General features: G+C 32.6%; 15 protein-coding genes across 22 annotated transcripts in view; 5 read left to right on the forward strand and 10 right to left on the reverse strand.

The window, feature by feature from the left end:
- The window catches only part of LOC129320438 (nudix hydrolase 19, chloroplastic-like), a 3,194-nt gene extending 580 nt beyond the window's left edge, over positions 1-2,614 (reverse strand). The window contains exons 1-5 of the mRNA XM_054965898.1: positions 1,908-2,614; positions 1,275-1,415; positions 1,090-1,194; positions 518-617; positions 11-103 (exon numbers count right to left, since the gene is read on the reverse strand). Coding sequence (XP_054821873.1) covers positions 11-103; positions 518-617; positions 1,090-1,194; positions 1,275-1,415; positions 1,908-2,516 — 1,048 coding nt within the window. The 5' untranslated portion in view covers positions 2,517-2,614. The remainder of the gene's footprint in view (positions 1-10; positions 104-517; positions 618-1,089; positions 1,195-1,274; positions 1,416-1,907) is intronic.
- Positions 2,615-4,184: 1,570 nt separating this feature from the next.
- LOC129320676 (zinc finger CCCH domain-containing protein 39-like) lies at positions 4,185-6,842 on the reverse strand. Its single transcript, XM_054966225.1, has 2 exons — positions 5,587-6,842; positions 4,185-4,633 (listed from the first exon to the last, which is right to left on the reverse strand). The coding sequence occupies exons 1-2, from the start codon at positions 6,356-6,358 to the stop codon at positions 4,425-4,427; spliced, it is 981 nt and encodes a 326-aa protein (XP_054822200.1). The 5' UTR covers positions 6,359-6,842; the 3' UTR covers positions 4,185-4,424.
- Positions 6,843-13,897: 7,055 nt separating this feature from the next.
- Positions 13,898-15,472, reverse strand: LOC129319393 (RNA-binding protein involved in heterochromatin assembly dri1-like). The gene is made up of 4 exons (XM_054964450.1): positions 15,231-15,472; positions 14,803-15,140; positions 14,209-14,273; positions 13,898-14,078 (listed from the first exon to the last, which is right to left on the reverse strand). Exons 1-4 carry the CDS (start codon positions 15,453-15,455, stop codon positions 14,065-14,067), a joined length of 642 nt encoding a protein of 213 aa, XP_054820425.1. The 5' UTR covers positions 15,456-15,472; the 3' UTR covers positions 13,898-14,064.
- A 2,955-nt stretch (positions 15,473-18,427) lies between these two features.
- LOC129320813 (early nodulin-93-like) lies at positions 18,428-20,087 on the reverse strand. The gene is made up of 4 exons (XM_054966444.1): positions 19,461-20,087; positions 19,026-19,087; positions 18,838-18,913; positions 18,428-18,737 (listed from the first exon to the last, which is right to left on the reverse strand). Exons 1-4 carry the CDS (start codon positions 19,567-19,569, stop codon positions 18,643-18,645), a joined length of 342 nt encoding a protein of 113 aa, XP_054822419.1. The 5' UTR covers positions 19,570-20,087; the 3' UTR covers positions 18,428-18,642.
- A 2,889-nt stretch (positions 20,088-22,976) lies between these two features.
- LOC129321070 (early nodulin-93) lies at positions 22,977-23,987 on the reverse strand. Its single transcript, XM_054966798.1, has 4 exons — positions 23,808-23,987; positions 23,545-23,606; positions 23,376-23,451; positions 22,977-23,266 (listed from the first exon to the last, which is right to left on the reverse strand). Exons 1-4 carry the CDS (start codon positions 23,902-23,904, stop codon positions 23,172-23,174), a joined length of 330 nt encoding a protein of 109 aa, XP_054822773.1. The 5' UTR covers positions 23,905-23,987; the 3' UTR covers positions 22,977-23,171.
- A 13,752-nt stretch (positions 23,988-37,739) lies between these two features.
- Positions 37,740-39,688, reverse strand: LOC129320702 (protein kinase PINOID 2). The gene is made up of 2 exons (XM_054966262.1): positions 39,035-39,688; positions 37,740-38,821 (listed from the first exon to the last, which is right to left on the reverse strand). Exons 1-2 carry the CDS (start codon positions 39,649-39,651, stop codon positions 37,912-37,914), a joined length of 1,527 nt encoding a protein of 508 aa, XP_054822237.1. The 5' UTR covers positions 39,652-39,688; the 3' UTR covers positions 37,740-37,911.
- An 8,366-nt stretch (positions 39,689-48,054) lies between these two features.
- LOC129320621 (protein BUNDLE SHEATH DEFECTIVE 2, chloroplastic-like) lies at positions 48,055-49,943 on the reverse strand. Of its 2 annotated transcripts, none has more exons than XM_054966150.1 (4): positions 49,380-49,943; positions 49,107-49,255; positions 48,396-48,496; positions 48,055-48,288 (listed from the first exon to the last, which is right to left on the reverse strand). In XM_054966150.1, exons 1-3 carry the CDS (start codon positions 49,503-49,505, stop codon positions 48,454-48,456), a joined length of 318 nt encoding a protein of 105 aa, XP_054822125.1. In that variant the 5' UTR covers positions 49,506-49,943; the 3' UTR covers positions 48,055-48,288; positions 48,396-48,453. The 2 variants fall into 2 exon arrangements, with proteins under 2 accessions (XP_054822125.1, XP_054822124.1); XM_054966149.1 differs by having other exon boundaries at positions 48,055-48,302; positions 49,380-49,942.
- A 10,181-nt stretch (positions 49,944-60,124) lies between these two features.
- Positions 60,125-63,410, forward strand: LOC129319164 (uncharacterized). Of its 3 annotated transcripts, XM_054964148.1 has the most exons (5): positions 60,125-60,290; positions 61,250-61,304; positions 61,698-61,745; positions 61,985-63,058; positions 63,162-63,410. In XM_054964148.1, exon 4 carries the CDS (start codon positions 62,020-62,022, stop codon positions 63,010-63,012), a length of 993 nt encoding a protein of 330 aa, XP_054820123.1. In that variant the 5' UTR covers positions 60,125-60,290; positions 61,250-61,304; positions 61,698-61,745; positions 61,985-62,019; the 3' UTR covers positions 63,013-63,058; positions 63,162-63,410. The 3 variants fall into 3 exon arrangements, with proteins under 3 accessions (XP_054820123.1, XP_054820122.1, XP_054820121.1); XM_054964147.1 differs by lacking the exon at positions 61,250-61,304; XM_054964146.1 differs by lacking the exons at positions 61,250-61,304; positions 61,698-61,745 and having other exon boundaries at positions 60,126-60,290.
- A 925-nt stretch (positions 63,411-64,335) lies between these two features.
- On the forward strand, positions 64,336-67,461 carry LOC129320555 (deSI-like protein At4g17486). The gene is made up of 4 exons (XM_054966068.1): positions 64,336-64,782; positions 65,906-66,193; positions 66,843-66,926; positions 67,014-67,461. The coding sequence occupies exons 1-4, from the start codon at positions 64,638-64,640 to the stop codon at positions 67,136-67,138; spliced, it is 642 nt and encodes a 213-aa protein (XP_054822043.1). The 5' UTR covers positions 64,336-64,637; the 3' UTR covers positions 67,139-67,461.
- A 1,711-nt stretch (positions 67,462-69,172) lies between these two features.
- On the reverse strand, positions 69,173-73,802 carry LOC129319250 (uncharacterized). The gene is made up of 10 exons (XM_054964251.1): positions 73,644-73,802; positions 73,273-73,346; positions 72,976-73,090; positions 71,892-71,928; positions 71,701-71,770; positions 71,321-71,425; positions 70,410-70,560; positions 70,225-70,307; positions 69,696-69,789; positions 69,173-69,587 (listed from the first exon to the last, which is right to left on the reverse strand). The coding sequence occupies exons 2-10, from the start codon at positions 73,301-73,303 to the stop codon at positions 69,500-69,502; spliced, it is 774 nt and encodes a 257-aa protein (XP_054820226.1). The 5' UTR covers positions 73,304-73,346; positions 73,644-73,802; the 3' UTR covers positions 69,173-69,499.
- An 8,462-nt stretch (positions 73,803-82,264) lies between these two features.
- Positions 82,265-85,974, forward strand: LOC129320489 (protein arginine N-methyltransferase PRMT10). Of its 2 annotated transcripts, none has more exons than XM_054965976.1 (8): positions 82,265-82,546; positions 83,011-83,203; positions 83,321-83,426; positions 83,920-84,109; positions 84,452-84,637; positions 84,722-84,805; positions 85,176-85,394; positions 85,597-85,974. In XM_054965976.1, exons 1-7 carry the CDS (start codon positions 82,361-82,363, stop codon positions 85,350-85,352), a joined length of 1,122 nt encoding a protein of 373 aa, XP_054821951.1. In that variant the 5' UTR covers positions 82,265-82,360; the 3' UTR covers positions 85,353-85,394; positions 85,597-85,974. The 2 variants fall into 2 exon arrangements, with proteins under 2 accessions (XP_054821951.1, XP_054821952.1); XM_054965977.1 differs by having other exon boundaries at positions 85,623-85,974.
- Positions 85,975-97,562: 11,588 nt separating this feature from the next.
- Positions 97,563-100,171, forward strand: LOC129320339 (uncharacterized). 3 transcript variants are annotated; one of them, XM_054965747.1, is made up of 3 exons: positions 97,563-97,640; positions 98,549-98,993; positions 99,365-100,171. In XM_054965747.1, exons 2-3 carry the CDS (start codon positions 98,589-98,591, stop codon positions 100,163-100,165), a joined length of 1,206 nt encoding a protein of 401 aa, XP_054821722.1. In that variant the 5' UTR covers positions 97,563-97,640; positions 98,549-98,588; the 3' UTR covers positions 100,166-100,171. The 3 variants fall into 3 exon arrangements, with proteins under 3 accessions (XP_054821722.1, XP_054821723.1, XP_054821724.1); XM_054965748.1 differs by lacking the exon at positions 97,563-97,640 and having other exon boundaries at positions 97,708-98,993; positions 99,365-99,665; positions 99,771-100,171; XM_054965749.1 differs by lacking the exon at positions 97,563-97,640 and adding an exon at positions 97,712-98,082.
- A 4,229-nt stretch (positions 100,172-104,400) lies between these two features.
- On the forward strand, positions 104,401-109,355 carry LOC129319285 (uncharacterized). 2 transcript variants are annotated; one of them, XR_008595475.1, is made up of 6 exons: positions 104,401-104,551; positions 105,580-106,020; positions 106,418-106,769; positions 106,858-107,077; positions 107,895-108,701; positions 108,855-109,355. XR_008595475.1 is itself a non-coding variant. In XM_054964302.1 (4 exons), exons 2-4 carry the CDS (start codon positions 105,619-105,621, stop codon positions 107,253-107,255), a joined length of 1,152 nt encoding a protein of 383 aa, XP_054820277.1. In that variant the 5' UTR covers positions 104,401-104,551; positions 105,580-105,618; the 3' UTR covers positions 107,256-107,467. The 2 variants fall into 2 exon arrangements, 1 of the variants encoding a protein (XP_054820277.1); XM_054964302.1 differs by lacking the exons at positions 107,895-108,701; positions 108,855-109,355 and having other exon boundaries at positions 106,858-107,467.
- Positions 109,356-121,397: 12,042 nt separating this feature from the next.
- Positions 121,398-124,705, reverse strand: LOC129320609 (cytochrome P450 734A1-like). The gene is given in 8 exon segments (XM_054966136.1): positions 121,398-122,255; positions 122,945-123,228; positions 123,231-123,266; positions 123,269-123,318; positions 123,401-123,651; positions 123,761-123,789; positions 123,792-123,983; positions 124,348-124,705. Coding segments are annotated over 8 exon segments (1,551 nt in total). The 5' UTR covers positions 124,631-124,705; the 3' UTR covers positions 121,398-121,829.
- A 16,105-nt stretch (positions 124,706-140,810) lies between these two features.
- Positions 140,811-141,457, reverse strand: LOC129320828 (uncharacterized). The gene has a single exon (XM_054966468.1). It carries the CDS (start codon positions 141,354-141,356, stop codon positions 140,988-140,990), a length of 369 nt encoding a protein of 122 aa, XP_054822443.1. The 5' UTR covers positions 141,357-141,457; the 3' UTR covers positions 140,811-140,987.
- Between the last annotated feature and the right edge of the window lie 1,746 nt (positions 141,458-143,203).

Raw genomic sequence — 143,203 nt, forward strand, 5'->3', positions numbered from 1 at the left:
GTCAAGGTACCTTCTAACTCCTTGTTGTCCACATTTATGTCAAGCGATTTTGCATATGCAAAGAACCCAACCATCAGCTGGCATGACATGCTACTTGGTCCAACTAGGAACAAAGCCAATGGAGAAAACATTATCAATTGACAGAAGTAGGGAGAAGCATGTAATTAAAATTCTCGTAAGAAATATACAAACAAGATCATGTCTAGTCATCCATTATACCAGTTCATGTTAATTTGTGCCTAACAGCTTCTAATTCTTAACATGCTAAGGGGAAAAGTTACTACTTTCAGATTCAGAGTCTCAAGCATTTTCAAGAAATCAATCATTTAGGTAGGTTACGAGTATGAATTATGAAGATTATCCAACCAGCTGGGGGTTTCCAACGGTTCCCAATGTTCCCGCATGTCATAGTAAAGATGGAAGAAGAATGAATATCTCCCTTCTCTGCCCTTCGTCTTGACAGAAACATCACAGTTTGCAGTTACATTAACTTTAAGACGTGCATCATAAGTTATACCAGGCCACGGCTGAGAACTGTGATACACAACATCTCCCACTTCAACACCTGTCTCTTCCCATGTTTCTCTTCTCACAGCCTCCTCCAAACTTTCCCCTGGCTGAATGCAGCATGAGCATATAAGCTTACAGAATGTTGAAAAATAAATTAGTTCTGAAACGACTAATTTCCATGCATACAATTGATCCTCAAGCCAATGAAACCTGTTTTGAGTGGCATCACTTTTCCCTTGTTAGGAGAAAGTGAAACTTTCGACAGTTCAAATCCTAGTAACTTTTTTTGTCCGTCTGCACCCACAATGCTTACCAATTACAAGAATGAAAAGAAGCTCTAAATTTCAGACGACACAGAACAGAGTTTTTCTAAAATCCCAGACAGGAGACTGTCTTTTTTTTTTTTTTTAATTACTACCATCTTTTATCCCATTTGCTATTGTTGTACTTAAATGATTTTCCCTCATATTTAATCAGTTCAGATTTAATGATGGGAATAAGCCGTATTGTTTGAAGGTACAATAGCAGCGTTTGAGTCCCAACAAAATGAATAGTCTTAAAGTTGACGAAGACATCTACCTCTATGAAACCTGCTAAGCAGCTCCACATTCTAGGGACAAAGCTTGATTTTCGACCCAAAAGGATGCTGTCATTCTCTCGATCAATGACTAACATAATGACCACCTGCATAAAATCACATAATCAGGGAAATCAGCAAAACACTCACCTCTATTGATTAATCACCACTAAGAACAATAGCAAACCGGGTCAACTCGTGGATATATCCTCTGTCGGCACGATTCCTTTGAACATTGCTTCCGCCTCCCAGCTTCTATAGTGACTGTTTTCTCTCCACAATGTCCACAAAATTGTGATATATTATGCCATTCTAGCAGCGCCCTGGCCTGGCCAAACCCAGCAATTAGAGAGACACTGATCATACATGTATCATAGACTAAAAATCGATAAAATGGCAAAGCTATCTACTTGCAAGCCACTTTTTTGCATGTTTAATGTGCATTGCCAACGAATAAGAGAAATCCACAAGCGAGTGCAGCTTCTAATAGTGTTTGGACTAGTAAGAAAGATTAAAATCATCTCTGCTTTACTGAAGTCAAGCTAAAACATAAATGGAATAGTAAAACAAAAGAGGGCGAATATTAATGTGAACAGGTTCCTTAGCTTGTTTAGCCAAAAGAAGCAGCTTAGCTAATTTCAGAATTCCAATTTAGAAGACAGTTCTAACCCGGTACAATCATAAAACACAAGGTAATACTTTTGAAATAGCTGAAGGAAAACTCACATAAATTACTGCAAAGGCTAAGGTTGGCTCTTATGGTTAAGATGAAACGACAAAAACAAATTATACGAAGAAGGAGCGAAAGAGCATAACTTACACGACCAGCAATAGCCAAGTTACCCATCGCTTGCAAGTCCGACCAATCGGAGGCAACCATGAGCGATCTCAGGTCCACGAAACATAAGTTCTTGCTTCCTAATACAGCCAACAAGCCACTCTCAGAAGAAACGTCAACTGCCCAGTAAACGACGTCGTCTTCTGAACACGAGCCTACGTACACCAAAGAGTCTCCGCTCAATCGTCCACTAGAAATTTCCAAAAGCCCCTTGAGATCACCCAAATTGATCCAACCCAGATGCCAAATTTGCTGGGAATCTCTGGAGTGAGCCGTCGAAGAAGAGGCTAAGGGCCTCCCGTTTCTGAAAGGCAAAACCTTTAAACGTGGGGTGGGTGAAGGTTGAGTGGGCGCAGAAAGTTGAAATTTCAGGTATTCAAGAGCTCCGGTGGGTGAAAAGGGGTCACTAGCTTTGGGGGGTCTGGATAATGGCGTATTGTCAGCGTAGGCAGGAGGGTGCAAGTTTATGGACATGGTGGTGAGGGAAGCCTTGTACGGTGAGAAAGCTCTGGATAGAGTGAAGATGTGGAGTGAAGCGGGAATTATGGAGGAGATGGCAGAGGATGAAGGAAAGGGGAGAACCTCTATCATTTTCTTGCATTGAGCAGAGGTATGTGTTGAAGGAAGAAGAATGGAAGGTAACGGGAAGTGCCCGTGGTTACTCCCCTTCGAATTATGCCGTGTCAAGAGTGACGATGCTGACTTTGTTACCGATAATAAGGCCCTTTTTTATACACGTGCTCAAGTTTGGAAGGGTTGAGATTCGCATTGATATTAAAATTGAGATTGGAATTGAAAAATAAAGTTTTAAAATTATATTTAATATGAAATATTAATTATAAAAAATACTTTTTTTATTTTATGTTATAATTAAATATAAATTATGAAAATATCACAATACCTTATATAATTAAAAAAAATTTGTAACCCTAAAAAATCATATTTTCTGTTGCGGGCAATTAAACCCATCCCTCCCTTTTCCTTGCTCACTCTCGCTCTCTGCTTGCTTGCTGCAATCACTTTTTGCTCCAAAGATGAAGCCTTGCAATGTTATGTGATGATGGAGATTGATTGATAGAGGTGGATTGATAGAGATGCGCATGTGAGATGAGATCAACAAAAGAAATGGAAAAGAGCGCTTCATGTTGCGATGGTGATCAATAAAGGAATTGTTGCCAACGGAGGAGAAGCAAGGTGAATGGCCAAAGGTCGTTGATGACAAAAAAAGAAGGTGGAGTGCTAGAAGTTATCAATGGCAAAAAAAGAAGGTGAAGTACTAAAATTTTTTGAGAGAGGAGAAAATTTAGATATTTTTACAAAGGCATTTCAATTAAGAAAATTTTAATCCCATAATAATTTTACAATATCAAGGAGTGGTGTGTTTGAATATTTTCACTTAAATGAGACTAAACAAACCTAAGAATTGTTGAATGTTTCATGCCAAATATGTCAAAAATGATATTACCTAAATTTTGTTTCAATCTCAATCTCAATCCCAACCCCCTAATAACATGTACCAGATAGGGGCAAAGGGTCCTGATTCACCTTGGGATAGGAATCAAAAAATCTCTTTGTTATCTGTTTGTTATACAGTCTCTTTCCATTCTTTTACACCAAAAAATAAATAGGTGTACTCATGTCAAATTGGTCTTTAATATAAAATAAATTTAATCTTTGTACTTATTAAAAAATATAGTTGTGTTTTTAAATTTATTCAAAAATATGTAACTTTTGAGTTAATAAATATAATAAATCATTATCTAAAAATTTAAATCATAATAAATAAATAAGAGGTAAAATTAAAAAAATTAAATACTTTTAATTTTTTTTTATCATATTGAAGACCAATTTTTGCACTACACAACTATTCAATTACTCCATATTCATATATCAATCATCTTTATTTACAAGTCATAAGTCATCTATGAATTGTTGGCAAATGAGAAATTCATCAATGATTTGCAATTTTAGAAAAAAAAATAGATTTTTTATTTCTTAAATATTTTTTCACATATTTTAATAAGAATATTGAGAATGCAATTTGTTTGCTTTTTCGCCTGTAAATTGAAGGCATTATATTTTCACAATTTGAAGATTAATTTTCATAGAATATTTTTTCTTGAACCACTTAGGGATTAATCCCAGACCCCCATGTATCAAGGAAGAGAAAGATGTCGACGTATGAAAACATGCTACTAGAATCTTCAATAAAAGAGCTAGATTTAAAGGCTATGCCATTTGAATAATCATATTTTCATATATAAAATAGAAATTGAATACATGATTTGTTCAGAGCATGCCCTTAAAACTTGGAGAATCATCTCAACCCATTAGAAATACAATGGACCCTTTTGAACAAAAAATTAACTATCGAAACCCATAAAAAAAGAAGAAAATAAATAAACCAATGAAGTGATCACCAAGCATAAGTGACCCCATATTATCAAAATTTCACGGAAAGCAAACTTTCCAAGATTCAAACTCTAGCTATCCCACTACCTACCTTGGAAATGGAAAATCATCGAGCCAATCACCATAAATTCGATTGACCTTCTTATTTATTTTCCACTTCAGCAAATTCTTCTTGTTCTGCTCCTCTTCTTTTGAATCAAGTATACTTGCAGTGTTTATAGGAGTTATATCATTTATTGGAATTGATTGTGCTCCTATAGCTTCTGCTTCACCGCGTCCACAAGGCGCTTGTAACTCTAATTTGATAGCATAGAGCATCAGAAGTCAATAGATAACTAAATCAATTTTAGTTAAAAGGTTTTTACTTCAAATTTCAAAACTCAGATGAGATTTGAAGACATCTAATATCTGATTATCAAGAGTGATACTTGATGTCCTAATCATGTGATAATCATGGAAGCAATTCATGTCTAAATGGAGATACAGATTTTAACAAATAAAGTCCATTAGATGCATCTCTTCTATCAGCAAACGCCAAAGGCCAAACACAAATGCAATCCACCCATGCTAATAAGAGAATTCCAACAATTATAAACATAATTATCTTGCCCATTGGTCCGGTGAACGTACGACCTCAAAAGTATAATCTAGCAATGTTATAATTGTGATAAGAATAACATCTGTTAATGCATTTGCTAAAAAGTTATAGACTCGAACATGAACACAAAAGCTTTTAGCGTAAGGTAATAAGTATTTAAGATTCAAGTGTAATTTACACTCTCAAACCACTAGAATGAAAGACATTTTAAAATGTAACATGGATCCATGAAAAAATTTAAAAGATTCACCTATAATTTAATCAACGTGCATATCATATGTAATTTAAAACATCACTAAAAATTTAAAACGAAAGACACTATCTTTTTAAAGATTAAGACATTAATGTCATTAATCGAAAAGGTTGAGGTATAACATCATAAATTTGGATTCAGAATGTCAAATGTAATTCAAAATATCAGTAACAGTCTAACGCGACAAAGATTCCTTTCTAAAGGTTAGGATGTCAACAATTTTACTCAAAAGGAAATGATACATGGGCATAAACATGAGCAGATTTTTTTTTTTTTTGGGGTTACAATGTCAGTACCCCTAAGCATGACCAGCAAGGCTAGGACATAATCAAACAAACATGAAAATGGAAGTGTATGTGTGATTTAAAGTGCCTCTGCATCATATCTGAAGCACAAACCTGCTTGTCCATGAGCAAAATGACATTTATCGCCGAAAGGGCACTGTCCTGTTGTCTCCCACTTGCTACATAACTTGGTCTTCCAGAAAGGAGCCTTCCCATTTGTTCTAAAACCATCACAACCAGAGTTGACAGTCTTATTATTGTCTGAATTATTAGGGCCATTCAAGTGCGACTTTGGAGATCCATTAGCCACAAGGCTTATAGCTGAGCTCTCCCTGCTCCTCCCTGCATCATCCCTGAACTTGGACGGGTCTTCATGAAGAAAATTGCACCTTTCACCATAAGGACATTCCTCACCATTGTAATACTTCTTGCACAGCTTCATCTTATGTATGATTTTCTGGTCATCGTCCCAGTTTCCAGACGGCCGTTCTTCATCGCGCAAACCAACAAGTGCCTGCCAATTTGGTGGTGGCTGCCTCATGTCCTCTTCGCCATGAGCAAAATTGCAATTCTCGCCGTTCCTACAGGTGCCCATTTTGAATTTAGCACAAGGGCGAGTCTTGTAAAAAATGTGGCTCGTTCCTCCTCTGTTTGTCGGAGGATTTTGAAGGTGGTGCATCCTGGGCGGCGGGAATGGCGAGTGATCGAAGTGACTGCTTTCGGATGTTCTGGGCCGCTTGAACGGAGGAAGATGATCAAATGTTGAACGTGAATCGAATAGTTCGTTGTTGATTGGGAATTGCGGCCACCTTCCATTGGAATCTTCGTCCGCCGCAAATGGTAGCGGCGATAGCATGAAGCCAGAGTGATGATCAGGAAAACTCATTGCAAAATTCTCACAGGTGAAATTGATCCAATCCAATCAAATAAATGATGATAGAATGTACTGAATTCAGACGATCCCTCCGATAATGGATCCCATGGTAGAAGAGCCTGTAATGCTGAGTGGATTCGATAACTATGGCTGCTTCAAGAAAATGGTATATGTTTTGAAGGAATGAATGAGCAAAAGGACTACTTAATCACAGACAAAGTATGGGCTAACGCCTAATTCTGAGGGATTAAATCAAAGAATTTCAAGATTAACAGGAACCGATATTATGTACGGAATCAAACTGGGGATTGAATCAAACAGGTGGCTGGGAGGTTTGGAATTTGTTCGGGTTTTAATCAGATCAATTTAGGAGCTCAAAGACTAAAAAACTGTATTACCTCGTAGAAAATAAAAAGAATGTTTGGAGGCAAGAGCAAGGTTTTAGAGATTTATAGCAAAAAGAAAGTCAAAACCCTAGCCGCCTATCACAAAACCTAGATGCAAAAGAGCAATGAATCCCCTCACAGTTAAGTCCCACATAAAGCCGTTAGGATTCCTTAATCTGGAAGCTTTAATCACGCAAGAATCAAACAATATTAAGGTAATTTTGATAAAATTATTTTTTGGCCTGCATATATCATCTTATATTATTATTATTATTAAAAAAATTATATACATATCTCACATAAAAAAATTAATTATTATAAGATTAATTAACAATTAATATAATAGTCTTGTGTCAGTTATTAATGCTTATTAATGCAATTTAGAGTAATTAATTTTTTTTATATGGGTTCTTCAATGTAATTATACATTATTATTATTATTATTATTATTATTAAACAAATGTGTCATAAATTTTAGAATATCACGTGCATATCCATTATCTCACCGTACCTTTCAACACCTCCATTATTATTCTATAATATATTTTATTACCATCAATTTGTATATTTTTATGAGATTTGAATTACATATCTTTATATAAGTACTCCTATTTTCTTATTACACACATCAAAATAAGAAAAGTTTTCTTTCTCTTATTTTCTTATTTTTTATTTTTGAATTTCTCTACTCTCTTCCTAATTTCTAGTATTTATGATAAAATGTGATTTCTTGGGGCAAAGAATAAGCGCAGAATTAACTGATTAATATGGCTACGATTAGTACCATGTACTAGGTCACATTTGGAATGCGTCGAAAGTATATTTATAGTAATGTCTGCGGAGAAAATAGTTCTGTGACACGGTATTACGAGTATATTTTTTCATTGAAGTCTGAATCTGAATTTATCCGGTTGCAGTAAATAAAATTGTGACAATAAATGCAAATTTTTTTTAATTGTCGGCCAAAAAAGTTCAAATGTTTTTTAATCAATTAATAAATTGTGCTTTTAAAATCAAAAAATAATAATAAATTGTGAGTATCAACAATCTGATTAAATATTATAGCATTACAATATAGGATGTGGTTCAATAAGTCCTTTTGATCTCATTAGATATGACTACTTCTATTTTTATTCATAATAGAATTTTGGGACTGTAACAGTTTATAAGTTGAAAGGAATTGATTAATCATTTGCTACCATTTATTATAATTTTCCATTTATGCCTTTATTAAAGATGAGATATATGACCATTAATAAATGAGAGAATTTGGTGAATTTTTTTAAGTGCGGTATTGAAAAAGAAAAAAAGACTACTCCCCCATTTTTTTTTATAGCACAAGGGTAAGCTACGTTGACAATAAAAATTATCGCTTTGAAGATATTGGAGATAGAGAAATAAAAAATAGACATCTTTTAAATAAATTATTACATATACAGTGATTGAAATTTAAACTTTCAACCGCTATTCCCTAAATTTTTTATCATGAGATAAATTGACATATGCCTCCTTGTTTCTTTTTACAAGATATAAATTTCACTCCATCCATATAATATTATAAAATATTTTTAATCAAATTATATTTTAATAAATTAGTTAATTACATTTAAAATTAGAGTTTTTTTTCATGTTTACTTCTACTTAATAAGAAGTTTCTATTAGAAAACTTTATTTATTTCACCCCTTAGAGTATTTTTGAAAAAAAAAATCAGTAATTACAATTTGAAAGATCCATAATATCTTATATTTTTAAACATTTTATATTAAAAAAATACTTTATATTTTTAAATGAAAAAGTATGAAGTATTTATCACATTTTTTTTAAATCACCCCTCAAAAAGTCAATTTTCTTTATGAGACAAATTTATTTCATTAATTACAAAAATAATTTAGTTCAAAATTTTTAATTTCAAACATAATTATCATACTTAACTAATTTTTTAAAGCTGTATGAATTGATTGTTTTTATCTCATATTGAAAATAGATGAGCATTTATCTTTCATTATATATTTAATTTAACGCCTGTAACTGAATTTACCTATTGTTCATTATAAAAGAAAGAGAGGAATAATCAGACACTTAGTCAAATGAATATATTAAAAACCCTTTCTCTCCTTTCCTTCCTAACCCAATCCCCAAGTTCACATAGAAACTATCAAGTATGAAACAGAGCAAGAAAGCTGTCCCTTCTTTCCCTCCTCTGCCCTCTCCTTTTCTTGCTTATGTCATTCCTCTACCAAACATGCCACAAAGCTTTTTAAAGAGAGCAAATGCAATGTTACTATAGGTTGCCCTGCACTTTCACATTCCTGCAATGTGACGGGCAACTAGTTCTCCAAAACCAAAAGCGCCTTCACTTTCACCTTCTTCAATATATTGGAACACCCCAGCCCCAGGCACTAATGAAATGCAGGAGTGAATCTTTGAAGGGGAAGGGAAGGCCAAAGGCTAAAGGGAGAGATTAAGGGCTATGAAACACAAATACTTCAAAAAAATAAACACATTCATGTCTGAAATGATACTTACAGAATATTTTAGCGCGCGCGCGCGCACACACACACATATATATATCATATATTTTAACATTTATAATATGATTTTGTTCCAATTAATTTTGTCTATATTACTTAAAAACTTGAAAACACATTTAATATTTTGATTAATTGTTATAAATATTCTTACATTACTTTAAAAATTTTTGTTTCAAAATTAAAATACTTGTACTACATCATAAAATGTTAAAATATATATATATATATTATAAATATCTCTGTATCAATATCCTGAAATTTTTAAAGTAACTATGTCACTTGACTTATAATTTTTTTATTTTAAAAAGGCAAAAGTTAGCCTGTGTTAATTCTATGGGCTGGGCTGAACTAACTTATTTTTTAAAAAAAAGTAGGCCCATTTTTTCGGGCCAACCTGCGGGCTTGTGACTCTAACTAGTTCTAAACTCATGAACCGGATTCAACTTTCTTTTCTCTTCTTTAAGGCAAAGCTTGTAATTTCACTTGGGTCAAGGGCTGTAATTTTTGAATTTAGAAAACTCAACCCCGTGCCATCACAGCTTGAGCGCAGCGACGCGTTGTTTCACAGGCAATCAGTCTAGTGGAGTACTCACTATCATTCCACGTGGGACTCTATCATTCTCAATAACAGTACTTTGCTTTCTTCCTTTTCCTCCACCCCCCTTTCTTTGTTGAGTTATTTTAATTAAGTCTTTAATTATTTTTTAGTGTAAGCACCTATAATTAATTTTTATACTTTAAATTATTTATCTGTATTTTCTTAAACTTCATTATAATTAATTTAATTTTAAAAAATCTCCAAAAAGTGCTTGATACTTTGTCATTTTTATATATAATGATTAAAGAATGAGTGTTTTTAAATATTAAATAAGTTCAGAATAATTTTTATGGTGATATTTTTTAATTTTTTATATTAAATATTACATGCTAATAGAGTGATATGTCATAAAAAGTAAAAATTCATTCTATCTTGCCTTATAAATTTAATCCTTGTGAAATTATATTTTACAAAATTTCATTTTTAATATAACATTTAGCATATAAAATTTAAAATATATTAAATTACTCATAACCTGCTCAATTATAGTTCAACCATGATCTAACCATCAACCTTTGGTTAAAGGTTCTTAAAAAAAATGGGAGGAAGAGAGGTTGTTTGGTTAGAAAAATTGAAGATGAGGGAACACAAATGATCCCCCTTCCCTTACCTCCCCTTACTTCACTCCCTCCAATTTGAAAATTTTTTGTAGGGGAGGCAAATTTTATGATAAAAATATCCTTATTAATTTTATCATATTCTAAGTATCATTACTTCAAGCAAATAAAAAACGTGCTACTACTTTTATGTGCCATTGGCTATCCATTATTAATCGCTAAATATATGTCTTTAATTCCAACCCAAATAGAAAAATATGATTAAAGTTAATGAGATAATTTGTTAAAAATAATCAAATAACCTTTTTCTGAAAAAAAAATATTACTAAAATTCATCATAAATAATTTTCTTGTTGAATATCATAAATAGATGAGATAAAATATTTTTAGATTCAGAAATAAAAAATAAATTATGATATTAATACTTTTTATATAAAAGAAAAGGAGTAAAATAACATAAAGGCATATATGTCATTTTATAGTTAGCTCCCCTCCCCTTTCTTCATGAATCAAACAAAAGTCATTAAAATGCCTCCCCTCCTCTGAACCAAACCCCATGTTAAGTGAGTTTTTCGTTCAGTTTAATGATGGATTTAGCTTTTCAAACCTTACATTTTACACATCCAATCATTGGCCTTCCAGTTAGCTGCAGGGAGGGGATCATTGCTAGTGCTGTTGGCCGTATTGGGTTCATTAGATCTTTCAAAAACAACAGTCTCGTGATGGCGAGCGCCACATCTGAAGCAACTTGATCAGCTTACAAAGTTGTGAACTTCACAGTTCTAGGCAGTGCAAAGCCAATCTCCTAGCAATGCTCCAGAAGCATTCCTATTGTTTGCACGAATTGAAGGGTCAGGGACCTTCATTCTTGGGGTACCCATAACATTTGCACCTTGGTCTCCCATTTGAAATTAACATGCGTGCAAGCATCACAGACCCAATCACTTTCACTGTCTCCTATTTTCGCTGTTTATAGACAAGAGAACAAGAGATTCAGAGAGAAAGACAAGGAAATAACTTAAGGACAGAGAAAACCAATGGATGAAATTCATCATCAGTTTTTATAATTCTATAACTGATATAATTAAGTCAATTATTACTCGCTCTAGCCACCAACTCGATCAGCTTCACATTACGAATAAAAATATACATTCAAAATGCGTTTGAATTGAGTTGTTCTTGCAATGATATGAATGATATCGTAAACATCAAATCCTTGTACTAGTAATCAAAGCTAGCCCAGCTTATAGGTCTCAAGTGAAACCAAGCTCTAGCAACCGCCCAAGAATAGAGAGAGATGAGAAACACATAAGAGTAGTGGGAAAACACCACAACGTAACTCAAAATTTTAAGGCTTAAGTTCATAAGTCTTTTTTTTATTATTATATATTAATTATTAAATATAACTTTATCTAATATGAGATTTTCTGTATCGCAACAAATTTTTATTTTAGGGGCCAATCTCATTTTAGGGTGCGCAATAATGGGCTTAATGGGTGAAACTTGGATCTAACATCTCACCAAGATCTAGTTTGGGTTTCTTGAACCTACTGCGTCTAAAGTTTTGCGATCTGTAGATGTAACATTATAAGAAAAACAGAGATCCCTTATCTGGCTTTACCTCACAGCATCAATCAGAATCTGATGCAAAATCAAGTCTCGGTGGATAAAAAATATTGGTATAACGAAAATCAGTTTTCAAGATCAAATAAAGCTGGATAAATCATATTTAGAACTCTCACATGTATATTGTGAAAAAGATTGATCTTAACGATTGTTTCTTGATTTATAGGGTCATATTTATTCAATTCATGATGAAAATCCAGTAACTCTAGCATGGCTAAGTAAATGAACTAAAGTACTGAAAACGCAATTCTAAGTGATAAAATCTTAGAGAAAACATGTGACATTGACATTTTACACATCCAATCACCACGCCTTCGATTAGCTGGGAGGGGAATGCTAGTGTTGGTACTGGGTTGATGATGACCAAGACAGTAAGCACCACATCCACAGCACCTTGATTTGATGGCATAGTTGAGAGCTCCACAATACAGAGCGGGGCAAAACCAATCTCCTATTCAATGCTCCAGAAATAACAACGTTCCTATTCATTGCATAATGGTTAATACCTCCAATCTTGGGGTACCCACAACGTTGGCACCACGATCTTTTATTGAGATTAACATGCCCGCAAGCATCACAGATCCAACCATTGTGATTATCTCCCCCATTTTCACCGTTTATAAACAAAAGATTGAGAGAGAAAGACAGGAAGAAGAGCACAAGGATAGAGAAAACCAAATGATCAACTTCTTCATCAGCTTTTTTATAGAATTATAACTGATATAACTAAGTTCATTATTAACTGCTCTAACCACCGACCCAGCTTCACATTACAAAGAAAAGCATATTCTTTTCATTTCTTTCTTTTCTTTCCTTTGATGTCTTATCTAAATCTCCCTAAAAATAGAGAATAGATATGTGTTCGGATTCAGTAAGTGGAGCAAAATCCTCGCACTCCATGCATGTAGCTGCAATGGCATCGTTTTTGCAACGATATGAAATGAGCCGTTAAAACTGTCCGCATTTGACTTAAACCATCCCTCTGCTTTTGAACAGGAGTATCACATTCGGATCCCACTTTGACTTGCTTTGGTGTTTGTGGGACGTACATGTAGGATTTTTGGTCTTAAAAAAAAAAAAAAAGCTTTTCAATCAAGTTTGAAAATAATAAGAGTGATTAGTCTCTTATAACATCATAAATTAAAATTCAATTTATAGCAGAAAGAAATAGTACTCAGCTATGATTTGAATAGTATTAGTACTTTCAATAAAATGACACAAGTGCACAGTAAAAAAACTTGAGGTTTCAAGTTATTGGTCACATGTATTTCTTGGTTTAATTTTTGGGGAAAAAATGTGAGGACCTTCAAAAGCCATTAGTAACAGTTAAATCAAAAGTTTTAAAAATTTTAAAAAATAATAACTAAAATCTTTTGAATTTCTTGATAGAAAGGCATGCTTATGATTACTAAAAGGAAGAACAAAGGTATGTTAGAAATTTTTCGGAATTCAATTTGAAAGGGAGAAAAATCCAGAGAGGTTGATTTTTCCAAATATGTCATATATATGAATATTGGAAGTTTTTAAAAATTCAATTGGAGGACAAAAAAGTTCAAAGATAGGTCGATTTCTTCAATTATCATTTTTACAAAGGAAAACCACTGCGGGGGGAAAAAATGAAAGACCAGTTAGAAATTTTTGGAGATTCAATTGGTTAAAAAACGAATCAAGGGAAGGTTTAAAAAAAAAATCTTATTCTTATCGAGAATCTTTTACGTTCTAAGTTCAAAGTTTGGACCACTCCAGCAAAATTAGCCCAAATTATACAAATGTTCCCCACCCGCAGGCACGCGCACTCCCTCCCTCTCCCTCACTCGCGCAATGATATATTAGAAGACCGAGCAAATAAGAATAACAAAGTACTGGAAAATGTTCTCAGTGCCAGAACATGGCCATATTTCTAACACACGGCTTTTATCTTTTACAATCTAAGGCTCTAACAAAAGAGAAATAATCTTGCATTTCTTGACGAGGAAACACGTGCGAACATTCTGCAATATGGGATTTTCTGAAATGCTCTCAGTTTGCACGCCCTGAAATACAAGTTATAAATGTGTCAAGGAATAACTTACTCTCATTGAACACCACTTGCTAATAAGTGATATCTTTCCTATGACTAAACTATCTTTTCGATACAGTCACTAGTAATTAAACTCTTCTCACCATAATCATTTGGTATTTTGCACTTGAAGCATTCTTCCCTATTAGCGTAGTTATGGGCTCCGCAGCTGTTACATCAAAAGAAAACAAATTGAAGAACAAGAATATGTGAAAGACAGAATGATAAAGTCCCAGCTCTCTTGTAACTTAGAATGTGAGTCACTTCGTTTATATTGACCTATTTTTGTTGTATTCCTCACTCAGATTGATAACCTCTATCTGGCTTTACCTCACAATTAGCCATTGTACAAAAAAGAAGTCTGCCTTACCCTCTAGGTGGATGTAAAGGAGAAACATGATTAAAATCAGTTTTCATGGACTCAGTTAAATTAAAGTGTTATGTTTTTATGGAGTTCATTTTCATTGCCAAAAATAACTCTAACAGCACTGAGCTAAAGCTCATTAATATTGACCATATATATGTGAATTTCTTGATAATATGAGGTCATTCTGTTAAGTTGAAACCATATTCATTTTCTTTCTTGGCATTCCATGATGCAACTATAGAATCAATGAAGCTGAGAGAAAATTACACCATTATTGAAGATATACCATTTTTTCAGAGCTAATTAAACCTGAAAGAAAATGTGAACTGACCTAGAGCACATCCAATCACCAGGCTTCCATCCTGGTGGGGGCATGCTGCTGCCAAGTCCATATCTGTCAGAGACAGCGTTGTCATCTCTGAGAGCATCACACCTAAAGCATCTTGATCGGCTTGCATAGTTGTGAGCTCCACAGTTCTCAGCACTGCAAAACCAGTCTCCTGGCAATGCTTCACTGTTCTTGTTGCTTCCACAAATCAATGACTCAGAACCTCCAAACTTGGGGTATCCACAACGTTGGCATGCATCTCTCCTCCTGAAATTAACATGCTGGCAAGCACCACATAGCCAATCACGTCCGGTGTAGCTCATCTTTGCCAATATACTACTCTGCATCAATGGAGGTCAAAAAGAGCTTAAGCACAGTAATTTATTTCTAGATGGTTGAACAAAGATTGAATATAACATCCTCATATTTACCTTAAGAAGAATGATGAATAACAGAATTAGCTGCCCAGAAATGGTATGACAGATGTGAATAGAGTAATAGTTCAGAAAAAAGCTGGTGATCAAGTAGTTCCTGTGATAAAATCTGCTGCTAGAGTTGGGAGGCTTTATAGACCGATTGTAGTTGAGACTTGGGACAGGGATGTCTCTTTCTGTTTCCTGGTAATCTAATTCTAGAGAGAGCTGTTCCCTGGTCATGTAGAGAAAAGCAGAAATATCTGAAAGGTAGATACTTAGAAATGGTGGGATTGGAAGTGGGCTCGCTCGTTTATTAGGTGGGAAATTATACTGCATATGTACACGCACTATCTTTCCGTCTAAAACCACTCTCTTGTGCTTTTCTTTACGTGATTCCCATGCATTATTGCAGAAGAACATATCCAGGGGAAGAGAGGCAGGTGAAAGACTAAAACAATGTCAAAAATCCCCTTGAACCCCACATGAACTGTAGGTTCTTATGGTAATAGAAGCTCGCCTGGATCCGAACCAACAGGCAAATAAACCTTCACTAGGTAAGCTTTACGGTTAAAGTTTGAGACTTGAAACTTGAAGGTGAAAAAAAAATTAGGGAATCAATTCCTTGTCTCATTCTCATGCACATTCATAACCAAGTTGTGCGTGTTTTCCTTTGTTTGGATCACTTTATGGCAATAATTGAAATGCCATTCGAAGATTCACATCCATTAACAATCTTTTGCTTCTTTTTACTTCTTGTAAGTTTGTGCATGTTGAAATTCTAGAGTGACATGAACAAAACTTTTGTGAGCTAGAACACTACGACATGTGCGCTTATATTGATCGCAGGATAATGCTCTGCAAGATTCTTCACGCGTAGCATGGCCTGCCACATCTTCTTATCATACTTTAGACACAGCAAGCTGCATGTAAGCTAAGCAAACTTTCTCTCATTGCTTTACTTTGTATCCTCTCTCTCTCTCTGTTTTTTTTTTTTAAGGGCGAATGAAGTATTTGGTAGAAAAAAAATTTCTTAGATTAGACGCGACGCGACGCGGCGAGCCGACTCTGAACAGAATGAACATGCGAACCTAGTCATCTTGTCTTTCCAAAAAAGTTATACTTTGGAATCAAAGTCCTTTGTATTAGCTTAATAAGTCAGTTACGGTCAATTAGTCAAAGTTAGAGTTATTGAATGTTTAGTTTAGTGGTTATACTAACTCGTACACGTACTTGTACAAGTGTCGTTATATTCTGCTCTCTGTGCCTTCTTTATATTGTAACCACTGATCAGTTGCAATAAGGATTTAGAGTTTGAGATCCATATTCTCTCTGAACCTATCTTTTGGCAATTTGGACCTCCAAATTACGATGAAAGAGCCAGGGAAAAACTTCTAATATAAAACCTTAACCTCCCCCAACAAATATCTTCCTGGTATGTACGTATTTTCTGAAAGGACAAGGTTTAAATAATATTAGTGGTGTTATCCGTTAATAATAGAATCTAAAAGAAAAGCTCTTTTAAATGACTCAACTATGTAATACTAAATTGTGAAAAATGCAATTTGGATATATCTAGGCTTTAGCTGTCATATATATGCCTCTTGTCAAGTAAAAATGTACACTTATAAATCACATATAAATTCTCAAAATATATTACATTTAGAGTTGGAAAAATAGGTTGAATTCACAGGTTAGCTTACTCAATCTACTAAAGTTGGTAAGTTGGATTGAAAAAATTGACTTTTTTTATAAGTTAGGCTAGCCAAATCTACAAAATTAGTGGGCTAAATGGGTCAACAAGTTAGCCCATTTTTTATTTTTTTTAAAAAAATTATATTACTTTTAGTCATGATATATCTTCTTATGTATATAGACATAATAATGACAATTTAAAAATAAAATTTTTGTTATATGATTTTTTAGTTGTTATAGAAATATGTTGGATATATATTATATGTTAATCTCATAAAATTTATTGATTGAAATTATAAATATGAATTTGTAAGAAAAATAATATAAATTTATGTTCAAATGTTCTTTCTTAACGAGAAAGACAATGCACTTGGGAAAAGAAGATGATTAACAATAAAAATCTAGTAGAATCCCAACCTCCCAAAACTAAGTTAGTTCAGAACCTGTTTGCCCAGCTATGCTGCATCATATTACAAAGATTCATGAAACTCAGTGAGTCTAGGAAGGACCACTCTTTGTTGACGTGGTGTAGAATAGTCAAATCCCACAATGGCATATCAGTGCTTGCATCTTGACCCTTGGTTCGATAAGAAGGAATCCTAATCACACATGCATTTTCATCAGACAGACAGGATGAATATTCCGCACTTGATAACTGAATAGAAATAAAATAATAAAACCACAGACAGCCCACTACTCTATATTCTCATATTTTTGTATGTGATTATTCTCTGAAGGATGCCTAGCTTCTCTCTTTAATAATACTTGGAGAATCCACATCTTGAGGACATTTTTTCTCCAAAAAATATAGCCTTTCATTTGGATTTTTGAATATTCAGTTCTCATTGAAACAGGGTTTAGAACTTCTGTTAGATTACCTCCAAGATGTTCAATCAAAACCCTCAATACAACTGACTCAACGCCTTCATTAACACCTCTGCAAAATTGTATTTTGGCTTTACAAGCACATCAAAAGGTTACTTTTGCCTTTCTCTTTTCTATTCAATAGAATTGTACTTTGATTCTGTGTCTTAATATAACAATAAAATTCATTTCAATAAAGAAACATGAAATTACTTCCAGACTCACTTGTGATAATCACATATATACCTCAAGTTCATCTTGTAAATATATATATATATATGGACAGACAAATTATCAACTAGTTTATAAAAATGCAAATGGCTCCCTCCGTTTACGTTTTTTAAGTGCATCTTGTTTAAGGATAATCTGCAAATGGTTCATGAACGGCAGATGTTGTATTTAAGGCAGACTGATCATTAGCTTCTGGCTTGTAATAAATTTCATCCTCGTAAAAAAAGTTTGCCCATTTGGTCTTTTAAGAGGTAGATAAACTTTTGCAGCTTGATGGACTTGCTTGGCTTGTGTTTGTGGATATATTATTATTTCTCGAGACAGAAGAAACCCCTTCTAACATTTTTTGTATGTGTTTTGCTCATTCAATTACTATCTTTGAACCTTACTTTGTCTCTTTAAAGGACTAACTAACGTGTAGAAAGTAAAATTGAATGATTTTGCATTCATTCATATAAGGTGATGATGACAACTGCTGGTGTTACATATAATATATCATTGATCTCTCCATCAAAATGATGTCCCATCTTCTTTCATTAATACATATATATTTAGATGGGATATACATTCGGATATTTCTCTAGTAGCACAATGCAGAACAAGAACCAGATTCAAAATAACCCAAGCCACCCAGTTGATTTCATGCCTGGACGTTGGTGGGTTGCTTGAAGGAGTTCTTTCTTGCAGTTTTCAAGACGGTCTTGTCCGCAACAATGAAATATGCAGCTCCAGCCGCTGCAGTCATATCACAATACAAATAGTTAGATGATGAAAAGCTAATTACTTATGATGAGAGTAGCAATTATTGGGACTGTTGATGAATATATATGCTAACCTGTGGAAATTATGAGAGCTTGAGCAGTGTGATTGAGATTTGCTCTTGCCCAAGGAAGCATCCTTACACTAGCCAGCTGGATATCAAAATTCAAACATGAATATTTAGATAGGGATTATCCCAAAAACCAACCTCTAATGGAACTGCCAGATTGATTCAAGAAAAATGAAGCAGCAGAAAATGCTCACAGTTGGGATGGCAGTGACAACACTGGCTAACACAGCTGCCTTGGCTCCTGCTATCACACCCTCTGTTTACACATCATATAAGAACACAAGATCAATATCGTTTTCCAGAAAACACGTGATTGACTTTCCACAGTGATCGTCATTGGAACAACAGATCTATTTGGTGATCCAAAACTTAGAAGAATCGGCTAAAATGTATGAGTAAGGTACAGAAGAGAAAGCCAGGGTGGAGGAGAATGATGACTTAGGATTGCTTCTGATTTTAAAGAGTGTAAGGAAACATGATAATTTTACGTAAGTATGGAATAACAGGATATGAAATATGGAATAACAGGATATGAAACTTGCAAGTTCAAGTTTATTGGCCTGATGGGACCAAGCTGAATCTGATACCGAAATAGATGATGAAAGAAAGAGAAAGGAAAGGCACATTACCATGAGAACAGCGTTTTGCCAAGGCCAACTTTTGATCAAGAGAAGCCATGCTGGTCCTCTCAAGAGGAGAATTAGCAGACACATTTGCCTTCGACATCTTGAAGAACATGAACAGTAGAATGACACTGGCAAAGGTAAAACGAGAAGCTTTGGATGATGAGAAGAGGAGAAGCAGGCTTGGATATTTATAAAGAAAGTGATAGAGAAATGAGAAAACTAAGAGGAATTTCAGAAAAAAGAAAAGAAAAGAAAAGAAGAAAAAGATTGCTGTGATAGTTTTTGTGGGGGGGGGGGGGGGTTTGGACTAAGGAGTTGATGGTTTTCTTGCAAATCCCACCGTCTGAGACATTCGTTTTCGCTTATTGTGGACGGTAGCCTGCATCGTACAACCACCAAAAGAAGCAATTGATTTTCAGCGGAGATTTTGATTTGTGGGGATGCAAATATTTAATGGATGAAGGGCAAGACAGTACTTTCAGAGGCCGGGCAGAGGCACCAGGTGTTGGTGCGGCAATGGCGGATTCTGAAATAATGATTAAGCAGGAAGAAAACGAGGGGCAGAGCGGAGACACAAGACATAGTATACCCACGTTGTCCACTCGTATCATTCAAGTTCTGTTTTTTTTTTTTTTTGGCGACTGAACTGAAGAGCAGTAAAGTAACGAGGGCGAAGAGTAGATAGAAGAAAGGAGATAAGAAAACCATGGGTGGTGTGGGCGGGCGGCAGAGTCAGACGGTGTCGTTAGAGGTCACTGTGCACAGGGGTGCAACCCACAAGCCTCAAAAGTTAACATTTATATTAGAAAATGAAGACAAGGAATCATATGGGATTTTCAGGTCACATCACAAGATGTGCTCCTACCTTTTCAAGGCCAAAATAATAATAATAATAATAATAATAATAATATATACAAGCATTGGAGGGTGCTCCGAGTCTCATGCCTTTCATCATATATTTTGTACAAGTTCATTAAATGTATACATATGCTGCCGTCAATTTTGTTTATTAAGTGTTTGTAATATATTTTCACGTATTAAAAAATACTTATGTTATTTTATTTGTTAAAAATATTACAATTTTCAATTATATTTTTATTAATTGAAGAAATATAAATATTATTATGAGGAATGCATCTCATGAAAACTTGATAAAGACTTTTTGTTATTTATACAGAGTCACCATATTTTTTTAACTCAACATTCAACAATACAGTTGGCGTTAGAGGGTAAACGATGAAACATTGTTTGATATTTTTCTAAAACGCCCTATAATAATTGATATATTTTTTTTCCAAAGCATCCTATGAAAAGAAGCTGAGGGAGTATTCAACAAAGGACTGATTTGCATCCTCGTATTAAAACACTGTATAAATTTTGTAGTAAGTGATATTGGCCCTCTTTATTTTAGCTTATTTCATGAAAAAGTCACTTTATTTTTGAAAAAAAATTATTTATGAATTTTTATGATATTTATTTAAACTTTTAAAAATAATAAGAATTAAAAAAAGTATATTTTTAATTATTTTAAGAAACTGTTTTGTATAATTTCTAAAAACAATCTAATGCGTTATATGAGAGAAAGAATGTTTTAAAGAGGTAGAATAAGTGAAGATATCATGATATTTTAAAATAGTATAATAATAAAACATTTTTATAAAGCAAAAATCAAGAAACATTTTTATAAAATCTTTAAACTACCTAAAAATCATTTATATTTTAATATTAAACAAACAAGCACATTGTATTTTTGCGTCCTTTTATTTAGTATGTAATATAAATAGAGCATATAATTCAAATGAGACAAGCTTGTTCAAACTGGGTTCAATTAGGGTTGGGCCTATTTGAATTAAGTTTCAAATACCTGAACATATAAAAAAGTTCATATAACTAATTTGGCCTCGCCATCTCAAGCTTTCAGGCTTATTTAAGTTAGCACACTCAAATTGCTAAATTTCATTTCATTTTTCCTTTTTAGATAATTTCAATTTTATATTTAAAAAATTAAGATTTTTTAATTTTTATATTATTTTAATTTCATTTTATCAATGCTAAAAAAGAATTAAAATTTGGACTAAGCTCATTTGGATTTGAATTTGGTCCAAATTTTTTTAAGCTTATTTGAACGGTTTAAATATGCTTGTAGTAAAGACAGTTTTCTAATCTCCTAAGTTCAAACCTAAAATTTTTCAAGCTGACTTGTCAAGCTTAACCTAAATTGCCAACTACAAATTTAAGTGACTGGGACTATAATTAAGATAACAATTGGTACTCCTTACATTTATCTTAACTAAATTACTGTGTACATAAAAGTTAGGAATCGAATCTTCAATTATTTATTTAAGTGATAAGAGTTTATACCATTCATATCAATCTTAATTGGTTAAGATAGTTTTAAATTAATGAGGAGTATTTGCGGTAAGATAAGAAAATGTTAAAGACACTAATTAATTTTTTTCAAAGAAAATAGATAATTTTATCTTATAAAAATGAATGTAGTTTTTCCCACTCATAACAGTTTATTCATTGATATATGTGTGTGTATATAATATTAAGGTGTGGACTTGCTATAACAAGTGGGTGTAAATATTTAAATATATATATATATATATATATTAATATAGACAATCAAAAAAATATTTATTATTGTTTTTTTCTGGGGGGGTGTTTGTTACAAAAATACAACGTGAGATTGGCTTCACTATAAATGATGGCCAGTTCTCAAATTTTTACGGACGTCGCATCAGTATTTAACTAATAAAACAAAAAAAAAGTTGGCTTTACGAAAATGCACCTCGTCTATCGTTAGCGTCAAAATATAGTATCTTTAAAATTGGACTGGTCCTTAAATTCTTAATTTTATGTATTTAAATATTTTTAGAAAATTAAAAAAATTATTCCAAGCTTCCAAAGAAAAGATGTTTGAATGACTCAACTAGGTAATATTAAATTGTGAAAAACATCCATAATGCAATCCGGATATATCTAGGCTCTCCGGCGACTAGTTGTGTATTCCTCTCATGAGCTCAGGCGAAAACGTAGGAATTGGCACACTTGTAATTAATAATACTTGGAGAATCCACATCTTCAGGACATTTTGCCTCAAAGGAATAGCCTTAATTAGGTTCATGTTGTAAATATATACGGACAGACATTATTATAATGCAAGCGGCCTTCAGTTTCTGTTTTTTTTTTTTTTTAAATGTATCTTGTCTGATCTAAGGATAATCTACAGATAGCTAGATAGTTTTTTACCTAAGCGGCAAGCGTTGGATTTAAGGAAGACATTGTTGTCGTTATATATGATCAGTGGATCATATTAGTCTCTGGCTTGTAATAAAGTTCATGCATCCTCCTGATCAAACAGGAGGTGAATACGCTTCCATAGCTTGATGGACTTGCAAATTACTTGTGTTTGCATTTATATATATATATATTAAAGTTTCTGCTCATGCAATTACTATTTTTGAACCATATAAATACTTGGTCTCTTTAAAGGAGTAATTAACATCTGCAGAATGGAAAACGGAATGATTTGCATTAATTCATTCATATAATATAAGCTGATGGTCATCCCGCCATCCAAATGTAGTCCCATCTTATTTATTAGTACATATAGTTTTGACAGGATTTGCATTTGGATTTCTCTAATAATAGCCCCTTGTAGAGCATGCAAGAACCAGATTTAGAATAATCCAAGCCACCCAGCCGACTTCATGCTTCCACGTTGGAGGGTTGCTTGAACGAGTTCTTTCTTGCAGTTTTCAAAACGGTCTTGTCTGCAACTATGAAGTATGCAGCTCCAGCAGCTGCAGTCAAATCACAAGATAAGTTAGATTGGATGAAGAAAAGCTTATTAATTACCATGAGAGTTGTCATTTGTCATCAATGGGATTGTTGACGAGCCATGAGCCTGACCTGTGGAAATGATGAGAGCTTGAGCAGTGTGGTTAAGATTAGCTCTTGCCCAAGGAAGCATCCTTACACTGGCTAGCTGGATTTCAAAATTCAAACATGAATATTCAGATTAGGATTATCAGATTATATATCTGGAAAACCGATCTTTAAATGCAGAAAATATGCTCACAGTTGGGATGGCAGTGGCAACAGTGGCTACAACAGCTGCCTTGGCTCCTGCTATCACACCCTCTGTTTACACATTCAGATGAAAAGACCAAAATCAAGATCCTTTTTACAATCATGATCGTGTATAGCAGATCCATATGAGGTTAATTCAAAACTTGTCAGAATCAGCCAAAATTTCAGTAAGCTAAGGTACAAAAGAAAAGGCCAAGGATGGACCAAGCTGATGAAACTGATACTGAAAGAAAGTAAAGTGAAGATCATTACCATGAGAACAGCGCTTTGCCATGGCCAACTTTTGATCAAGCGAAGCCATGCTTGTCCTCTCAAGAGGAGAATTAACAGACATGTTTCCCTTCGACATCTTCAAGAACGAGTTTAATTTGGTGAACAGTACACTAGTGAATAGTAATAAATTGAGAAGCTTTTGGAGGATGAGAAGATCGCAGACGAAGGCTGTGTATTTATAATAAAAGTCACTCAGAAATCTCAGACGAAAAAGAAAAGAGAAAAGAAAAGAAAAAGTCTCCATCTCTTGAGTTGATGGTTTTCTTCAAAATACCACCGTCTGGACATTTGTTTTTGCTTATTGTGGTCGGTAGTTTGCATCGTACAGCCCCCAGAAGCAGGATATTTTTTCCTTGTCTGAGGTTTTGATTTTTGAGGATGCAAATTTCAATGGACGAAGGGCAAGAAAGTACTTTCAGACGCTGTGCAGGGTCACCAGGTGTATGCTGTAATGGCGAATTCTGTAATAATAGCAATATTAGTAGGAACAAAACAAGGGGCAGAGGAGGAACATGGTATACCAACTTTATCCACTCGATCATTCAAAATTCTGACACCGTCACCAAAATCCATAAATATTGGATTTTTTTTGTGGGGTTTTGCTAATATCAGAAAAATCAATTCTTTTTTCTAAATGTAGTAGAGTGGACTGGGGGTAAAGTGAGATTTAATTAATGGTAGAAAGAAGAAGAGTTGAAAAGAGGAAAGAAAGAACATAATAAAACCATGGGTGGTGGTCAGCCTCTGATTTCAATATGCAGTGTGCACCCCATTATCTGAAAATCAGATTCAGTCATTCAGATTAAAAAATGAACAGAAAGAAACATGTGGGATCTTCTGGTGCATTGGTTCTGTTTGTCCCATCCCATCATAACATGTGCTCAAATTTTTAAATGAAAAAGAAAATACTCATTTCCATCCAAAACTATATACTTTGTTTTACATATTTATAATTTTTTTTCGTAAACTATCACTATTAATTGCACATGTTAAAAAAATTTCTATCAAAAGGTATATAGCTTTTAATATAAATGATTAAAAGATCCATAATCAATCCATATTTTCTTTACAAATTGTTAAATTTATTAAATTCTATAAACTAGTTATTTAACTTGTAGCCTTAGAATGTGTACAATATGAGTATGTGTAAATATTTATTAATATACTTTTGTCATGATACTAATATATTCATTTTTTTTTTTTACCTACACTGATGAGACAGTAAGCGTCTTTGGCATCATGGTTTTCAAAAGGGTTGGGAGGGGTTACATACAAGATGCAACATCAACATCACGACACGGTATCTTTCCCAAAAGAAAATGATCACTTTTATGATTTTTTCTTACGTCGTATCGATGCTATGTGAATAATAAAATCCCAACAAACCAAAAAAAAAAATATTATGTGCATGCTTTACTAAAATGCATCCATCTTCTAGAGTTTTCATTGGCTATCTAATAATAATGTCTATCAAATTGGATTTTACCAAAAAAAAAGTTTTATAAAATTGGACCGGCCACTAAATTTTTTAATTTGATAGATTTACTCTCCTAACTTTATTTATAAGGTATAAGGTAGAGAGAAAAAATTTGTCTTATTTATAAGTTATCTCAATAAATTTTTATCTCAAATTTTTTTCACTTGATCTCCATTAAATATTAAAAAAATGTGTTGTTAAAATATGTATATTTAATAGAAATAAAGTGAAAAAATTACTAAATTTCTTTACAAAGTTAATACGTTTTGAACTTTTTCTTAATTTTAGTAAAATTTGTTAGAAGTATCTTATAAATAAAATTAAAAGAATAATTTTTTTAGGAAAAATATTCATCCAAATCAAATAAACCAATTAAATTATGGCATATTTATCCATGATCACGAATTAAACTCAAAATAGTCCATTAACGATCCATCATCACAATATTTATTTAGTGAAATTATAATTCATAATATTATTTATAAGAATGTGCTCACAAAACACTGGATTATAATTAGCTATTTTTTTGCCCATAGGTTAGGATTGTTAGTTACTCATCTTCAAGTGTTGGTAACATAACTCACTTTACATCCTCTGTATTAAAGTTGATAATTCAAATGATTTGGACTTATTTAAACTCTGTTTGATAAACTTGACTCAAATAAGCTCAAACTTCTTGAATAATACAAATAACTAAGTTCAATCTGACTTTCTTTGGGGTTTTGGGCAAGCTTGAATATTTAAATTATCAATTTTTAAAAAACTAATTCTATTTTAATGTTTAATTTAAATTAATTATTTTATTTTATAAATATATAAAATATTTTTTTAAAATACTTAAATGATGTATAAGACTCAAACTTTTTTTAAATATATGGGTCTTAAAATTTAAAATACACTTTAAATATTATCTTGAGATATTTTATAAATTAAAAATAATAAAAATATGACAATATAAATACTTTAAATTTTTAAAAAATATTTATAATAATGTACTCAAATATATGATATCTTTGTATAAAATGACATAAAATTTAAAAAATTTATTAATATTTAATATTATATATATATATATACTAGAATGAAATTTTTTGTATGTAGTATTCAAGCCAAATTTAAACTAGACCCAGCTTGGCTCAAATTTATCAAGTCGATCCAAATAAACCCTAACACTAAAAAAGCATATTTTTAGCAGGCCTGATCTTAAATTTATTTAGGTTGGCTGAATTATCAGCTTTATTTTATGTTGAGTTTATTTTATTTTGATCTATGTTATAAATTTATTTTTATTTTCTGTACCTTTCTAAAATATCTGTGACCCTGGATACCAACAAATATATCTTGACATGAAAAAAAATATTGTACAATAATTATAAGTTTCCTTTTATTTTTAAATAAAATAGATAAATCAGTGGAGAATTAAGACAGATAAAAATAAATAAGAATAATTAAAAATCAAAATGTAATTCAATGTCCTTGAATACATCCTTTTAAAATATAACATATTTGCAAGAAAATGTAAGCGGTGAAGTAACTTATGGAGAAAAATGAGTATAGTTTAAATACGTATCATTTTCTCTTGATATAAAAAAGAAGATAATCTCATAAGAGATACCTCCTGATTGTACCTTGAACAAGTTTGTCTTCAATAGAAGGATGTATATAAATAATAAAAAATATACATTTAGTCTTTTAATTTTATATAATATTTTATTTTGATCATTTAATTTCATAAAATATATTTTTATTTCTCTATCTCTAATATAGTCAACAAAAAAATTGATATTGATTTTTTAAATATTAACAAAATATTTTTAAATATTAAAATATTAAGTTTAGTTTTTTCAAGTAATAATTATCTGCACAAAAATCATCATCTAAGCCTAATAGTAAAGTCAGAGGATTCATCTGGGCAAAAAAAAAAAAAGTTAGAGGATTGAAAAAATATTTTATAAAATTAAGGTAATATTTAGGAGTTTTGTTTTAAAATTGAATGGAATATTATGGGATGGCTATAAACCTCATATCATTGCTAGGAAGAATTTTTTAAAATAAAGTTAAATGGCTTGGGGTGATATTCCAAGTTTTCAACTTATCTTTTACCATCATAAATTTATTTTTCTTGACCTCCCAATTCGAAGGATGAGAATGGAATGATGTAACATGAATAACGTTATTATCCCCATCCTTCTCACCTCTTCTGACTCTTACTCCTCCTTATAGTAAAACTGAAAAATATATTTATATTTAATTTAAATGTATTAATTGTACAATTATTCTTAAAAAATAATTAAATAAATTTATTTATTCTTTTAATAAAACTCATAAATAATGAAATGCTTCGTTCAATTCCAATTTGTCCCACTCTACCTATTCCATTCCATTAATAACATTACTTTTTGCTCCATTGTATATTCTCAAATATATCCTAAAAGAATAAATTAAGATATTGTATAAAGTTAGAGAATAAAAGATATACTTTTACTTAAGAAGAAGGCAAGGTTGTGTAAAAGTTTTTCAATTGTGTTTGACCTAGTCTAATCCGAAAAAGTCCGATCATGTTAAAAATTGATCCTTAAGGACTAAAGAGACTCTATGTTTCTTTAGGTTAGACTTGATAGGAAACTAGACATCTGGACCGTTTGATCCAATTTGGTCATATTAAATTTATTTAATATGATTATAATTAATTTACTAATTTGTTGTAATAATAAGTTAAGACTATTGACACTTTAATAAGTTGGGCTTCTGACACAGTCGCACACTCAATCTAATAATTTAATAATTCGATCACTTGGACTGTAATTAAAATATTTTTTCTTCTTATTGGAAATCATTATAGATTTATTATTACTATAAGCGTTTTTATTATCTCAATTGAGTTTGTTGTGTTAAAATAAATTATTGCCTTTTATAAAGGAAAAAAAAGTTAAATAAGTACTGGACTAACAGGATCAGTCTTTTAATCCTATGGACCAAGTCCGATCCTATTAATCTTTGAGTTATCATTGAACCAGACCAAACTATGAGTTGACTAATCTAATTTTTTTCATAAAAAAAAATTAAATTTTGAGTTAGATAGAAGTTCAGTCTAGTTCAATTTTTTGTGTAGCTTAGAAAAAGGTAATCTTTATCTTTAAATTTATTTGCGTGAGTTCATGGGCCAGGGAATCGGGTTTGAATTCTTTATTTAGAGGGATGTTTTTGGTAAGCCAGACATATTGTTTTCGACGAAAGCCCAAGCCAATAGCAACGGTTCTGATCTCATCAATGAAAATGTACGGATGATATCCCTTTTTCATTTTATATGAAGGCCCAAGGAGACGCACTTCTTTTTCCTTTTATTTGTTTATTTAAAATGGATGAAACTCCGCGCGACGCTGTGTCAGTGTTTAGTGCATAAGGTTACTGTTATTTTCTTATATTTAAAAAGAACAGCTAGCATATTTTAATCTTAATGAATTTTTGAGACTCAACTCATAAATTTTGTTTGTATAAAAAGAAGGAGCGAGTAAGCGATGACCAAACTTAACGAAGAGATCAAGCTTCCTCGGCGTTGGCCTGATTGGATGAAACAAAGCAGTATAGTTTAAATCATAAATTTACATAATCTAACAGAATCCGTAGAAAAGAATCATTATTATATTGGGCTCTTTTCCATGAGCTGGTTTTGCAGATTAGGCATGCCAAATCATCGCCTCAATTGTCTAAAAGCTCGTTTGAATGTCAGATGAGTATATTTAATTACAAAAATAATTAATTAATATAATTAATTTTGATTATAATTAATTATGTTATGATGTAACTTATTTGAATACTGTTTTTTTAAATTAATCATATTTAATATTATTAAATTTGTTGAACTTTATTTAAAAACTAAAATATATTAATTAAAGACCTCGTTACCCATAAATGCTCTCTCTTCCTCCTCCTCCCTCCATTGATAGTTTCAGACTCATGCCTTAGTCTTGAAACTCTCCCCCTCATTTTTTCGTTCTTCTAAAGATGAATGATTTGTTCTCTGGCTCCTTCTCTTGCATCCGCAGCATGGAATTGTCGCCAAACCATCACCAGTAGCATCAGGAGTAGTGTAGAGAGGGGGGATCGTAGGAGCCGCGGCCCGCTAATTTTTTAATTTTTTTTAATGAAATGTAAGAATTAGATATTTTCAACTCTTCTAAGATGGAATATTATAAAAGTTATAAAATATTAAAAAAAATTCTCATTTTAATTTTATATGTAATCTTTTACATATGTATAATGTAACTATTTCAGTAACTTGAAGATATGATTGTTATAAGATTTACTTATTTTTAACAAAATAATGCTAAACATATTCTTAAAGTATTGATATCATTTTTATTTTGCTTTTTTTTTTGTATATTTAACGAAAGAAATTAACAAACATTGTCAAGCATTATAATAAAAATTTTAAGATATATCGAATGTCATGTACTTAATATCTATCATAAAATTGCTTATCCAATAATTAAGAGGTTTGGTAAAGATGTTCTTCTAAAAAAATTACTTTTTTTAAAAAATAAGCAAACTGTTAAAATTTATTATATGAATGGTTTTTACTCTGATATAATTTGATCTCCTTGACATAAAGATTTTAAAACAATTGAGCATTATTAATGTGTTGATATTTTTGTTTAGTACAATTATCAATTGAAAAATATTAAATAGTAAATTCAATAAGCAAGTAATATAGCTTATTACATTGAACAAAATTTTAAATTTCAATAATGTATTTAAATCATTTAATGCTCATGGGGATAATAAAATTTTCACCCATTTAATGGTAATTCATATTGAAAAAAATTGTTGAAACATTTATCATATACATAATAACTAATGATTTTTATATTATAAAAAATCGATGAGCAAAACTTTATATATATATATATATATATTGTTTATACATGTGTAAAATTAAATATAAATATATATGTTGAAGTAGTTATATTATGTTGGTGATATATATATATATATATATAATTTTTCTTTAATTATTATATATATTTTATCATCTCGGCCCCCTTGATAAAAATTCATGGCTTCACCGATGCAGCACCATGTCATCAAGATGGGTTCCATTGCGATCTCTTATGATGGCAATAACCTCCACAAGTTCTTCCAAGATGTAAAATCTAAAGGATGAGCTGAAAGAGCTTCAAAGATTAAACTGAAATTTGCAGAGCTCTCACAAGCAGAGCTAGACCCTTCACAATGCCAAGGTTGTTAAGGACTTTTGCTCTCAAATAGATAGTGACGTAAATGTTGATCCATAGAAGGCGAAGCTCGTCAAAGTCAAATTGGAGGCATTGGAGCGATCCAATGCTACCAGTTGGGGCCTTCTTGATTGCGGGCTCGAGTTGTCGTCGAACCGAACTTAGGTGTCTTTGGTAAACGGTTTGATGTAGCGGATCTCCGTCGAGTGATGGCAAAAGAAGGAGATTGAAGAGAGTGAGAGAGGGGAGACAAGAGATAAAACTAGAGATAGATAGTTAATAATATTATAACGGTAATTGATATGAATAAAAGTAGCCTTGTCAAGCTTATTACAATAATCAATTCCAACTTCAGTAATCAATTAGTATTATTTTGAGCTATTTGAATAATTTTCATTGAAATTGATTATTTTATCCCAAAAATTAATTATTTATTCTATCCAAACACACAGTAGATGAGAAATAAATGCCTTTTAGGGTGCAAAATATTATAAATCAAGGGTAAAAGGTGTAAGATATTAAAATTAAAAATAATCACAAGGGATTCAAATTATCAAGGCTGACAACACAAAATATTAAAACTCATATCTCATACCTGTAATTTACTCCAAAGTGACAGGGTATATCTATGCTCAGTGAAACCAATGCAACTCAACCTCAACTTGTTTGAATTTTAATTTGATATAATTAATTATAAAATTAATTAATTAATATAATTGATTTTAATTATAATTGATTATATTATAATATAGTTTTTTAAATATTATTTTTTAAAAATTATTTTTAATAAAATTGAAGATGTTTGGATGATTTAATCAAAATTAATTTTAGCTATATAAATTACCATAAAGTACATTACTTTTGAAAATTAAATTATTAATAAAGTTGTATATAATATTATTAAAGCTGTACTCCTTCCATTTAAAAATGTAAAGTATTTTTAATTAAATCTCACCTTAAATAAAGTAGTTATTTTTCTTCAAATTAATCCTATCTTTTCATATTTATCCCTATTTAATAAGATATTTCACTCTAAAATAAATATAAAATAATTTATTTAATATGGACACTTTTAAAAAAATAATGATTATATATTGAAAGATTAAAAATGTCACGTATTTTTGAACACCCAACTTCTCAAAAATACCTTATATTTTTGAGCCAAGAAAGTGTATAATATGAAATTGAGAGAACATGTAACATAAACAAGGGGTAATATTGGCAAGTAAAACATTATGACAAGCACTTAATATTCCAACAGTAAAATTAATTAAGAGAATCTGCCAGCTCCAGCTTATAAGAAAACGTGATTTACCCTTAAATAATTGATTAACAACAATCTGGGGTGTTTGGCAATTTTTCACTGAAATCATGATTTTGCCCCAAAAAATTGATTAATTTTGCAATCCAAACAGGCAGCACAAGTTACATTCCTAAGGTTCTTTGTTACAAATTTCCCAAAATACAAGTTTTTTTTTTCTAAAAATAATAACAACAATGTGGCAAATGAAAGTAATGTATTTTTATTATTATTTGTAGATATTCTCTTATTGAAGATAAGTAGATAACCTTGCTTTAGATATGATCCAATACTAAATGTGGCCATTTTTTAAGGGGAAATTCGAGCATTGATTTGTCACATGAGAAACTAGTTCTTTCCATTGAATCCAACTTGTTTGGTGTAATAATAAGGAAATTATTAATGAAGAAATGCAAGCACAATGTAGTAGGCGTATAGGGCTTGGGTTACGTTATTTGATTTTGGATGAAAATAAATTTAAATCTTATCATCATTAGCATGAGATCTGAATTAAACTTATTAACCTTGCAAAATCACATGTGGTCACACTTCAATAGTCAACAACGTCAAGGAACCAGAGAAAGATGAATTTTGATGACTATAGTTAAAATTTGTGCCAGCAAATTTTCATGGGCAAATGGCTCTTGTCAATTCCACTTTAGTCTTTTCAAGATAACGTATAATTACTATATCTATGATTTTTTTAAAAGGTTAATTAGCTGATTAAAGGAGTTAGATGCGCTTAGGAGGAAAAAAGAAGTTAATTTTTTTTTTTTGAGAGACCCTTCATATTATATAAATTTGTTCAGGACTAACATATAGAAGTATTTGAATAAATATATTTTCAAAACTTGCACGTTGTTTCGAGAGTATCATAGCTGTGGTGCAAGTCACGAAAATTATAAGATTTTTTGTGTCAATCAATAATTACTAATCACAATCCCCCATGTGGTTCTGTAATAGTCACCAAGAAGTTAATCATAGAGCTACACACTTATGATCATTCTGATCCAACGAAAGATTCAGAGATTTGATACATAAATGCCAGTGAACACGCTCCATGTTTACTCACATGCTCACACATTATGAGTTACCACCTACTACTATACTCACGAGATTACAACATGTGTGTTAAATCATCAACCTCATAATTATGTAAATGCGTACACTGCTTGTTATTTATTTCTGCTTATACGTGTATCATAAGTTATTAAACAAAAGTGTTTGATTAGAGCAAGAGAGTTGCTGAGACCTGAGAGTATCTTAACGTCTGAACCGATTGGTTTAATTAATAAAGCATAAGTGGCCAAAACCTCTATACTCACACAAGAATATAAAATACGTATTTGCAGAATGAATGGAGTAAATTAAATATGTAATTGTAATTCCAATTTATAAATTTCAAAGTCAACCATCTTTTTTATTCTATTGCTCGGTATTTTGAAAATTTTATAAATATTATTACCATCAATCTAAATTAATTCAAACCCTTACTATATAAGATTGTTACTACCAACGGCAACCTCGCTCATATATACATTAAATATGTCTTTGACAGATTTATTCAATGTAACTGTAGATTTTAAAACTTAAATTCAAGATCTCAAAATAAGTTAATTCAATAATTTCAACCAGTTAAATCAATCTCCCCTCCATCAACCATCTTTTCTTTAGTGGCACTTTCTTTTATAACTTAAAATATAAGGTTTATAAGGTTTTAAAAAAAATATGCAAATTAAAACATCATTTTTCATCATGTTAGTGAATATACATGCAAATTGATTTATTGTTACTTGCACCATCTTTTAAGTCATAGGAAGCCAATTTTGGTATATAAACAGGATACTTAGTGTTCAATATTTTATTAAAAATTATAATAAATACATAAAATCTTAGTCAAGTATTACTAGACAAATCATGCAAAAGATTAGAAGCAAAGCAGGTTCTATATAAATGTACGATTATGAAGAAGAATCCAAACAAATTTTGCTAAACATGGTTATGTCCCAGAATAAACCATGTTGATTGGGATGCGGAAATGCATTCAAACCAAGTCATTTAGCCTCATTTCTAATAATTAATACTCATCCAAGTGTTGGTATAATCATTTTTTAAAAAACTGGTTAGAGGTTTGGTTGATATTTCTGCCTTCAAAAAAATTAATCCAATAATTAAGAAAAGAAATCTAGTTTAATGGACTAATATATAATAATTTGTAGAACAATCAAATCAAAATTTTATCTCATAAATTAGATTTTAAATAGAAATCAATATAGTTTTCAATTCAATGAGAGCTACCCAAACAATCTAGTTTCCTTCATATCATTTTCTTGTTGGGCCACTAGGGTCAATTAGAAAAAACATTATTGAATTTGCTAGGGAAGGACAAAATGTCGAGTTAATAATAATTTAATTCATAACTAATAACGTTGTAAAATTAAATTCCATTACCAATTTAAAGATTTTATTAGTGAGTGATTTGTAAGTACTTTTTTTGCGTTTAAAGGTATATTCTGCCACTGATGAGCCCTGATATTTGATACCCAACTCATCTAAAAAATTTTTGTTATTAAAAATAGAAGAAGTAAATTTGTAATAGATTATAATTTATTGGAAAGAGAGGAGAAAAAAGAATCCACTTGAAGGGACACTCGATGGGGAGCAAATAATTGGAAACAATGAGAATATGGGTTTTATGTATGAAAAGTGAGTGTGGCACTAGAAGTCACTCATTCATTCTCAGATTTTATTAACTACATCCATGCATGTAATAAAATAATAATGATAATAATAATATGCACGCCCGGAAAACAAACAAAATAGAATTATTTATTTAGTTATGAGAATAATTAACCACCCTACCAAACACGGAAGAGATGCCTCAACTAACAATAAGAATGATTCATCCATTCATTCACATAAACAAAACAAAACAAAAGCCTCAAATCATGTTTCTTTAGTTGCCTTGCAATCATGATTCTTTACCTTTGCCCCTCAAAATTCTCAAGACACATCATCTACACCTTACCAGCTTGTTTTGCTTCACCTTGCATTCACAATTTTCTCCAAATGATTCCATGCTTGTTCTTATATAAGGTTTTAAATTCCAGTTTTGTATATAAATCAATTTGTTGTTGAGACAGTTTTACACCTATATGGTTCAACCTAATTCGATCTAGTTTTATTGGTCAAAATTAAAAAAAAAAACTAGTTAGCATATCCAAACAAATTTATAATCCTTCATCTTAATTTAAAAAATTGCAATCAATTTAATTACTTTATAATTAAAAATTTCAACTGGACACAAAATTTATAAACTAAAATTTTTAGTCTTATAAATTTTAAAAATTTACCTTTTTGTGCCTATAAATATTTTTTAATTCTAACTCTAAATCCTGGGAGTGGATTTTAAAAACTAACAAATTTTTTGTGAGCATAGGGAATATATTTTGAAACTAGTCAGCCAAGATTATCTTCCTTTTAGAGTACTGAGAATAAATGGTAAACCATTTTTAACTAAATTACTATAATTTAAGGATTGAGATTGGAATTATCGACTACTTCTTTTGTATACATTTTTTTTTTTTGAGTTGAGTTTCAAGAGTTTATCAGAACTTGAATATACATCTAAATTTAAAGAATGCTTATGATAATACTTACATATCATTCATCAATAAGATTCTCATATTAGTAACATGATTTGAATCCTTGAAATTTGTGAATTATGAGTCAAACCCTTATAAACTTGATTAACGTTTATTGCAAATTATCAGCTTCTTGTTTACACGAAAATATCTATTCATGACAAGCTAACAACTTGAATATTTGTTTTTTAACTTGGTCATGGTGAGGCTTTACAAGTGGGAAAGAGCAATCCTTATCCGGGCTGTCCCTTTCGTAGTGTTGGACGCCCTCGCGTGCTTCAGTAACCTGTTCCTTCCTGACCTCACCACCTCCCTCCTATATTCCATCCTTCTCCAAACCAATGCCTCACTCTCTCTCAGTATCTCCACTATTCCACCTTTTCATTTATTCAACAATTACTCACAACCAAATATCCAATTCTGGGATTCTCTCACCTCACTTTTGTTAAACTCATAATACCTTATAGCAGTTCATCAGCATACTATCTTGAGTCTATAATCATCATATTATCTTTTATTTCTCTCCCAACTCGATTACCATGTTAGGTGACATTGAAAGCAGAGCAATTTTTCTAGGAATTATACCTCTTTAATAATGTTATGATGAATCTAAGCAATTAAGTGCTGGTCATATTGAAATCTCGTGTTTGAGTTTGTACAAATGTTAAAGATACCTTTGAAAGAGTTATACTCATTCGAGATCAGACTACGTTCAATTCCATAGTAGTCAAGATTCAATAAGCACTTCTATAGTATATTCTTTGACATTTTATTCTACTGTTGACTCTATAACTCTTGAGAGTCTCAATTAATTATGAGCGTGACTAACATACTCGCATTGTACGTGTATATAGTACATGCATATCTCATTCAGCAGAAGAATCCTCTGTCTTTCATACTAAACACACTTGAAAAGATGAAAAAAAGGGGAACGGAGAAAGTCATATGAGTACTTGACTGTTTGGAATAAACATGCGTTTTACAGATCATTTCATGTTTAAAGAACTGAATGAGAGGGCATGATAAAAGCTGGTGGTGCTTGCTTACCCATTAATGCCCCATGAGAGTGAAGATCTAAGTGGTGATGATGCTGTATCTTCCTTTTTAATCTTTTCCCTTTTCTTTTTGGTAATATGTGACAAAAAGTTACAAATCTGAATGACTGAGAGAATGAGGTTCAAATTACTAACCCTTTATTCATAACAAAGTCATTACCATCTCAGCTAAAGGTGCTTCTTGCGTGTACTGTACATACGTTGAACACATTCTCATTCTCTTTTTATATTGCTCTGATTTGTATATGATTCTGAGTTTACACTTACTTTCCTTTATCAATCATGCAATATAAGTGCAGACACACTGTTTTTTTCTTATTTTTTATTTAACTGGGTAAGTTCAGTAGACTAGGATTTTCAAATACCTAATGACTGTTCGTTGTTATTCGGGCTGGCATGGAAGGAGGTATCAGAACTCTGGGCTGTCACATCCTGTTACACAGTACATGTTTGATTTATTGATTCTGTGAAGTAGGAAAATGACTCATCCTTTAATTTGATCGGTTTCCCTTGTTTTTTTGTGTTAATATCTGGAATATTTGTTCTCTTTTTCACTACATTCCAGAATGGTCCACACGACAGTCCACACACAAAACCTACACTCTCCCCTTTTGCTTCCTTCTCTTGCCTCATCATTACTGTTTACCAACACAATGCCCAAATCTCTCTCTCCATTTGATCAGTCAACTAATTCCCAAAGCACAATAGAGCTGTTTATGTACATTTCTCACATCCCTAAATGAATCTATAGGGGTGAATCATAACCCTCAAATCAGCATTTGGAATCTTTATTATAGAAAGCATGAGGATGAGGACCATAATGCATACTTAACATTTCACCATAGAGAATGGAAAAAAGGGAACACAGAAAGCATTTCTTTTGTTTCTTTCCTTCGTTCGGTGAAAAGGACATATGAATGCGCGGATATGAAAAAGAGCCATATGAGAAAAAGCATCTAATACCATAAAGTATTATTAAAATAAAGCCCTACCCTTTCTTTCTCCTTCCATTCTTTTTCCTTTTTTCTGCAATTTCTTCATCGATGATGAGGAGTGTAATTATTGGGATCACATGACTTCGTAAACTCTCATGAGAACCACATTAGCACAATTATGGGATCCCTCCTCTTTACAACTACAAATACCTCAACAGCTAGTAGTTTATTGGTAAAGGCATAAGAATACAATAATAATGACCAAATAAACAAAGTAAATTCAATGTATGGTGCCTTGGTCACATATTAATTTTCTAATAATTTCTCTCTTTAGTACGGAAAAAAGGGTGCTGAACAGAACCCTTAATTTCTTTCTTGACAAACACATATTTGCAAGCCTTTTTTTTTGGGGGGGCCTAAACTATTTACATTTTACAGTTAGAAGTAGTCAAAATGATGAGTAATCTGATAGGGTTGATCCCTATCTTTCTTGCTTAGTTTTGGCATCAAAACTCTGCTACTTCTAATCTTGTTCATATCAGCAGGAACCTCAGGAGGTTTAATTGATCTAATCAGAGCCCAATTCACACCTCTGAAGAACTCATGCCTTTTGATCTCAACAGAACCCATGCAGCTTCCAATTCTCTTCTTGGGATTCTTCACCAATAGTTTGCTTATCAGGTCTTGAACTCTCACCATCTCTTCATACTCCTTGCTGCTGCTAGCTGCAATTCTGGGGAAAGCCAATGACTGCTTCAGGATGTTTATGAGTGTTTTCCCATTGTTCTCACCTTTGAAGGGTGTTCTTCCATATAACATCTCATACAAGAACACTCCAAAAGTCCACCAATCCACTGCGCTCCCATGGCCTTGCCCTGAAATCACCTCTGGTGCTAGGTACTCATGAGTCCCTACAAATGACATAGACTTGGCATTGATAGGCTCTGCCACTAGCTCAGGTTCATCATCATCATTATCATCAATGTCGTCCTCGTCATCTTTTTCTTCTTGTTCTTTTTGGACTGAAACATTTTCTCTTATGATTGTTATGACTCTACTTTCTCTCTTGCTCTTGCTGCGAAATGATGCTGATGAGAAACATGATTGCATGGGGGCGGCGCAGGCAGGAGATGATGATGTTGATGAAGAGCTCCTTGGAATCGTCTTGAAACTTGATTTACTTCTCAAGAGCTTGGGAACGACGTCGCATTTGAGAGAGAGATCAAAATCTGAGAGCATAATGTGCCCATCCTCTCTCACCAGCACGTTCTCTGGCTTCAAATCTCTATACACAATGCCCATCATGTGAAGATACTCCAAAGCCAACAGTGTCTCAGCTGCATAAAACCTGTGAAATTTTTGTTGTATAAAAAGCACTTTATCAAAATTTGCATAACCTGAGAGAAACTCAGAAAAGCTTATGGCAAAAAGAATATTCACATTTTGGTCCTGAAATATCTCAGTTAGTCTCTGTATTTATCACTGGCTACATGACCAAGTTAGTTAAGATCAATTTGTATGACACCAAACTGTATATTTACTAGAACTAGAAGAGACTCACTTGGCCGATTGAATGCTGAATCGCTTCCCTGGCTCACGCTGGCGAGAAGCATACAAATCTCCACCGGGACAGAACTCCATGACCAAGCAAGAGTAATGAGACGCCTCAAACTCAGCATATAAAGTGGGCAGAAATGGATGATCAAGCATGCCCAGAATCTCCTTCTCCATCTCAGCTCTCTGCAACTTGTTTCTCACCGAAAGCGCTTCTCTGTCAACCACTTTCATGGCGTAGAGACTCTGTTTCGACCCCACAACGAGGGGGTTCCTGATCTGACAGAGGTAGACGTTGCCTATGTCGCCGCCGCCGAGGCGCCGGAGAAGGCGGAAGTGGTGGAGGCCGAGTTGGCCGTTACTGTCGCGGCGAAGGCGGGACATGGCCTCCCATGCTGCTTGGTTGGCCTTGTGAGGCTTGGCGTGGGAGCCGTGAGACAGAGAGGAGGAGGTGGTGGTATCTGTGGTGGTGGAGGAACAAACGGAGACGGAGCTGCTGCGGCGACGGCTGCTGAAGCTGAGGTTGGTCATCCAGCTCCGGCTGGATTCTGGAACGGTGGTGAGGGAGGAGCAGCTACTATCATAATCGGATTCGTCTCTGGCTATGGCCTTGGTGGTGGCCATGGGAGATTGTTGGCTTCACGACTGATGTGCGTGAAGGCTTCGTTCATATATGTGTATGTGAGCGTACATTATATACACACACACAATTTTAAGCTTTTGTGGGAGCACATGGGAGAGTTGAAGGTGATGACGTGGCAGCTGTTTTTTTTTTTTTTTGAGTGAAGTGGTGCCAGAAATTTAACAAAGGTTTCTTTTGCTTCGTTGAATGGCGGATCCCCACTCCCTTTACAAGAGGCCTAGAGGGTATTTATTTTTTTAAAAAAGAATTATTTCGATATAAATATTTATATTTGCAATGACAAGAATGTGCATCACCTAACAAGGGGGTATTTATTTTTTTTATACTTTTACCATAAAAAAATTATACATTTTATATTATATGTAGATATAAAGATATTTTGATGTTTCATAAGTCATAATTAATATTTACTTCTTGAATTAGAAATTTCATTAAGTACTTGAAGAAATGTATGATTTGTAAAATATTCAATGATTATGGGAATAGTTAACCACCAAAAAAAAAAAAAAGCAATGATGGTTGTGAATTGCAAAGAAGAAAGACTCAATATATCCTTGAAAAACCAATGAAGTCGATTCAAATTCAAATCACTGGGCCTTTAATTTTCTCACAAAATGTCAAACATAAAATCCTCTAAAAGCAACCCCTATTTAGTTGCAGATGAATGGAGGGAAAGAAAGTATGAATTTGATTTAAAAAAAAATGGGATTGTAAAATTTTAATAAGGAGAATGTGTAAATTAAAGAACAATAAAAATAAGTAAAATCTTTTAACTTCACTTTTATATTTTTTAAAAATTGAATCCATTAAAATCTCCTCTTCCCTCCTACTTAGCATACTCGAAGATGCAGTTTTTGAGGGTATAATATTTCTATATGTAAGATTATTCATAAACTTTTATGAGTAATTAGTATTTTGTTTCTAAAATATTCTTAGACTTTTAGATTCTAGTCAATGAATAGAAAGACTTTACCATCCCAAAATAAAGCTAACTATCAAAAAAAAAAATGAATGAATGACATTTTTCGCCATACTGGAAGAAGGGATTATGACCGCTTAAGTCTTAAGCATAAAATTTGAGGTTTGAGTATATGAAAATACAGAAAACACATTCAAGAGAAAATTACATCAATTAGACCTAACATTAATATTCAAATATAACCCAATCAAATAATCATAGGAAAGTAAATTCAAAAAATGATGACCTTTGATTGAGGGCATAAAAGAGAAGGTGAAATAAATTTTAAAATATAAATCAGTTAAAAAAGTTAATCAATTTTATCTCAAGAAAGGATGAAATATTGCTTTTGTAACTATAGAAAAATGTTGTGTTTCGTCAATTTGAAAAGCTGTTTCTTCTTCTTCTTAAAAAAAAAAAAAAAAAAAGAAACGCACACGCACACAACTTGAAGGCAGTATGTACTTGTACAGTTTCTCATTTATTGATACGCTATATACCATGATATTTAAAATTGCGACTTAACCGTTGAAATTTGATTAAAAAAATATACAATTTTTATCGAGTTAGAATTTTATAATAACAATAATAATAATCATAAAACTAAGTCATGTGGATATGAAAAAAAAAAATAGGTTGAAAAAAAATTACTTCCAATTCAATACAGGAAACATTGAGAGAGAACTGCCATCAATTAAATCTAATAATGCTCGAATCCAATTTATTCAGATAATTATATAACAAAATTAAGAAAATGATGGCCATTAATTGAGAGCATGTATGCGCGAAAAGATGAAAGAAATTTTAAAATATAAATTAGTTGTTTTTTTTTCATAAATTAAAATTGTTTAAGAACTTGGAGGTAGCCTGTGGTTGTACAGTTTCTCATTTATTGATGTTAGATATCATGATATTTAAAATGACTACCTAGCTGTTGAAATATGTTAAAAAATAATACAGTTTTTCTTATACAAGGTCAAGATCAGTTCGAAATTTATAATCACGTTAAAACCGAGAGTCATGTGGGCATTCAAAGAATTACTTCCAATTGAACACAATACTTAATTGATAATACCGAATATTTGGAAGTCACATAAAAGTAAATACAATCCTCATATATTATATTAACCAAGAAAATTGGAGTAGATGTGGAACTGATAAGGTTTTATATATAGCTCAAAAAAATTTTATTATTAGTAATAGCAATCGTTAGTTCATTAATTAGAAAATAAAAATCCTAAATATGTATTAAAAACATGGATGTATTTTGTTTCAGTGTGGATGAACAATTGAACGTGGGACATGGGAGAGGAGTGAAGCAGAGCCATTGATATTAAAAAAAGGGATTAAGGAATAATTAGGGAGAGGATTAAGTGGATGGAAGAGAAAAGGGATAGAAATGAATAAGAAGAGACGAAAATGGGAATGAATATATGGAGCGGTGGGGAGAGAGAATCAAGGAATACGAGGATTTGGCATGGAAGCGAAGGGACTATAATAAAATGAGACCACAAAAGTGGTTACAGTCCCACAACACTCACAAAAGCTACTTTTGTTGCTCTTGTTTTGAAGCATGCTTCCTGGCGAACCCACTATCCCTTGTTCTTCCATTTTAATCTAAACAAATCTCTCTAATATCATTTTTTATATATAATTTTATTATCCCAGCATTCTGTGAATTTGTTAAGAATAAATATCTAAAATTTTCAAAATACACGCCTTTAACTAATGGTCAGTATCATTTTACAATAGACACTAAAACGAGTCACTTAACTTTCGTTGTTTTTTTAGCGGAGTAAATTCTTCTAAATTCATTCTCAAACTTCCATATGATTGCAACTTAAAAAAAATTACTCCATCCACTAAAAAATATAAGGCATTTTTTTAAGGAATTAAATATTAAAAAAATGTAAGATATTTTTGTATTTTAAAGCATAATTAATATATTTTTTAAAAAATATTCTTAAGAGATAAATTATTTTATATTTAATTTTAAGTTAAATACCATATTAAATAAAGATAAATATAAAAAATAATTTTAGTTAAAAGACAGTTAACTAATTATTGAGAGTGATATTTCATTAGAAATGTCTTACAGTTTTTTAAGGGAAGGAGGGAGCATTTCATATAATTTTTTTAAAGGATCTTCAATTGTTATTACTTATTATATCCCTTTCTCTTACTATTTTAAAGCAAAAATACTACAATTATATGTGTGTTTAAGAAATATAGATGGTCCAAATTAGATAATTCATACACGCGCGAGTCGGTTTACAAAAACTGTACTAGGCCTTGATGAATCCAAATTAGTATGGGCTGGATCACATGGGCATCATTGAATTATAGAAATAATGCAAAATGTATATTCCATAATGTTTATAAAAATACAATTGGAGTTAAATCTAACTGGAGTAATTAGTGCTTCATGATGTGAAGAACTAAAATATAAATTTTTTTTATTAAAAGAAATGTCTATATTTAGTGTCTAACAATGACCAGATTGCATCCAATGAAAAAAAATACCCATGGATAAGAAAAAAAAATAAAAATGAAGGGGAAATGGGAAAACGTAGAGATGGTGATGTACGTATGGTGAATTTTGAAGAATTTGCAGTTAAGAATCACGAAGAACCCGTGGGCTGAATTAATTTGACCACCTCGAAATTGAAATGAACCTTTGGAGGGTCCGTGTGTACAGTAATTAATAGCACACAGTGGCAGCGTAGTCATATTTATGATATTCTCGTCATGCATGTGAACCCAATCGGAGTGGGCCGCGTACGTGGCTTGGGCCCTACTCAACCCCACCTCTCTCCCACCCTTAGCTAGTAATTCAGATAGGATCAGACGAATTAGTTCGAATCCACCTGAAAAAGTTTAAGAATGTACTTATAAAAAAAATTAATTTTTTTTATATTCAGACCTATTCAAATTAACCTAAAAAATTTCAAACTATGCTTGATCGGGTTCAAGTTTGGCTGAATACGCAAATAAAAATATTTTATTTCTACAAAATATAATAAATATTAATTAATTCTTTAAGTTTTATGTTATTTTAAATCCAAACATTATATATATTTGAATCCTATACATCATTTAAGTATTTTAGTCACCTGAAGCGTGAAGGAATTCAAGTCGGGTTTAATTATTTAAACTTTTTATAAAATCGAATCTATTCAAATCAAGTCTAAATAAGTCCAACCCACTTGAATTTTTTTAGCTCTAGTCCCACCTTACCTTATCCCACCTCACTTTTCTTGGTAGTGATTTACACCTTATACTTTGAGTCTCTTCAAATTCAATTGATTTATCTTTTCATTATTATAACTTTTTTACAAAAACATTGAAATGTTTTTTAAGAGTAATTATTTAACTTAAAATTATATATTAAAAATTTAAGGATATTTTTTTATTATATTACACTCTAATTTTTAAAATTTAACTCAATACAACTCAATTCGTTGAATTTATCCATTTTAGTTATTAATTCCTACAATTTATGATTGGATTATGACACAACTATTGACGGACTGGATATTTTTTTAAAATGCAGGGATCAATCTGTTAACTGACTAAAATTGAGTGACTGAGTTGGATGAGTTAAATTTTAAGGATTAGGTTTTTCATTAAGTTATTAAAATTATACTCCCTGAATTAAAATAAAAATACCTTTTACAGTTTCGATTAAATATATATTATTTGAAAAGGTAAAAAAATTAAATGAAGAACATTTTGATTAAAGTAATTAAAATGAGTATATAAAAATCGAATAAAAGTAACATAATCTTTTTATATGGTTTATTGAAAAAAAAAAAACCTTATATGCCAATTCAATATTTCAATTGCAACTAATTCAACCAAGAATTCAAGAGTATGGGTCGGTTTAATTTGAAGTTTGAAGTGGAAATATTATCAATGCAGATCTTGTTTCCTATCAACCAAGTTCAATCATTCACAGATGAATTATATTAAAATGCATTTCTTGGCATCTATGATCCATCAATAATCAACCAACATTTGCCATGTTCTTGTGTTTCGATAGAAAAAGAACCCCATTTTAACATTCATGTGCAAGGTTCAGAAAAATACGTATAGAATCTCCTCTTATTCTTTGAGACATAAAATCAAATTGGACACAGCCACAATCACTAACACGTCGGATTTGAAGTGTGCTTGTACTATTAAGCTGTCCGTATAAATCTTCGCCTCTCACGGCAATATTAAAAATGAAATTTCCGGAGGTGACTGAAATAAAAAGAGCAAATTTAAAGGGTCTCCAGGACAACCCTCCAAGACAACGTCTCAAAAGTCAACTGAACAAAAATGTGTCAAGCTTATATCAAATGAAAAGGACGAGCTTAAAACAATTTAACCTCGCGGTACCTCTATTGCAGCGTGGCAAGTGTTGATGAGAAGAGGAATAATTTTGGAAATTAAATTATTTAATGAGATTTTAAGATATTAAAAAAATAGCCAATGAATAGAAAAAGAAGTGTTTTTGTTCCTATAAACTGAGATAAATGAGATATTTAAATTTTTGCAAACTACAAAAAGGTAAATCTTGAAAAAAATGACAATAAAATCTCATAAATTATATAAATAATAATTCGATCTTTCAAAAAGCTATAATTTCACTGAAATTCTTAAAAATTTTAATATGAACAAATTAAAAAAAGATTATTTTACCCTTATTGAAAAAATAAATCTCAATTACAACTTTTACTTAAGAACTAACAATTTATGTTTTGTGAATCACAAAAATTAAACAAAAAATTATAATTTGTTAAATGTAATTTTTATCTCAAAATAATATGGCCTAATCACAATTTTTTCTTGAGGAATAATAATTTTTGTTTTGTGAATTGCAAAAGTTGAATAAAAAATTACAACTTGTCAGGTGTAATTTTTATTATTAAAAAATAAATTCTCAAAATAACAAACCCTAATAACGACTTTTTTTTAAAGAATAAATTTTTTTTAAAGAATTTTAAAAATTAAACAAGAAATCATAACTTATCAATGAGGGTAAAATAATCTTTTCAATTTAAAATTCATTGGCACATAAGTTCCTAAAAATTTTGGTGAAATTATAGCATTTTAAGAAATCGGATTATCATTTATATAATTCAGAAAAATTTTATTGTCATTTTCCCTAAATCTTATTAGTCATGTAATGAAATTATAAAAAAGAATGATTGAACATTAAAATCAATTTGGATTTATGCATGATGGTTAACAACAAAAGCAATCTATGTAATAAGGGGTGTTAATAGAAAGATACTAAAGCAAAAGAAAAGACTTGCATATAATTTTATGGACATGGAAAAACTTAAAATTAACTACTAAGAGAAGTGCTCTAAAAAGCCTTGAAAAGGAAAGGGGTTAATGTAGTTTATATAAGAGTTATATAAGATATGTGTGAAGGTGTAACAATTAGTGTAAGAAATATTGGGAGGTGGATCAAGGGACTAATTTCTTATAAGGATTGGTTTTCATCATGGATCATTATTGAACCTTTACTTATTTCACTTGGTTTTAAATATTCTAACCAATCACATTCAAGAAGTGATCTTTGACTGCATGTTTTTCACAAATGATATACTTTTCATTGTGAAGTCAAGAAAATAAATTAATTTCAAACTTGAGATATAAAAGACCTTTGGATCAAAGGATTTCTGCTCGAGTATGAGCAAGCCCATATATATGCATTGTAAGTGCAAACTATGCACAAAGAAACAAGTTAGAAATGATATAGTGATAAAAATTCAAGACTAGATCATATCAGTGACAAAGTTCAGATACCTGAGATTGATTATACAAAATAATGAAGAAACTTGTGGGGATGTCAAGAATAAAATACCAACTAGATGGTTAAAATTGAAAAGGGTATCAAGAATTCTTTGTGATTAAAATATACCAAATAAACTAAAAAGAAAGCCTTATCAAATAACTATAAGACTGATGGTGTAATATGATAGTAAATGTTAGGTTATAAAAAGATAACATGAACAAAAAGTCAAAGTAATAGATGGATGTGTGGTTATACAATAAAATATAAGATTCATAATAATCATATACGAGAAAAAATTGGGATCACTTTTATTGAGGAAAAAACGTTAGACAAATGTTTGTGGCTTGGACATGTAACTAATGGAGGTGCCAATAAGGAGGGTTAATCATATAGTCTTAAGTCTAGTGAAGAGGGGTAGAAGAAGATAAAAAACACTTGAGAATGTTAATTGAGTGAGAGCTTTTGATGAATGATCTATCTAAATAGTTGGCTGTTATAAAGCATTCTGGCATAATGCAATACGTATGACTAACTTCACTAAGAGGGATAAGATTTATTGTTATTGGAGATTATCAAATTGAAAGTTCATTTTATATAAAATTGGGAAGGATAAAATTCATGGAAAATTGGATTAATGCAGGAGAGCATATCATCATGAGCAGCACCTGCCCGCCTGGTCCAAAGACACCTTTTTGTTTCCATATTCCCTATGTCACGTTGTATGTTGGTTTCCAGCACATCAAATATCAAAAGAGGGCACTTGGATCGCTGGGTTTTCCTTCAACCAATGCAATTCTTTGGAAGCTGAATATTGGGCTTGCCTGAGAGGCCTGCAACCTGCTTGTGACATGGGCTTTAAGAAAGTCAATCTAGAATCTGATTGCAAAGTTTTAATTAATGCTCTTGAAGCTGACCCTAATGAACTCTCACCACACAGCCTGGTGATTCTTCAAAACTGCTAGAGAACAATTGAGAAGTCAAAACTACTCGTATTTCAAGACTTCAAAACCATGTGGCTGATAGACTTGCAAAGGAGGCGTTGAATGTCTCTTCCTCCTTTTATGATAGCGTACCTTCTTTTCTGAAGGACTTGGTCCTTAAAGATTGTAGGGGATTTCAATTCCCCCACCCTCCCCACCGGGCAAATATAGTTTGTTAATACATTGGGCTTTGCCCTCCTTCAGGTTAGGCTCGAGATTGGTAATTAAATAAAAAGCCGATGCTCGATTGCTGCACTCCATCATTCATAGAATTATAAATATTATATATTTAAGACCCAAAATCATACCTGCTGACCATGATGAAATCTGCTAGACAACGTCCAATTGGAAAATCCCCAAAAACCACAAACAAGCATTAACGTTCGAAAACAATAGTTTAGAAAATCATGTGAAGATTTATTTATCTATTTGTAGCCCAAGTAATTTTCTTTGCACCCTGCATGCCAATTATTATCATACATACGAACGCCTTAGAAAGCCAGAAGCCTCAAAATCTCCCTCCTATCAAGCTTCTGTGGACTATATATCAAGGAGGCCAATTCAGATTCAATATGTCCCTAATATGATTGGGTATGTCATCCTTTAGGGAGGCTGATAACAACAGAAATAAGAAAAACCCTTAACAAGCACCGTATTGAGTATTGACCATGTTGAATTAAAGTAGGAGATGGAGATTGAGCTAGTTCTAATAAGCCATAATTTCAGGATATCAATTGCATAAATCATAAACGGAAATACGTTCATTCATGACAGTACAATAATGCTGAAGACAACAGTGCGAACATCTTCCTCCTTGAAATTATCTAACGTAAAGTATTTGGTGCATTATGAAGGTTGCCCAACATCGGGGTTCGGTGCTTCCTTAATCCTTAAAGGGAAACACTGAAAATATCAAAATAAAGACTTCATAGCATTGGAATAGGCAACAAGTAACTGAATAGGGATAAAATTGGAAATGCAAGGCAAGTCACTCACTTAGAGAATCACAGTTCACTGGAATATAAAAAATGCAGTATATGCATATCTCAACAGGTCAATCATAGCCCTTTCCCAGACAGTTTAGACAGCGTTGGACCCTGCAATACCATGTGTAACCATTGGAAAACAATAGCAGTTTATAAAACTTAGGATGGGCCTGAATACATTAAACTTATTCTTAACTTCATCGACAGAATCAACAGAGGGCATAGCTTTCAATTTAACCACGAGGAAATTTTAAGTATTCTCAGAGTCAGTGTATATTCATAATTTTAAACCATCATCGGAGGACAAGAGTTAAATCAGTCAAGGGTAATGATCCTCAAACAAGTCACGGGTACGAATCGACACTGGAGAAGGAGAAGAGTAAAGAAGAATTATCAGAGAACAAGAGTTAGAGTAATGTCCTAAAGGAGTTGGCTTGCCATGAAGTCTGTGATAATATTTAGACAAATTTTACAGTTCAGCATTCCACTGTTAACTCTTCCAAATTACAAACACATCACTCTTCATGATTACTATGAATTTTACACCAAATAGGCAAATAATTGAATTGCAGCATCTCTGTTGCTTACCTTACCAGTTGCTCAGCAAGTGTAGTGGGACTTGAACGGAATTCTTTCCCCCGTATTCAACATAAGATTAAGAAAATTTGCATATCACGGAGAAGAGCAGAAGAAAAGGGATTCAGGAAATTAAAGAGCTAACCTGTTTCCCTCGCAAGTAGGACAGAGGCAAGGATTAATGGCAATAGGGTCATACAAAGGCGACCATTCTATGGTGGAATTTCCTTTGCACAACTTGCATATGTAAAACCCCTTCCCTCTACAAGCCATGCATGGCAATGCAACCTTTTTCTGCACGAAACCCACATTCCCAAATGCCTCATTTGTTAAGGGAACATAAACAAATAAAAATCTCTTTTTTGGGGGCGGAGGGAAAGAAATATCAAGAAAGACATGGATCTTATCTAGTTTTTACCCGTTTCTTCTCAGATACAAGATGAAGGGTCTTAAGAGTAACAGTAGAAGCCAGGTTGAGAGTGACAATCCCACCCAAGACGACTCCAGTTCCCATAACCAACGTTCGCAATGACCTAGGATTCATATCCAGGAATATGCGTGCTTATCACTGGCAATTTCTCAAATAAAATAGACAATCTAAATCCCTGCGTTTGTCAGCAATCGACTCTATTCTGCAGGGCTCAATTTCAAGTGCTCGCTTAAAAGAAATGATACTAAACCCAATTCAGCTCAATTTCTCCGGTTTTTGTTTGCTCTTGACCACTCTCGTGCACGCGTTCAGTTCCTTTCCGCCCCACTATTGGTCCACTGAGCACAAACGGCATCGTCGCATCTAAGCGAGTCCTCCTTTTCCCTCCTCGCCTTCCATGACTTGGCACTAATCTCAATCCCTTCTGCTTCCCCGCAAACGACCTGTGCAAATTGAGTGCAATCTTAGACAAATCAAGCACAATGCTATTGGAGGATTTAAAAAAAAAAGAATAAAATTTTCCAAAATACTAAATTTTAAAAAGCATTTATCAAGTGTCACAATGCTAAAAATCTGAATTCCGCTTCCGCAAAATCGAGATTCTAAAATTTTTAACGCACAACTCTTCACAATTTGTGTGCCTAATTGAGTTCTGTGTTAATAATTTAAAAAAAAAATTTCAAATGAGCTCAGTCAAAGTATGAAGGTGAAGCACAATTTAATATATAAAAAATTAACCATATGTGTACTTAAAATATTAAAAAATAAATAAAGATAAAATAGTTAAAAAATTAGCTTGCTTCCAAAAAAAACTTTAATTTAAATGAAAGCAATAAGAGAGGAAGGATTATTTTGACTTCCTTCTCTTTAAAATTTCTTAACGAAATGAGAATAAGCACTCTCCTAATAATATAATTAATATATAAGAATATAATAGTAAATTAATTATTACTTTTCTTCCTCTTTTCTTTTACAAAAGATTATTAAAAAATTATTATCTTCTCATTTTCTAAAACTAAACACACTCTTAATTTTGGCAATACCTTTTGATATCCATGTGGCACGTACGCCACATCATCAAAGCGTTTGGCTCAACAACGCATACTTTAACACCGTTAGCCACCTGGAAATTATATTAATTTATAAGGGTGAGGGAGTGATTCGGGACTTGGGGAGTTCAAAACTTACAGGGAATAATATTCTGAGTGATACTCGAAAGATTAAAAGATTTATTTTTTTTATGTATCATTAACATACATACTCTGTTAATTTATTTAAATATATTTTAAACATATTCTATTTAAGTTGTCCAACTTGATCCCATTAGTCCAGGATTGCTTGGCATCCATCAGAGATAAGCAAAAAGACGAATAAAGAAAATTGCGTTTGATTCCTTTTCCGGGCTGTTACAGAGTGGATTCAATTGGACATGGAATGGGCCTCGCTTTTACTCATATTTGCATTGGATTGGACTGGAGCTCGGTTCATAAGTTAAAATGCAAAGAGTAAGGATGGAAATAGAAAATGTCAAGTTTTGGCAAAGTAAATCTAAACTTGTGTTGCAGGCTTGAACTGGATCTAGAAACTTACATAAAACTTTGTTCACACCTACTGATTTCTACTAATTGTTGACCTTGTAATTCTGATTCTGCGAGTCAAACTTTAATCTGACACTAATCATTGTCTCTGTTCAAAGAATGGGATCTAAAGTCATTCCATTACGCCATCCTTACTTCAACACCCACAACACGTCAAAGTTCGTAGTATAGAATCAACAGGTGGTATTTAGAAGCAGGACATCTGAACAAAGCCGGTGGGATTACAGAATGAATAGTCAATAAGCACATGGCAAAGAAATAGTATGAATTCTTCTGGAATTAATATTATATAAATGTTGACAGTTGACCAAGCGAAAACTGCGAGACAGAAAGCTGCTATACAATTAATCTCTCAGCCGTATTATCATAAACTACTAAAAAACTGGAATAAATATTCAACCTCAGAACAACTTTAAGACTCGTGAAGTTAAACGTATTATCATAAACTACTCAAACTTCATTTGTCAAGCTACATTGCCTGTGCAGCTTTAGCTTTAGCTACAGCCGTCAGTTTAGTTCACTTTTCTCTTCCCAACCTGAAATCCAGTTCCGCCCCACTTCCTTGACTTGTCGCTACATCAACTAGAATTGGTAATTTGTGCTGAGCCTGATGGGCTAATCCAAATAACTCAAAAAATTTTAAGACCGAATTTAAAAAAAATATTTTTTATATTCGAGCCTATTTGGACCGATTCGAATAAGCCTAAAAAATTTGGGCCAAGCCAATCGGGCTTAGCCCGAATACCCGAATAAAAAAATTATATTTTTAAAAATATATGAAATATATAAATATTAATTAATTCTTTAAATTTTAAATCATTTTATACTAAAATATTATATATTTAAGTCCTAGACATCGTTTAAGTATTAAAAAAATATATTTTATATTTTTTATAAAATAAAATAATTAATTTTAAAGTAAAAAAAAATTAAAAATAATTTTAAAATTAAATTCGGATATTCGGGCCGCCCGAAGCCCTAAAGAATTCAGACCAGACTTAGCTATTCGAGCTTTTTAAGAACACGAGCATGTTAGGGTTTGGGTCTATTCGAGCCGGGCCTATTCAGGCCCGACCCGCTCGAATTCCCAACTCTACCATCAACCTCAACATATTTTCCTAAAGAAAATTTAGAAAAAAGAAAGGGGAAGACCTCTCAGTAGACAATAATCTATTAAATTCTTCAAACAATATATAACTAAAAGCACAATTTAACTTCATACGCTTGAGGTTTGTACCTTGTCCTCTACTTTATTAGTTTACTTCCCCTTGAAAGAACCCCGCTTCACAAATCCATTTCACTTATTAGAGTCAAGCTTGGGAATCGGCTAGTTGGGAAGAAAAGCAAACGTATGGACACCGATGTTTTCCATCGATAACATGATCATTAGTTTTCTCCTGATTAGCAGGGCCATATTCAACTGTATTCTGGTTCTGCTTACCTGCCATCTACAGATTTATAAATAAGACCAAGAGCGAGCGCAAAATAATAATAATAATAATTCCCGATTGACACTGACTTAATGAAAAGGGGTATCAATTCCATCACCCAGTCTAAAGTGTTATGTTTACAAATTACAGCATGCACACTGAAAAAGAACAGAGTATTATTGTTTATCAAATTAAAGTATCAAACCAAAATCAGAGCACAAAGAACAGAGGCGAGGAAGAACCTGAATGTAGTGAATTCGATTATGAGGAGAAGAGAGAGGCCGAAGTTGAATGTATATCAGAGCAGATTTGATGCTGAGGTTCATTCGGTGGACGAGCGATAATGAACGTGATATAGGTCGAAGAACAGATGCGAGCGCTGATTGACGATTCGAGAGTCTCGACAAGAATGAGAGCAGCGCTGATGCTGTTGTCTAGGTGGTGCTGTGTTTTAACTTTTAGCTATAAGGTTGTACTGTATATACTCACTCTATTCCATTTCAAATTATTACATGACACTTTTAATTTTTTTTATTTTAAATTATAAATTATTTTGATTAGATTGAAAATTTTATGAAATATATCAATTTTAATGTTATTTTTTTATAATTAATTTTTATCTCTTCTCTTTTTAATACATTAAATTATAAATATTTTTAAAAGTTTATATTTTTATTTTAAAAAGATAAAGTTATTAAGTGTATTTAATGATGTTTATTGATAAGTAAGATTTTATCTAATAATATCTTATAAATTGAGATGAAAGGAGTATTATATGTTGCATATTATAATATTACATGTTACTACTTTTATTTCAAATTATATGATATTCATAAATAAAATTTTACATGTCAATAAATATCATTAAATATATTTAATAAATTTATATTTTTAAAATAAAAAATATAAATTTTTAAAATACTCATCATTTAATATATTAATAAAAAGGATGAAAATTAATTATAGAGATAAATGATAATATTAAAATTGATGCATTTAATGAAACTTTTATCCATTTAAGGTATATTATATTTTAGAACAAAAAAATTTATTCAAAAATATCTTATAATGTGAGTATTATATATTTTATTACAAAATACTCTCTTTGTTTCAAATTATAGAACACTTTTAAAAAAGTTTCTTCGCTCCAAATATAAGACACTTTAAGTAAGTTAATATTTCATTAAATATATTAATTTTAATATTATCTTTTATCTTTTTGTAATTAATTTATGTTCTTTTTTTAATGTGTTAAATGATGAGTTTTTTTAAAAATTTATATTTTTATTTTAAAAAATAAAATTATTAAATATATTTAATAAAATTTATTAATATATGAGGTTTTATTTAAAAGTGTCTTAAATTAAATGGAGTATTTCGTTTGTGCAGATAGGTCAGCTTAGCAGGTTCGCAGGGACTATTTGCTCAGAATGGCATGCATTTCATGCACGATACTGTTTCATCCCCTTTTATTACGAAACCTCCTGTAGATGTAAGAGTATATTTGGAAGGAAAATGATAATTAAAAAATAATTACTATTCATTCAAATGAGTCAGTATGTTCTTGTTTTTTTTTTAAAAAAAAAAAAGCAAAGCCAAGAGCAAATTATATTACAGTTACAACAAGGTATATAGTCCATGGCGAAAATTTGAGAATTGAAAAGAAAAGATCGACATAAACAGCCTTAATATTATAACATAAGAGAGGCTGTAACAGAGGGAGCGTATCCTCGGAAACAATGTGAGTAGAATTCAAATGAAGCAAATCTTGGGTGATAAAAATTTGTCAACACAAGTCAATTGCAGTGAATTAAAACTGTATGATAACTGCTGCAGAAGTTCTTAATCCACCAATAGGGAGCTTTTTTTTTTTAATACAAGACCACAAAAAAATTGTGTAAAGAGGTTAAAGTCAAGTTTTATCTAAAATTATAAGGTTAATATAATCAAACCGCAAATTATTTAAGATCATGATATCAAAATTATCACGGGATGTTTGATGAGCTAGCAAGTCGGCGCATCCATTCGCTTCTCTATAAATATGATCAAAGGTGATCTCCTAGCTCTTCATAATTAAGTCTCTAATATTCTTGATATATTATGAGAGGGGATGGCATTCGGAGTAATTACGCTTAATAAGAGGCAGAGCTTCCATCAAATCTGTGTGGATGTTGATTTTAGAGAATTTAGCTTTCTAACAAAGATTAAAACCCTCAAAGATCCCTATGAATTAGGGATGGTAGCCAAAATTGTTTGTAAATTCCTTGATCCAACTGTCCTTATCATCTCTGATGATGCCCCTATAAGCAACCACCTTATTGTTGTTAACAGAATCATCAATATTGAGTGGATAACACTCAAGTGTAGGAGAACTCCATTTAGCTTCATCTCTACCACTATTTTTAGTCAAAAGGTTGATTCTAGTTTGGAGCCTTAGATCATTAATAATTTGTTGTCTACATAAGAAGGTAGTATCTTTTTCTTGAGTATTGTTTTTTGAGTAGATCTTATTGCATCTTACCTTCCATATATTTCAGCAAGCAAGAGTGAAGAGTCTCTTCCAATTTGTTCTTCTCATACTCAAGCTACCTAGTTCACTTTTATTGTTTTAAACTATCCAATCATGCACACACAAAGAGAAGAAAGTATTAAACTTGTCAGAATTAACTAATTTTTTTCAAATAATGTGAGCTTCTTTATAGTCCCATAAGATATGGATAGAGGAGTCAGGAGAGGAACAACCAAAAGGAAAGGCATGCTTCTAGGATGTATTATCATTATTCTGCGTGTATTTGGTTTGAAGACGATCCCATACAGCTTTTCAAGAGAAGTATTATAAGGGAGGTAAAAGAGTACGATATCCCGATGATATACAAGATTTGAGACCCTTGTTGAATTAAGATTAGAAAATGTATTACATTCATAATAAAAAAAAGAACAATTTTTTTTGTGTGTTCTTTACCCAAGTGGACCGACCACTCAAGCATTCCACTAAAGTGTCAAGCCTGCTTAAACTATAATGTGAATTAAAAGAAGGAATCAAATTTCATTGACACGTGTTTTTGATGAAAAACCATGACCATGGAAATCTTGAATCAGTTGATATAGATCAACATATATTTTTTTTAGCGGATGAAATTATTCCTCGACCACCAAAGCATATTAGAGCCTGTTGAGATAATCTTAAAAGCATATTCAAATCACACTTAAAATTTATTTTTGTTAAATTTAACAAATAGTTAGATCCTTCAAATATTCTTTCTTCAAAGGTAAATTAAAAACAAAATACACCCTTAACTAGAGTATTAATAGAACAAATTGCATCAATATGGCCTTCCTGGTAAAGTTTGTTAAAAAAAGATTGATAGCCATTCTATAATACTTATAAAGTTGAAGGATGAAGTATGAAATGAAGGGCATGCAAACTACAGAGAATGAGAAAAAGGGTGTAATATCCCGAAATTTTAAAACTCGAATTTAAAAAAATAAAATAAAATATTTATAATTAAATTAAAATTTAGAATAATTTGATAGAGGTCCAGAATTTGAATTTTACTAAGCAAAAGTTTGGTTTTATTTGATTTTTAATTATAGAAAAAATTACCAAAGTTGACCCGAACTTTTGTGCAATAATAAAAAATGTTAGGCCCTTTCTTGTAATTTTTTCCAAACTTTTTGACCAACATTTTAAGAGGAAAACTGGACGCAGAAAATGCAAAAAGGAAAGAAGAACAAAACGCAGAGAGAGAGAGAGAGAGAGAGAGAGAAGAGATGAGAAAGGGAGGGAGTTAGGCTTGGATCTAGGAGTCTTTGCGACCGTTGCGAGCTTGACTACACGATAGGTAAACTCCCTACTTCAATCCTCTTCCCTTTCTCTTGATTTTCTTCAATTTTTGGAAGAGGATATTTTTGGATTTTGATCCCAAAGGCTTTATTCTTGTAAGCTTTTGTTTCTTTGGATCCTAGGGAGCATGTTTTGAGTTTCTATATAGTGATCTAATATTTTGAGTGAATAATTAGATGAAAAGAGGTGTTTTGGGCACAAAATAAACCCTGAGAAATTGGGTTTTTGCTCCTCAATAATTTAAGCCTATTGATTTAGTTATAATTTTGCTATTTGAGCCCAATAAGATTTAAATTAAGGTTTGGTTTTCATTATAAGGGCTAATGGTAAAAGTTGGTGACACTAAGTGAAGGTTTTTAATTGATAAAAAATTATATAAATTGAAATTAGCTTAGTGATAGCTAATAAATGGTTTTGGTGGTTAAGTGATACTATGTGAATGGTTGGTTTAATATATGGACCATTGGGATGGATTATAACTCATAGACCCAAGTTGTGTGGTATGAGTTATAGTCTTCATTAATGCTATTTGACATGATAAGTGATGTGGATCACTTATATGTTGTAGGAATTGTTGGTGGAATTTGTTTAGAAGTTAAGGAACAAGCCGAGCCCTAATTTGTACAAGGGGAACCCTTTTGGTACCAAAGGGTTGAGGTAACAGGGAAAATTTATATTTTCTATTACTCTGTTTTAGCTATTTTTGAATAAATATTACTAGCTATCATGCATTACATGTTTTAAAAGATTAAATGTGCTTTATAAGGGTTATGGGGTACTACTTTGATTATAATGCAAATATATTTTTTTTAATTGTTTAATAACAATGTTTTTATGGAAACGAGATTTATAAATGTTATACTATTTTAGAGTGTTGAATGGTCAATACTCAGGAAAGATAGACAAGAGTAAAAAGCATGATCTTGATGGGAGTTCACCAATGAGAAGGTGTGGATTTTTGATATTTTATGGCACACTGTCAGTACTCAGTGTTGTCTTACGTATTGTGGGCTCAGTGCACTAAAGTGGTTAGTGTATTGAGTGTTCGACACCTCTCAGTAGGGGAGGAAATCCGACATATGAAGTGTGAGGTTAAATACCTAGGTCAAGGTAGCCTTCACATGGAAAGTAAGTTGGGCTGTCTCTGGGAGGGAGTTAGCTTCAACTACTTAGGATTCACGTCGAAGGGGCATAGGAGGTTTGGTGGATTAGATCATGCCTTAGACTATGTTTTGTGCCTGTGGAGGTATAAGTAAGTATAAGGTTTACCTGCGAGTTAAAGAGTGCCAGGGGACATTCTGTTGGTCATGAAAGGCCATACAGGCCTAGGTCATGCATTCATACATTTTAAATGGCTAAATTATATACTATGTTGAATTTATTATTCATTTATTTAATTATGACTTACTTTGTAATAATCAATGTAGATTTTTCTGTTACTGAGACTGTGGTTGTCTCACCCCTTTCTTTTCAATATTATAGATCCAGGTGAAGGATCCAGTGGTGGACGGGGAAAGGAGCAAAGCTAAGGGTTTACTTGTGATTTGTAAAGAACTGCAACCCCTTTCTTTTGAGCAAATATATTGTAATGTATTTAGGATTAGGGTGCCAGTAGGATATGATTATGTATGTGTGTGTGAATATGTGTGGATTGTGTGCTTGTGTATGAATTTTTTGTCTGTTTGCAGACTTGTGGCTAGAAAACTTGGTTATGGTGTGTGGTTTTGATGGATTTACTTAGTAGATCAAGTTTCTATTACAAGCAGATATTTATTTTGATATATATGTGATTTTATAAGCATATGCAAAGTGGTTGCATTGTAAATGATGTGCTAGGGGCAAACATACACCTTGGATAGAGAGAGTGGGTGCGTGGGCCCTACAAGGAGCTCTGAGGCAAGTAAAAATGTTTAACATATGTATTTATATAAATACATGGTATTTGGATTGATTTATGACTACTCTTGTATGATTTGTGCATTTTGGGGGTTTAAGGTTCATTTTGGGAAATGGCACCCGGGTGATCAAATTTTGATGTATGGGAGTTTTCCATCATTTGAATGTTCTATCAGGTGTTTTTAGTCTTATTTGACATGTTCAAAATGTTCCCACAGGTTTGTGACCATTAAGATGAGATTTGGACAATTTTGAAAATAGTTTTTACCAAAAAGCTGCACTTTTACATTCAGGTGTCCAAATCTTAATTCAACCGTTGGATTTCTCTAAAATTTGGGTCACAAGTAAAACCTTTTATAAGCTTCGTGTGGGCTTTGGAATCACATCGATCGGATATCGGACAGAGAAATGGTGCACTCCGAAAGTTGGTCCGGAAGTGCTGTCATGACAGCAAAAATAATCAATTTTTTAACATGTTTAATTTCAATCCGACCGTTGAATCTTTTTGAAATTTGATATACCTATAGTACCATTTGAATGTGACATGTAAGCTTTAAAATCACTTCGATCGAAGGTCGAATGATGAAACGGTGCCTCCCAAAAGTTGGCCCAGGAGGGCTGTCATGACAGTATCTTTTTATTTCACTTTTGTCTAGCTTGCTTCCGCGTGCTATAGGTAGAACCTACAAAATTTTTTAAAGGCTTTAAATGTTTAATTTGCAATTGTGTATTTGCTTAGTGATTTAAATGGTTTGTTTCCTAAGTTAATTTTAGGATTAATTCCTTAACCACACTTAATTTATTTGAATTGAGTGATTTTTGGATAACACTCGGGGCAAGTGTTACAAAGGGCATAGAGAAAAAACATGAATCAAAGATTCAGCTTCATCACAACCAAAATATCACTAAAAGTTTTGTTAGGAAAATGATGTGTTTGCAAAACATTTCCTGTGGATAGGGCCTCATAGGCAATTTTAATTTCCATAAAAATAGACCATAGATCAATGAACCAGAGGATGATAAAAGCTGGTTTGATCAATGAGCAGGTGAAAACCATTCTTCATTATATTTGTATAGGCACTGGAGGCAGAGCCCGACTAGAATAAAAAAATCTCTATGCTCGATAAAGAACAAGGGGCAATTAAGAATGGCAGAAGCAATTTGGTTATTGTTAAGGATAGAATAAGAGGTTAATTTTATGAATTAGCACACCAACAAATACCATTATGAATTATTAAGTCTTTGATAGTGGATACATACATTGTAGCCATGCGCGCTAGATCATCACTAGTAGGGAATTTGGTTGAGTAATTAATCGGGATACCAGAACTATTCCTAATTTTTCGCATCAACCTTAAAATAATTAATAATGCATGAGAGAAAAAAGTAATGATCATGAATTGTAGAGGCAAAATTGATATTTATACATTTCACCTTCAAAATTTTAAATAACATGGATTGAGAACTAACATTGATAATTCTTCAAAATTGTTTAGTAATTATGCTGCGAGTTAGTATGTTATTAATGATTGATAAATACTATAATTTATTAAAATTTTTATATTATATATTTACATGTTGATTTTTTGGTGAATTTTATGTGTTGATATTTAATTTTAAAAATAGTTAATATTTTAATATTTATATAAAAATCATATATTCTAATAATTCATGTCGTTCCTGAAAAAGAGGCCCGGGCTAGGCATACCAAAGCAAGGTGCCCAAACAGGAGTCACGTGCGGAGAGAGGGTGCGGGTCAAATCATGTTTCAAACATAACAAAATCGGCGCCGACTTGAGATGCAATAATTCAAAATTAAAAATCGAAAATTAAAATTAAAAAAGTTTAAATTTCGCAGAATTAAGGAGATGCTACGAGCGAACCCCTGTCATCCACGTCAGCATACACCGCACACATGATTCTTCCATTTCCACCCTTCCATTTCCACAAATTCGCTTTCCTCCCTACCAACCTTTTTCTCTCTCTTCCCGTGGAAGGCTGGAAGCAGCAGCTTCAATCTTTTTCTTCTCTCCCTTCCGAGCTAAACCTATTTCCCTGCAACCGAATCCTCCGCACCTACCAAGCCTCGTCTTCTAGTACCCCGAAGATTTGACTTTTCAATTGGTTTCCGGTAACTAATCGAATCCCTAATTTTTGTTCGCCGATTTTGATCCCCAAGCGCGTTTCTTTTTGAAAATTACCATTTGCGTTTCTTGTGTGTACGTATCGATCCGGCTTTATTGGGGTTACGATGCTGTTTGACTCCGGCTCCGAACTCGCTCTTGGGCGAGGAGGTTGGTTTTGAAGATATTTATTTGCATTTTGTGCCGGCGTGATGGGGTTTGGCCTGTTTGTTCTGCTCGAAATGAATTTGTGAAATTGGCTTTGTTGCCCAAAATTTCTTGGTTATGATTTTTTATGTGAGTTATGTTGTGGATATTATACTGGATGGTCCTTGTGGTTGTCGGCGCTCTCCGGTTCTTGATTGTGCGTTGAGCCGGGTTGCGGTGGACTCAGCTTGAACTTTTACTTGAACACACAGTGTTCTTGCTATTCGGTGTTATTTCAGAGTCATCAATTTGGAATGCTTCTCTGATACAGGATAAATGCTTTGCTTAACTTTTTCGGTCAACCAGTGATAACTTTGTTGAAGGTTCCCCTCTATTCAGGGTCTCTCTTTTCTGGGAGGAGGGGGTTACTCTTAAGAGTAACATAAGATTCGAAAACGTTCCTAGTGAATCATTTGAAACTCTACAATGTATGATTGGCTGGCCAATTTAAATTGAGCTATAAGTTATGATAGTGAAATTTGTACTTGTTAATTTTGAATCCAGTTATTTCTGCAATCTTAATCGCATGTAACTGCTACTGTCACTATTTATATACACATTTGATAATAACTCTCTATATATTTGTTAGTTCATAGTATCATTCTGAAACAATTGAATGGAACGATCGTTTTGTAGTTGCATGATGTGGTTCGATGTTGGGTATTCTCAACATGAGGATTTATTGTGATTATTATATTCTAAACGCACAATACTAGCGCCTGGAAGTTTTGCTCACGCCCTCATTCTTCTTCTCGAGTAGGAGGGTGGAGTCCTGTGATCCTGTTTATCATGCAAGCAAACTAACAGAAACACAGGTGATAAAAGCCTGAAATGAAATTTGCATTTTCAATGATTCGACCTATCCTAGAAAAATAATGCAGGATTTGGCATACGAAAGAATGCAAATTGTGGCGCTGATGTATCACAACATTGAATGAAACTTATAATATGCAGATTGCATGGTGCTTCAACGAGAACTGTAGAAAGGACGAGGAAAAATAGAAGTTATTTTAGCCTCGTGGGAGTTGAGCCTCAGATATCTCCTTTTAGAAAAAAAGACGTTGAATAGCTTGCTATTAGTTTTTCTGCATTTAGAAGGAACTACAATACTTGAAACGATTTATCTGATGCTAAGATTTTATTATAGAATATGGTGTTACGGTTTGCCTAGCTGACCACCATATTGATAAGTTAAGTCCTGTCTGCAGTTTCGGAACCCTTGAGATCGTTTTGTTCTTATCATGTGATCATATCTGGTACGTGGCATGCTAAATATCATTAGTTTTTCTTTTTCTTTTGTTTCTTTTTAGTGCTTGGACATGTTAGTTACCCATTATTTTGCTCGAAACATTCCTAGAATTATTTGTCATGCGTTCTACTTCGGATTTACCCTTTTTTTCATGGATTTTGAATTTTAGTTATGCTCAGTTTCTCAAATTGGTGTTATCTGTGTGTAGTTTCAAATTTTGTTCTTTTTTCCATTGTGGGAATGCAGACCTCAGTGTTTTTTTGAAGTACTGAATATTCCAAATGGCAAAAGAGAGAAGAGATGGTTCCTTGTCACATGATAGCAGTAGAACATCAACTTATCCAAGCAGTTCTAGTCGTGTCAAAAGATCCGCACCAAAAAATCCTTTGGAGTCTGAAGAACATGTCAGAGAATGGGAAGAAGCTAGGTGTCCTGTCTGCATGGAGCACCCTCACAATGCAATTCTCCTCATATGCTCATCCCATGAGAAGGGATGCCGCCCTTACATGTGCGACACTAGCTATCGCCATTCAAATTGTCTTGATCAGTTCTGCAAGTCATTTGCAGAAACTTCACCAACAACTCCCCATGTAGAAGTTCAGATCTCAAACTCTGACTTGACTCGCGTGCGGACCACTGAAACAAATCCTGTTGATATACAAGATGAAGGAAGCGAGGGATCTGTTACAATTCATTCATTATCCTGTGAAGATCATTCAAAATTAAAGTTAGTATGCCCTCTTTGTCGGGGGCAAATAAAAGAAATCAAAGTTGTAGGTGCTGCTCGCCGGTTCATGAATGAAAAATCAAGAAGCTGTTCCCGTGAGACATGCAATTTTAGTGGCACATATGCCGACCTCAGGAAGCATGCAAGGCTTGAACATCCCCTTGTGCGCCCATCAGAGGTAGATCCAGAGCGGCAGCGTAACTGGAGGCGATTAGAGAGGCAGAGGGATCTTGGAGACCTACTTAGCACGCTCCAGTCTTCCTTTGGGGAAAATAACAGGGTGGATGATGGTCTCCTGCCAATAGATGATGGAGGGTTGCTTGCTGTATTTTTTCTTATTCTTCAACCTTCATCTGTGAGGGGAACCTCAGGAACCAGACTGCAAATGCGCATAAGAAGGAGATCTTCTAGGCTGTGGGGAGAAACCTATGAAGAAGGGCAATCTGGATCCTCCTCTAGAGATGATGAAAATGAATCTTCAGATGGCGGGTCCGGTACTTGGAGGCGCCGAGTTCGGAGACGGATAACGCCTGAGAATGAACCATGACTAGAACTTCCAAATGCATCTAGCTATATACTTCGAATGTTCCCAAGTGGGCTTTCCCCCCCTTTTCTTTTTCTGCCTTTGGATAACTATGTGATTTTTCAAGTGATGAATCAATAAGGGGGTATCTAAGTTGATTCTGTTTGTTACAGGTGGAACAGAAGGTGAGAAGGGGGGATTTTTCGGATTCTGTCCTTTAGTCTGCTCCATTTCGCGTGGAACAGTTTATTTGGAGGTGCTTATTGTCAAAAGAATCGGTAGAAAGTGTGATTCAACGATACTCCATACTGTACACTTAATTTAATATTTTTATTCCTTCACCATCTGTGACGCAATTTCTCGAAGATTTTGAACAATGGATATTGGAATAAAATCTACGCGACATCATGTTTCTCTCGTTACATTGGCAGAGCTTGATTTGGTATTGAAGGTCGTCTGTCATGGTAGAACTAGCTGGGGATTAAATAATTACTGTTAGTAAATGAATAGTAAGAAGTAAGAGGAGAGAAATTAGTAGCGAAATTAGTAGTTACTGGCATATATTTTGTTCTTTAATGCGTTCATCAATAATTAATCTTGACTCCATCAACGAAAGGGAAGCTCAAATAACATAGCTCCCGTCCCTTGTTTGTGGGGTTGGATGCATCATGCGTCCGTCTCGGGGGTAGATTTTACTCCCTTGGGATCGCTGCCAACTGTGTAACGTGAGCTGTCAGTTTTCCTTACCCCTCTTTGTATGCGGGGAAAAAAAAAACAGACAAAAGAGACTGATGCTGTGTAGTGTGTCATCTGTCAATATAACATCTCTTCGGAAGGAATGAAAACAGTGAAGCTTGGAAGGAATGAAGATACTTCCTTCGGAAGAAGATGAGTTAGATAACTAATTTATACATATTAAAAAATTAATGTAGTTAGTTATTTTTAAAAAGTACTGCGGAATAACATTTCTTTTATTAATTTATATTACAAAGTATCATATTGAATGGACACATTTAGAGGTAGTTTAAGGAAAAATTATAATTATAATAAATATAAGAGAAGTTATCGAAAAAATAAATATAAGAGAGAATAAATTGGGGTCTTTCATTTAAAAATTTAAATTATGGTCTTCAAAATTTCTTTATAAACTTTGAAGAATTTTATACTCATATTATTTAACAAAGATCATTTTTTAAATACGTCACAGTCACTTGTATAGTAAATTATCAAATAGTTTTTTTTTTTAAAAAAAAAAGGAGTTCAAACGCGGTTCTCTCGCTCTCTCTCTCTCTCTCTCCTGATACATAATCGATTATCTGACCCCCAAACCACGTTTTTGTCTCAGATTCCAAATACCGTATAGCTACAGCGTCATGCTCCGGAAATTACAGACAAACGGCTCAACTCGACAATACAAACGGTGATAAAGGGATTCGTTTCGAAACGTTGAGAGTGCTCTGACCTATTTTCTTCACCAACCTCAAAACACCACAAAGCTTCCCTCCCCTTCTGTTTGCTTGCTGGCAGTGGAAGTATATGGATCTCTGAGACTCAATTCATTTTGTCTTTTTCGTGGATGGAGTGTGTCGGAAAAGGATCGGTGCTTTGATTTGGAAGGTAGCTCCGGAATTCTTTGACTACCTGTTGAAATGGCGACCTACAATTCGACCTCTGATTGTAATGGGAACAAAAGTGACTGCTGCACAACTGTGGTGTTGAACGTCTACGATCTCACCCCTCTTAACAACTACACTTATTGGATTGGATTCGGAATCTTTCACTCTGGCATTGAAGGTAAGAGCCGCCTTTTCTTTTCATCGTTGTTACTGAACATTCTTCGTTGTTTCTTCAACTTCTTTGTTTCTGCGTGCTTGATCACTCTGGCATTGAAGGTAAGAGCCGCCTTTTCTTTTCATCGTTGTTACTGAACATTCTTCGTTGTTTCTTCAACTTCTTTGTTTCTGCGTGCTTGATCCAGGTAAGAGCATTTTAGTACGATGAATACGCTCATTTTTGTGTGGCATTAGGACATTGCAATTTTTCCCCTTTTGGTTTTACTTCTGGAGTACACAAAGTTTAGTTGTTGCTAGGAATATGTTAGTGTTTTGATAAACTTGAATAGAATGTAATATGTTTTGGATTCTGGAAGGGTGACTGAAGGAATTTACATGTGCTCCGGAAGCACAATGAATGATTGGTGTTAAGTCGTGGCAATTAGAAGCACAAGAGCATGGTGCATTGTGAAAGTCATGATCATGAAACTCTGCAACTAGACATGGTTGGTTGCAATTAATTTAAGTGAAGAATAGATTCAACCCTGAAGTGATTTTACATATGTTGTCACGTTCTCTGTAGCACTGCACTGCTATGGATACAAAATATCATGTTGTTCTAACGAGGCTGACAATTTAAAAGTTGACCTCTACTGCGTGACGCATTATGCCTTTTTTCTTTTTTCGAATTAATGGTATTCTAATCCGTGTCTCTAAAACCAGTGACCCTAGAATACTGATTGTGACTGCTACTTTTTATGGGCGAGTAGCAAATATGACTATAGGACAAGGAATGGTTAGATCCAGACAAGCATATAATGTGAAACAATGAAACAAAAATTCATCATTTTGGAGTTGTATGTGTCATGGAGAGAGAAGAAATTGGTCTATACTCACTACTATTTGTTTAATATCCTATTTATCAAGATTTATCTCTTCTTTTGATTAAGCATACCATTTGTTCTTGTTTGAAAGGAATGGATAATATTTTGTCAGAATTACTATGGAAATGTTGTCGTTCAATTTAAGATTTTGTGGTTTCTGCTGATTTTCTTGACCTGTTTGGAAATATTCGATTATTGTATTCTTGTTTGAAAGGAGCTTTTATTTATCATGTGTTTTTTGGGGGCGAGGTGTTTAAACAGTATATGGCAGAGAATTTGGGTTCGGAGCTCATGAATATCCAACAAGTGGAGTTTTTGAAGTGGAGCCAAGGAAGTGCCCTGGATTTATATATAGACGTTCAATCACTTTGGGCCAATTAAATATGCGTCCTTCAGAGTTTCAGATGTTTATTCAAAATATGGCTTCAGAGTATTATGGGGATAGCTATCACCTTATCTCTAAGAATTGCAATCATTTTACAGATGATCTCTCCCGCAGATTGACTGGAAAGAGGATCCCTGGCTGGGTGAATCGTCTTGCCAATCTAGGTAAAACGCGAACAGGAATTTCTTTAAGCATTCATTAAGTCATTCTTTATCTCATGAATTCTAATTATGAACAAGACAGTAGTTCCTTTCTGCTTCTAGATCTACTCAGCTAAGTCAGACACGCATTACAGGTCACGCATCATTTTTTTTTTTTTTTTGTCTGCCTATCATTGTGGATTTTGAGGTTCTGGGTCATTACAGGACATAAGTTTCCTTGAAAATTTACTAAATCTCAGTCCCTAGTGTGTGATGTAAAAATAAAGTCATTTGTAATTCATTATGTCTAATTAGAGTTTGAGTCAATTGTCAAAAGTAGTCTGGCAAGGATTTCAGATTTGAGTGAAGGCTTTAGTCCAATCCATCTTTTGTTCAGCAAAGAAAACTCCACTCCAGAGTTTTACTTTTTATTATGTAATTTGAAGATAAATTTAGGCACAGAAGTCACTTGTCGTTATCTTTATAATAAAATAACATCATATTTGGGTGTTCTATCACTTCTGTGTTCAAAGAAAGCCATCATTCCGGGGCCTATGAATTTAAGAAATGGCACTGTTTTCCTGCTTCTAGTAATGGTCTATCCTTTTTAGCCATATTATCCCCTTTCTGGATAACACAGGTTCTAAGTATGGCCTTTTGGTTCTACTTTCAGGTGGTCTGTGTAGCTGCCTGCTTCCTGAAAGCCTTCAAGTATCTAATGTTAAACAACAAATGCCTGAATACCACGTCAATACGGGTGTGTGTATATTCTGTTATTTCTTAATGTTATCAACCTGACATGGAATATTAACATAACGTCTGTAACTTTTCTTGGTGTTGGCAGATGACGACGATCAAGAAACAGATGATGATCAAGAAATAGATGACAACCAAGAAGAGAAGCACCTTCTTTCTCCGTTGCCTAGATCTGAAGATGTTTTTGTTGTTAAAGGGGTCCAAGCAAAATAAAAGCAATGAGTTTTGGGTGATAAAAAGAACTCACAGCGAGAATGAAACACTTAAGATGTAGGTTTCTTGCATGATTGTCACAGTATATTGGACTTGCATTGGCTTTTTCCTTAGTTCTCCCATTCATTATGCCTGAAGCATTGAAACAAGACCTCGTGTTGTATTGTCTTTCGTATGACATCTTTTTAGGGGATAATTAGCCAATTAGGTTTTTGTGCACTAGGATTATTTCTTTGTGAGGCTCCTAGCCCCGTGAATGACATTAACACGTAGAAATTGTCTAAATTGTGATTATTTAAGAGCACCTGAGCCAGTTTCTTGAACTTGGAGGCATTTTCTTGGTCTTTTAGTGTATGTTTGATTTTTAGTTTGATGAAAGATCATTTGACAAAAATCATTTTTACGAAAGTCAGTTGTTGTAACGAAATTTGTATTTGAATATATATTTTTAAAAATCAGTTTAGCAAGTTGAAAATTATTTAAATTAATAAAAATTTGTGCTTTTGAATTTTTTTTTTGAATATACAATGATCAAAAAAGACATTAATTTATGATAATTGATCATTTTTGTTATATAAATATAGTATATTAAAAATGTTTAAAAAAAGAAAAAAAATTAAAATAACATAAAATTTAATGTTAAATAATAAGAATAAAAAAATATGTAGTTTAGTATTGAAAAAAATTAAAATATAATAAGGGTATTATGGTCATTTAGAAAAATAAGTACAATTTAACTCTCATATACAATTTTAAATCCATCAAAAAATAGAGTAGACAAATTTACATTTCAATTCATTTTAACTCGCATTTACAATAAGTGTTTGGTTATTTATACATGTAACTTGTCAATATAAAAATTCAAGAGTAGCATGATCATATCATAAATTAATGAATTACATTTAAAAAGCACATTTCAAAAGTTAAAGGAAATTAAGTTAGGCAAATCCACATCCAATGATTTTCTCAAAATACATCCATAAAGGTGAAGTTATCAAACGGGCCCAATTGTTCCAAGTTTGTATTTTCCTAGCCAAGGAAATATCAAATATCTGATTGTTCAATGGCACTTGCCTTCTTTTGTTTTTTGTTATTCCTGTTAGGGGGCTGTGATTTGCGAATTTGTTACTGATCGTCTCAATATGTTATGTTTGTTTTTGGATTAACTGATTTGTCTAGGTTCTGTCAATGTAATTGTATGTAGCGACAAGAAAACTCATGTGAGATGTTATGAATCATAATAGTAATACTATTGGATTGAATAATCTTCAATCATTTTGGCCAACAGTTTATGGGCATTCAAATTATCTACCTCAAACGAAATATCTTTTGCCTGGGCATTGCATGAAGAAATGTATGGAGAGAGAAAATGCAAATATATAATACCTTAATATTTTTAAAAAACATTATCACTTATCCAACCTTTAAACTTTATTAAAATGTAGGTCTTTAAAATTGAACGAAATATGAGAAATTAGACACATTTTTCCCTAAAAAAAATATTTTTGTTAATATATATAAATTGAGGTATGCAAAAAACTCCGTAAATTCCAAAAAAAAAAAAAAACGGTGTTAATAGCATGCTCTTTTGCCACCTCCCACATTAGCAGAAGAATTATAAAATTGATGCAAAATTTTCAAAATATTTTTTCACTTTCGTATTTAAATAATAAATAATATTATTAAAAAGCAGCCAAAGATTATTTGATTTTGATTGTGATGACAACTTGGCTCCACGTTGAATTGGTAGAACTTATCAAGTTAAGAAAAAAATCATGAAAAAAACATAATTTTAAATTCTCGCACTTTGATAAAATTTTGCTATAAGTCTTTACACTTTTTTTTTTAGTATTTCAAGTCCCTATAACACCGCCTCACAAAGAGACCTAGAGCATCGGAAAAAAAGTATAGGAACTTGAAACACAAAAAAAAAAAAAAAACAATGCAAAGACCTAGAGCAAAACTAGAGCAAAGTACAAGGAGCCAAAATTATGTTTTTCCAAAAATCACCTAACATTCTACATTTGAAGCTCATTAAAATTTAAAGCTTATACTTTTGTAGTTCTGCTCCGTAATTTAGACATTAGTTCAAGGAATCAAGTGCAATGAGGAGAAATACAATGTAAATAGCAATGCAAACAAGTCTAACCCGCAAAAACACTTAGAGCATTCAGCAGCATCCCTTCAGCACATTCATAAAATTGTTTCAAAAGAAGGATTCTGTCAAGGGGGCATCCAAACGTTTACATATTCCATTGTTGAATCGACCAACTAGAAATTCTCAGAATGGGTAGAGAATGTGGGGTCTTCCTTTCACATTTCCTTTCTGCTTTTCCTAGCTGACTTGACATCAAAAACCATCTATGCAGCTTTCCCTTCCAGACCCAATTTTGAAGTTAGCCAAGCACATACCTCATCCATCTCTTCCGGAATCGTGTAGTGCCCGAGCCTGTTAGAAATAAACCCGTGAATTATGAGGCCTAGTAAATATAATCACAATGTACAACGAGATTCAAAGAACCAGAACACAAACTTATGCAGGGCTTTCGCTTAGTACCCAGTATAGGATTTAAAATTTACGTCCTGGAATCCAGCTGAACCCAAGGCCGTTGATGATTTCTCACCAAATTTATAGAGAACCACCTCATCACCTGAAAAGTGAAATAATACATAAGTGAATAATACATATGTGTCAATATTAAGTGTCCATAGTCCCAGCTGAAATTACCTACAGGCTACAGTTGCAATGCCATAGAAGAAATTGGACTAATTCTTCAGCATTGCATGTGCTCATTCTATCAAGTTGTGTAATCTAGGAACATATTCAGTTTGAATTGTTTATGCGCTAGAGATCAATAAGAAAATCAAAGAAACACCACTTCAACAGTTTTTCTGGCAGCCAGGTTCTGAACTCAGGCTTAGTTTGCAAGCTGACACAAACTAAGTTACAGCCTAGATGAGAATGATTAAGACATATCACTTATATTTTATAAAGTCTGCCATAAAATTAAATTTAACAGTGATAGGAGAAGATGCTAGAGCAGGTTTCAATCAGGATTTCATAGGCAAGAGATAAATGTAACTACCTTTTCCGTGGCACAGCAAAATGGGCAAGGATTGAGCACGACTTTTGGCTTCCGCCACAGCTTGCATTTTGTTACTCAGGGTCCTGGATAAGAAAAGAATTATAACAATGTCACCATGTATTGTGCAAAGAAAGAGTAGGGTGTATCAAACTGAGATAAGCTGGAGCAGAATTAAAAGGCCAGACTTTGCACAGGGAAGCCAGCCACTCAAACCGACTACAGCACTTAGGTTGGCCGGATATGGATTGCCATTCCCATATTTTCCAACAGTGAAACATGTTGCAGAGTAAAGGGCGGTAGCCGCTCCCATGCTGAATCCTCCAACACCAAGTTTAACTGTTGCATATACAACAAACTTAGAATAATATCAACACATATAATAGGCTTTCATGGCTGTGTATTGACAAAACAATGAACAACAAAGACAATCATAATGAAATCAAATATGAAGACATCACTAATAGTGCCACAGCCATGAAGCAGGACATGAAATTGAAGACTCATTGGATCAGACAAACTTCATAGTACACATAACGTTTACTAATACCATTACCAACTTATATGAAATGCAAAATACACGATAGCTAGGTTTCATAAATGACTATCCTTTAAACACTCCATGTTGTTGACATTAGAAGGAAATGTACTTGGTGTTTTGTGGTTATGATCTCTCTCTCACTCTTTAATTGGTTGCAATCAGCTAACTCTTGTTAGAAGACTTCACTGTTGCTACCCTGAGACCAGAAATCAAGAATAGAATTATGGCTTGTGGCTTCCACCACTACTTTTCTTTTCTTTGCATTTTTCTGTATTTTGTTTGAACCAGACATCAGAACAAAGCCAACCTCCAGTCCAGGATAACTTGACAACACTTGGAAGGAAAAAAGAAACATAAGGGGAAAAGTTGGGTTCGCATATAAGAAGTTTCAGATCACATGAAAACCCATTATTAAAACATTCATTATGCCACAAAGTCAACTGATCTAAATAGTTACAGATGAAAATTATGATAAAAAAAACATTTTGCTTCTGGTAAAAAAACATTGTGCAAAAAAAAAAACTGCATAAATTTTATAATGTTACACGAGAAACCTACTGTCAGGAGGTTCTGTTGACAACAAATTTGCAACATGAGCAACTGAAGCATCCAAACCTTCTACATCATCAGGAGCATCTTCTGAGAGGTCTCCCACATCAAACCCTATCAGTCATTAAATAAGCAGTTCAAATAATCATCAAGACCAAATCTTAGGTTACTATCAGATCTGAATACTCAAAGCTTTGAGCCTTTGACTTTATGTTCAAGAATCCGTTTTCAAAGTTCTTTAATTCTAAAAATGCGAGGAAGGCTAAGTAATCATGCTAACAAGATGCAATTATAGCGCACTTGCCAAATGGCAGCAAATAAGTCTTTTTATAATACTTGAAAAATAGAGGTGAGTGGGTATAATTAGAGTCTAGAAAGCTCAAACTTACAAGCAGTTGAAGGAAAGCCACCGAATACTCTTATTGGTTGAGTCGGAGCTGTTGGACAGATCCATTTAATCTTGTATCATATAAATTAACATGAAATCATTCAGGAGTACAGAAATTACCACAATTTCTTATAATAAGGAACTATGAAACAGCTATCTCAGTCCTCTTTTTAACAATTCCATAACCCTTACATTTGGAAGTGGGAGAGTCTCTAATAGCTGAGACCAACTGTCAAAAGCGAAGCAGAAAACAATTATTTCAGTCATAATAGCATGAATTTAACTAAGTTAAAGTTAAAGGCATCTTGACTGTACAACGAATTTCACAAGCAATGCTAGATACCTATACATGTTAAAGAATCAATCACACATAGAAAAACAGACACTGTCAAAGGCGCAAGGATATATATATACATATATATTTTCAAAGAAGAAATCCATACTTGTATACCTGACAGTGATGCAAAAGGAGAAATGAGAAATCAGAGAGATATTTGAGCCTCGCAGCTCTCTAGGCTGAAATTTACAGTTCCATTGTAGATAGAAATAAAAAGAAGGGAAAATGAATTGAAATGCAGGGAAAAAATTGATAATGTTGTAAACTAAAACAAGTAAATAAATCTCAGATGTGATTATCGCTTTACTTGTTTTAGTTTACAACACATTATCAGCACGAGAGATGTTCATGAATATAAGAAATTCTTTCTCTTGTCTCTATTGTTCTCCATTCTCTGGTTCTCTATTACTTGCTTTATTTTACAACAGATAATAAATAAGATCAATTTTAAAAAGAATTCAAAAGAGGAAAGAAATAAAAGGAAAGAGGAAAGAAAAAAATATTTGTGATTACAAATTGCAGGGAACCTGAATGGCATACAAAAAGACACAGCAGACAGATATTTGAGCCCCCTTGTTGATCTCTGAACTGCAATTCACTATTCCATACGTTGATTTGAAGAAGAAGAAGAAGAAGAAATACATTGGGAAAAAATATAAACAATCAATGATGAGCAAGATCAGATTTAAAAGTACCAAAATGTTACTTTAGCATTTTATAATGATATGAGAGAAGATAAAACTACATAAGGAGCCAACCCATGGCAACTGCTTTTGAAAAGTTGCCAGAATACATACAAATAAATTCACACCTATTGTCACCAAAGTCAAAGATAAACTGCAGAACATATTTCCCATTCATAGTTTCATGAATTTAGAGTCGCATCAATTTTTTTTTTTTTTGGGGGGGGGGGGGGAAACCAAAAGGAAGTGTGGTTACCTGGAGCCATTATCACCAAGGCCATGTAGCCAAACTATAGTGGCTTGGTGTTTGCCTTTAGGCCTGACCACGTGGGTTTTTCCAAACTCGAAGGCTCTGCCAAGAGATCTTTTACCTGTAACGGAGCAGTATGAAAGTCAGAGACATTAGATCACTATCCTTCCCTGAACTCTACAGTGGATAACACAACTCATTCATGCAATAAAAACCAGATACTGGTAAGAAGATTCCCCAACTGATAAAAGACATCACAAAGCACCAAGCATATTACTGATATCGCCGCAGAGAAGAACATACCAGCACCAAGTGATGATCCAGTGAGGCTCATGTTAGTTCCAAAAACAAGAGCACCTACTTGGCAAATCTTAGCGCTGAAATCAAGAGACATCCACATTTTACAGTCAACACATAAATCCAGAAAATGAACCCCACACACATGGAAGCTGGAAACAAAACTGGACAATAAATCTTAACAGCAGTAGTAATGATGAGAGTCACGGAGAAAAATGACGCTCATTAACCCCAAATATGCATACACCCAAAACCCAAAACTCGTAAGCTGAAAACAAAACTGCGCGAACTTATTCGCCAGAGAAGAAGCACCACGAGACTATCAAAGTAGTAATTTTTAATGACAATCAGGAGTAATTAGTAATCGATGAACACACCTTGGCTGCTGAGCGGGGATTCCGAAGACTTAACCGGATCCTTCGAGAGTTCGTGCTTCTTCCTCCGCTCAATTTGCTATTGTCATTTGGACCTCTTACGGATTGCTCATTGATGATGATAGGAGACGCGATCGTACTGGTTGTGAGGCCAGGAACAGGAATCGTCACCGTTGATCTAGCTCGTAGTTAAATACATGATCGCCACGTGTCGCTGACTTGACTTTTCGTCAAACTTTTTTGTTCATGTCAGAGGACAGACAGTGGACATCTCGATTTGATTGGCTCAAGTATGGTCCATGCCTCCCATCAACCTTATGCTTTGTGAGTAGACAATCTTACCCTCGTAATATCCTTGATATCTCAAAACTGCCCATGGACATTTTTTTTTTCATCTGAAAATATAATTTATTTATCTATATCTTCAAATCTTGCAGGCATATCTTATATTCTTAAATTTTAAAAAGTGAAATTTAATTGGTTAATTTATACCCTCAAAACTTGGTGAGTGAAATTTGATTGATAAATTAAATTTATTATTATGTTTTCAAGAAAAATTTAATTGGTCAATTAAATTCCTTATCACGTTATTAAATTCATCATTATCCATCACATTTTCAGTTATGAATCTAATTTAATTCTTTATTATTTTCATTTGATGGTCCTGATGCTCCTATCTCTTCATTTCCCATGCATTCACTTATAATCTCATTCTACCATAAAATCTTCACCTCTTCGCCTCCCTCAATGCATTCATTTTTTGGCATTTTTGCTTCAAATACATTAATCTCCAAACAGGTCCAGTAAGCGGGGAGATAGAGAAGGGCGAGAGAATGAGAAGAAGGGAAAGGATAAGCTGGGGGAGTTAATCATTATGGCACATCTTACAGACTAACTCATGACACCTTCCTTCAGGTATTGAAAACGTATTGGGTAAAGGTCTCCTTTTAACATATCAACCATACTAAATCCTCTCGCGGGCATCCTAACTATGGAGAGAAAGTGATGATTTTATCCCCAAAAAAAAAGATAGTCATGAGTTTAAATAAAAGTCTTAACCTTTGATTGCGCTGAAAATTGATGGTTTTTACATGAACATGTCATCTTGACATTCTTTTTGAGTTTTCTCAATGCGCCAAACATAATTGATTATTATATATTGATCATAACATGGTCCTCAATTATAATTATCCTTGCAATACTTTGAAGTACAAATTCTTTTTTTTTTTTAACTTGGTTTTGAACATGATCATTATTTCTTGGCACGCAATTCTTTGCCTAGCCACTTATTTAATTTTCTTAATAGTTTACATGGTACTTGTTATATTTTTTTTTCCCTTCAATTATTTATGTCTAGATTATTAGAGATAATCGAAGTGAGGAATCATACAATCAACATGAAAGAGGTTATAGAGAACCCCGTTCTTGGCTTTTGCTACCAATTTATGAGGAGCCTCATTCTATGTTTGACTTGTGACATATTATTGAGATGCTTAGAACCCAACCAATTTTTATGAACGTTAATGTTTCATGTGAAGTTCAAGATTTTATTGCTTGACATATGAAGAACAAAATAAAAGACCCCGTGCACTTGTGTGCCATTTTATGTTAGTTATAATAGAATTTATCCTCATACCTTAAATGTTAAGGTTGTATAGAATTCAACTTTATAAATTGCATCACGATTTTTTATTTGTTAAATTAAAGGAATTTGAAAGAACTAAAAAAATCAACATAAATTAAGACAAGAATAATTGTTGTATAAAAAGAAAATTGAATTTGATATGTTAAACAAGTTGTTATTAAAAATTAAACTATATTTTATAAGTAAAGAAATAAATATTATTTGAGCAAATGCACATATAATCAGAATTTTAAGGGAATACAAATAAAATTCTCTCCCAAAGGAGAAGGGGAAAATATATTTAAAAATTATAGTTACTAATATTAAATTATTTACGTGAAAAGATGAAAATCAAAACTCTTTTGGCTCTTCTTGCACTTATTATAATATATATATATATATATATGTATGTATGTATTAAATATACTTTTTTATTCCTAAGAAAAATACCAATAAAATATTAAAACTAAAAATTAATTACATGAATACCGTACTTCTTTGCTAATAATCTCGATTATAAAGTTATAAGTTTTCAGTGATTTATGCTTCTTTTTTTCCAAAGAATTTATGCTTGCTTTATAAATAATCACATGCTCCATTAAATATAATTACTGTTCATCGAGATTTATTCATCTTTAAAATTCATAATTTAATAACTAATTAATTTTTTATATGTAAATACAATTTTTAAAATTTAATCAACTAACACTTTTTTGACCCTCATCATCAACCGACACTTAATAAATATAAAAACATATATTCTCTCATCTAAACATCATATTTTTTCCATTATATTTTTTTTAACACCTTAAATATTTTTTTTTTAAAAATTTAACTCAACCATGATCTACCATAGTGAACAAAAGTCAACTTATTTTATATTTTTTGAAATAATTTTATAATTTATTACTATAGTAAGAAACGATAAAACATAACCTTATAAAATATTTTACCCTTTAAATTAATGACCATAGTAGAAAAGATTAAATCCTTTTTCAAATAATACAAAACAATTTTATATAACTAATACACATTTATAATCATAGTTAGGTTATAGTCACCCAACACATTTTATATCAATAAATTCAATGTAAAATCATTTTATAATTGATTTAAGCTTGCACAATACAACATCTCAAATAAATTTTAACTTCCCACATGCCATTAGGCTAAAATCACATTTTTTCATCCTTATACTCCTAACAAGTGCAAACCATAAACCAATAACTAAAATAAACAACTTAATCTATTCTCAAAACAAGTCAATTATTTGGCCTCATAATCATGCCATTTTAAACCATTCAAAATAAATCAGATATCAAAATTACAGTCATCCAAAATATACCAAAAGTAGAAATAGTTTGAATGGCATGATTACATCATTACATTCGTATAATTATCAATAAATAAAAAACTCTAATATTGATAATATAACACATTAAAAATTATAAATCAAATACTCAAAAGAGACAGTGGATTTACGCCACTAAGCTTCAAGGATTCCTCCGCGCGCCACTCGTGGCTCTTCTTTTGAAAATTATTAACTACATAATGAGACTCAAAAATTCTAGTAACCAATATCAATTTATGATAGTGCATACAAACAGTTAAATATGTGCTTGTTAAGTGGGAAAATAACAATAGTATAATTCCAACAAAATATAAAATATTACAATGCATAACAAACATACATCCTTATTTCCCTCCATTAACCTCAAGCCGGAGTCCTCACTCGGTGCTAAATTACTCGACCAAAGATAGATTAGCTCAGCCCTTACAAGCCACGCTCCAATAAGGGCATACCACATGACACATAAATACAACAACAAGAAGTTCTCCAACACCTCCCACAATAATCAAACAAATTCATTACAATTATATAATATTACAATTTTTTTCATTTTCAACAATATTATAATATGACATTTCACTTGGTAAAAATATTTTAAAATGCATATCCACAATTTCATAATTTTTTCATAAACATAATAAGGTAATTTCTCAACAACACTTCATAATTTTCTCAATAATCATCTAATTAACATGAAACAACACTAATCACAAATGAAAAGCATGGTTACCTCGTAGTTTTTTTAAAAAATTATTTTTTATAATTTTTCTCTCACCACAATCTTCACCAACAACATAATCTATAAATAACATATTATTTATAAATATTATTTTTAATTATTGAAACTAATAAAATAACTCTAATAATAAAATTAGAGAATATAACATAATTTCTAATATCAATCTTAATACAAATCTAAAGTTAGTACTATTAAGTAAAATTTTTAACTCCTCTTGTAATCATTAATAAATATTAATAAGCTAAAGTCAACCTCTAAACTAATTTCTATTATCAAAATTTTCCTTTTCATTTCATAAATTCGTACTTAAAATATTCAAAAATTAAAAGTTGAGTCTCAAGTTTAGAATTATCATCCTATAGCCATAATAATCCATTTCTCATCCCAAATAATTATTTAAACCTCAATAAATCAACATATTTTGGAATTTAATAAAAATTTAGCTTAAGGTTTGATTCATAAGCCTCAAATTCAAAGCTCACTAACAAATTTATACTCTAAAATATTTATTATACTACTAATAATCTTAAGAATCACATTTATTTAACATAAATTTATCTCTCTTTCAAACCCTAAATTTTTTACCATCACAAAAATCAGAAATGAAAGGAGCTAGATGAATAAGAAAATTTTTTAAAATATTTATTTAGTTTTAAAACATTTAAAATCTTACCTTAAGTATCCTATTAAAAAGTTTTACCTTTAAAATATAGCTCCCCTGCGCTGATAAAGGTGCTCACAGACACTCCCTCTGTTTACATATAAAAGAGTAAGGAAATGAAGAAAAAATGAGAAGAGAAGGTGTGCATGTGGTTTTAAAAAAAAAAGATATGGGTCCCATCCTTTTTTGCTTTCCTTTCCTTCCTTTTTTTTTTATATGCACATCACACCTGCACAACGTGAAAGACGTCCCCCCCTTTCTATTTTGTTTTAATTCTTGCGCGCGCGCATATTTTATTTCTCATTCTCTTTCTCTATTATATTTCTTTTTTTTCTTTCTTAATTATAATTATAATAATTTTTAAAATTTTATTTAAAATTACATCCTAAATTAAATTTAATAATCATCTCATACTAATTTACTCATTTTTAAATATTTTTTAAAATTTTTATTAATTTAAATTAACTAATAAAAATTAAATTAAGATGTTACATTTTTTATTCATTTATTAATATAGATGTATTATCGGTGAAAATATTTTACAATGCTTTATATTTTTATTTTTTTATCATATAATTTTATTATTAAAAAAATGTTTGAATACAATGTCAATTATTTCTTAATACCCATGCAATGCATGTGATTATTTCCAAATTATTGAAGTACAAGATCATTTAAGTGAAGTTATGCTTGGCATTGACCACCGGTCTTCTTTCCAATCTTTTTTTTTCATTATTCATTGATTTTTTAGTAAATGTATGGTGTTTATAGGGTCAAGTGTTATTTTGTCTCTCAACTATACATGAAATATCATCAAAAAGCATAAACTTAACTTAGGGTTAATTTTGTCAGTCAACTTATAAATTTGTTGTCGCCATACCTCCGATGTTAACTCTCTCAATTATACCATTATGCAAGTCTCACATTAAAGTTTTTTAATATTGAATCCCACCATTTTTTTTATTTTGTATATTATAAAAAATACCTCTTATCTCCCAAGCAATTCATCAGCAAATTGATTCGAAGTTGCAAATTGCTACTTGCGCGCGCGCTCTTTATAATTAAACAATATTAAGGCCTTTCACATTGCTACTCGTGTGTGTAGCACATGATTTGTATCACTCATGCCATTATAAGCAAACACACAATATTATTCCATCTCTCTCTTTCATGCACTACCAACACTGAAATAAACCTATGCTAAAACTTTATTATGGCAGGAGTTGGATCTAAGAAATACGTGTCCACAACTTCAAACCCTTTATCATCGAATAACAATGGCAAGGCTACGATGATCAAACGCTTTATAGGGGTTTGCAAAAGGCTGTTAGGATATTGGGTTGCTAAGATCAAGGACTCTTTACAGCATGTTCGGCCCTGGCCTCGGATCACGCTGGCAAGGGTAAAATAGTCAGCTTTGGCTCGAGATCTCTCTCCTCCCTCTTTGCCTCTCTCATCTCTCTCCCTCCTTCATTCCCTTTCTCTCTCCCCTCCCCATTCATTTGATGGGGCTTGTGCTTTTACATCACTTGATTGCCCTTTCATGTGTCTTTATAAAGGGTGTAAAAAGGCCTATATCCATAAATATAAGCTCAAACTCCATTTAAAAAGGAGCATCCTTTGAATTCTCTATGGTTTGAGGTCGCACAGTCCATCCTTTTTAAACAACAATTTAGTTCAAAGTAAAGGACAGGCCATGAAGAACACATGAAGATGCCCTCATAAAAATGGACTAAGAGATAAAAAGCAAATTGCCCTTAAAATTCCTGGTATGCTTCGTGTAGTGATGATATTATAGTTTATGAGTTGTTTTTGATGATATAAAGTTGTTGGGGGTATGATTCGACAAAGCAATGACGGCTAAGGGATTTGTTAAGAGACTTGATAGATGACATTTTCATGTTTGAAGAGGGAGGAGAATATGCATACAACAAAGTGTAGCGATTGTATAATGGTTACTCAGTAATGGTGGTGCAGAGAGTAAAGGCAACGCACGAATGCATGCAAGCTAATGTTTAAGTGCATGTAGCAACCCTCTCTTTTTTTGGACTAGGGACCTTTCCATTTTCTCCCTCATTTTCCCTCCACTTTCCCAATTCGTACCATTCATATCATTTTATTAAATGATTTTTTTAGATTATAAAATTAATGAAGGGTGAGTGAGAATTAAGGAAGTAAAGGGAAAAGGATGGAAAAAAATGGAGAAACCTCTAATCCCTCTTTTTTTTTTCTTTTCTTACATTATGTGGTTGCTCTCACTTTAGTAAGGTTTGATCAGTGCCATCATGCAAACTTTATGCAAAGGTAGCGAAGTGTCACGGATGATATTTTCGTGACCGTGTAGAGACCAAGATAATGAACGATCCGCTGGTTAGCCTCGCACAATATGGGTAAAGGGGGCGACATTAGCATTGGGGGTGTTCTGCCTCAGTCTTCGGACTGAGTGCACAATTGGTCGGGGGCTGGTGCCGCCTCCCTGATGAGCCCATGGCAGGGCGAAACCAGTGTGATCCGTATGTGGTAAGGCTTATCCTGAGGATTATGAGGTTCTCTAGGACGCTGCACGGGCGCCGTGTGCTGCGCCAGACTCTCAGCCCGTGACAGAGTGGTATCAGAGCAGGACGTACTTTACTGTCGTGTGCGCGTGGGGTCCCACGTTGGGACTGGTGGACCTCGGCACCGCTCCAGAAAGGCCTCCGAGCAGGTGGGTCCAAAAGTGGGGACTCGGGCGGGAAGGTTGGCCATTGTCGACTCCACTCCTGTTGGCTCGCGGGTGCGAGTGGGTCCGAAGAGTGCAGGACTCGGGTGGCCACTCAGCAATAAGCTAATGTGTTTGTGGCAGTACTGTACGTACGATCCTTGGTCAGAGTCGTTCTCCCCTAGCACGAAGGCGTGCTAGATTGGGTGTGGGAGAATGTCACGGATGATATTTCCGTGACCGTGTAGAGACCAAGATAATGAACGATCCGCTGGTTAGCCTCGCACAATATGAGTAAAGGGGGCAACATTAGCATTGGGGGTGTTCTGCCTCAGTCTTCGGACTGAGTGCACAACTGGTCGGGGGCTGGTGCCGCCTCCCTGATGAGCCCATAGCAGGGCGAAACCAGTGTGATCCGTATGTGGTAAGGCTTGTCCTGAGGATTATGGGGTCCTCCAGAATGCCGCACGGGCGCCGTGTGCTGCGCCAGACTCTCAGCCCGTGACAGAAGGATGATGAGCAGAGAGATATAATTTTTTTATATTATTAAAAAATATATAAAATGGTGGGGTTCACTATACAATATTTTATGATAAAAAATATTAAAAAATTTGAATGTGAAACCTGTATAATAGCTAGATAAGCAAATTGCAAGGACCATTAATAGTGATGGATGTCAAGTTAATGTTGGGTTGATGAAACTTTGAATTTAAGTGTCTAAGGATAAAATTGACCTTAATTGAGTTTAAGGTTCCTAATAATCTTTCGGGTACAGTTAATAGGTAAAAATGACATTTAACTCATGCTTATATAACAATAAACATTAATAGAATAATTGTTAACATATAAATGTATAACATTTTTATTGATGCAACTATACTATATGGTTCTAGCTAACAAGAGTATAGTAAATATAGCATTTTTTATGAAGCTTATTTTAAAACTTAGGTAAATTCGGATCAAACACCCTATATAAATAATAAGGACCCCTCAAAAAAAATTATCCACAAATGAAGATTAATATGAAATAGATTATTGTTAAAATGAAAACATAACTTATTTTTTTTTCAAATACAACTTGTTAGTTCTTTTTTATGAATAATTTTCTTGAACTTAAATGTGATTCTTTCAAAATAATATAACAAAAAATAAACTTGTAAAAGTATCTTTACAATAAAAATTAATATTTTATTCTTTAAATTCTTACAGAAAAATATGACACTAATATTTATTCAAAAAAAATGACAGTTAAATTTAAAAATATTAAATGAATGACAGTTACGTGTTTGATAAAGTTTTTAAACAATAATTAAAAATATCAATTTAAATAATTATAAATTTAATATTTTTAATTATAAATAAATGTTTAAGTATTAAATGAAATCCTCAAATTATAACAAAAAATTTTATTTATAACTATTTAAATTAATATTTATAATTTATTTATAAAAAATTTTATAAAACACCTAACAATCTAGGCTGTGGAATCTAACCTTGATTCTTCCATTTATTTAAATGCTCTTCTGAAACGAAAAGGCAGATAAAGACAATATGAACAAACTGTAGATGGCTTGAAGCCAGCCGCCAAACCAAAAGTGCCCTAAAGTGAGTTGAAGGCTCCTTCTTTGGTGCAGAGCTCCGAGTGAGATGGGCAGCTCAGCCGACGCCGCCGTTGGTGGCCGTACTCCTCCGGTGGATAAGGGCGTCGATTATGCGCAGTACTTTTGCACCTATGCTTTTTTATACCACCAGAAGGACATGCTCTCCGATCGGGTTCGCATGGACGCTTACTTCAATGCTATTTTTCAGAACAAGCATCACTTCATTGACAAGGTTTGAAAGTCATTGTATGTTTATTTGGTCCTTTTGAATAGAGGACGAACCGATTGTTCTTCTGCACTCTCAGTTATTGGTGGCCGAAACATGTCAAACTTTTGCTTGACTTCTTTTTGATGCGGCTGAGGAAGCAGTTTAACTGGTTTTGTGGTTGGAAAATATGCTAGATGAATAACACTTGCCTAGCCATAGTGTAGCGTCACTGCTTGAAGCAATGTGTTTACTTGTTTATTTTTACTCTTATGGGAATGGATTAAGGAATTGAGACTTTCGAAAGATTCTAAAACAATAGAACAATAGAAGTTTTCCTTCCTTCTTTAGCATGTAGTAATAATTTACCAAGCAGAACTCTGTTGGGTTGTCAGTTCTGTCTGAAGCACGTGACATTGATTAAGCTTGTTCTTTATAACGTTATCTGGGAGAGATTTTGGGCTAACTTAAGCGATTTGAATGTTGAGAAGACTGTTTTGGATGTGGGAACTGGAAGCGGCATTCTTGCGATATGGTCAGCACAGGCTGGAGCAAGGAAAGTATACGCAGTGGAAGCAACTAAGATGGCAGAACATGCTCGTACTCTTATCAAAGCAAATAATCTTCAACATTTGGTTGAAGTAATTGAGGGCTCAATGGAAGATATAACTTTACCGGAGAAAGGTAAGCACAGCTTGCTTAATCTATTTTCCAAGTTCAGAATTTCATTTTTTGGTGGTATTTATCATTGACACATTTTAATTGTCTCATTTCTAATTTTCAATGTCATGCAACTTGCAGTTGACGTGATAATCTCTGAGTGGATGGGATATTTTCTTCTGCGTGAATCTATGTTTGATTCAGTAATATGTGCTCGTGACCGCTGGCTCAAACCAACAGGTGTGATGTAAGTATTATGTTAATTTTGTTGCTGGAATAATAATAAACTTTACACTTACATGGATTAATGTTCAGCAGCTTGTTTCTTTACATGCACAAACACCTTTCACAGTCTTCCGTTGATGTCTCAACTGCTACTAAAGAAACTGCTAATAGCCCAATACTACTACTCACTGGAACCCTTATTAGTCTCTTACTCTCTGGATTAATTCTATAACATTTAGGCACAAGGATGCCATCAGTTAATTCTAAAAGTAAGACCCAAATCTCCCTCAGTTCATATGGAGCATATATAATTGCCTTTGGAGTGTAATTTGTTGGGTGTCATAGCTTAGTAGTCTAGCATTTAGTGCCTTCTTTGCTCTTTTGGTGCTTTGTCAATTGTAAGATATATACAAAACTTATCATTGCTACATAAGCATTATCGTGTTCAAGTAATTCATTGTTGGCTGTAGGTATTATATTTGTATTTGGTAATTTGAAAAACTTTAATGTCATAGGTATCCTAGTCATGCTCGCATATGGATTGCGCCTATTAGAACTGGGTTAGTAGATCACAAAATGGGTGATTACCATTCAGCGATGGATGATTGGCACAACTTTGTGGATGAAACTACTACATATTATGGTGTTGATATGAGTGTTCTTACAAAGCCTTTTGCTGAGGAGCAGAGAAAATACTATCTACAGGTAAATTGCATTTTCGGGCACATTAGATTTGATGCATATTAAGTAAATGCAAGTTTTAGTATGTTTGGGAAGTCTACCATCTCTCACTTTGACTCTTACCTCTGGTTGCACTTTAAAATGATGAATTGCATTATTGAAATATCAGCTAGTTAAATGATGAATTTGAACTATCTTTGCTTTCTTATGAGTGGGTTTCTTACATAGATGGATATTGCCATTTAGCTTTACGAGTTTTATTTGAAAATTGGCTTCTGTTAGCTTTACCAGTTCTGTTTGCGTGTAAAACTGATTTATGTTCTTCTTCCTTGCCTACTTAATGTGTATTGTCTATGACTTTTGTAGACGTCAATGTGGAACAACCTTCAACCACACCAAGTTATAGGGACAGCTGCTGTAATAAAGGAAATTGACTGTTTAACTGCTACTGTGGCTGATATAAAGGAAGTTAGATCAAAATTTGATTTGTCAATAACCATGGAAAACGCAAAGCTTTGTGGGTTTGGAGGGTGGTTTGATGTTCATTTTCGGGTAAGCAATTATATGGTGTCTCCTTTTGTTATGTTAAAGCTCTCAAATTTAATACGATTTGTTTTTCCTGTTTTCATTCTCAAGGGAAGAATTGAAGATCCAGCTGAACAGGAAATTGAGTTAACCACAGCTCCCAGTGTTGCTTACAGCACACACTGGGGCCAACAGGTTCGTGCTACTTCTGTGTGTTGGTGTTTGATTTGTCTGGTGTGAATTGTTGTCATTCTGCTTAATATCGTCCCATAACTTTGAGAACTGTTAGAACATCAATGAAGAAGCAGATTGTCTTTTTTATTGGCTCTATAAAACACTTGTCTTACTGTGATAATTTTTCACTTCTATTGAAAGAGATATAAACTTTCTTTAATTACCAGGGTTTTTCTTTGTGCTTCAATTGATTGATCAGGCCCAAGTTTATAGCTATTTCATGGTATCTCGTGTCTCAAGCTCCCTGGAATCAGTTGCATGGTGCCTTTTTCCTTTTATGCACTTGCGTATTAAATGTTATTGTCATCTTACGTTTTAAATTATTTGACAGGTTTTCCTATTGCATCCTACTGTTCATGTCAGTGAAGGTGATCATTTAAGCATTTCTTTCATCATGGATCGCTCAAAGGAAAACCATCGATTGATGGAAGTTGAGTTTGAGTGTGATATTCAACAGTATTCTGGCAAGCTTCTTAAATCTTTAAAAAATAAGTACTACATCGAATGACAGTGACGATTCCTTATTCTGAGGACTCGGAGTGATGCTAAGGTAGATTCCATGGCACATGATGTTTCCTTTTCCTGTATTGTGACATTATATAAATATAGGCTAGAATTCCTGGCATCGCACCTGAGATTTTTTTTTGTTTTTTTGGGTATGAAGCAATTAGAACGTGGAATCAGTAAATATAACCTACCCTTTGATGCTTTAGCGAAAGAATGCTATAAAATCTATTTTTTGACTTTGTCAGGAATGAACATAAGATTTTGTCAACAGATGGCTTATCTCTCTGGGTTCAAGCGGGATTTAATCTGATCGAGGAAAAAGAAGGAAGAGAGCTGTGGCCACATTTTCATTCCAACTTTCTGTGGAAGGCTGCGGCATTTTTGCTGTATAAAGATATTCGTGTTTTGACGTTGCTTGTTACGCGAAGTTAAAAGTGTGGTTGATGAGACTTCTATACTTTGATGGCTTTTTTTATTACAAGTTTATCGTTTGGCAATTATAGAGGGAAATTGAAATGTTGCTGACGATTTATGCCCAAATTGTAGCATTATGCTTGGATTAACTAATAGTTCTAATGCACAGTGCTTCTGGCATATCGTTATCCCTGTCTGTGGACAGGCCATCTGGTCTTCTGGCGAGTATCCCTTTTCCTCTCTTTTCTTTACATGTTATCCATTTTTGCTCCCTTACACGTCCTTTTATTACCCAGACAATAAACTTTAGAGAAAATTGGCACAATTAGAGAAAATTGGCACAAGGGCCGTAAAATATGTCAGCCCAGAAAATTTTGGACAGAGTTTATAAGAATTTGAAACGTTGTCCTTCATAAATTTAATTAGAATATGATATTCCTTCTTTGCCTAATAAAAATTTCCCTCAACAAATATAAAATTTCCAGCACTATATATCCAAAATAGAGGAAAAATAATAATATCCCGCTTAACTGGTTCATGATTTAGAATTTCGTATTATATACACCTAACAATTTAAAATAAAATATAAAATTTTTTTTTAGATCGCAATAACAGTTCAGAGAAAATTTTTAAAATTTCAAATTGTCAAAAATCGTTATCTATTATTTGGTTAAAGTTAGCTTGGCTTTTCATTTTTAAAAGTAGAAGACTAAGTTGGAATTTATTATTTATCATTAAATTTTCACCATCTTTACATCTCTCGACAACATTATTTTTTTTTAATTGTATTAGTTAATTTTTATTGATATGACTTGTATATTAGACATAAATTTATTTATCATTGTATATTAATGATGTAATATCATAGATCAATAACACAAAAAACACATAATCATTTGTCCAAAACGGATCAAACACAGTTCACAAAAAATTTTGGACTTTTAGCTTATTACAAATAATCAAATACTTAAACTAATAAAATAAAAAAATTATGAATCTATAGCTTCATTCTCCTGTCAGTGTGCTCTGTTTTGTCGAGTATTCTCAATGTATCTTATCTCACATTTGTCTTTCACTATCGTGATTATAGCTCACTACACTGCTTTGCTATCTCGCATTTGTTTCTCTCATGTGGAGTTCCATCTTCTTCTCTGTCACATTTGTCTCTCTCATTCCAAAGATTTTTTACATTTTGAATCTCTTGATATTTAAAAAAAAAACATATGTTAAAAAGGACAGTTTTGTAAATTAATTATAATCTAAATATTAAAAAAATTATTTTTAAAATTTAAGAAAAGAGAGACTATTTCTTTTAGTTGGTCTTATAATATAGGCTATATATGTAAAAGTTCCTAAACTTAATATTATGTAATGTTCATAAATTGTCAATAATGTAAAAGTAATTCATTTTTTAGCAACACATGGGATTCGCATTGCACTTATGACTTTTAAACTTTGCAAAAATTGCGCAAACTACTCGTTTATCATTAAAATATTTACAAACCTTCGAAAGTGGAGAATGTAGATTTCTTTTTTTTTTTTTAAATTTACATAGATCTCTTTTTTATCGCTATTTAAAAAATGTTTAAACCCTAATCAATAATTATCATTGACATTTATTTTTATTTTTATTACTTGTGCCAACATTAAGTGGTGAATCTCCTTCATCCTCAATACAAGTTCGCATCTATTATAAAAATAGAGGTGCATGCAAAACTAAAATTTAGGTGAGTTTTATGTAATTTTTTTTTTATGTTCAATGAAAGTCTGTTTATATTTTGAAATAACAGTAACAATGTAAAACAAGAAGAAACCTTATTCCACTAGGTAAGTTAAAATTATTTTTAACAAAATCATATTAACAAAATTAGCTCTACAGTAATAATGTAATTTTAACAAAATTAAAATAAATTATTTTGTCGATAACCAGGCAACTTATATTAACATGAAACTTATGTAATAGTAATGGGAAAGTAGCAACCAACATGAAAAGGGCCTCTTGTAAACCTTGTATGTTCCAGGGAGCCCTTCATAAACCGAAGAGAAAAGCCTTGTGAGATTGTTACGTAAGCCCTTCAGTTCATTAGCTTGCAAGATGTTCTACAAATAGATGCTTATCCTATAGTAAATTGCAAATACACTACCAAATTTTGTTAATGCAATAAAGATCTTACGCTATTCATCATTTTTGTAATTAAAAAAAATTATAACACTAAAAAAGAAAACCGCAAAATTACTTTACCCAAATCGATTTATTTAAGAAAAATATCACTTTAGATCCCTATGCTTTAATCATGTTTTATTTTTGGTAGTTATAGTTTATTTTCATAGTTTTTCACTTTTTTATTTGCTCAATTAGAAATGAAATCAATGACTATGAACTGTAGTGGTGAAGCTAAGACTCTTAGGTAGGACGCTGCAACATCTTAAACTAAAAAATACGGGTGGAAAATGTTAACATTTTATAATAAGTAGTTCAAAATTTTAAGGAAATGATTGCAAAGTATTAAAATCTATACACCAAATTATAATTTTTTTTTTTTTAAATGAGAAGGTGCCTTTGGCCCTGTATCACCAAGTGGCTCTCCGCCTCTCCGCCACCCATAAGTTGGCTCAAACAATTTTAACTTTTTTTGAGGTCCAATTTCCAAATGCTTATCTGATGTCATTCTTCCTCTCACTTCCACTTCGTTTTAAAGAAAGTGAGTTCCCATTTTTCTTTTTAATTTTTTTTGCAGAATTTCTTTTTAATTAGACCAAATTTTTGAGGGAAAATCACACCTAAATCCGCAGAAAATATTTAATATCATAAGTTTTATGAAATGTGCAAAATACTCTAAAGTTTTAAATCTTATACATTTTTAATTTGTTAAAGAATATTCACAATTGGGCAAAAGAAAATGATAACTTGGGTATGAGTTTAATAGCAAATTGTAAATACTTGTTCTTTAGTTGGGAATGCCTCTTGCCCAGTTTTAAATGCATAGAATTTAAACTTTGAGAGTATTTTGCTCATTTTATGAAATACTTTACTAATTAAATCTCTTCTGTAATTTTTTCAATTTTTAATAAGAGAATTTTATATTTTTTTGAGGTTAGTATGTTTTTTCCCACTTTTATAACCACGTTAAGTTCATTTCAATAAAATTAACGCTGTTTCAAGACATCTCATGATCTTTCCGAATATTTTTCAGAATAAAGAAACTAACGTGATAGGCTGAGTAAATAAAAAAAATATAAAACCATAAAAATATACTATAATGATTCAAAACAAAACACAACTAACGTATAGGGAATTAGAGCTGAATTTTTTCCATTTATTTATTGAGAGAACATAGATACCTCGTACGTTCAAAAATTTAAAGTATTTTTTAAAGAGTTTGATGTTCAAAAATATAAAATATTTTTAATCTTTTAAAGTATAATTATTATTTTTTTAAAAAGTACTTTTATTACTGAATGACTTTATATTTATTGTAAGACGTTTAATAGAGATAAGTATGAAAAGATAAGGTTAGTTTGAAAGTAGGTAATTATTTTATTGAAGGGTAAGATTCAGTTAAAATTGTCTTATATTTTTTAACTGAGGGAGTAGGTATTAAGGAATCAATTAATTTAAATTAGATCTCAAGTGTCAAATTTTAAGAATTTGTAAATTTTTTTTCTTAATTTTACAATTTTATTGTAATAAATTTTAATATGGTTGAGGAATAAATAAATTTATTTTTCTTATTAAAACTTAAAATATAAGTTACAAATTCATTACAACAAAATTACAAAACTGAGAGCCGAACTTATAATTTTCTAAAATTTAACATTTAAAATCTAATTTAAATTAATCCTCTCTATCATTCTCCCTTGTTTATTTTGGCGACACAAGTTTTCTGTTAAACATATTTCTTAGAATTTGGTTCTTGGAAGCAATGTCTTGAAATTGGGAGAAAAGGAAACAAATTATTATTATTATTATTATTAAAGCAGGACAAGACTTAAACCAACTGCTTTGCTCAGGTGGTCTTACTTTGCTAGTTGGTTGGTTAATTGTGACATAGGCCAACCTAGCACCATCCAACCACGTTCATCATTTGAGTGGGCAACTACGTATGTTTGTTAACCAAAAAAAAAAAAAATGCCTCCATAATTCCTTCTGGAAAATAAATTGGTGCCTAGAAAAATTATTTTGATTTTGTACATTTTCTTTTCATTTTCTATTCTTATAAATACTTTTTTTACGCATCACACAAAGTTTAAGAGCTAAACGCGAGGCATCGACTTGGCCGGGAAAAAAGAGAGAGCCAAATAGTACATGGGCCATCCCTATGAATTATGGGGTATGTAATATATTTTATATTATTTTTATTTTTTTTAAATATGACATGTTGATAGCGAATGTTACTTCAATAAATGACAAATTAAATCAACTCTAATTTAATTAAGAATCAAGTTTTTTCTTATATTATTTGTTCATTAATTTTGTTTGTACAAATAATATAAAATTTATAATAATTCATATCGTCTATAAGTTACTATTAACTTGGTTTAATTTGTATTCTCTATTTAATCATTTGATATAAAATACTAATATACTATAGTGTCCAATTTTAGTATCATTTGACCAAATTAAAGACTACTATCTCAACGTGATATTTTTACAAGCAAGATTTGATAAATATATCTGAATCTGATATTGTTTTCGATTCTATATATATATATATATATATATATAAGCATGAAGAGTAGGTTTTGTCTTTTTTAATTACTACATACACGAGATTTAGAGTTTAAGCCCTCAACAATTTATTTAAGTAATAAAACCTTCTATTACTCATGCCAATTTTATTTGGTTATTTTCAAGACTCTTTTAATTAATTCATTAAAATGTAAAAATTAATTAAATTAGTTATTTGTAATTAATGTATCACATATCTATACTACTCTTCTACAATTACCTCTAGTATTTAATGAGATTTTTTAATTTTTGATAACTTTTTATCCCAAAAAATTTGAGTATTAATTAGGGATATTTTAGTAAAAAGAAATAACCTAGGAGGCAAAAAAGATTGATTGTTATACAAAAGACTAATGAAAAATGTTACGAAAAGCTTATATAGGTAGAATTACTCATGGAGTCCACATAAAACCGTAAAATAATATAAAATTTATTGAATACTTGAGCATAACAAGTTAACAAAAAGTTATCAATGAACTTAAGAAGTTTCATGACTGAGGCTTGCTTTGAAAAGTGCTCTAATGCTTGTTGTGGATTTGGGTAACAAAACATGTCATTTTTTAAAGTGATTGTTCCTCTCTAATATCTTGCATGCAAGAAAATCGCCTTGATTAATGTGAATGTACTGCAGAGTGGCCCTCCTTGATATCCAAGATTTTATAACATCTAATATTAGTTTTTTTATATCTTTCGCACATCTTAAACAACGACTAATTTATCGGCTTCTGGTGTTTGTAAGGATGTGTTTTCTTTCAGGTGGATGAATTCACCAACATTTCCTTTGTTTGATATTCTAGCTATGGATGCTCTTGATTTTGAGCCATCTACTGCAAACTCTCCTTTAGTTGATGATCGGTTCGGAATTGGCCAATGTTTAGGGATTATTTCCTTGTAATTTTTTTATGCCTTTTTGATTTGCTGCTACTATCATATTCTCTCTTCCTTGTATCTCTGTTCTTTGATCTTGGTTGTTGTTTTTTAGTTTGAATTGAAGGCCACGGGTAAACCGTTCAAATTGACAAAATGAGTCATGTTAGCGTACAAGATATTACAACAACTAGACGATGGGATATCGAAAATACAAATACATAAATTGTTGGTGTAAGCTTGATAAGATAATCAATCGACACATTTGTTTGCCTCTTGAAAGTGTGGTTGAACGTGATTGTCCAATCTCGCATAATGAAGTTTCTGATTCTATCAGGGTTTTAAAAACCGGACCGAATCGGCCGGTTCAACCGGTTGAACTGGGAACCAGCTCCTGGTCCAGTTCGGTTGACCCTTAAAAACCAGTCAGCAGAGAACCGGTCAACAACCGGTTAAACCGGTCAAAAACCGGACCGGTTCTCATGAAAAAAATCAGGAAAAATTTAAAAAAAAATAAATTAAAATTAAAATTAAATTACATCTTTCTTGATATTTAAATGAAAAGCTTCAATTATAATTAATATTAATTATGTATTTATCAATAAAAAATTATATTATCAAGCATCTATAATATATTTTTGAAAAAAATGCATATTTAAATATATTTTTTATTTAATTATGATACATAAATTAAAAATATATTAATTTAATATCAACCGGTTCGACCACGGTTCGACCAATGAACCGTGAACCAGTGCCTCGTCCGGTTCAATGATCGGTCCGGTTTTTAAAACCTTGGATTCTATTAATGATAACAATGAGTGGGTGGGTAGTAAAGAATTCATTGTGGATTAGCAAGAAAGCTTCTGTAGAGTCAGTATAGACATTAACTTTCTCGAACTTCTTAGCCCAGCAAATGTTCAAACCTTTCAAGATGCTTAGAGACTCAGTTGCTGTACTTGAGTAATAACCAAGGTATTTGGAGTAACCTTTTAATCCAATTTCCTTGGTTGTTTCGGATAAGACCCCTGCATTTAGCTGCACCATGAATATTGATGGAGCCATCAGTATCTAATCTAACCCAACCTTCTTCAGGAGCAGACCATCTAGCTATTACTTTATCGCCTTTTTGAGATAGGAAGTTAATTTTATTTTGAAGATATTGATCTCTGAGAACATCCTGGATGCTGGTAAAAGTAATGTCTATATCTTGGTTGTTTTCTTCAAAATATAGATTTTTGCACATTTCTTTCCAAATGTTCCAACATATGTAGGTATACAGTTTCTGCCAAGAGGTCTTCCTTGTACAAGCATTACCTACATCATTCCTCACATTCCAAATTATCCAATCCTGTAAAGGAAGAGAAAAGAAAGTGTTAAGTTTAGATTGTTTGACTATTTTTGTCCAAACCTCTTTAGATTTTTTGTAATCTCTTAAAATATGAATGGTAGAATCTAAAAAGTTACAACCAAAGGGATATGTCCTGATACAAGGATTGCCTTCATTAGAACACGAGAATTTGGGTTGAAGTCAATCCCAAGCTGCTTTCCAAAAAAAAAGATTTGATTTTCTCATAAGTCGGCCATTTCCATATCTTAGACTATATCTTGGAGCTTTTATTATCGTAATGATTTTCAATAGCGTTCCACGCAGATTTGATGATAAAGTTGCCATCGTTAGAAGGCCTCTAACATAAAGTATCATTATCTGCATCGGGCTTAGGAGTTTGAATGATGGTAATGTGATTAATGACATCTTGGTGTAAATATTTGCATAGTTGATCAATCTTCTATCTACCAGACTCAGAGCAGAAGTTAAAAACCTTTGCATATAAAATAGAATCAGCCTTAGACAAGGCATACTTTACAAGTGGTTCTAGAAGAGGGCACCATTTATCAAACCAAAAAGATATTCTATCCCTTTTTCCTACCTTCCAACCCACCTGGGTTGTGAATTGGTCCCAAACTCTACATATATTAGACCAAGTATAATACTCTAAATTTTTAATCTTGTGTTAATGACTGACTAGGAATGAATTAGTGATTTAATATAGGGATTGGAGTTTTGAGTAGTGAAGTGATATATTGACTCATTGAGATGTTATATGAATAGATATGAGTAGAAGAGCGGGGTCCTGAAGTAGGGCGTGTGAGCATAGTAAAGATTTTTCTCACTGTGTCACGCGTCATGGCGGGTGAAGTAAAAATTACATTAATAGTGATATGTCCAGCTCGAAAAATAGAAGGGAGAAACGTGGAAGGAAAGGTTTGGTGTGAGCCAAGGCTGTGTTAGGGTAAGCTAAATTAGGAGTAAGGACGGTGTTTTTATTTTCGACTTGTTATTTATCGGGTAAGTTATGTACTGCCTTAACCTCTGAATCTACCTTATTTTTTCTTAGTTTTAACCAATGAGAAAGTGAATTCAGGAGTTTTAAGAAGTTAATTTCTTACCCTATAGTAATAAAAAAGTTTTCTAAAGTTAAACTAGTGTTTTGTAACTGGTTTAAGTCGAAACAATAAAGTTTTAAAGCTTTAGGCAAGAATTGCCCTAATCTAGAGAGAGAGTAGTGAGAGAAAAAAGTTGCTAGATAATATTAAAGCTTGAAATGAGGGGTGATTAGTGATAATGTGCTTAATCGAGTGTGAAATGTGGATTTGATAGCAATTAAGTATTTAATTGTGATAATTGACACTTTCGATCAATAGAGAAATTGACTCTGAATGCTAATTCTATGTAGATTCTAGTGTGTGACGCACGAATTATGAGAAAGGAGCTTGAATAGGGTTGAACTTATACGGATAACCCTTTCTAACGAACAGAAGGGTTGAGGTAACTATATAGTTTATTATGTTTATTAACTATTATAACTGTGTAGAAGTGAATGTCAAATGTTAAATGGTGAATTTATGAGTTTTAGTATGAATTTTGCATTGTGAAATGAATTTGACAAGTTATTAATTTTAATGGATATATATATATATATATATATGTTGTGGAAAGGTGTATAAGTAGTGAAAGTTGTAAAAAAGCATGATTATAGGAGGTGAGAGTTTACCCAGGATATGTGGGGTTGTGTGTGTGTGGAGATTTACGAGTGAAAAATTCATATGATCGGGCTGACACCATAGGACATCCGGTGCAACATTATACGGGCTATTACTATGGGTAATTCGGTACAGCATATTATTGGACTGTTACCATGAGACATCCGGGAAGTCTGGCAACTCCCTAGTGCCCATTAAAGTACAGTTAGGAGTTAATGACACCTCTATCACAAGTGTGTGAAGAGGGAACACCATAGTCCGTAGGTGGGTTAGATTATCTTTAGCTAGGTGTTTCTACCATCGAAAGTGAGCTCGGGTCAATAAGTGTTTAATCCAAAAGAGCTTATGGTTTCACGTCGGGGAGTTTTGGAGGATTGGTGGATAGTTGATCATGCTGTGGTGTAAAAGTGTTTGAAAGGTGATTTATGTGCAAAAAAAAAAGATAATTAAGTATTGATATGTTATATATATATGTGCTATATAATATTTTCAGTTACTTTGGCATGGTTATTTGTTATAATAGACGTTTGATGAGTTATATTTGGTTACTGAAATTTTTATCTCACCCATGGTTATTTTCATTTTTCAGGTTCTGGTACTAGTGAGTCAAAGGGAAAGGATATAGGCTAAGCTGACATCTCTTGGCTAAATCTTTGTAAGATATGGTGAAATGATTTGTGAATTATGAGCCAAAAGTATGTATAAGTTGCCATAGGTATGTTTTTTATTTTGAACTCCTTAGCCTTATATGTGTGTGAATGATGAAATGACTGAAAGGGCTAGTGGATGGATGTAATTATATGTATATATGAAATGGGTGGAGATTATATGAAGGAATTTGGCCATAAATGAGACTAAAAAAGTGAGAATGTGATTTTGGCACAAAGTGTGGAATGGACAGATTATAGGCTAAATTTGTGTATATGTATTATATTGTACATGTGTGTGGTCAGTTAGGTGTATTTTGTCCATTTGGACTTGATCAAGACCCAAAAAATGGCTAATGACAATTGGTTTTGAATTGAGACACTTAAGTGGCAAAAATTTGACAGAAAATAGTCAAAGTGCACTTTAGTGTTTAATTTTTAATGAAAATATTAGATTGGGATAAAACTAGTGTCATTAGTTAGATTTCAAAATAAACTTCGTGTGGGCGCTTGAACCATCCCAATCGAACTCCATATATGGAAATGGCTTACATTTGAATTTCATATTAAAAATTGCCATTTGACAGCAAATTCAGGTATGTGCGCCGTGGCATATGTATTAGCATGTGGCGGCGCATGACACAGAGCAGGCGATTGTGGCCTCTATGCCACATATCGTGGCGCATGTGGCATAAGCCGTGGCGCACGGTGCAAATTTTTACTTTATTTTTAAGTGATGCACATGTTTGTCTTGACTTTTGATGCACCAATTCTACGTGCTTTCACTGTGTATGTAATTGTGTATAAGGTTGAATAACCCAAATGATGATAAAATGTTTTCTAAAAATTTTTTATTGGGATCCCAATGTTTTCAACAATTTTAAATCAAAGATTAGAAATAATTAGTGATTTTCGTAGTGGAACGTATGGTAATATCAATAAGGGCATTACACCAAATGTAGGAGCAAGAGTTGGTTTTGCAAACCATAGGAATGTTAGGGTCTTGACATTTATACTTATCATGTAGAACTCAAACCCAAAGATAATCAGGCTTCGTAATGATACCCCAGTAAAGCTTCATAATATATGCCATGTTTTGACTTTTCAATTTTTTCAAGCCATGATCTTGGTTGTTTTAGATCTCTGCTTTTTATAGAATGAAGTCCGCACTTTGGCCAAAAAAGAATTAAGGAGTTAGGAGTAATCTAGAGTATTTTACGTCGGACTTAAAAGCACTGCTTAAAAAATCAAATCGAATAGGACAATCAGATTGGTTCAAATTTCGGCTCAGTCAGTATGTAAAAATCATTTTAAGAGTTGGGCCATTTTGGACTGACGGTTGAACTAAAAATCAGACCCAGTTTTCAAAAAATGGACTATTCAAAATTTTTTTTAAGAAAATGACCAATTTTTTTAATCATTTAATATTATGTTATATTATGTAGCTTATTAAGTCATGATAAACTTAAAATATTTGATTTTATTTTTAAGTTAAGTAGTAATTTCATATTTATTTCTTATATTTAAATTATTATAAACATATATAATTTTTTAATTTAATTATCACATAAATGGTTTGACCACTTGTCCAATCTGAATGAACCATGTAAATCGTGAATCGTGGACCTTATCGATTCAATATTCAATTTGATTTTAAAAATATTGCTTGAGAGTAATCCTTCTTTTCATATTTCGAACTCCATGGTGTAATATGTATATAAATTCAAATACATTTAACTCTAATAATTAGAGAAAAGGAAAAAAATAGATATATCAAATTCATAAACAAAGTGATAGCTCAATTAAATTTATTCCCAAAAAGTTCAGACACACACAGAATCACAAATATGAGATCTTAATCTTGATTTGATTATAATATATACATATATATCCAAACACATCGACTTATAAAAGAAAATATATCAGGCCTCTAGGAATACGAATTTAATAAGTAATAAATAAAAATATTATTTGTAATACATTTATTTCGCAATATATGAAATCTCACTTAAATTTCATTTTTTCTTATTTACTTATATCACATCAACAGAAAACTCTGTGAAGGGTAATAAAATATTAATTATCTATAAATCAATAATAATAATTATATTTAAATATAAAAGATACTCTCTTACTCCCTCCATTAAAAAATATAAGATATTTTTTGAGGAGTTGGATATTTAAAAATATAAGATATTTTTAGTCTCTCAAAGTGTAATTATTGTCTTTTTTTTTAAGTACTCTTATTGATAATGATTTTATATTTATTGTAGGGTGTTTAATAGAGGTAAATATAAAAATATAAAATTAGTTAAAAAATAAATAATTATTTTATTAGAGTAAGATTTAATTAAAAATATTTTACAGAAGAGAGAATTGATAAAATTAGTCTTAGTTTAAGGTAATTCGTTAAAAATTGGTTAAGTAATTTCTAGTTATTTCATTTAATTTGTCTTTAAATCTGATTTTCCTATCATCAAGCATTTTCAATTTCAATTTCAACTTTAAGCACGAATCCACCCAAACACATTGAGACTGCAATTCAAAAGAGGACGAGAAAAGATCGTCTCCTCTGCTTGGGAACAAGGTCAGTGAAATTTCTTCCCCGTTCTAACCATTTCGATCATCTTATGTTGCCATTCATACTAATTCAGTCGGCGCTTTTACATTCTCTTCTCTCTCTCTCTCTCTCTCTCTATGTTTCTATGTATGTATAAATTTATTAGGCTATTAGCGAACTATGAATTATTGATTTCCATTTTCTTTTAGTTGATGCATACGAGCTTTTCTTCCAAACGTTTGAGTCCATTTTCGTTGACTTTTTTTCCCGGTGTTTGGTTGCTGAGAAAACGGAGGAAGAGAATCAGATTCACCCGTCCGTCTGTTTTGATCACAAAACCTCTGGATGAGAGAAGGGGTTGGGGGGGGGGGGAACCTCTTAACTCAGCCAAATCACTGGCGGGCGTGGAACTTAGTTGATTGAATTTTCCACCTCCAGATTCCGAACTTCATTCGATGAGATGAAATTGGTCTGACGCAAATATTCTTTTGATCAATAGCACTCTTGTCATCACTGATTGATACGTATCCATCCGTATGCGTAACCGCGGGCGTCTGATTTTTTAATTTTGTTGTTTTCTTCATATACTTTGAAGATAGTTCTGCATTTAACTTTCTTTGGCCCCCTTCTAGTTTGCTGATCAAAATTTCAAACTCTATATGCACATATACATAATATACATACCCCTAATTCAGTATAGTGTTGCCGCTACCATCTGCTTTTCCACAAGATGTCTATGGTTTTCTAACTTTTCTGCACTTTATCAGTATCTGTTAATTGTGACCTATACTATGGCCTCTATTCGTTAACAAATGATCAATTTTCATCTCTTCCCCCTTTTATTCTGTTAGATGACATATTTTGAGCTTAATTCTTAATTTTAGATTTTCCTTGTAATAAAATTTCTAAATGTTGTTTGTATTATTGAGCAACAGGTGTTTAGATTGAAATTTTGGCAGCAATATATTAGCAAGTATGAGATTCAAGAAAGAAACCAAGGTAGAAGTATTATGCAAAACAGTGGTGCCTTCTGGCTCCTGGCGATGTGCAGAGATTATCTGTGGCAAAGGTCACCATTACTCCATTAGATATGATGGCAATGATGATGGTACTACTGGTGAGGCAATTGTAGAGAGGGTGCCAAGGAAAGCCATAAGACCATGTCCTCCTGTGCTTGAACTCACTGAGGATTGGAGGCCAGGTGATGTGGTAGAGGTTTATCAAAAATTTTCCTGGTCAATGGCCGTCGTTTTGAAGGTTTTTGGGGAAAAGCACGTTTTGGTCAGGCTGCTTGGATCTTATTTCCAATTTAAGGTGAACAAAACTGACATCCGGATCAGACAGTGTTGGCAAGATGAAGAATGGATTTTGGTTGGAAAGGTAAGTTTTATTGACATGTATTTTCCCTTTTGAATATTCTGTTATTCTTATCATCTTCCTTAGCAATTTCCATGTACTGCTTGTTTCCTGAACTGAATTACAGATTGGTCCGATTTTACCTCTTTTGAATTTCAATTTATTCACCACGTTATGTTTACCAACAGCAAACAAGTGGAAATTCCAAAGAAAGCGTCAATGTTATCATGTTTATAGTCATGTTATACTCTCAATGGTGCTTCTTTGTTTGATTCTCCTCTTTTCTTCTTCTCTCTAATTAATGAACAAAAAGTATCTTTCATAATTTGCTTTTCGTATCAGTGTCTGTAGATCATTGATGCTGTAAGCTTAAATATTGATTTATTGATCTGCAGGGTAGTTCCACATGCGAGAATGCAAAATGTTACAACACATTTGCTCTGAGGCTTAGTTCAATGTTCAGTGCCCAAGCTCAGAAAACAACCACAAAGACCAAACAATCTTTTGACCATTGCTATCTTAATGACAAGAAAACATTGAAGCGAAGGAGCCATCCATATGTTGGGTTATATGCAGAACCTCCCCAGAAGCTTAGGGCAACTGATAATGAAAACAGATGTCAAAGAGCGAGAGCTGCAAATCCACCGACACTGTGCAAGCAAGTAGATGGCATTGTTTTCCCGAGGGACATTCCAGGTGAAAAACACAGCGATGGTTCTCTGAACAACAGAAGATGCGAGTTTTCTAGAGCTAATAAAGAGAGGAGGAAGGCAATTGACACTATTGGTTGCTCACTTGCAGATAACATTGAAACAATTGATGATAGTGTCTCAAGTTGTGTTGGTAGCTGTAGTGTTATTGGAGGCAACTGGAATAAATTGCGTTATCCTGTATACGCAATAGCTGCTGAAGATTTAGAAGGTGCAACTAGTGATGCTGAATCCGCCTGCCATTGTAGATATGAGGAAGGGAATTGCTTTCTTTCTTCAGAAGAAGAAATGCAAGCGGAAATCCATAGGTTAGAGTTGCATGCCTATCATTGTATAATTGAGGCACTGCATGCTTCAGGACCCTTAAGTTGGGAACAAGAAGCTTTAATTACAAATCTTCGTCTTTCCCTCCATATATCAAATGATGAACATTCAAAGGAGATAAAGAACTTGATTTCTTCTGAAAATAGTATTCATGTCAGATGACTGGGATATCTTTTTTCAAATTATTAATGCAGTACTCAGTCATAGGGTTTCATTGTAGGCTTTTCTTCTAGCCGTTTAGCAAGTTGAGATAGATGATTGATCTAAATTTGAAGCCACTTGGTGATCTAGTTTATACTTGATGTGAATGTATGTGATAAACTATATAAATTTTACACAAATTTCTTTCCAAGTTCTCATAAAAATTAAACACATGTTCTAAGGACAGTTTTCTGTTCTCTAAAATAAAAGAATAAAAAAAAATATGTTTGGTAACGTGTTTTTAAAAAAGTATTTTAAAAAATAAAAAAATAAAATATTGTTTTGGAAAACAGAAAAATAAAAACAACTTTTAGGTGTTTTGAAATTATTGTTTTAGAGAATAAGAGAATATTTATTTTTATTATTTTTTTATTTTCAGAACATGTTTTACAAAATACTAATTCTCAAAATAATAAAATAAAAACAGTTTCAAACAACCTCGTAAGCTTTCCTATAAGTGGGAGATCATGGGTTTAATCCTGTTTCCAATCTCAAGCCATTAATGACTACCCTTTTATTTAAAAAAGAAAAAGAAGCTTGGTCTAAATTTTATTTTTTATATTGAATACATATTTTTTTTCTTACATGCTGAATAATAATGATTTGTGTCTATATTTTTCTGATTTCATGATTTGTGTGTATTTTAAAATTTTATATTTATTTTTACCCCTACCCTTATCTGTTTTTCTTTTGTTTCAAAAATAAACAAAAGAAAATTTCATACAGTTTTAACAAAATTTAAAAAGGGTTGGATAATATAATTTAGATTTTTGGCATTTAAATAAAATTCCAACCCTCGTTTTTATTGTTTTGGTGACACAAGCTTTCTTTTTGTATGTTTCTTCACTTGTTCTTTCCTTGAAACGTGGTTTTGAAAGCAATGACTTGAGATTGGGAGAAAAGAAAAGAAATTAATTAAAAAAAAAAAGAAACAGTACAAGACTTGAACCAACTGTTTTGCTTTGGTTCTCTTGCTTTACACGTTGGTTGGTTAATTGTGACACGGGCCAACCTAAACAAAAACTTGCACAACTAACAACATCATCGTTCAAGTCATCCATAGTTTATGTTTACTTTTATAAGCAAAAGCCTGAGCATTTCCTTCTGAAAAATAAATACTATTTTAATTGGTCACTGGTCAGAAAACACTCGAATGGTTTGTTATAATTCATATTCCCATACGCTGTAGAGAAATTAATTGAGATTTTTTTTTTCACTTTGCGATGAGAAAATTCTTGTGGATTTTTTCTATATCTTTATGGTCATGTTTTCTAGTTTAAATAAAATGAATACTCATTTTGTTCAAAATTATTAGCCATTTTTAACTAAACCATATCTATTAATAAATTTGTTAATTGTATTTAAAAGTACATACTCTTTCCATATTTATTTCAATTTAGGAACCGTTTGTTGAAGATTAAAAAATAAATAAGTTTTAAATAATTTAAAGATTATATAAAAAGATATTAATTTTGTAAAGATTTTGTAAAAAGTATACATTATTTTATTTTTGATTGCAATAATAAAAATAAATTATTAGTTAGTTGTGTTTAAATTTTATGATATCTTCCTTGACTTTTATTTTACAAAAATGATGTACTATTATATTATTTTAAAATTTTATAATATAATTATGTATCCTGTATCTTTAAAACAATTTCTTTTATCTATCACATTAGATTATTTTAAAAAACTACTCAAATTAATTTCTTAAAATAATAAAAAATTTAATTTTAATTATTTTAAAAATTTTTAAAAATATAATAAAAATTGAAAAATATATATATATTTTTAAAAAAGTGATTTTTACATGAAATAAGCTAAAGCAAAGAGGCCCTTAATAGAGTATATTTATTATAACCCTAATTAAAGGTATTATTGAAAAAAAATAATAATTGCACCTTGAAAAATCCAAATATTTTATAGTTTTAAACATCTTGTCCAATAAAAATTTCTTATATTTTTGAACAAAGGAGTATATACTTTTTATATTATTATGCCATATATATAATTTTTATAAAACAAGATATTTTTGTTAAATACTTTAATAACAAGGATATCTGAAAATTTTTGTTATTACAGCATATACACTTGAAAGTAAAAATAACAATACGGAATTGCAATAAATGACATGATTCATGAAATCCAATTTTATTAAATATTGATTATTTTTTGGCCAAAAAAGGATGGGATTCTGGAGTTTGTAATTGAAAAATGAGGAGGACAGGTAATAATAATAATAATAATAATAATAATAATAATAATAATAGTAATGTTTGCCACATATTGAAGCAACATCTGTCTCAAAATTTAATTCCGAATATTTCGTAATTACTTGGTGACAAAAAATTTTAAATGTGTCTCCATATAAAAAATTCACTAAGTGATGTCATGTTTTTTTCTAACAAAGAGTAATTTTAACAATAACTTTTAAATATTACTTCTTCTGTTAAAAAATTAAAAAAATTAATTAAATTTTATCTATCAATAAAGTAGTTATCTACTTTTAAACTAACCATATATTTTCATATCTATTCTTATTAAATACTTTATACTAAATATAAAGTCATTCATTAATAGGAATAATTTTGAAAAAATACAATAATTACACTTTAAAAGACTAAAAATATTTTATACTTTTAAACATTCAACTTCTTAAAAAATATATTATATTTTTGAATGAAAATAGTACTTAAAAAGCCGCACCATAACTTATAAATAAAGTTATATAAATCTAATAAAATGTATCCTATAAATAAGACAAAAGGGAGTATGCTAGCTAAAAACTTACAATACTTCTAACATCTTGTCTCATGAAATTTTTTTTATATTTTTGAACAGGGAGCATTTTATTTATAAAACCTAACAACTATTAAATACATCTTTTACTTGTTTTTTATTATTCCAATTGAGGAGTTAAAATTGATTAATATTAATATTTGATTGATTATACCACAATACGTATTGAGATTAATCAATTACTTATTAAATATATCAGGTTCAGTTAAGCATGTTTAGTCTTTATTGAAAATAATAATAGCGAATAGAAATTGGGTTACTTAAAAGTAATGCTTAAATTAAAATTTAATCCTGTTACTATAGTTCCACAAGAATAAGGATACAAACATAAACAACATTAAACAGACAATTTTTTGGTGAAAAAAAACATAAACAGGCAATTTAAAAAAAAATCACCGGTCTGCACATTCTTATGCTAATAAATATAATATCTATAAGTACCTAAAATCTTTAAGGCTGGAGGCATATTATGATCTTGATGAGTTCCTAAGATTTAACTTACCTAAAAATTTGCTAATAAAAAAATACATTAATAAATTTAACAAGAAAACTAATAACTAGAAATAATTATTTAAGAGTTAATATGCAATTTAAACCTTGAATTATAGGTCCAAGGATATTTTAAATCTTAAATTTTTAAAAAGTGCATTTTGAATTGTAAACAATTAAAGTTGAAGCAATTTCATCTTGTTAAGTTTAGACAAAGGTTTAATGTGTAATTTTAACCAAATAAGGGTAAGAAAAAGAGGGAGAGTGAAATTTTGTGAAAATTATGCATTAAGTTCTCATTTGACAAACATTTGTCTAAACTTAATAGTAGAAGTAAAATTATCCTGATTTTAATTGTTTAAAATTTAAAATACATATTTTAAAAGTTTAGAATTTAAATCGTTCCTGAACTTATAATTTAAGATTTAAGTTTTATATTAACCCATTAATTAATATCAACAAAAGTTTTTATTAATAGATTTAAATTTTAAATTGATCTATCTAATGTTTAAGTAGATAACATTATCTAATTTTAATGACACTTCTTAAAATTTGTTATATTAATAAATTTTAATGGCATTATAATAAAATTTATATCATTTTTTTTACTAAGAATAAACTTTCTATCATTGTGTCATTAAAATTCATTTTTCATATGTAATGTTTTTATTTGGCAAAAAAAAAAAGATTTTGTCATATATATATATATATATATATATATTAGATACATCAAGATATAGATAATATATAGCCAATTTTTCCCCTTAAAATTCCAATTCAACTAACAAAGTTGCACCTCAACGAAGCTATTCTTGGACAGTTAGCAAGTTGGCAAAGGGAATTCTTCCTATTTTCTTATTTTATTTTGTTTTAAAATTTGCCTAAAACCCTTTAATTTCTTTTTTAGCAAGCACGCAAGTTGAGATGATAATTAGTTATACGAACAAATACACAAATTCTAATTTGCATCAACCAACAACAATCGCATTCTGATTTCACAATCAGGAGAGTGAAATTCAAAAAGAGGAGAGAACATCGTCTTCTCTGAATCGTAACAAGGTCAGTGAAATTTCCTCTTCTCCGTTCTCAATTTCGATCATCTTATGGTGCCATTTCGTGTACTGATTCAGCTTGTGATTTTACATTCTCTGCTATGATTGTTTCTGTTCTCAAGGAACTATCAATTTCGCTTCTCTATAGTCCCCCCCCCCCCTTTTTGTTGCATACGAGTCGTTCTTCTGAATGTTTGAGTCCATTTTCTTTGACTTTTTTGTTTGTTTGCTAAGAAAACGGAAGAAGAGAATCAGAAATCTCCCGTCTGTTTTCCATTGGCCTGATATAGTAATGAGTTATTTCCCGGTTGCATCTGCTTGCTTTCTTTTAACATAACAAAACCTTTGGGGGGAAAAAAGAAAAAAGAAAAGAAAGCCCCCAAACTCAACCAAATTACTGGTGCGAAGCTCAGTCGATTGGGTTTTCTAACTCCAGATGCTGAACTTCATTCGACGAGATGGAATCGGTTTAATGCCGTTCATTCTTTTGATCAATAGCACTTCTTCCATGAGTGATTGCGTATCAATCTGTGTGTGATCGTGTACGTCTTAATTTAATTTTATAGTTTTCGTCATATATTTCGAAGATAACTGTATAACGAGTTTTGTGTTTAACTTTCTTTGGCGCTGTACTGGTATATTTATCAAAATTCGAAACTTTATAGGTGCATAATTATACCCATATTCTGTAAATGTCATTGTTTTTTTTTTTTAATCTGGTTCCTGTTTTCCATCTCCTCGAAAATCAAGATCTAAATTAAAACAACGTTCGAATTCTGAATAGTGCTGTTGCTACCATTTGCTGATCCAGCAACTAAAAACCGCTGCCTTTGGACAAGATATCTATGGTTGTCTGACTTTTCTTTAGTTATTAGCGTCCATTAATTGCGACCTATTCTATGGTGCTAGCAATTAATCAATTTAAAGCTATTTTTCTATTATTCTTTTAGTCGACAACTTTTGGTGCTTAATTTTTAAATTCATATTTTGCCAGTCGTGAAATTACTTAAATCTTCCTGTATTCTTCAACAACAGGTGTTCTGGTTGAAATTTGGCAACAGTATATTAGCAACTATGAAATTCAAGAAAGGGACTAAGGTGGAAATATTAAGCAAAACAGAGGTGCCTTCTGGCTCCTGGCGATGTGCAGAGATCATCTGTGGTAATGGTCACCACTACTCTGTTAGATATGATGGATATGACGGTACTTCTTGCAAAGAAGTTGTGGATAGGGTACCCAGGAGAGCCATAAGACCATGTCCTCCTGGCCTTAAAGTCACACAGGATTGGAGGCCAGGTGATGTCGTAGAGGTCTGTCAGAATTCCTCCTGGTCAATGGCTACAGTTTTGAAGGTTTTGGGGAAGGAGTACATTTTGGTCAGGCTGCTTGGATCTTCTTTGGAATTTAATGTGAATAAATTTGACATTCGGGCGAGACAGTCTTGGCTAGATGACAAGTGGATTGTGCTTGGAAAGGTACCTTCCATTAACCTTTATTTTCCAATTCTGAATATTCTGTTATTTCCATTATCTTACTGAGCAATTTCCAAGTACTATTTGTTTCCTTCACAGATTGGTCTGATTCTATATCTTGAGTTGGTTTTGACCAAGTTTTTTAATTTTGATATATTCGATACAATGTGTTTGCCAATAATAACTAATGGGAATGTCTTGAAGATTGTGAATTGCAATAGGTTTCTAGACATGTTATGCTCTCAGTAGTTCTCGTTTCTTCGATTCTATTTGTTTCTTCTTTTCTCTCTAGCAAATGGGAAGTAAAAAGTAGCTTTTACATTTTGTTCTGTGTGTTACTGTTTGTAAATCATCGATGTTATAGGTTTGAATATTGGTTGATTATTCTCTCTTGATACAGGGCACATCCAGATGTGAGAATGGAAAGCGTGATGATACACTTGCTCCAAGGCTTAATTTAATGTCTAGTGCCCAAGTTCAGAAAACAGCCTTGAAGACAAAGCGATCTTTTGACCATGATTATCTTCATGACAGGAAAAAAGGGAATTTTCTGAATTCCCATCTTGGCTCTAAAACATTAAAGCGAAGGAGCCATTCACAAGTTGACTTATATGCAGAGCCTCCCCTGAAGCTGAGAGCAACCAATAATGAAGGTAGATATCACAGAGCAAGAGTTGCGAATCCATCCACGCTACACAGGCAGGCAGATGGTGTTGCTGTCCCAAGGGACATTCAGGTTGAAGAATATAGAGGTACTTCTCTAAACAACAGAAAAAGTATGTTTTCAATAACAGATAGAGATGAGGAGACACGCTGACATCGTTGGTTGTTCATTTGCAGAAAAATTCGAAACAAATGATGCTGATGACGTCTCAAGCTCTGTTTGTAGTTGTAGTATCAATGACTGCAATTTGAATAAAGCATGCTGTCCTGTATCTGCAGGTCTTGTTGAAGATTTCGAAGGTGCAACTTCTGATGCTGAATCTGCATGCCATTCTAGATATGAGGAAGGGAATCGTTCCCTTTTTTCAGAAGAAGAAATGGCCGCAGAAATCCATAGGTTAGAGTTGCATGCCTATCGTTGTACAATTGAGGCATTGCATGCTTCAGGACCCTTAAGCTGGGAATTAGAGGCTTTAATGACAAATCTTCGTCTTTCCCTCAACATATCAAATGATGAACATTTAATGGAGCTAAGAAACTTGATTTCTTCTGAAAACAGTATTCCTGTCAAATGATTGGGATTTTGTTTTTCACATCATAATACAATTCTGCAGTCATAGAGTTTCATGATAGGAGGTTCTTCTTAGCATTGTTCAACTGTAAGAAGCAAGATGAGATAGATAGTTCATTTAAATTTTAAGCTACTTAGTGATATAGTTTGATCATTGACGTGAATGTACATGATAAACTTTGAGAAGAAATGAACATCTTATCTCATATTTGTATATCTGTTCTTTCAGCCTTTTAATTCCTGTGTGCTGATGTATTGGACATACTTAATGGAGATCTTTCTGGCACCATTCTTCAATTTTTTTTTTTTTGTAGATATCTGGCAGACATTAATTGACTGCAGAAATTTGAAATAAAGTGGTGTCATAAAAATGTTGATTTATTATTGATTCGTTGCGGCTGTTGTTTTATAGGCTTTCATTTTTTATAGTTTGAACATCCTTTTTCAATACAAGCCTAGATCCGTTTGCCTTCATTTTGAACTTTTACGGTTGTACGGAAGCTCCTGTTTGCTTTCTTATTACGCAAATATATACCATGAGATGTGCCTTGTGTAGTATTGAAACTGTACCGATGACTGCATAAGTTGGCAGCATAAGCATGTCATTTGAAGATACTAGTAATTCTTCCCCTACATTTTCCAGGGCCATGATGGAGGCATACAGATTTTGCTTCCAGGTGTCTGCAGATGATGGTGCTTGCCATCTTTTTCTCGGTGTAGAGAATGGCTGGGTTTTCTAGTATGGTTCTTGATAAGCCAGTGATTACATAAACTTTGGGGGTTCTGCATCCTTCCATTTTTGCCTGTCTGTAGGCTTAAATGTGCTTTGCTGAAGAAAACAAGCTCAGGGTCTTGTGGCTGCCATGGGCTGTCCTTATTTGTGGATATTCAATAGGTGTACTCAAACCCAAACTTGCGCTTGAAATAATTAACACTATCATCTGAGCACACTCCTTAAGAGATTATTATATGTCAAAGCCTGGTTAATAGTCTGAAAATTATTTGTAAATTATTTTGAAATGCCTAATATTCTGGTAACAGGACAGAAGAAACTAATGGAAGGCTGAATTATGGTGAATGTCTGTGTATTGATTAATATTCAGTGATCAAATCTATAAACTAATGGTGACATAGTCAGGTGTTATCGCTGCCTAAGCTGCATTAGACAGCAGCTGCATAGGGTTAAGTCCTGGATTTGGATCTTTAGCATGCTCTCACTTAACAACTTGTGTAATTTACTAGCGATAACTTTTTGAGTTAATTGGATTTTACACAAAATTCTTGTTTTTGCTGCTGTCGTTGCTCATATGCACTATTGTATAAATAACTAATTCTTTTCTTCTTGTGGTGGGATGCACACAATGAAATTCCTCAACGACTTGTCGGCGCATCACTGTTCAGCTACGATCAAATAGCGTGCAGATGTCTGCTAAAGCTAGAATGACACAAGGTATGCTTGTATGGGATGTGTTGCATGAAAATATTCTCCGTGACTGAGCGATGGTACAAGTATATAGCTAGTCAGATTTTATTTGCTTTTTAGAGTGTTGTACTTCCTCTTTAACTGGCAATCTCATGTATCCTTGTCTATTTCAATTAACAGAGGATTCTCTGCTTTACTCCCTCGCCTGAGCTGTGTATGTCCAAGCTGTGATGCGCGTCTTTTAATGTTCTAGTTTTTGGCACGCCTGGTTTGTTTCAAGGAGGTCTCTCGCTTGGCTTACATGCGATGCACGTCATTGAACTTGCTGTTCCATGTTCAGTTTACTGTTTACAGCAAGTGGACGAATGAACCAGGACTCTTCTTCAAAGCTACGTTCTCTTTCATATCTGATTTTCTAGCATGTTTCTAACGCTGCTTGTCTTTTCTTGCTGAGACTGCATCAATCCCCCGACGAAGAGGGACTCGTGGGCTTCAATCGTTTATGGGCCTTGTTCAGGCCTAGATTGTAGCCTGTCACAGATTGGCCTTCTGGCTCAAATTCTTTGGAGCTGACGTTATTGCAAACTGATAATGCTTCTTCTCCTTTTACCAAATAATAATATTAATAATAATGCTCCAAGCAGAAGGATGGCTGTGTTATCCCCATTTCAAATTTGAAAAGCGTTTCTGAACATAATGTAGAGTTATGGCGTGTAGATGCTACATAAATTGTATAATATCTATGATATAATTTTTTTAAATAAAAGTAATAGATGTATAATTTAATTAAAAAGCAAACATTTATTATATTTTAATTAAGAACTTGATAATAAAAATATAAATAATCAGACTTTGTCACTTAAATCTCTCTGTCTTTTTTTTTGGGGGGGGGGGGGTTGGTATATAAAGTTAACGTGCCTTAGCATTACTTTTGAGTGTGTGTGAGTAATAGTGTGGGGTCGTGAAGAGTCAAGACTCAAGAGGATGGAAAAGCTGTCATTCCTGAGGGCAGGCAGTGTAAGATTTATTTTTTAAATTAGGATGCATTACTTACTAATTAATTAAATGTTGATTGAATTTGCAGAATTATTGTAATGTCCAAGTGAGGAGAGTAGATAATTAAATAAGGAAACCTACAAATGAGTAGTGCATTGATGTGGCTCCACCAAATCCTCTCCCATTGTCTCATCTGCATCCTTCATCATTGCTCTTCCCATGTGATGCTGCCTCTCTCATTCTCCCCCCCCCCCCTTTTTCTTCTGTCTTTTCTTTTCCAAAAAGAAAAAAAATTCAAAGTCTGTTTCATTAGTTTTGTATTTATTATCAAATAAATTTATTAAATTAATTGACAACATTCTGGTGTCAACTCTTCCATTTTATCTCTTCTCTGGCAGACAGATATACACGTTATTATTATTATTAAATCACATTCTCTGTCTTGTTTTAAAATGCCTACGATAATAAATAATATTAACCATCACATTCCCATTTTAGAATATAAGATTTATCCACACAACAGTAGCGTGAATATCCCAGTCATCATCTATATATATCCCACCAGACACTGAACGGAAGCTTCAGTCTCATTTCCCAGTAATCACCCCGTGATTAGTTATTATTAATCATAGGCACTGAGATTTCTTGTATCAACTCTATCTGACATTGAGATATTCATACCAAAGAGTTATATTTTTTTATTTCATAATGGAGAGAATTCTGTAAAAGCTAATAACAACAACAGCAATAATAAAGGGAGATCTCTATTCTGATTTCTGAACGATATTTTTGATTTGTTCGTAAAACACAAATTTTATAAGTTGAATGAAATATAATAATTCGATATATTCTTTAAGAATTTAAAAGAAAAATTGGGATTGCTTTTTAGTGGATGATAGACCGACAAGGTGTCATTGATCAAGGGGCAGACACAAGCCAGCTCAATTGCTTCGCCATGAGTGCCTTATTGGGAGACATTCACAATTAATTTAGTATTATTGTCAATTAAGCACCGTGCCATGCCTATATTGCAATACTAATACTGCTAGATCTTAAGCATTTACTTGGGATTTTAAAACTATTCTCCATAATTAATTAATGGCACCTGATAGAAAGATATAGATACAAACAAAAACAATCTCAGAAACACAATGTTGGGGTTATCTCGAATTACATGAGCTAGCTGTCTTCATCATCTCTTGTTCTTAAAATATACCAATCATTCCCAGGGCATTCCCAATTTATTCAGCACAAAAATAAATCTCAATAATTTCATCAAATGTTTCAAATAAGAATTATTTTCATGTTATTTTCTCTGATCCTATTTAAAAGTCACTTTCAGCATTTTCATCAGAATTAAGAAAAATCTTAAACATTATTATTTATATCTAAAAATTTAACAAGTTTTAACTTTATCCCTATTAAATATACCTACTTTAAAATAAAATACTCTAGTATTTAATAAACTTTTCAACATTTAATAGGGGCAAAATAGTAAAAATAAATATAATAATCATTGAGGTGTCCTATAAATAAGATAAAAATAAATATTCTCTCTCTCTATGCTGTAAATAAGATTAAAGGAGTAAGTTATTATTTACATTTGATCATAGTTTCTTAGGTCATGAGTATCCCTTTCTATGGGATTAGGAATATCTTCCATTGACAGTAAAAACTAGTTGTCCAGTACTCTTTACTCTCTTTTAATGTATCAAACACTCAACAACTTGTTTAAAAGATAAGAACATTTGCTACTCACATTAATTTGAGTTGGATTATATTCATTTATTCAAAAATATAAGGCACTTTTAATTAAGTCTTATCCCTAATAAAATAGTTATTTATTTTTAAACTAACCTTATATTTTCATATTTATCCCTATAAACACCTTAATATATATATATATATAAATTAATTTATTTCATAGGGAGACTTTTGAAAAAATAATAATAATTATACCTCAAAAAAATTAAAAATACCTTATATTTTCAAGCATCTAATCTTTTAAAAAATGCTTTATATTTTTTAATAAAGAGGGTAAAGCTTTAAAATAAAGCAAGATTGAAGAATGCATTTTATTACCATAGCATGTTTTGCTTTACGTTATTACTTTAGAACTCAACACACAATGTGACTTGAAGCTTTTGGCAAAACTGCAAAAGAAAAGCCTTGTAGTAAAGGTTGATGAATCGAAAGGTTTCATTCGGTTGTCATTAAGGGTGGAAATTGAATGAATTAAAAAAATTAAAATAAAACTAAATTAAATCACCTTTTATTTTTATGATAAGTATGATAACTCAATATTATATACCAGTGGCGGAGCCACATTCTCACTTTTAAAAAAATTACAAGTGTAGCATGTAAAATTTACAACTTTATACCCCTATTTTAATATTTTTCTCCCTTTAGATTAAATAAAAAATATTTGGGTTTGAAAACTTATTAGATATATAATATATTAATGATTTAAATAAGATATAAAGAGTATATTTATAATAAAAAACCACATCAACTAATTCAATATAATTTTTAAAATGAAAAATATGATAAATTTATTTATATTATTATAATTTTAATCCTAACATAATTATTGCTATTTTTAAAAAATATTAATTTTTTATTAAATTACTTTGCACCCTTGACTCAGGGTCTTGGCTCCGCCATTGTTATCTACTATAAATGTATGATGATCACACTCTCTAAAAATATCATAAATTATAATTCCTAACCTTATAAACTAAAATTATACTTTCCCTTGTGAATATGATCCACCTATTTTCCTTTGCATTTTGATAATTATTTTTAAAAAAATCATTTCATTCCATTCTCTTTAACAACCTAGCGGTACATAAATTATATTTCTTTTCCCACACAATTATTTTTATGATTACAAAAGATAACATTAATAAAAGTTGAATCGAGAAGCATATATAAATATAATCTAAGATGATGGAAATTTAGATTTTGTGAAAAAAGCTGGCCAAAGGGAACACTGCTTAGATGTTAACGCAAAAGCATGCACAACGACAAAGCACGAAAAGAACACAAGCCTCTAATACTACAAGCCCGAGAAATTTAATTAATTAAATAATTAATCAGGGCCTGCATGGATTACTATTGGATCACAGAGAGCTAGGGATGATTTAAAATAATAATATTATTATTACCAGTACTTGAGACATCATGTGTCTTGTTTCAAGTGATTTCGGTATCCTCAAGGCATAAAATTTGATAAATAATTATCATTATTCGCAGCGAAACAAGCTTCCATTATCATCAACCACGCCACCCTAGAGGTATGCCAAATCATAATCTAAACAACTATAAACAATCAATGCCAATAATCTAAATAAATTCTTATCCGTACATCAACCTTATTCTAGGGGGAAATTATTTAAATTACTCTCTTCTAATTTTATTTGTTTTACAATTTTTTATAAATAAGTGGCATATGAAAATGAAAGTATTTTTTAAAGATGACATATTTAATAATAATAAATTGAACTCTATTAAGATGCGAGAAATAATTTTATAAACTCATATATATTTTTAATTCTAAGTAAGGATTACAGTTTATTATTAGAGTTTAATAATTTAAAATATTTAATTATAATTAATGACCTTATAGTATCTTTAATTATTATTTTTTTATATTTTATTGCACATTTTTTAAAAGTAGTTTGTGTTGTATGAGTATAAATGAGTCATGGTGACAACCAGAGAGCTAGTACTATAGGTGTACAAAATTTGTGCAATTGAAAAACAAGTACGTTGAGCAATTATGGAAGGGGTCACATGCAGCATGGCATGCTTTGATTTCTTTAATAAAATATATTTAATAAAATCAAAGGGAAAAAAGCCAAAAAAAAAAGAAAGAGGACAAGAGGATCTTCCCTTCCCACATGCATCTTGGGGACCAACAAATTACCTCCATCTTCTTTGAGAAGAAGAACATCCAGATGAAAGTATTATGGCTAATTTATTATAAAAGGACTATTTAATAATTTAATGGGTTTCTTATAATTTTTTTAAAAAGTGGAAGGGGCATTATAATTGAAGGCTAAAATCGAAGTGAAATAATTGTAATTTCATTCAAAACATATCAACGAAATCCCAGAATATATCATATTTCTGGTAGAATATTATTCAAGAAAGAAAGATGACTCGTGAGATTATACATAATAATATACAATTTCAGTGACTTCATTCAATGTCATAAGATATTTTTTAAAAAGTATTGTATTAAAAAATGTAAGGCTCTTATATATGTTTAATATTATAAGGTATTTTTTTAAAAAAAAATACCCTTAATTAAGAGATTTAATTAATTAATAATATTTTTATTTTGAACCCTTTTTTGAATAATGGTAAATTTAGAAATAGTATGTAATTTTAAAGATAATTAATTAACAAATTGGAGATGTAATTTGGTAACTACTACTCCCTAGATCCTAAATTATAAGACACTTTTAAAAAAAATTTAGCGTCCCAAAATATAAGACACTTTAATAAAAATAAGGTTTCATTAATAATATTTTTTAATATTATTCTTCTCATGTATTTTCTCTTTTTAATGTTCTTTTATCAATTGAGTACTAAATGACGGATATTTTTAAAAGTTTACATTTATATCTTGAAAAAATAAGATTGTAAAGTGTATTTAATTAAATTTATTAAGATAATAAATTTGTCTAAAAATATCTTATAATTTAAAATAAAAGGAGTACTTAATTGCTTTAATTTGTTAAGATTAAAAGGAGGGGTTGTGAAATACTCTCTTAGGTCTTATTTGTTAGTCTAGTACATTCCAGAAAATTTTCTTAGTTCTTTGTGTAAGTCACTCTCCCTGACTTTTTTTTTTTGGGGTAAATTTTGATACATAGTTTCAAAAATACCCTCATGTAAATCCTAAAGAGAAATGCATTGTTACTATTTTCAAGAAAACTCTACCCACATATAAAATCACAATTTTTTACATTTTAGGGATAACAATGAAAATTTATTTAATTTTAAGACAATTTTATTAGTCTAACAAACCCACCATAATTTTTAACAAGTTAATTAAAAATAACTCATAGATAGAACTGGGGTATAGAATTTTGTGGTGAATATGTTGTACTCCTTGCGAATTAAAAAATAAGGTTCTAAAAAATGTTAATTGAAATCTTATTTTTTAAAAAAAATTACATCTTCTTAATTATATCACCATTAAATATTAAATATAAAAGTATTGATAATAATAATTAAAATTTTAATGTATTATTTTTTTAAAAAAGAGTAATAAATAAAATAGGGATATCTTTGAAGAAATAATTATAAAAATTAATCAATACTTTATATTTTAAATTAAATAAAATTTTAATAGATATCATGCTGTATTATAATCATGGAAAACAGTGTTGGGAAGGAGGCTGGAAGCCCAACAAGGAAACAACTATGGAGTGTCGCAAATCTGACCTGTAAACCAATAAAAGTCATATAAATTGAAGACAAGAGAGGGAGGGAATTTAGAAGCAATAAATGGAAGAGAGTGTGTTTCTTGGAAAGTGAAGAAGTTAGGATGATGAGTTTTGGTGTTAAAGTTGGAGAGAGTGCGTCTCAAAACCCCACACACACGTAGGACTCCAAGACTTGATTGATAACTTCGATGCTTCTTCATCATCAAAGTGCTCCTTCTTTTCGGACAACCATCCCTCAGTATCTGTGCTCCCCCTCCTTCATTCTTCTCTTCCCCTCTTCCCCATGTTTCGACCTTTATTTCCTTACTTTTTACCTTCATCTCTCCAAAAATATCATACTCTTTCTTCTTTTTTACAAGCATTGCTTTCTCCATATCAAAATTATAAAATATTTTTAAAATAAATAAGAAAGAATGACAATTAAGGACCTGCTAAGAATATTAATCCCAATTACGGACCGTGAAATTTTAAAATCCGAGTTAAGGACCATGGTCCTTAATTGTGATAAAAAAATGAAATTTGTGAGGTGGGATTCACTAACGCGACTTAGAAATTCACTAACCCAACTTGAGAAAATTACTAACGTATATTGTGAAAACATGAAACCCCACTTGGAAATGAAATGTTTAACAAAAAGCGTCACTTGAGAATTCACTAACTAGACTTGAAAAAATTTCTAACGTATATTGTGAAAAAATGAAACCCCACTTGAGAATCATTAATAAAAAGTGACTTATTCAAATTGGTGTTTTTTATTAAACAATCGATTCCCAAGTGAAGTTTCATGTTTTCACAATATACGTTAGAAATTTTTCCAAGTCTAGTTAGTAAATTCCTAAGTGGCGCTTTTTTAAACATTCCATTTTCAAGTGGGGTTTCATGTTTTCACAATATACGTTACGAATTTTCTCAAGTTGGGTTAGTGAAGTCCCAAGTAGCAATAATGAATCCCACTTCACAAAATTTCATTTTTTTTATCACAATTAAGGACCATGGTCCTTAATTCGAATTTCAAAATTTCACGGTCCGTAATTGGGATTAATGTTCTTAGTAGGTCCTTAATTATCATTCTCCCGATAAATAATGTCTCGAAATATAACACTTTAAAAAGATTAATATTTTATTAAATAAACTTATTTTAACATTACATTTTCTATCTTTCTATTTAATTTAATTTTTCTCTTTTTTTAATATATTAAATGAAGAACATTTTTAAAAGTTTATAATTTTATTTTGAAAAAAAATAAGATTGTTAAGTGTATTTAATAAAATTTATTTGTATATGAAATGTTATCCAAAAGTGTTTTATAATTGAGATATAAGTAGTACTAACTTTTAATATGTTTTACCAGAGAAATCAAAGACAAACATTAAAACTTATTGACTCTATATAAAAATTTAATACTTCCTCTTATCCTTATAATAAAACACGTCACCCTAACTATTTCACTGGAACTAAGAAGTGGTGTATAAGTATTTTTAATAATATTTATTAATATATAAAATTTTATCTAAAAATATTTTATAGTTTAAGATGAAGGTAATACTTACTTTCAAAATGTTTCGCCGGAACTAAAATAGTGCATAACATTAACTTTGTCTAGAAAATGAATAAACTTTTTAATTTTACTTATATTTAAATAAGGATTGAAGGGAGTGAGTTTTTAACTTTGCCCGTTAAATATGTAATATTATTTAATAACATATTTTCTCTCACTGATATTTAAAAATTTAGTAATGTAACTTATAGATAAGAAATAAAAAATTCTTTCAGCCTTACAAAAAAGACTGGCAAAAATATTTACACAAAGGATCAAATCTCATCCCAGCACTTGTTTACATTTTAATCACTTTTCTTCTATTACACATAATTACTCCTTCTCTTTTTTCACAACGTCAAATTTAGCATCATTAGATCAAATTCGAGAGTTACTAACTCTAAATAGGAATATTTTAAACAAAATTTTTATATGAATACTTAAAAGTAACACTCCTTTCATTTAATATTATAAAGTATTTTTAATCAAATTATGTTCTTGTTGAGTTAGTTTATTATCTTTCAAATCATGCACTCTTTTTGTGTTTCCTTATTCTGTTGGGGCTTACTTTTTTAGTTATGCATTAGTCACTTCCAACATCTTTCGTTGTAATTAAATAAAACCTTAAAACTCATTACTCATCTGATCATATTCATAAGGCACTTCCAATAGGTTTCACTGAAGCCAAGGAAAATTTTAAACTCATCGACTCTATCTATAAATTTAATAATCTCTTGACTTGTTCCTGTTAAATATACATACTTTAACGATATATTTTCTCTCTCAAACATTTAATGGAGGTCAAATAGAGAATTTTATAATGAAAATTTAATGAGGTGATTTATAAATAAGAAAAAAATTCTCTCTCTACCTTATAAATAGGACTAAAGAGCGCAACTCTATGTAAAAAATTAATAAACTCTTAACTTTATCCCTGTTAAATATATATACTTTAGCAACATATTTTTATTTCTAACATTCAATAGAGGGTAGAAGGAAAAATTTGAGATGAAAATTTAATAACATAAATATGACAAAAAATTTCTTTCTCAACCCTATAAACAGGATTAGAGGGAATACAATTAGAAAATCTTATTAATTACATCTCCTAATTGTGTGTGTTGTTTAAAAAATCATACTCATTATACCTTGAAAAATGCAAAATGCCTTGTATATTTAAAAATCCCACCTTAAAAAAAACATCTCAATAGGGGGAGTAATTAGTTATACTATGATTAACGTCCAGTGATAATATGTTCAAGCCCTAAAGTTCCCTGTCTTGCACCTAAAGCTGAGAATATGAGTCAGGTTATATAGGTTAGTTTGAATAATTGATCATAAGAGTCAGGGTCAGGTTGGAAAAACTTAACCCAAATAAAAATATTTTTTACTCGAACTGTATAGATTGTGAATTGTATAAGCTAACCCTGATGGGTTAGGGTTGACCCTGTAACATTTGAGAAAATTAATCATGATTTATTAATATAATGAGTGTGATTAGTGAGTTAATAAGGTGTGTAACTAGAGGGGCTAATTGATATAATTCATTGTAATTTTAGTTCTAAAAGTAGGTCTGAATCAATGATGGGTCACCCGGAAAGGAAAGAGGAAGAAAAAGTGAAGGAATGCCCTCTATGCCACATGTTGCGGCGTGTGGTCAATCTGTCGCAGTGCACAGAGTCTGATTTAAATACAATGGGCTTCTCTATGCCATGCGTCATGGCATCTCTATGTGCAAAATGAGATAAGGAGAGGAAGAAAAAATGAATATCACGACTAAAGCTCTATTAAGGCATGCACTTTGGGACCCTTGAAGGCAATCTTAAGGTTTCTAACACTTGAGGTCAGTGTGATGAGCTTCTTTCTTCCTTTCTCTCCCACATTTATGAAGTTTCAAGTTAGGGTTTGGATTAAAAGATTGACTTTTGATCCATAGAAGTTATGAGTCCAATCTCATTAGTTAAAATAGATATAATGAGAGTTATTTGTGATAGATAAACCTTACCTTGATGATTTTATCAAGATTTTGTTGAGTAGAGCACTTGATGTCCAAAAATTATTCATTAATGGGGTAGTTAAGAGAGTTTTATACCTATTAGTGGTGGTTTGAAGATCTATAAATGATAATGTGCTTCAACGAAACCTAATGAACCCATTAAGTATGAAGAGGTAATGATTTATAAGATTGATAAAATAGATATGTAGAGTTTGGTATTGGTAAATCCTTAAAAATGAGATAATGATGGTATCCTTGTGTTGTGAATATAGTGAGGTTCAATTTAACATCATTTAAGCTTGTGAGAAGCTTTAAAAGTTGGTATTGTGAGGAATAAACCTTTAATATTTTAAAGGTTTGAGATAACCGAGAAAAATCTAACTTTATATGATTGAATATTAATTGGTTATTGATTGAAATTGAGTTGATTTGGAGTATGATTTATATTTCTAAACAATGGTGCAATTTGGCAATGTGATATTTTTGGAAAATGGTTTTAAAATGAAAAAACCCTATGCATGCCATCCATTTGTATTTGATGGTTTTTGATTTGTTAGCATGTTGTAAAAATTTGCTAAATACAATTTTTTCTTGTGGAGCATGTAGAGTTTGTGAATTTAGAGGTATGATTTCATGTGACATACATTGTGGATTAGAATGCATAAATATGTAAAATACGTGTATAGTATGACCATTAGCGGGAGTTTGCCTAGGGAGAGGGGTAGTTGATTAAATTCATGTGGTATCGATAGTTGGAATCAAGAACTTGCCTTAGCACTGATCATTAGAATTGAGAGATAACCCTTGTTTCATGGTTGATTCGGGACTGTTTTAGTTGTTTTATGAGGGACTTGAACATAATTAATCTCCATTAGTTCACGAGGAGGCTAGATTAGGGGTACGAAACCCAATGATTGTTAATGTTGAGAAAAATTGGATTATACAAGTAAGTGAGTTAATCTCGATCTAGTAGCTCCCTCACAAGTGGAAGGCTGGGTTAGTTCGTAAAAGACATAATCATGTGATAGCCACCGATTTCATGTCGGAGGTAACAAGGTATAAGGTTGGCATTCATTCATACATATAAATCTAGCTACATGATTATTAGTATTGTGATCCAATAAGTTATGATTGGTATTATTACGACCTTAGAATGTGAATTGACATTTTGTGGATATAAATATGTGCCTTTGGCCTGGTTACATGATTGTTAGTATCATGAACCATAACCAAGCCTATCATATGTATTGTGTTTGCATATCTTTACCTATTTTGCATTTGTTTATAATTGATAGATAACTGTATAGATAAAGTAAAACTTGGTTATTAAGTAGTTGTATTCACTCTTTAGTTTTCAACAGAGGCTAGCTCATTAGATCCTAGTTAGGGAACACACATAAAGGCTTATGATTTGTAGAGTAATCCTTTTGTATGCCTCTCTTTGTTATTTTATGTGTATAAATGTTAATACAATTGTCAACTAAGAGTTACATGTCATTAAATTTAAGTGTGGAACCTGTGCCATTAACTAAATCTAGGAAAAAGCTCCATGTAAACATCAAAATCACCTTAATTGAATATCAGACGGAGATTTGAGACACGTTGAAAGTTCGCTTCCTGTGCTGTTATTTTGATAGTTGATATCTATTAAATTCATGCAATGCACCGCGGCTCATGATGCCTCACGTCGCCGCGCATGGCACAAAGAAGGATGAGCTACGGTGTATATGTCTTATGCTGTGGTGCATGTTGCATTTCCTACGCAAAAACACTGTTTTGAGTTTTGAAACTTATTATTTTGGGTCCCACTTGTTTTTTAAGTTTTTGTATTGTTTTCAAACTTTGATTTGAACATTTTAAATGTGTATTAGAGATTAAAAATTAAGTTTTGGGATTCCATTGTAAATAATTTGAGAATTCTTCTCTTTTATAAAATTCTACAACTCTAGTAATTTTTTGGAGGTTTATCCCTTGATTACGTTAATTATGAAGTTAAATGTGATTTGGTAAGGGAGACTTTATTGGCCCGTTTAACCCATATTATTTTTAAAAATTTAAAAAAAAGGAAACAATTTTATGGGATAAAACCATATTGGGTATACTTATTTAACCAAAACAATTCATATATTTTATATAAATATGTTAAATTAATATTTTGATGTATCAGAATGAATCATGAAGGAGTATTAAATTGAAAGTCATCATTTACGTATACTTTAAAAAAATCATGAAAAAATAAACTAAAAAAATAAATGAGTTGACATTTTAGCCTGCTATCTTAAGAGTTAGATTCGGTTGAGATTTTTTTAACCCATAAAAAAGTGAATTACACTCAATTCAACCTACATTTTTCTTAACTCATATGGTTTGAGTTAGCTCATATTCATACCTTTCCTTGCACCTCAAGCCAAACGTTCCTCTCTTCTTTTCATCCGTCAATACCTAAGCAAACATATTTAATATTTAATTGCAGCATATTAAATGCTATATAATAGTTTATGGGTTATCAAATTACTATACTTATTTTTAAAGACGTGTAAATGTTCAACATTATGCATTTTTTGGGGTTCATGTTTCTTATGTGTCTCCGAACTTAGAGATTGTCGTTACTAATGTAACAAATAATACTCTTACTTTTTTTGCAATACAGTCAATATTATTTAAAAAAAAGGCGTTACAAAATTACAAAACCACAGTTAAAAAAAAAAAAGATTTACACAATGTATACACAAAATGACAAAATGGTGAAGTAGCTATATAAATTAGCTGTTAGCCGTCTATTGTTTACATTGCAATTCTGAATAACAAGACCAAAATCCTCACATCAAGACGCCACTGTAACTCTGTTCCACAGGTCGCTAAACAAATGGGAAGGTCACCATGGTAATTTAATTCCCATATACGCTCATATATATATATATATATATATATTTCCGATGAAAATGCTATCAAAAGCATATATCAGGCGGACTCAGGCCCCACTTTGATCCACATTTATACATACTACATTATAAACCTAAATTCTTGAAAAAGGGATCGTAACCACGGTGAACTTTATCCCTTGAAAATTGTGGGCTTGAGTTAATTTTCTGAAAAAAAAAATTATATATGTTCCCACACAAACGGAGATACATAGGATGATAGCCAATGGAATCAGGACCGTTCATCACAAGGGTCTGAAAATGATGGGCGCCCCGTATTGAGGGTAGAGAAGCATCAAGACCGTCGGAGCGTGTTGATAGTGTGGGGCCAACCTGAAACTAAAACGCTGTAGTATCATAGCTAAAGCAAGCCTGGCTTGCAGCATTGCGAGATTTTGTCCGATACATGTGCGCGCACCCAAACCAAATGGTATGAACGCCAATGGATGCTTTGCAGCGCGGGCCACTCCCTCCGAGAAACGGCCAGGATTGAATTCGTTCACGTCGTTGCCCCATATTGCTGGATCGTGATGGACGGCCAGGATTGGAATCAGGATCTCGGTCCCACGTGGGATCTTGTAGCCCCCCAGATCCACGTCAGTTTTGGCTCGCCTAATTGTTGCAATTGTTGGGGGGTACAACCTTAACGATTCGTTGATAATCATGCTGAGCTGCGTCAGATCAAAATCTCAAATAAGATCAAACTAAAAACAAAAATATAATTTTTTTATCAGCAATTGCAATTTAACCCTTTTAATTGACGATTTATTGGAGCACAAAAACAAATATACTCTCAAGATTCTAAATTATACTTTATCTATCTTCGAATGTTACGCTGATGGATATAAAAAACAGGTCCGATCAATAAAAGTTTTTTAAAAATTGAATCTCGTCTGATGTCTGATGATACTAGATATATTAGATAATTTTGTATATAAAATAAATGAAGACATTTACGAATAATCATCGATAATTATACATATTTACAGATGGATATCAGGCAACAAGGAATTAATTGGGTTAGGTAATGGATGGGGGAAGCGCGTGCGCGCACGCACACATATTACAAAGTAATGAAAAAGTTAAAAAGAACGAAACTAAAAGCCGAGGCATGATGTCTGGTTAAGTGATTGATGTAAAAGACAAAAGTGGCACACCATGTTCCCCAGAGGAGGGCTACCAGAAAGCAAAAGGTGGGGATTAGCATCGCCATTTCAGCAAACAAAAATAACATAAGGGTCCAAATATACTAATAGTGTTATTATACTCCCAAAACAAAGTTCATTTAATTTAATTAATTGGCATGATAATGAATGAACTTGCCGAGCCCTTGTGGTTAAAAGAAATTAAAGATACGCACCGTCTTGAGCTTGAGGAGCTGGTCTTTGGTGGGCAGGTCGCGTGAGGAACCGCAAACTCGAAGCACCTCGTCACGTGCGAGGAGCTGCCACTGAGGATGCATCGCGAGGAGGATGGTGGTCCACGTCAGCAGGTTCGATGTCGTGTGTTTCCCTGCGAAGAAGAAGCTCTTGCACTCCTCCACCATGTCCTCCACCGTCACCTTCCCGCTCTCCGCCTTCATCATCAGTCCCAGCAAATCCTTCGCCGCTCCTCCTTCCTCCTCCTCCTCTATTTCCTTCTCTTCCCTCTTCGCTTCTCTATCAGTTTCACCACCGATCTTTTATCTCCTTGTCCAGCTTCCATGATCTTATATTCCTCCTCGTCGGAAAGAATCTATATATATTCAACCAGAAAGATTTCAGGCTTTCTGTTCTGTCTGTATTCATTTGCAGGAGAAACAGTATTATGGCTTTACCTGTAACCTGGGATGAAAACTTTTTGGAAGGCATCGGCGGCTAATACCATTTGTTGGGCTTGGAGTCTGAAGATGGCTTTGCCATCTTCGTAGCTGCTTCCGAAAGCCGTTCTCGTAATGACATCTTCTGTCAACGTCTGAAACCACTCTGAAACCTCGATTTCCACTTCACCCCTACTCTCCGACGACGACATCTCAGACCACTTCTCCGACATGTCCCCCACGGCGGTCGCCATCACCGGTATCAACAACTACAAAAAGAGCCGGGGCACATACACAACAACACACCGTTGATCACACAGATATTCTCTCAGGCTTTGAGGATGTGATAGAGTCAATTCACAGTTAGTTAATTATTACTTTGAGATTTTCCATGTGGAAAGTCGGGAGATGATTTTCCGGTGGTGAGCCCATTTCTCTCCTTTGAGGCTGAGCAGTCCATCGCCTTCAAGCTGCTTCACGAGCGGCGGCGCTTCGTTTTTCTCATAGAATTCGGACTTGGAGGTGAAGATTTCTCTTATCAGGTCCGGATCAGACACGGCGAGACGAACCGTGGGTCCAAACCACACCAGGAATGTTGCACCTGGAATATAATGAAAGATATATCAGGCCCAATAACCAAATTCTAAAACAGAAGATTAAGCAGAATAGTTAAGATGGATTATGTGCATGGTTAGGAGAGGTTGAGATATATACACAAAGTAGGGAAGGAGTACAAAAGCAGAAGTAGGAAGTGGGAATGGAAGTATGCGAAAAGAGGAAAAGAGCAGGAAACATGACAGCCATTGGTTTCAGAGAGTGTTCAGAGAAGGGAAGGGGCATGGTAGTGTAGTAGACCCTACACAGCACAGAGGGAGGAAGGTGGGAAGAAGACAAGTCGAGTTTTTAAAACTGTTACCAAACACAAACAACTACATTGTCAAGAATTGAATTCGGCAAGATGATACCGTAAAGCTTCTTCCAGTGATGGTAGAAGGAGAGGACTCGGGGGAGGATGTTGTGAGAGAAAGGGAAGATAGGCTGAGAGGAAGCGTGGAGCATCATGGAGACGACTTGGTGGAGGTTTCCGATGAAGAACCGATAAGGAGGACCTCTGATTCCTTGGCGGGAGAAATGGGCTTGGATTTTGAAGGGTCTCCACCACAGTGACGCTCCCAGCTTCACCATTAACACCATTCCGATCAGCGACATGCCTACCAGCTTCAGCCAGTACACCATCACCTCTTCCATTTCTTTCTTTCTTATCTCTGCTTTGTTCTATGTGTTGCTTCGTCTGTTAGGACCTTGGCCTTTTAAATATAAGCTTACAAAGACAGACACTCGCAGAGAGAGACACACACACACAGAGAGAGAGAGAGAGAGAGAGAGAGAGAGAGAGAGAGAGAGACTGAGCAGGACCAACGGCGTAGGGGCCGCCATTGGAATTCTTAAGAGTCAACGGACGGGATCCTTTTTCATTTTCATCGTTCAAATCGTCAATGACCATCCTGCCCTCCTCAAAAACTTATCTGTTATTATTTTCATGTCCGTCAAATAATATTTAATGTATTATTAGACGCTCATAAATAATGACACATCTGTCAACTTTTTTAAATTCCTAAAGAGTAAAATAAAGTTTAAAATTTGTAACTATATATCCTGTTTATAATTAGTATTCTATAATTTTACAATGTTTATAAAAAAATTAAATAAATCTATATAGTTAACAACATCTTTTTGTCCTTTTAATAGTGTTTTTAATTGGGATTAATTCTTGAATACTACTACGTTGGTAGTCCCTTATATTTTCACTAACAAGCTGATGACCGAGGATTAATATTAATATTCGTAATAATATGCCGCATAGTCAATTTCCAATTAATGATATCTTTTTCATTGTGTTGATCATGGCATTAATTTGCTTAACATGCTAAAAAAGAAGCATCCTTAATTTTGGCATAAAATAATACATCGTTATTATTAACCGTTTAGTAGCATAATTTTAAAACACTATTAACATACTTTAGTGTCCCTTACCGAATTACTATATATGAATAGTAATTACTAAATCGGAAAAAAAATATGAGTAGTGATTACCAATTTTATCAATATTAATTCTCGATGTCTATTTCTTAAAAAATATGCAATGAGAAATAATTTTTTTTGTCATACCAATTTCTTTACTAATAGGTCAAAAGTAAGAGAAAAATATGGCTTCAGTTACAACTTACAATGTTTGTGAAATGATGAGAGACTCACAAACTTGATTGAGAACTGAAAAGAGGGATCGACCGGGAGCCTTCATTTTCATACGTTATTCATGAGTCTAACAAATTCTTTTTGTTTTTTTGTTTTTTTTTTTTGATGAAATGAATCTCCAAATTCTAGTCATTGAGTATAAAACTTTTATATCCTTAATTAATCACCAAACACATCCAGTGATACGTTCATATTTAATAATATTTTCTCTAGTAATTATAAACTTTCTTATTTTGCAATATTTATGGACCTTCTTATATAGGGTCACGAAAACGCCTAACTAAGTTTACTATTATTATATTATACCCTGAAAATAGAATCCTTCAACGCTGATGTGTTATGGAAAATGTAATTGTTGGTAACGTATATTTTTAGTATATTTTGTTATTAGTTTTTATATTTTTTGTTGTTTCTAGTTTCTTAATTTCATCTGTCTATAATGGTAATTCTTGTCATTATCAAAGTTAAATGTGTTCATGTGTAACTAATTTTTAATTCTCTCATTGAGCTGGTAAAATTATAATGAATTAGATCTTATATGAATAAAATGACTACTAATTTTTATGCTTTATGTCCTTGCAATCACGACTTCTTCCTTATGAAATTTTGCCAACCGTGTTTATGGATTCTTATTTTAATATCTTGCCCCTTTAAAAAAAAAACCTTTCTATTCATTTTTATACAACTCATAATAATTTTAATAATTTAGCAAGAGAAGTAATGAAGTTATGTGTTCGTTAGCCATCGTAGTAAGTCTTTATGATCATGTTTTAATATGTAGAAACTAATATTGCGAATAGATAAAAATTAAGAGACTAGGAGCAAAGGGAAAAAATATATAGACGAATATCTAAACATATTAAAATGTAAAGGGACCAACAGTCATATTTTTCATTGAATCTATCATAAATCCAGAGTCAAATTCATCAGCCTCAAATCAATTTTCCATACACGAGATTAAATTTGGGAACACACATAAATTTTTTTTAAGAATACTACATTGTATGCCACGCAACTGGAGACGACTATTTTACCTTCGTACGGCTTTAATCCAAATTTAAACAATTGTGCATTCGTGAATTTCGATCTGCATTTTTTTTTCCTAATTAACAGAAACCATTCTTGATAACAATGATATTTCTGGATAGCAAGCACAAATGTAAGAATGTTCCCTTTTTATACAACTTGATCAGTAAAATTAAATATGCTGTCACTTGAACTGCATCGAAAATTTTAATAACAAAATTTGAACTGTAAGATTCCTTGAAACTACATAAATAGAGTACACACCTCAAGCAATGGGTGTGAAGATTGCCACTTGAAATATACTTTTATTATTTTGCCCCCCAAAATTATAACGTGATAGTAGGATACCAGAGGAGTATGAGGTGTCAATTGTTAATATTTTTTTAAAATTGCATTTAGTAAATAAAAACTATAACTTGTTACCTGTTAATTAGTGTTTTAGATATCTATGACATTAATTGAATCATGCATGAAGCCACATCGTTCATTAGGTGTTGCTTACAACCTGCAATATAATAAAAAGCCCCCACACCAATTATTTCTATATAATTACCTGGATTAGTACTCGAAATTAAAATTTTGCTATTTCCCTTAGTATAATATATATATATATATATATTGCAATTCTGCAAAAATACGTGGAAGCAGTATTTTTTGCGTAAGGTTTGTGAGAAATAAGAGACATGTGTCACATGCTTAAACGTACCTTTAAGTGTTGTGGCCAAAAATAAAATAAATAAAACCTTTAAGTGTAATTTACTCTTCTCCATTATATATACTCAATATAGCTGTTTCAATGTTAAAAGTTAAGGTGAGTTCTTCATGGTCATGTCTGATCTTCACTCTCTTATTCTTTTCACTTGAGGATTTTCTTTGTTGTGAAAGTTTAATTATCTTGCGCATAAATATCACTGGTTCGCACAGGATTGTTTTTTTGTTTTGTTTTGTTTTGTTTTTGTTTTGTCAAAATGGCCTTCCAAAAGGACATATATAGATATCAAGTGAATAAATTAATACGTGAGATTCCACGACAAATGATCACAGGAAATGGTTACACATGGAGATATATGTAAAAAAAAAAAAGAAAAAAAAAAACCTGTTTAGTCAACTCACCAATAATTGTCGATGAATAAGCCAAACAAGCAGAACTCAGAGCAGGACGCAGCCCCTATATATATACATAGATACACAACTTTTGATTAGCACAAGAAGCCATATCTTCAAACTGATAAATTTCTACCTAAGCTAACAAGTTAGTTGTGTATTGAGAAAAACATAATAATTACCAAAACAGTAACAAAACAAAGCAAACAAATGTACACATGGACAGTGTGGTCGAAGCATATCAGTCTCAGAGACAAAGTCCAAGGCATTAATAGGGTAAGAAAAGAAGCAGATAAAATGAAAACTGAGAGATGAGGTAGCAGTAGCAGGCTCAATATATGCAAGTAATAATTGTGTATAGAGAAAATATTTGCTGCTTGTGTGGAAGGGAAGGGGAGCAGAAAGGAGGTTGAAGGGTATTGGAATGTTGGTGGAGGAGGGAAGAGCACATGGGAACAGGTTTAAAAGGGTTAGTGTTAGTGTATGGCAAGAGGCAGAAGGTGGGGAAATATGCTGTGGTTGACCCAACACTCAAAACCCTCCCTCTCCTAATCTTGTCCTAATACTCCCAAGACAATTTGGGACCATGGGTCCTACTCTATTTATCACCCTCTAAACTCCCCCTTCATGAAATATTGCATTTCATTTAATATCAGTATTTAATACAACACTCTCTTTCATGTCCTAGTCTGATAGGCTCCCATGTAAATTACATGCCTCCAGCACCGGTAAAATAGCCATTTGCAATAAAATAGATCCACAAGTGCCTTCTATTTATTATATCTCTGTGTGTGTGTTTCAGAGGATTCCTAGCACTTGAATGGGGATGATATTTGTAACTTCCCTGGTATATTCAGAAGAATTGCTCTCAGATAAGCTAAATCTAAAGAACACAGGGGATGAGTCCTGGGAGGGAAAGGGGAATTTTAAGAAAGAGAATCATGTCATGAGGCTGATGTGGCCAACAAAATTTTCTCTGCAAATTCTAAAAGAGAAAAGGACAAACCAGAATATGCAATCAAGTAAGTGGCCTGATGTCTTCGAAAATGACCACTATTAGCCTATCATGATAAAGCTTGCGTCTAACTCTGGCTGCAGCATCAGGTGTGATAAACTTCTTGCAATTCATGCTATCCCTTCTTTCTCCTTTTTCATATTTGCCAAAGTTTTAATTAATGCAATAAAAGCTGCCACCCTGCATGTTCACTATTCCATAACAGTATACATGTGTGTGTGTGTGTGTGTGTGTGTGGGGTGTGTTTTTGTGTGTTACATTTGGCTTAATCTTTTTCGTTTGCTTTCGCTGCAGACCAGAAAAAGTAGCAGCAAGTCTGCTTCCTTTCTTATTCACTTTGTGATTTTAATATTCGAGTCCATAACCAGAAATTAATACATTATTAGTAATTAATTAGTTGCTAATTGTGCAAAAGCCTTTATTTTAAGTTTTGAGACTATTCCAAGACTATCACTGATTGATCATCGCAGAGCTCTAAGTCTGCGTAGGCAAGCATGTTAATGAGTAATGAATCTGATCTTTATTTGCCGTGTTAGACCTATTTGGCTAAGAAAGATTACAAATTTGAAGATTATTATTTTTCAGGGAAGTTTTCGAGATTAATCTTTTTTTGTTAAAAAAATCTATACATAAGAATACTGCAGTATCTCACTTCAAGGTGGTTTGGTGTCAAGATCTCATTATCAAAGTACTTGTTGGAACAAAATTGAGCTGCTAAAAAGACAAATGGAAATTCCTTACCAATTTGATTAAATATCTCGAATTCCTTGGCTGTTATTAAACTCTCAGGTGACAAAGCATGCATTTGAACATACACAGATAAGTACACAGCCCTTGGACAACACTAACCAGTCATTTGATATTTAAAAGTGAATGAGAAAGATTACCTGTAAAATCAATCAAAGATAACACCATCATACATCATAAGGGGGAAAGGGCTAGAATTTTTGAACCAATATTCTGTTTTTCCACCAATGGAATATCAGAAAATTGAAGTTGGGATAACTGATCCATCAAATCGTTTTTTCCAAGTTACTTTCAATTAAAAGTTTAAAAAGCCTAGTCAAACGTTTAAATTTCAAAGTAGATGGCTAGACTAGGCTAGGCTATAGGAAAATTAATTGAGGGTATCTAACAAAATATATGAGGACAATGAAGAATACATCCAATATGATTAATAGACCACTATGAAGCATGCTTCAATCTTAGACTAAAATAATCAAAAAGGTGTGTTGGAAAGAAGTTCTGGAATTAATAGAGAAATCGTATAATTGAATTCAATCATAGACCAGTTAAGACCAAAAGCCAAGGAAATAAGTGATAATAATTGGCTTCAATGCTCACACAAATTTTTCCTCCTAGCCACGCATATCTTAATAGCAAATAGAAGAAACTAAATTTAAAAATCTTAAAAACATTTAGATGGCTGAGAGGGTAGAGAAGCTAGCTGTGAGAGCAAACAAAGGGATATGCACATACGATTTGGTAGCAAATCTCCCTCCCACCATGTCGCAAATCTACTACTTGAGATCACTTGGTCCTTTAGACAATTACTTCCATCAAGTCATCAACCCCATATGATATTAATATATATTTGTTAATGGGCATGTTGAGGATATGCATATCCACTTGTCTTTCTATATTTGGCAAGCTTAATATGCTTTCATGATGCCTTTACGTGAGATAACCTTTTGACCTTCGATTAAATAGAAGACTAGTGGAGTTAATATCAAAACAGATTTGCCACTTAATGCCAAATCCAAGCGGAAAAACAGTTTGCCTTTGCAGGATCTCCCATCAAGTTTTAATGATGAGAATAATAATAATGTTTCTTGTTTAATTTAAAAACACCAATGGCCAAGAAAATGCACACTTAATTATTATAGGATCAAGGGGTCAAAGTAAAAGCTCAAGTCACTGCATAACAATCAAGGCATGCGCTTGCGCGTGCTTTAGCAATGAGCAAAAGATAAAAAGAAACCATTATCCCATAAACAAGATGTTAGATGTAGTGCCAAAATCCGCAAATCTTCAATTTAATTTTTCTTTTTGCCAGAAAAAGTAGAAAAGTCGTACATATTGAGCATACAGCTTTAGGCTAGCATATGACTCACATAGTTCAGTAACTTGTGTGCAGAGCACATCAAAATACTAACCGAAGGCAAAATACAATGATGGGCTGGGATCCTCTGTGGTCTGTAGTAGGAGGGAGAGGTGCAATAAGATCCCAACATAATATGGAGCTTTCTTCCACGCAATTAAGGTTGTCATTGCCAATTCAAATGCTGCAATATCGTCCTTTCCCCATACAGTCATGTCAAATCAAGAACTGCCACGTGTCCACACCATTTGTTTTTGTCCAGCCTCTTCCCACACTTCACATATAACAGGTAGTGTCATACACACCTCAGTGTTCCAAAGCCCTACGTTACATCAACTCAGCCCTACCACAGCTGCACAACTTGTTTATGTTTCAAGGAAGGTCCCCCACCTAGTTTAACAAAATTAATATATCTTGCCCTTGTAAACATCATCCTTGCCCTACACATATTCCTTTTGCATAATGCCACTGAAACATGATTCAAACATATGTTGTCACAGTTGGTCACTTATCCAGCTTGTGTTTCTGACACTCTTCCCAAATGAAACAAGATAATAAACATTTGCAATTGAGAACAAATTCCAAATTCAAACTAACAAGATTTGTTCATGCTCTTGTCACTTGAGCATAATTTAATCAAGAAGCATACAACAAAATCAAAAGGGAGGAGTTCGCAACTAAAAAGGCGAGCTTAGCAGTATCTTCCTTTATCAATTTGGCTTTGATTCCTCTAGGTAGCACTCAATACGTAAAATTTTAAATGTGCTAGCCCAGAGGATACCCTTAAAATCACCCCCGAAAAAAATTCAGGATTGAGCAAATCTCCAGGACAACCCTTAACTATAAGACCTTAACCTTAGAAAAACGAAGGACTATAACTTGCTTTTCAGCGTGAATGTCTTAATTAAACGATGTTTTAGGGAGAAGGAAGCAGAGCACCAAGCGGACGAGGTTAATTTTGGAAAAGGCAAATAACGAAGGGAAGTCACATGGCTATAAAACGTTGTTTCATTCAGAGAGAAAGCAAAAGACAGCAGGGTCAGGTTTGTTTTTGAGTACACAAAGATAACAACCTCTGGCAGTAAGAAGTGATGTATGAGAATCACAGACAGGAGAAAAGTCCGTACATTTGAAGCAGCCAAGTCTGATGCCACCACGCAAGTACTTGCCTTGGGGAAAAAATTATACAAGCACCTACTCTCTGAAACTACTAATATTATATTAAAGAATTAAGCAAAGGGAATATTTTATTTTAAACCCTCCTGAACCCCTCGTGAATAGAGGGGATTTATCATCACTTTTTCAGTTTGATAACAGTCACCTTCATCTATGTTATGACGAGACCAAGTTTACTTTTTTTTTACTACCTTCCCAAGCATTTCTTCATAAAATAACTGTACCATTTTTCTTCCTCTTGTTTAAAAAATAACTGTATTATATTGTTCATGCTGTAGACAAATGAAGGTAAAGCCATAACGCAGCATATATTAATGCTCTGTTTTGTCCCTTTTACAACTATCCATGTTGAATTATTTCCATTTCGTGACACCCTGTCTTATATGTAAATTTTACTTTCACCTTAGCATGTCTCCTTTTTAACCTCATGCGCACAAGCCACTCTCTTGATTTCCTTATTAAATTAATCGTTTTCTTCTCCGCTCAAGGCCATGAGCATTGAAAAGAGTAAAATCTGAACATGTTACCATTTTCAGCTTTGACTTCTATTTGATAAATGATGGGATCATAAGTTAGAACCTAAAAATTTCTGTCCTTGAACACTAAACCATACCCACTGGTTGACATTAATTTTTATTTTTCACTTACAAGAAAGAAAAAATAAAAAGAAAAATAGAAGTTAGGCCCTCGGTTAATACTTAATAGAAACAAGTGCATATTGAAAAGTACAAAGCTGACGCCTGATGGTCTGACAAATTAAAGGAAGGGCATCCTCTAAAGTTCTAAATGAGGACACGGCAATGCTATTCACTTTTATTTGTTAACCGTTAGACCAGTAGATGAATAATTTTCTGTATTTATGTGTTTGCGAGTATACAGGTGTATGTTGTGTAAGTGACTAAATGTCACATGTATGAAAGCCTAATAGATTGTGCGATTGTGCCGTTAGATTTCCCCATACAAGTGTCACTCCTACAGCCCTACAGGTTCTTGTACATTGTGTACATATTATATATCAGCGGACTATTCTTTCAATGCTCGGCAAGCTAATGGCTGAGCTATTCAACTGTAAGTGTTGTTTTAGCTTCAAATGATAAGAGATTGAAATGTGCTAAAGCAAGAGAATCCAAAACGATCATAACAAGGTCGAGAGAGAGTGGGAGTGAGAAGAAGGATATATGAAGTGATAGCATAGGTGAACCTACTGGTCCTTATTGCCAATAAATTCAGGTTTCCCTATTCCTTAAGGTCTTACTGCCAATAGATGCATATGGCATAGAAAATGACATTTGCTAGCTATCCTCCTATTTATGCCCTCCCGATTATTTGTAAGCACATGTTTCCTTTGAAGAACATGTCCTGTTTCAAATTTACATGGAAATAAGCTACAATATATGTTTTATTTCTCCCATCATCACTAACCCTACCCTACCATGAGGGGGCTTCCCGGCCCATGCCCACCGCATGATGGGCCCTCTGATGATCAGTCACACTCTTCCATTACTATTGTATTCTCCCCCCCCCCCCCAAAAAAAAAACCCCAAATCCCTCAACTGCCTCATATCCCTTTGGTGATTTGGGTAAGCATTGTTCACTTGTCTTCATTTTAAGAGAACTTAACTAGGTTCTTATGCCAGTAATGAGGTCAAAAGCAAATTCTTGAGTTCTTTAAATGACTTCCAGCTCACTATTAGACCCTGTGTTGCTACAAGTCCTCAACTACTGGGTGAGGATTCATTCCACTTCTATAATGAACTGAAATGCATGAAATGGACAGATTCATGGCCTGGATAAGTAGAAAGAGACGACACACAGGTGCTTTTATTACTTGGGGACTATAATTTGTAGTTTGTTCCCAAATTCCCCATAGTAATTGAATGATCTCGCAGACAAACAGTCAAACACAAGTCATAGCTACAGGGGCATAAAAAAGACTGCACATGAAAGATCCTTTTTTTATGCATCTCTCCCATTTTCTGATCAGTCTTCGTTACATACTTAAATTAATTGCTCCAGTGACATGTCTACATCTATATAGTCTATAGATGGCATGGAAGGCATTTATTTTATCATGAGGAAAATTAGGCCGAGAAGAAGATTAGCAGACACACATCATATGCATATGGATGATTCCACTGACAAGAGGAGCCCATAGAAAGCAAGACAGCCTGGGCCGCGCAGGCAAAGAGAGTCCCCTTGAGGAACAACAATACAATAGAGTATGACTTTTAAAACCAAAGAGGAAGGAGAAAAACAAATAGCGGTAAATAGATAACTGTAGCAAACTAGGGCCAAAAGCCCAAAGCAAAACATCAAACACAAAAGCGACAGGAAAAAATTTAACGAGGTGGGGCCTGGAGCTCCTGAAAAAATGGACGGTGTAGTAATGGGGGAACCCCCACAAGAGATAGACATGGTTGCTGGCAGAGGTCAGGTCCAGCTTTCACATGCCCCCACTCGTGCTTAGTAACGGTACCTACCAGAGCCGAGTGGGGGAAGTGGCGTGGGGGTGAGCAGAGAAGTGTGAAGAGTAAATGGGCGAATCAATGGGGACGAATGGGATGTGCGGGCTAGAAACGACACGGATAGGGACAAGTGCTGTGGGCAAATTGGCGATGATGGGGTTGTTCTAGTGAGCCATGGCCGATGGTTGGTCCAGTTGTGTGTGCGTGTCTAGGAGCTACGGAGTAGGGAGTGGCCATCAGTCATGTGGCCTTCACGAGCTGACCATCTTTCCATGACAATGCCATCAATTTATGAGTTTGTAGCCTCTGTTCCCATCAACGAGCCTCATTCTTTGACATTCCGAGCTCCATCAGAATCGCCTCTGAATTCTGATCCCCAATACGTGTCTTCCCCTCAACTTCGAGTTCTCTTCTTCTTCGTTTTTTCAAGGTTAGAATCTAGGGGGCACAAATTGAGAGAGAAGCATTTCAGATGAGCCTGGTTGGTTATAGTCTTTATCGCGGTAATGCGTGACCACTATGCTTCAGTTTGACCCCTTGTTTGTCTGTATGCATATGCATATTGACACAGCCTATGAGGGGTCCAACTCAAGGCCTAAAAAAATAAGTGCAACAGGTCAAAGAATTATAGGGCCGGTGTAAGGAATGGGCCATGGGCCTCATCTTTTGATCAGGAAAGCCCATAAGCAAAGGCCCGTTTGGTCGTTGTAGTAGTGTTACTATGAATACAGTATCAAAGCCCAATAATTTCTGAAATTTTAAAGACGAGTGGCATGAAGATAATTTTGAATAGTTGGGGATTAAACTTATTATTATTTTATTTTTTTGGCAAAGAATAGCAAGGGAAAGATGTAAAGTGCTGCGATGAATGTTTTTTTTTTTTTGTTGGTCAGAAAACTGCTACGATGAATGTTGTGGCTCTTGTTTGGTCAAAAAAACCCTGTAGGTAATAAATAATCCCACTCTAATCATTATGATATGGAAAAAAGTGAGTGCGCTTAGCATTGAAGCCTGGGTCATAATTGGCCTTGAGCTCGTAGATTGTCTTGGAAGATTACTTTCACTGTATTGTTTGCGAGTTAAATTAAATCATTTTACCATCTTTCTGGGACTTTTTGGCTAAGATCAGTGCAGTGTCTGTAAATTAAATCATTTGATGTGACCTAAATGGACAACTTCCAGTTTGATACATCATATAGCCCACCTTTGTAGTTCCTTCGAGCTGGGGCTGTCTGTTCGTTGGATCCCCTCACTCAATATTATATTAACAGTAGGATGTGTTTTGGGAGATATTAGATTTCATCCCATAGTTAGTTCAATTGTGGCCAAAAAAGGAATCATTTTTGATGTGGTATAATATACTCCGTTCATTTTTAAATATAGAAGAAACTGTCACGTGGAATTTTGTTCTTTTATGAGTAAAATTATACATTGCGGTAAGCTTTTATCATGATTTTTCGTAACTGTCCTTCAGAGAACCATAGTCTTCATTCACGAGATAAAACATTAATGCAAATTTATTTGATTGAGCACAATAGTATTTTAGTCTAGTTATTTTATACTTAGACATAATTATTGCACTAAATCAATTTTCTTAAATTATGTGACTTGATTTACATATATATATATATATATATATTAAAAAATGAAGGTAACTCTGTAGTAATGAAGCTATTATAGAATTTCAAAATGCTCAAAGGCCAATGAAATTTTGATTTAACTATAGTTTATAGTGTGAATTGTATGTTCTACTTTCCATCTCAAATTATAAGATACATTTGAAAAAAAATTTATCTTAAAATATAAAACACTTTAACAAAAATAAGATTTTATTAATAATATTTTTTAAATATTACCCTTTTCATTATATTATCTCTCTTTAATATTCTTTTGTAAATAGATTATCAAACGAAGATAATTTTTGAAAGTTTACATTCTTGTTTTAAAAAATAAAATTATAAAATTTTTAATGAATTTTATTAGTATGTATAATTTTATTTAAAAATATCTTATAATTTAAAACTAATGAAGCATTTATAAGAGTAACTTTATGTATAAATTTTATATTTTACGTTGAAATTGATTGGTGTTTTTGAGGCTATCCAAGAATGATGAATTGGTCATGCTCGTGCATGCCAAGCTAAGTTAGAGTCAACAAAACAGGCTGAGCCCATTAAGTCAACCTGTTTAAACCCTAAAATAACTAGGGACAAGTCACTGAATTAGAAAATATAAATAAATTTTGAGTTTAAAAGGGCTAACCCAAATAGGCCCAGAAATAAAAGGGTTGGCTTTTTAGGATCAAAAGCTTGCTCTTTTAAGTTTGATTGTTTAAAAAAAAAATCAAGTAAAAATTAAAAAATATTAAGTGTTTATCATACTTCAGGTCTCTTATCAACAACAATGATCATTTTTTATGATACATTTTATATGTATTTTAAATAATTCATCCACTAAATTTGTTATTTTGTAATATTATTTTATTTTATTAGTCTTTAAGTGATATTTCTTTAACCCTTTACAAATTATAATGTAAGATTATCAAGATAATTATATAAGTATATATGATTTTTTATGGACAGGTTTGAACTAGAAAATTATTTGGATAAACCAATACTAAGTCTCATAATTTAAAAGAATTAAATATTGAACTAGTAAAAGAACAATCGATATTGATTTCCAATTCTTTCAAGGATGACTGCTAATATTTTTAATACTTTAATCACTACTATGGCTCGTGAACCTGTTTTTAATATAGGTTTACATGTTTTGACAAAATATTCAAAGGTCTCTTTTTCCAAATAATATTAAGCCTATTATTTATACTCGTAATTGGTCCTACTATTTTGATAATGTTGCTATGATATTGATAATGAATGTCTAAACTTTATAGATTTGTTGTAAATTTATTTTTTAGATTTAATTTCATCTATAATAACTTTTTTAAAAATTATAAGTGTATTTATTTGGCTTTTAAATTAAAAAACAAAAAAAATTATCAAGTTCGAGGCCCACATGGCCGGCTCTACAACCCTAAGGGCCAAGGTCGAGCTTTGAAATTAGAAGTCCTAAAATAATTTCAAGCCCAATCCTTTCAGGCCTTGACACTTTAAGGACTAGCCCTAGTTGCCAACTTCAAACTAAGCAATTCAGTTTGTGAGCCATTTCTACAAATTGTTCATCCATTTTCAAGCCTTCCAAACATTTGAACTGAAAGGTCGCACGGGTTTTTAGTGGAAATTAATTTTTGTAGTCAGCAAAACATACTTCCATTCTTACAAAAATGAAAAATTAAAAGTTATAGCTTAATTAATAAAAATAGGATACACTATGGGAGATTTTTACTTTTATTGTTTTTAATTTAAATTAATTCAAAGTAATTAGAGAATAAGGTGAATTTCAGAAACTAGTTAGTATATCTAAAAAATCATATAAAAAAGAGAGAATGATAGTTAAATACCCAAAAAATAATAGTAACAATTAGGTCCTTATTGTAATTGTAATTTTTAATTTGAAATTAAAATTATTTTTATAATTATTTGAATCGATACGCTTGCAACTCATCTTAAAAAAAATTATTGATGATTTAATTGTCATTATTTATGGGTAAAGGAGCAAAAATACCCATAAAGTGATCAGTCATAGGAACCCAATATCCTAAAGTGAGAAAAATAAAAAAATATCTATAACATTATATGGATAGGTGTAAAAATAATCAGACTATTAATTTTAACCTAACACCATTAACTTTGATCGTTAAATGCTAATTGTGCATGTCACATGTCAGTCTTTACCGACGTGAACTAATAAAGAGGTAAAAATACTCACGAAGTCGTTGGCTAAGAGCAAAAATAACCAAAATGTTATTAGAGTTGGTGTAAAAGTGACCAATTAATATAATTCCTTAAATGTTGATTGTTTAGCTGACATATAAGCAGAAGTTGACTATTTTTTTACTAATGTAGATAAAAAAATATTTTTAGATAAATTTTTATGGGTGTTGATCGATTATCGTATAGGTATCTATAATGTTACTTTAGTAGATGTAATAGTGACCAATCAGTCAAACTCAATCCCACATGGTTTTTTCCATCACCATGTATCTTGCCCCTTTCTTTTCTCCTTTTCAACTCATTTTTCTTGTCTGAAAAATCTAAGATTTAACATAATGAGATAGTTTGTATAAAATTAAAGATCGAGACTGAGCACATCTAGCTTGAGAATATTGTTATAACATTAAACAATTGTATTTGTGATATGTTCAAAATTTTTAAATAATTTTTGCTACTGCTATAGAGAAACAAGCGATTTAATTTAATATTTAGTCAAAATGACATTTTCTCACATGATATTCATATAATAATTGATTAACCTTTAAAGAATTTCATCTAGGAATATCTTTTATCTACATTAGCGAAAAAATGATCAACTTTTGCTCAAGTGTCAGCTAAACAATCAACATTTAAGAGATTTGATGGATTGGCTTGCACCAACTCTAATAACGATATAGGTATTTTTATCCCTAACCTACGACTTCGCAGGTATTTTTGCTCCTGATCGACAACTTCATGAGTATTTTTGCTCCTTTATTAATACACATCAACAAAGACTAATATGTGACATGCACAGTCAACATTAAATGATTAAAATTAATGACATTAGGTCAAAGTTAATGGTTTAATTACTTTTATATTTATCTATATAATGTTATAGATATTTTTATTTTTTTTCTTACTCTAGAATATTAGATGCCATGGCTGACTGTCCCTTTACTGTATTTATTTATTTATTTAAAATTTCATTATCAATTTCTTGTAAAAAGAAGAATAAAAAAAAGCACGTGTTGCAGATATTATTTTGAGAGGGAATGGTTATTCTATTGAGGAGGGAATATTGGCAAAATTTTCAAACTCTTGGGACGGCTAGAGAAGGCTGCCCTTGAGAGAGAATTTTGACTACGTGATGCTTAGCTTTCATTTTGTGCGCGTTCAGTCTCTCCACTCGCTTGTCCTTTTGCCTTGTTTCAACTTTTCACACACGCGCGCGCACACACATTTTGATGATATGAAATTTTCCATACCGCTAGACTACAAGAGCATTGGCAACTTTTCATATTTTGAATCGTCCCGTTTTGCTTCTTGCCCCTAGTATTTGTCAATTCACAGCTGGCACTTTTTTTTTAATATTATCTGCATTTATTTTCTGCCGTTGCTGTTATTCTCTGCGTTTCAATCAAATGTTGATATTCATGTTTGAGGCATTTTCTGCCTTTGCTGATCTAAACAGTTGAAAGTAATTAAGTTGCCGTACCCCAACTTTGTAACTTTTTTTTTTTAATGATAGATAAATATCAATAATGTACATCCACAAGAAGTTAGCTTAGTTACAGCTAATCATTAGTTAATCCTTACCTTAATCCCAATATTACCTTTATCTGTACGGATCTGCTCTCTGGATACAAAGAAAAGAGTAAAAAGGTGCATAGGGCGCATATAGAAGGGAAATGTTCAAACATTTTTCATATAACAAATAAATAAATAAAGCCAAAGCCAACAATAGACGACATAAACGAAATCATAAACTCTTGAAAAAGTTTGTCGTATGTTTACTTTTCAGAACTTACGTTCTCCCGAACTTGAATTTCATCGAAAGTCTGAAACTTTGAATATAAATAGAACAAATGAAGTGAAAATTGAACAGGGTTTAGTTCCTGCAAATATCCTCGGTAATGGTATACATGGACGTTGATACTAAAAACGACGTCTATGTCCATAAGCTATATTTGCCCACACGCGCCAATTTCTAGATTTTTTTTCCTTTACCTGGTTATACGCATGATGATGATGCTATGCGACATCCACATCATCCGCATATTCTTGGGCCAGATGCCGATATCTGTGGGCTTGGGTCTTAAATTCCAGGATCCAACCCAAGATTTCCCCACAGACAACACAATAGCTCATTGATTCAGTACATGGATCTACACCATGACATCGGTGTGCGTGCGTTCTCAGTACAGGATAATCTTTCAAGCTAGGAATGGGGCTCCGTAACAGCCTATGGAATTTACTCTTCACACCCCACGCTTCTAAAAAGGAATTGATTCTTCATCTTTTTAAAATTTCAATTCTAATCCCTGATCCAATTGGTGTTAGCCTAGTTGGTTTCCAGCGTCAGATCCACGTAATCCGTAAAATATTAATTAATTAATTAATCATTAATGGTTCTGCAATCAAATCCATCGTCATTCCGTTGGAATTTTGAAACAACAGGAACGAGATCTGGTCACTTACTAACTGGATTTTATATACATATTACATAATCATCCAAAGTATTACACATTCTTCATCATTCATCATCAACAGTGCCATCAGAGACTAAAATTTGACACGCAAAACAAAAAAAAGGAAGGAAAATTCAGCTAGTAAGATATGCAACGTTAGAATGCCGAAGCCAGAGAGTTTACGGATCGGAGGGAGTCTTGAAGTCGGAGGCGAGTCGAGAAGCGATCGCCGAGCGATACATGGTGTCGGGAAAGGTCTCCATGGTCATCAACCGGAGCTGCCTCGCCTTGTCCTCCGTGAAGCAACCAGCGAATCGTGGTTTCCCAGGTTTCGATTTCGAATCGACAGCGGACTCGGATCTCTCCTGCCGATCCGCTGTTTTGTTGTTGTTGGAATCAATGTAGTCTGGCTCGGAAGACCAGCCGAAGATCGGAGTCCACCAGCTGGAGGACGAACCTTTCCGACGATCTTGGTCGGGCCTACGGTGGCCGGAGCTGGCAGAAGCTTGGATAACGACAGGGCAGACGGGGGTGAGAGTAGAGGCCATTTTGAGAGAGAGAGAGAGAGAGAAGGGGAGTGGAGACCAGAACTTTCTAATTTTTCAGATAATATCAGTAAAAGTAGGTTTCTGCCTACAGTATTAACCCCATCATCGGAAGCATATATTTATAGCATGTTGGTGGAGGAAAAGGATAAGAATGGACACGTGGCGTTGAAAGAGAGAGGGGATGGTGGGGCTTGACACGCTTTTTTAATGACTTTTTCACCGGCTATTCCGTTGATCCATTTCTCCTGTCCGTTACAGGCAGGGGGGCACGGCACTGTTGACGAAAATAACCTTCCGCTACCGCGTCTCAGACTTAAATGTCGTGTCCCTGACTCCGTCTATTATTAATAATCGACCAGTTTCCGACTCTCAGTTACATGAATATCACTAACTCTTAACTCTAGTTTTCCCCCTCTTTTTTTGGGTGGGATAAGGGGGTTCGATTTCTGTTAGCTTTAGTTTGTCAATCATAATCAGGAGATTATGGGCATGTTTGGTTTAAAACTTTAATTGAACCAAACTGAGGTTGGATGGAACAAAACGCGTTAACAATCAAAATTGACTTGTTTTTAACAGTAAGTATAACATTACAATATTTTTAAATGTTGAAAGGCGAGATTACAACACTTAAAAATTTATGATACTAAACGTGACCCTGAAAATAATTCAAAGATAAAAATGTTGTTTAATAAGTTAATTCAGAATAGGGAGATGAGAGGAGGTTGCGTGGGAATAGTATGGACCGCCGGGGCAGGAAATCTGATAGGACAGGCACATGAGCATGTGTAATAGGAATGGGCCTGAATGGGCCGAAAAGGCACATGAGACAAGCACGTGATAGTCGTGGCAATGGGGAAGCAGCGTCTGAAGGAGGGGCTTGTCTTTTTGTTGGGAGGTGAGGGAGATGGCAAATTTGAAAAGTTAAAGGGGAAATTGCTAACAAGGACCCAGAAGTAAATCTATTTGAGGAAAAGGAAGCTGTCTCATGGTCCTTCTTACTAATTTTCCCGAACTTAAAGCATGAGAAGGACAGGAAATGACGAAAATAGATGACATGGAGAAGCAAGTTGGGGAATATCGTCATTTTGCAATAGTTGTTTCTCAGCTGAAACGACCTCCCACTTTCCAAGAGGTCTCCTCGCTCACGCCATGTAATTCTCCCTAATTGTTTATATATTTATCGCTAGTTTTTATTAATTCTAAAAAAAATATAACTTTTGAATTTTGATGCTCGTATTTTGCTTATGTTTTTTTTAATTCTTATATTTTTTTAATATTTTAGATCTCTATGTTTTTATTTTTTATTATTCTTAATCTCTCTATAAACAAAGTATAAAGATCTTGAAGGAATAAAAAATAGTGAAAAGCAAAAAGTACAGAAACTTAAAATATTAAAAAAAATATAGAAATAAAAAACAAAATGTGAATAAAGTACAACGATCAAATTCTATATTTTCCCTTAATTATATTAGAAGGGTTTTGAAAATCTTTAGGCCAGGAGAACTTATTTAAAAATTGATTTGAACAATAAGGATCACGTTAAATTTCTTTTATATATCTATATTCTATATATAAAATATCCATCTGTATTACTCTTGAGTTGTTCTTCTATAATTTCCTATTGACACGTGAATATTAAGCCATGCGTCTCTTCAGTTTATAATTATTTTTATTTTTTCTATTATCCTTTCATTACCATTAGGCCATTTGACGACCCCAAGAGTGAAACCTGGCTTACCAAAAAAAAAAAAACAAAGGGATGACCATTAAGAGAGGCCTAGTTGGACCCATTTTTTTTCTCTTTGAATGGATAAAAATTGTAATTAAAACTTTTAAATGTTATAAAT

This window comes from Prosopis cineraria, unplaced genomic scaffold (genome assembly GCF_029017545.1).
Source record: "Prosopis cineraria cultivar Desert tree isolate PC_DT_omini unplaced genomic scaffold, ASM2901754v1 PC9, whole genome shotgun sequence".
NCBI lineage: Eukaryota > Viridiplantae > Streptophyta > Magnoliopsida > Fabales > Fabaceae > Prosopis > Prosopis cineraria.

Bases quoted from the DNA above. Each gene is read 5' to 3' on its own strand.
- LOC129320676 (XM_054966225.1), bottom strand. From the start codon at position 6,358: ATGAGTTTTCCTGATCATCACTCTGGCTTCATGCTATCGCCGCTACCA. The intron at 4,634-5,586 runs GTTTGTGCTTCA...CTATCAAATTAG, and splicing joins TTTTGCTCATGGACAAGCAG to AGTTACAAGCGCCTTGTGGA.
- LOC129319393 (XM_054964450.1), bottom strand. From the start codon at position 15,455: ATGACCAGGGAACAGCTCTCTCTAGAATTAGATTACCAGGAAACAGAA. The intron at 15,141-15,230 runs GTAAATATGAGG...CCATTGATGCAG, and splicing joins TATTCATCATTCTTCTTAAG to AGTAGTATATTGGCAAAGAT. The intron at 14,274-14,802 runs GTCAGTTCACAT...TTGATGTAACAG, and splicing joins GGTGATTGGATGTGCTCTAG to CTGCGGAGCCCATAACTACG.
- LOC129320813 (XM_054966444.1), bottom strand. From the start codon at position 19,569: ATGTTCTTCAAGATGTCGAAGGCAAATGTGTCTGCTAATTCTCCTCTT. The intron at 19,088-19,460 runs GTAATGTGCCTT...ATGTGTAAACAG, and splicing joins GGCAAAACGCTGTTCTCATG to AGGGTGTGATAGCAGGAGCC. The intron at 18,738-18,837 runs GTTAGCATATAT...ATATGACTGCAG, and splicing joins AGCTCTCATAATTTCCACAG to CGGCTGGAGCTGCATATTTC.
- LOC129321070 (XM_054966798.1), bottom strand. From the start codon at position 23,904: ATGTCGAAGGGAAACATGTCTGTTAATTCTCCTCTTGAGAGGACAAGC. The intron at 23,607-23,807 runs GTAATGATCTTC...ATGTGTAAACAG, and splicing joins GGCAAAGCGCTGTTCTCATG to AGGGTGTGATAGCAGGAGCC. The intron at 23,267-23,375 runs GTCAGGCTCATG...ATTTGACTGCAG, and splicing joins AGCTCTCATCATTTCCACAG to CTGCTGGAGCTGCATACTTC.
- LOC129320702 (XM_054966262.1), bottom strand. From the start codon at position 39,651: ATGGCCACCACCAAGGCCATAGCCAGAGACGAATCCGATTATGATAGT. The intron at 38,822-39,034 runs GTGAGTCTCTTC...AAAATTTCACAG, and splicing joins TTCAGCATTCAATCGGCCAA to GTTTTATGCAGCTGAGACAC.
- LOC129320621 (XM_054966150.1), bottom strand. From the start codon at position 49,505: ATGAATCCTAGGTCATTGCGAACGTTGGTTATGGGAACTGGAGTCGTC. The intron at 49,256-49,379 runs GTAAAAACTAGA...GGTTTCGTGCAG, and splicing joins TTGTATCTGAGAAGAAACGG to AAAAAGGTTGCATTGCCATG. The intron at 48,497-49,106 runs GTTAGCTCTTTA...ATGGTATTGCAG, and splicing joins CCTACTTGCGAGGGAAACAG to GGTCCAACGCTGTCTAAACT.
- LOC129319164 (XM_054964148.1), top strand. From the start codon at position 62,020: ATGGCAAAAGAGAGAAGAGATGGTTCCTTGTCACATGATAGCAGTAGA.
- LOC129320555 (XM_054966068.1), top strand. From the start codon at position 64,638: ATGGCGACCTACAATTCGACCTCTGATTGTAATGGGAACAAAAGTGAC. The intron at 66,194-66,842 runs GTAAAACGCGAA...TTCTACTTTCAG, and splicing joins GAATCGTCTTGCCAATCTAG to GTGGTCTGTGTAGCTGCCTG. The intron at 66,927-67,013 runs GTGTGTGTATAT...TGGTGTTGGCAG, and splicing joins TGAATACCACGTCAATACGG to ATGACGACGATCAAGAAACA.
- LOC129319250 (XM_054964251.1), bottom strand. From the start codon at position 73,303: ATGAGCCTCACTGGATCATCACTTGGTGCTG. The intron at 73,091-73,272 runs GTATGTTCTTCT...GCTCCGTTACAG, and splicing joins TGGATCATCACTTGGTGCTG to GTAAAAGATCTCTTGGCAGA. The intron at 71,426-71,700 runs GTAAGTTTGAGC...AATGACTGATAG, and splicing joins TGGCTTTCCTTCAACTGCTT to GGTTTGATGTGGGAGACCTC.
- LOC129320489 (XM_054965976.1), top strand. From the start codon at position 82,361: ATGGGCAGCTCAGCCGACGCCGCCGTTGGTGGCCGTACTCCTCCGGTG. The intron at 82,547-83,010 runs GTTTGAAAGTCA...AATGTTGAGAAG, and splicing joins AGCATCACTTCATTGACAAG to ACTGTTTTGGATGTGGGAAC. The intron at 84,110-84,451 runs GTAAATTGCATT...TGACTTTTGTAG, and splicing joins AGAGAAAATACTATCTACAG to ACGTCAATGTGGAACAACCT.
- LOC129320339 (XM_054965747.1), top strand. From the start codon at position 98,589: ATGAGATTCAAGAAAGAAACCAAGGTAGAAGTATTATGCAAAACAGTG. The intron at 98,994-99,364 runs GTAAGTTTTATT...ATTGATCTGCAG, and splicing joins AATGGATTTTGGTTGGAAAG to GGTAGTTCCACATGCGAGAA.
- LOC129319285 (XM_054964302.1), top strand. From the start codon at position 105,619: ATGAAATTCAAGAAAGGGACTAAGGTGGAAATATTAAGCAAAACAGAG. The intron at 106,021-106,417 runs GTACCTTCCATT...CTCTTGATACAG, and splicing joins AGTGGATTGTGCTTGGAAAG to GGCACATCCAGATGTGAGAA. The intron at 106,770-106,857 runs GTACTTCTCTAA...GTTCATTTGCAG, and splicing joins TCAGGTTGAAGAATATAGAG to AAAAATTCGAAACAAATGAT.
- LOC129320828 (XM_054966468.1), bottom strand. From the start codon at position 141,356: ATGGCCTCTACTCTCACCCCCGTCTGCCCTGTCGTTATCCAAGCTTCT.